General features: G+C 36.3%; 1 protein-coding gene and 1 non-coding gene across 2 annotated transcripts; one reads left to right on the top strand and one right to left on the bottom strand.

Annotated features, from left to right (window-relative positions):
- The first annotated feature begins 52,545 nt into the window (after positions 1-52,545).
- Positions 52,546-138,664, top strand: ZMYM4 (zinc finger MYM-type containing 4). The gene is made up of 29 exons (XM_047084591.1): positions 52,546-52,587; positions 76,058-76,582; positions 78,303-78,364; positions 78,717-78,887; positions 86,027-86,111; positions 86,347-86,602; positions 90,721-90,895; positions 91,192-91,404; positions 94,031-94,181; positions 94,676-94,791; positions 95,837-96,112; positions 96,287-96,437; positions 97,472-97,644; positions 98,432-98,582; positions 99,374-99,514; positions 99,838-99,875; positions 100,817-100,961; positions 104,786-104,904; positions 105,815-105,986; positions 109,035-109,088; positions 109,485-109,664; positions 110,001-110,095; positions 117,535-117,706; positions 117,884-117,979; positions 119,969-120,120; positions 130,580-130,691; positions 132,176-132,424; positions 135,150-135,279; positions 136,176-138,664. The coding sequence occupies exons 2-29, from the start codon at positions 76,069-76,071 to the stop codon at positions 136,381-136,383; spliced, it is 4,557 nt and encodes a 1,518-aa protein (XP_046940547.1). The 5' UTR covers positions 52,546-52,587; positions 76,058-76,068; the 3' UTR covers positions 136,384-138,664.
- On the bottom strand, positions 58,929-59,031 carry LOC124516832 (small nucleolar RNA SNORA1). Its single transcript, XR_006963220.1, has one exon. It is a non-coding gene; the product is annotated as a small nucleolar RNA SNORA1 (small nucleolar RNA).
- Positions 138,665-144,179: the final 5,515 nt, after the last annotated feature.

Below are 144,179 nucleotides of genomic sequence, written 5' to 3'. Positions count from 1 at the left end.
GCTGAAATCAAGAGTCAGATGCTTAGCTGACTGAGCCACCCAGGTGCCCTAGTTGAAATATTTTTAAAGAAATCTCGAGAATCACATCATTTAATCTATACATACTTACGTATGTATATTTAATAAGTAAGAATTAAAAAAAAATGAAACAACTCCAATACTACCATACCTAGTAAAGTTAAGAGTTCCTTAATCCAGTCTGTTCAGATTTCTTTGATTCTCTAAATGTTTTCTTATAGTTGGTTTGTTTTTAAATCACTATCCATATAAGATTTACCATTTGATTTGGTTTATATGCCTCTTAAATTTCTCTTAACTTCAACCATCTTCCTCCCTACTGTATACACCCTGAACTTTTCCCCATGCTATTTCTTTGTTGTAAAAACTAGGTCATTTGTTCAGGAGAATTTCCCACATTCTGGATTTGGCTGCTTGAATTCTTGTGGTGTCTTAACATGTTCAATTACCCTTCATATTTCCCACAAATTAGTAGTTACATATGGAGCAGTAGTTCTCAACTTTGGCTGAAACTTGAGAATTACCTGGAGAGCTTTTAAATATCCTGATTCTCAGGTTACATCTCACATGAATTAAATCAGAATTCATGGGTGGATTCAAGGCATCAATATTTTTAAAAATTTTCCCAAGTGATTCAGTCTGTAGCCAGGATTGAGAACTTGAATTGGTAGAGCTTTATTAGATTTAGATTCAGTTTTTTTGGAAAGAAAAATTCATAGAGTAATTATATAATTTATTTCCAATAAGTTTTAGAAATAAAGGGTGTGCTGTTTTATAATTATAGTGGGACAATAGCCATAAACAGGGAGTATCCTGGACAAATTAGGATATATAATCACCCTGTTAGATGGTTACATCATTCTAGGAGGCATCTAAATGGTTGTCACACTTTAGTGATACTAATATTGATCCGTTTACATTCTTTCTGTCAGTGGAGTCCAAACATTACAACTTCTTAACCTTTCACCTAATGAATTTATCAGCCATAGATGATTGTTGTCTAGATCCATAATTTCCTTTGAGGAATGATTTTTTTTTTAAATCATTTCTTCTGTATTTATTCACTGGAATTTTTCCATAAAGAATTCCTTCATTGGTTGAATTCCTTCAACCAACAATTTGATTATTATTCACCAAATAACCATTATTTGGTTACCTTATAATATTTATACAGGAAAAGCACAGAGTAAATGCGTATTTTTTTTCCCCTTTATTTGCCAACTTTCAGAAGAATGAATTGATGTCCCTACAAATCCTAAAGGTGAGACTTGGGAGGTGATATCATTATGAACACATGGATTTTTAATATATTTGATATATTTAAATTTACTGTGGTCAGTATTCTTTTTGATGTTTAAATTTGGTATATATTTTATTAATGGCTATTTGTAATAGTATCCTAAGGCTGCCGTAACAAATTATTACCAACTTGGTGGCTTAAAATGGCAGAAATTTTATTCTCTCTCAGTTCTGGAGGCTAGATGTCTGAAGTCAGAGTGTCAGCAAGGCCATGTTCTCTTTGAAGACTCTAGGGAAGAATCCTTTCTCACTTCCAGCTTTTGGAAGAATTCTGGAAGCTTCTGGTGGATTGATTTGTGTTCCTTGATTTGTGGCAGTATAACTCCAGTCCACCTCCCTCTTCACCTGTCATTCTCTCTGTGTGTTCTGTCTTTTCTAAGGATACTCTTTATTGGATTTAGGGTCCATCCTAACCCAGGATGATCTCATTTCAAGATCTTTACCTTAATTACATATGCAAGAACCTGTTCTGCTCACTATCTGAGGTTCTGGGTGCACATATATTTTAGGGGTCACAATTCAAGTCACTACAGTCCCCCCCTTGTCCTTCAAGACCATCCCATATGCAACTTAACCATCCAATATGCAAAATACATTCATCCCTATCTCAACATTCCCCAAAGTTTCAACCCATTACAACATGAATTCTTAAGACTTAATAAATCTCTTCTAAATATCGTTAGCTCAGACCAGCCAAATCTCAGCATCTAAATCATCTGCATGAGGTATGAGTGTGATTCCATCTGGGGTAAAATTCCTCTTCATCTGTGGCCCTGCGAAACCAGAAAACAAATGTTTTGCTTCTAACATACAATTGTGAGACAGACATAGGGTAGATATTCCCATTCCAAAAGGAAGGAAAAAAGGGATCACTTGCCCCAGTCAAGTTCAAAACCCAGCAGGACCAGTTTTATTAGATTTCAAGGCCTGAGAATAATTCTCTGTGGCTTGATCCCCTGCCCTCTGGGTTTATGGAGACACTGTAGACTCTTGCTTTGAGCCTACTTCTCTGGTTTCCACTTCTGTGTACCTTTCTTTTTCTTGAAGGGTAGCACAAGTTCACACATGAGTAGCTTTACTAGCTTTTTCTTGACCATAGAATTCCAGAAGTCAGACAGCTTTTTAAAATTTTTGTCTAGTTTCTGTTCTTTGAAGTATAGGCTGGCAGTGTTTTTGTTGGTATAATATGTTCACAAGCCTTGTGAGTCTTCTCTGTGTGTAAAGGGGATCCACACAATTAGACAAGAAGGTTCTTCATAAATCTTTGATAACCCCATTTGTATTCCTGACTTAAATTGAGGTGATAGATTGGACCCATGAGTCATATATCTGATATCTTCAGCTAGTAGTTGTCCAGCCATACCCTTGGCCCTTTCTTTAGAGAGCACATTTTTATAATAGTGAATTCCCTAATTTTAGCATCCTCTGCCATCTGGATGGGCTGAGAATCTCCCAGACCATCAAGAGTTACTTCCTTTTTGCTTAATATTTCCTCAGTTTATCTCTTTTCCCTCATTTTTTACTCTTAGCAACAAGAAACCAGGTTGCGCTTTCAATGCTTTGCTTAGAAATCTCCTTAGTAAATAAATAAGTTCATCACTTCCAAGTTGTGCCTTCTATCCAATAGTAGAACACAATTCAGTCAAGTTTTCTCCTATTTTATAACAAAGATCACTTTCTAGTTCCCAATAACATATTCTTCATTTCCTTTTGAGATCTCACCAGAAGCACCTTTAACATTTATATTTTCCCCAACATTTTGTTTATGGTATACCTATTCTTTAAGATGTTATAAGCTTTTTCTTCTCTGTTCCTCACTTTCTTCTGAACCTTCACCAGAACTGCCTTTATTTTATTTTTTTATTTTTATTTTTTATAATTTATTGTTTAATTTACATCCAAGTTAGTTACCATATGGTGCAACAATGATTTCAGGAGTAGGTGCCTTTTTGCCCCTTACTCATTTAGACCATCCCCCCTCCCACAACCACTCCAGCAGCCCTCTGTCCTCTGTATTTAAGAGTCTTTTATGTTTTGTCCCCCTCTGTGTTTTTATATTATTTTGCTTCCCTTCCCTTATGTTCATCTGTTTTGTCTCTTAAATTACTCATATGAGTGAAGTCATATGGTATTTGTCTTTCTCTAATTTCTCTTACCATAATACCCTACAGTTCCATCCACGTAGTTGCAAATGGCAAGATTTCATTCTTTTTGATTGCTGAGTAATACTCCATTGTGTGTATATATGTTCTCCACATCTTCTTTATCCATTCATCAGTTGATGGACATTTGGGCTCTTTTCATACTTTGGCTGTTGTCGATAGTGCTCCTGTAAACATTGGAGTGCATGTGCCCCTTTGAAACAGCACACCTGTATCCCTTGAATACACCTGGTGGTGCAATTGCTGGGTCGTAGAGTAGTTCTATTTTTAATTTTTTGAGGAACCTCCATACTGTTTTCTAGAGTGACTGCACCAATTGCATTCCCACCAGCAGTGCAAAAGAGATAGTCTTTGTCTGCATCCTCGCCAGCACCTGTTGTTGCTTGAGTTGTTAATGTTAGCCATTCTGAAAGGTATGAGGTGGTGTCTCATTGTGGTTTTGATAGAACTGCCTTTTGTATCCATGTTTGTACCAATCATCTCTTGAAGGTAATCTAGATTGTTTTTTTCTATCATGCTTCTTAAAATTCATCCAGCATCTGTCCGTTATCCAATTCCAAAACTGTTTGCACGTATTTAGATATTTATTACAGCAACATACCACTTCGCTATACTAAAATATATATAAGTTTCCTAGGTTTGCCGTAAGAAATCACCACAAACTTGGTGGCTTAAAACAACAAATTTATTCTCTTATATTTCTGGAGGCTAGAAGTCCAAAATCAAGGGGTCAGCAGGGCCATCCTGTCTCTGAAGGCTCTAGAGAAGAACCTTCTCTTTGTCTCTTCCTGCTTCTGGTGGCCTTAGGTATTCCTTAATTTGTGGCAGCATTAATTCCTCTCTTTACCTCTGCCTTCACATGGCCTTCTTTCTGTGTTTCTGTCTCTTTTAAGGGCAGTCTTCATTGGATTTACGGCCCATGCTAATTCAGGGTCATTTCATTTCAAGATCCTTATACTAATTAACATCTGCAAAGGTTATTCCAGAAAGCTCACATTCTGAATATCTGGGAGGACATATCTTTGGGGGCCACAGTTCAGCCTGCAGCAAGGTCTTTAAGGTTTGCATCTCAATGCTTTTAAAAAAATTATTATATTAAAAGTTACCTTAAATTTTTATTAGAAGTGTATATTTGAATGGCATTAAGTACATTTTAATAGTGTTGTGCAACTATTACCATTGTCTTTTTCATGCCAGACAGAAGACTGTACACATTAAGGAATAACTCCCCATTGCAGTTCCTTCCAGTCTTTGTTATGCTTTAATTTACTTTATGTCTCAATGAATTTGCCTATCCTGAATATTTCATGTAAGCAGAATCATACAGTATTTGACCTTTGATGTCTGGCTTATTTCATTCAGCATAATATATCAGAGCTTCATTCTATTTTATGGCTGAATGATAATCTTATTTGTATGTATATAACACATTTGTCCATTCATCTGTTGATGGACACAAATTTTTGTCTTTTGGCTGTTGTGAAAAATGCTGTTATAAATAGTGCTGTACAATATCTGTTTGAGTCTGTGTTTTCACTTCTTTTGGGTATATGCCTAGAAATGGATTTGTTGGGACAAATAGAAATTTTATGTTTTATCTTTTTTGAGGAATCACCAAACTTTTCCACAGAGGTGCACTAGCAATGCAAGAGGATTCTGATTTCTCCTGTCCTCTCCAACATTTGTTCTGTTCTCCTCCTCCTCTTTCTTCTTCTTCTTCTTCTTCTTCTTCTTCTTCTTCTTCTTCTTCTGATTTCTCCTATCCTCTCCAACATTTGTTCTGTTCTCCTCCTCCTCCTTTTTCTTCTTCTTCTTCTTCTTTTTTTTTTTTTTGATAAAGCTGTCCTAGTGGATGTGAAGCAGTATCTTGTGGTTTGGATTTGAATTCTTTTTTTTTATAAATTAATTTTTAATGTTTATTTGTTTTTGAGAGAGAGAGAGAGACAGAGTGTGAGCTGGGGAAGGGGCAGAGAGAGGGAGACACAGAATCTGAAGCAGGCTCCAGGCTCTGAGCTGTCTGCACAGAGCCCAACGCGGGGCTCGAACCCATGAACCATGAGATCATGACCTGAGCCGAAGTCGAACACTTAATCGACTGAGCCACCCAGGCGCCCCTTGAATTCTTTTGAGAGGGCGAGAGCGCGAGTGAGAGCGGGGGAGGGGTAGAGGAAGAGGGAGAGAGAGAATCTTAAGCAGGCTTGATGCCCAGTACAGAGCCTGACATGACTTGGGGCTCCATCTCTCCTGAGCTGAAATCAAGAGTCAGATGCTTAACCGACTGAGCAACCCAGGTGCCCCTTGATTGATATATTTTTTAATGACTAATGACGTTGAGTATCTGTTCTTGTGTTTTTTGGCCATTTGTCAGTCTTCCTTGGAGAAATGTGTGTTTAAATCCTTAGCCAATTTTTAATTGGGTAGTTTGTCTTTTTGTTGTTGAGTTGTAGGAGTTCTACATACTGGATGTTAAACTGATCAGATACGTTATTTGGAAATATATTCTCTCATTCTGGGGGTTTTCTTCTCATTCTTGATAGTGTCCCTTGATCCACAAAAGTTGTCAGTTTTGATGAGGTCTAATTTATGTTTTCCTTTTGTAGCTTGTGCTTTTGTTGTCATATTTAAGAAATCATTGCCAAATCTAAGATCATATAGTTTTTCCCATATGTTTTCTTCTAAGAGTTTTGTAGTTTATCTCTTTTTTTAAATAAAGTCCATTTTTTTAACGTTTATTTATTTTTGAGAGAGAGAGAGGGAGGGAGAGAGGGAGAGAGGGAGAGAGAGAATCCAAGCAGGCTCCTTGCTCCATGCAGAGACTGATAGAGGGCCTCTATCTCATAACAGCGAGGATAGGACCTGAGCCAAAATCAAGAGTCGGATGCTTAGTCGACTAAGCCACCCAGGCACTCCTAGTTTACCTCTTTAAATTCGGTCTTTAATTAATTTTAAGTTAGTTTTTGTTTGTGGCATAAGGTATGTGTACAATTTTGTTCTTTTGCATGTGGATATCTAGTTTTTCCAGCACCATATTTGAAGTCTGTTCTTTTCCCATTGAATGATCTTGGCACCCTTGTCCAAAAACCTTTGTATTAATCAGTTTGGGCTGCTGTAACAAAATACCATAGTTTGGATGATTTACACCACAGAAATTTATTTCTCACAGTTCTGGAGGCTGGGAAGTCTAAGATCAAAGAGCTGGCAAGGTAGATTTCATTCTGAGGCCTCTTCACTTGGCTTGTTGGCAGCTGCCATCTTTGCTTTGTGTCCCCATGATCTCTTTGTGTGTTCTGAGACAGAGTGAGCAAGCTCCCTGGTCTCTTTTTAGAAGGGCACTAATCTCATCATGAGAGCCCTACCCTCATGACCTCCTCTAATCCTAGTTACCTACCAAGGGTCCCATCTTTAAATATCATAACATTGGTGTTTCAGTCTTCAAAATATATATTTTGGGGACACACCTACTCATTATATAAACATATATGTAAGGGCTTATTTCTGGATTCTCAATTTTGTTCCATTGGTCTATGTATCGCCTTGTGATGGTACTACACTTTTGATTACTGTAGCTTTGTAGAAGTTTGAAGTTGGAAAGTGTGAGTCCTCTAACTTTGTTTTTACTTTACTTTTTTTTTTTTTTTAAACGTTTTTTATTTATTTTTGAGACAGGGAGAGACAGAGCATGAACAGGGGAGGGTCAGAGAGAGGGAGACACAGAATCTGAAACAGGCTCCAGACTCTGAGCTGTCAGCACAGAGCCCGACGTGGGGCTCAAACTCACGGACTGCGAGATCATGACCTGAGCCGAAGTCGGCCGCTCAACTGACTGAGCCACCCAGGCACCCCTGTTTTTACTTTTCAAGATTGTTTTGGGGTACCTGTGTGGCTCAGTTGGTTAAGTGTCCAATTCTTGATTTTGGCTCAGATAATGATCTTGCGGTTTATGAGTTCAGGCCCCATGTTGGGTTCTGTGCTGACAGCTTGGAATCTGCTTGGGATTCTCTCCCTCTCTCTCTGCTTCCCAACCTCCCCCTCCCGCCCAGGTAAACAAACAAACAAACAAACAAACAAAAGATTGTTTTTGGCTATTTGGCATCCCTTAAAATTCCATATGAAATTTAGGAGTCTTTTCCTATTTCTTAATTTTTTTTTTAATGTTTATTTTTGAGAGAGAGAAACAGAGTACAAGCATGGGAGGGGCAGAGAGAGAGGGAGACACAGAATCCAAAGCAGGCTCCAGGCTCTGAGCTGTCAACACAGAACCTGACACGGTGCTCGAACCCGCCAACTATGAGATTGTGACCTGAGCTGAAGTTGGATGCTCATCTGACTGAGCCACCCAGGCACCCCTCTTTCTTAAATTTTTTTATTTTTTAAAAAAATTTTTTTTTCAACGTTTATTTATTTTTTGGGACAGAGAGAGACAGAGCATGAATGGGGGAGGGGGAGAGAGAGAGAGAGACACAGAATCGGAAACAGGCTCCAGGCTCTGAGCCATCAGCCCAGAGCCTGACGCGGGGCTCGAACTCACGGACCGCAAGATCATGACCTGGCTGAAGTCGGACGCTTAACCGACTGCGCCACCCAGGCGCCCCTCTTAAATTTTTTTAAATGTTTGTTTATTTTTGAGAGAGAGACCAAGTGTGAGTGGGGGAGGGGGGAGAGAGAGAGAGAGAGAGAGAGAGACAGACAGACAGACAGACAGACTCAGAATCCAAAGCAGACTCCAGGCTCTGACTGTCAGCACAGAGCCCAACGCGGGGCTTGAACTCACAGACTGTGAGATCATGACCTGAGCTGAAGTCGGATGCTCCGACTTTTTTTACCATTTCTACAAAAAATGCCACTGGGATTTGGGTAGGGATTGAATTGAATTTGTAAATCTCTAGGGTAGTATTGTCATCCTACTATTAAGTCTTCCAATCAGTGAATGCAATGTTTTTCCTTTTATCTTTGTCCTTTAAAAACTTTTTTTTATTAAGTAAACTCTATCCCCAATGTGGGGCTCTAACTCAACAGCTCCAAGATCAAGAGTTGTATGTTCTATTGACTGAGCCAACCAGGTGCCCCCATCCTTTAAAATTTCTTTCAACAGTGTTTTGTGCAAGTCTCCTCAGTGTACAAGTCTTGTACTTCCTTGGTTAAATTTTTTCTAAGTCTCAGTGTAATACACCATATTAATAGAATGAAAGAAAAAACTTACATATCATCTCATTTGGTGGAGAAAAAAAATTTGAAAAACTCCATCATACTTTCATTATAAAAGCACTTAATAAATTAGGAATAGAAGGGAACTTCCTCAATATAATAAAAGCTATATATGAAAAACCATAGCTAACATCATATTTGATGGTGAAAGACTGTAAGGCTTTCTCCTAAGATCAGGAATAAGATAAGGATGCCCTCTTTGGTACTTCTAATCAGTGTATTTGAAGTTCTAGCCAGAGCAGTCAGACAAGAAAGAAAAGGCGTCCAAATTGGAAAGAAAGGTAAAACTATCTCTTATTTACAGATGATACGATTGTTCATATAGGAAACCCTTACAAATCCACCAAAAAAATCCCAAACCCTGTGAGAGGTAATAACAAGTTCAGCAGAGTTCAGAATAAAAAAATCACCCAAAAATCAGTTGTGTTTCTTCACACTGTCAGTGAATAATCCTGAAAGGAAATCAAGGATATTATTTCACTTATATTAGCATTGAAAAGAATAAAAATAAAATACTTAGACATGTGTCTTTTTTTTTTTTTTTAATGTATTTATTTTGAGAGAGAGAGTGTGAGTGGGCAGGGGCAGAGAGAGAGGGAGACAGAGAAACCCAAGCAGGCTCCACAGTGACAGCATGGAGCCCAACGTGGGGCTTGAACTCATGGACTGTGAGAATCATGATCTGAGCTGAAGGGCCGACGCTTAACCTACTGAGCCACCCAGGTGCCCCTTATCTGCATCCTTATAACTTAACATCAGTGGTTCTTGAAAGTTTCTTCCCTTTTTGGCCAAAAAGATCTACCTAGGCTCATGCTATACGTTACTATCTCATATTTGGAATTAACTCCCAGGAAGCCCTGGTACCTTTTCAGTAGGAAATGGTAATTTCAGACTATAGTCTGAACTGAGATAAGCTTTTTGAAGTTAGAGTCTTTTTGAGACTCTGTTGCTTGTGTTTTTCACATTTACTCCTCAACCCACATCTGGCTTTTCCATCTGTTTCTCCACTGAAATTCTCTTTAAGATCACTGAAATAACCTAAGAATTACCACGTCTAATGGATGCTTTTCTTACTTGATCTCTTACACATCTTACTCTGTTGTCCATTTCCTCCTTGAAACTTTTCCCTTACTTACAAGGTGGCATTCTCATGGTTGTTTTCTTGAATTGTTTCTTTTCAGTCATCTTTGACTCTTTCTGCATGCCCAATAAATGTTTCCTTGGTCTCTGTTTTTCTTGGGTAATCACCTACAGTAGTTTTAACCACTACCCATTAAATACATATGTGATTTTCCCTTGTACTTCTTTGCTTCTTTTGCATGTGTGTGTCTAAAACTCAAAATCTCTGTTTTCAGATGTATGCTTTGACTTGTGCTAACAAATAGTGTGCCTACAATGGACTCTTTATTCCCCTTGTAAGTACTTGCTCTCACAAATAGTGCCCCATTCCTTCCCTACCTGTTGTTCTTTCTGTATTCTCTTAGTTAACCCTCTTCTAGTCACCCTGGTTAGAAACTGCTCAGTCATTTTTTTCCTCTTTACCTTATCAATCCAATTTTAACTGGTGAGACATATTGAGGTAACTTCACACATGATTTGTAAAACTTTATTTCTATTGCCAGCAGCCTGGTTATGGTACTCATTTTGCTTGCTTTGTCTTCTTACTTTCCTTGCCTTTAAACACTCTTCTTTTCCCTCCCTTTTCTAGTGTTCCTTTCCCCCATTCATTTTATTCAATGGAGACTGATTTATCTTCAGAAATGAAAATCTCTTCATCTATATGGTAACAATTTGGCTCCCTTAATAATATTTCAGGGGGCGCCTGGGTGGCGCAGTCGGTTAAGCGTCCGACTTCAGCCAGGTCACGATCTCGCGGTCCGTGAGTTCGAGCCCCGCGTCAGGCTCTGGGCTGATGGCTCGGAGCCTGGAGCCTGTTTCCGATTCTGTGTCTCCCTCTCTCTCTGCCCCTCCCCCGTTCATGCTCTGTCTCTCTCTGTCCCAAAAATAAAATAAATAAACGTTGAAAAAAAAAATTAAAAAAAAAATATAATATTTCAGTTCCCCAAGGTAGGTACTGTTCACATTCTCTTCCTGTGGCGAGAGGCAGGTTGCCTCACAGCTCTGACTCTCTCTCCTAGAAATGTACTTTTCCTTCACGGGAAAGTTTTTTTTCTGATTTTCTCTGCTACTGTCATGCTAGTCTTGGTAGGGGTCCTGCTTGGCCCTATAAGCCTGATGTAGAGATAGAATCTTTGCTTAATTCCACCCAGCACAGCTGAGATCAGGTTGTGACTTTTAAAGACTTTTTTTTTAAGCAATCTCTACACCCAGCATGGGGCTCAGATTTATAACCCTGAGTTTAAGAGTTACATACTCTACTGAATCAGCCAGCCAGGTGCCCCTCAGGTTATGACTTTTAAAGAAGACTATCAAAAGTTGAGTATAGTAGGAGGGAATTATAAACCAATACAGTATTCTCTCCATCTTCCCCCTGTCCCCCCCCCCAAAAAAAAAACAATCTGTGGTTTTTTTCCTGTGGTTTCAGTTACCCACAGTCAACCACGGTCCTTCCGGAAGTAGATGATTCTCCTGTTGCATTGTCGGAAGGTCAGTGGTATAACGCTAAGTTACAGTGCCTAGATTCACCTTTCATCTCATCACATAGGCATTTTATCATCTCATGTCAACACAAGAAGGGTGAATACAGTACTGTGAGATATTTTGAGAGACCACATTAACTTTTATTGCAGTATAGTGCTATAATCGTTTTATTGTTGTTAGTCTCTTACTCTAATTTATAAGCTCAGCATTACCATATGTGTGTATGGTTGGCCCTTGAACAACATGGGGGTTAAGGGCACTGTCCCCCAACCCCCTGGTCATATCTGCCTATAACTTTTAAAAAATTTTAGAGACGCCTGGGTGATTGAGTCGGTTAAGCTTCCGATTTAGGCTCAGGTCATGATCTCGTGGTTTGTGAGTTTGAGCCCCGCGTCGTGCTCTATGCTGACAGCCCAGAGCCTGGAGCCTGCTTCGGATTCTGTGTTTCCCTCGCTCTCTGCTCCTCCCCTGCTCACACTCGGGTCTCTCTCAAAAATAAGTAAACATTAAAAAATTTTTTTAAATTTTATCTAGTATTAAATATCTTTACCCAAAATGGGGCTCAAACTCCCAGCCCCAAGATCAAGAATCATGTGCTTTGCTGACTGAACCAGTCAAGCACCTCTGCCTATAACTTTTGACTCCCCCAGAACTTAATTAACTTTTTTTTTTATTTTTTTAAATTTTTTTTTTCTTCAACGTTTTTATTTATTTTTTTGGGACAGAGAGAGACAGAGCATGAACGGGGGAGGGGCAGAGAGAGAGGGAGACACAGAATCGGAAACAGGCTCCAGGCTCTGAGCCATCAGCCCAGAGCCCGATGCGGGGCTCGAACTCACGGACCGCGAGATCATGACCTGGCTGAAGTCGGACGCTTAACCGACTGCGCCACCCAGGCGCCCCAGAACTTAATTAACTTAATACCCAATTTTAACTGGAAGCCTTATTGATAACATAAACAGTTGATTAACATATTTTTTATGTTATATGTATTATGTACTATACACTTAACAATAAAGTAAGCTGGAGAAAAGAAAAAAAAATTTTTTTTAATGTTTACTTATTCTTGAGACAGAGACAGAGCGTGAACAGGGGAGGGGCAGAGAGAGAGGGAGACACAGAATCTGAAACAGGCTCCAGGCTCTGAGCTGTCAGCACAGAGCCCGACGTGGGGTTGGAACCCACGAACTGTGAGATGATGACCTGAGCCGAAGTCGGATGCTCAACCGACTGAGCCACCCAGGCGCCCCAAGAAAAGAAAATGTTTTTAAAAATATCATAAGGTAGAGAGGGGTGCCTGGGTGACTCAGTTGGTTAAATGTTCAATTCTTGATCTCAACTCAGGTCTTGATCTCAGGGTTGTGAGTTCAAGCTCTGTGTTGGATTCCATGCTGGGCTTGGGCTCCATGCTGGGCATGGAACCTACTTAAAGAAAAAGAAAACAAAATCATATGGTAGAGAAAATACATCCACAGTATTGTACCATATTTATTGATAAAAGTGGATAAGTGGATCTGTGCAGTTCAAACCTATGTTGTTCAAAGGTCAGCTGCGCTACTTGTAATAATTTACTATTTCCAAAATTTTAAAACAGCATATACAAAAGGAAAATAAAAGGGGTACCTGGCTGGCTCAGTTGGAAGAGCATGCTACTCTTGATCTCAGGGTTGTGAATTTGAGCCTCACGTGGGAAACAGAGATTACTTAAATAAATAAAAACTTTAAACAAAAAAAAAAAGGGAAAAAAAACCCCTTCATTTCCAAGAAGGATTAATAGAAGGAGAAAGCTTATTATGTTGGTTACAATTTCTTTATGTGTATTTGTCCAGATTTAGCTGTTTCCACAAAGAATTTGGGGTAGTTTTACAAAAAGATATACAAAAGAAGATTAAAAGAATTAAGGACCATGGTAAAGGAAAATATAGATATGATAATTCTAATGTTGTGATTGATCAGAGTTAGTTAAATATGTCCCATATCACATAGAGCAAATATTACTGTACTGTGAAGAAACAGCATTTTCTAGCACTGATTCTAAAAGTAGTTACAGATGTGAATCTTTAGTAGGAGACACTGAGTAATGAACAATGTCTTCAGTAACATTTTCTTTCTAACAGAAGAAAGTAGTCTCAATTTCTCGTGTCTAGGTTTTTGTGTAAACGTGTCTTTATATCCTTTGGGTAAATAATTAGGAGTGGGATTGCTGGGTGATATAAGTTTTCTCATATTGTGTTTTGAGTTATTTATGTATTTTGGATACAAATCCTTAGATATGTGTTTTGCAAATATTTTCTCCTGGACTATGACTCATCTTCATTTTCTTAACATTGTTTTCTTCAAACAGCAGAAATTGAGATTGAGGCTGATGAATATACCCGTATACAGAGACACAAACTTAATTTTGTGGAAATCAGATAGATAACAGCAGAGTACCCAGGAGAAAACATATCATGGTGTATTTGTTTTTAATTAGCAATATGCTTCAGAATCCCCTGGGGGAATTCCATCCCTGCTCCTGTGTAATACACAAATGTGTAGTCCTTATCTATCCCAGACCTTCTGAAATAGATTAGGTGGAGGATTGCAGAGTAGGAGCCACCATCACAGAATTTGACCTTGGTCCTTAACAGTAACGTGGTTTTTGTTTCCTTAAGGATAAAATAGAAAGAGATAAATCTAACTCTTAGTGGGTTTCAGTGGGTTAGTGCACAGGAAATACTAGCATATACTAGGTGGTAATTTCTAGAGGCAAAGGGGGAAGGACCTGGAGCCAAGGATAATGTCATGGAAACCTTTGAAGTCATTGCCTAGAAGTGAGAGTGAACATTATTTTTTTCTTGCTTTCCTTTCTATGTAACACTTGAATTATTTAAGAAGTAAACGGGGGTGCCTGGGTGGCTCAGTCGGTTAAGTGGCCGACTTCGGCTCAGGTCATGATCTCACGGTCTGTGAGTTCGAGCCCCGCGTCGGGCTCTGTGCTGACAGCTCAGAGCCTGGAGCCTGCTTCAGATTCTGTGTCTCCCTCTCGCTGACCCTCCCCAGTTCATGCTTTGTCTCTCTCTGTCTCAAAAATAAATAAATGTTAAAAAAAGAAAAAAAAAGAAGTAAACGTTGGCTCCAATTTTTCTTTTCATTCAACCTTTTTGTTCCCCTGAAATTGAATATGATGTTTTCTGATCTTGAATTCCGTTATATCATAGTAACTTCCTTGCTTTTTAATATGATCGTCATAGGATTGTTCTTAGAATTTATGTCAGTTGAAGTATTTCTCTCAAGATAGTTATAGAAAATATGCATACTTACTGTCCTTCGGTTTTTCTTCATGTTTGATGTTTTTTTATTTATTTAATTTAATTTAATTTATTTTATTATTTTAAAAAATTTTACTTTTTATTTTTTTAAATTTACATCCAAATTAGTTAGTATATAGTGCAACAGTGATTTCAGGAGTAGATTTCTTAATGCCCCTCACCCATTTAGCCCATTCCCCCATCCCACACCCCCTCCAGTAACCCTCAGTTTGTTCTCCAGTTTTGAGTCTCTTGTGTTTCCCCCCCCTCCCTGTTTTTATATTATTTTTGTTTCCCTTCCCCTATGTTCATCTGTTTTGTCTGTTAAAGTCCTCATATGAGTGAAGTCATATCATTTTTGTCTTTCTCTGAATGACTAATTTCACTTAGCATAATACCTTCCAGTTCCATCCACGTAGTTGCAAATGGCAAGAATTCATTCTTTTTGATTGCCAAGTAATACTTCATTGTATATATATATTTATACACCACATCTTCTTTATCCATTTATCCATCGATGGACATTTGGGCTGTGTCCATACTTTTGCTTGTTGATAGTGCTGCTATAAACATTGGGGTGCATGTGTCCCTTTGAAACAGCACACCTGTATCCCTTGGATAAATACCTAGTAGTGCAATTGCTGGGTCGTAGGGTAGTTCTATTTTTAATTTAATATTATTTTAAATTTAAAATATAATTTTAATTATTTTTAATTGAGGAACCTCTATACTGTTTTCCAAAGTGGTTGCACCAGCTTGCATTCCCATTGATGTCTTAACATAAAAGAGAAGTAAATATTTTCCTGTGTTTTTGTATATGGAAAATTAATTTTTTTACATCTTTTTAAAAAAGTTAATGTATTTTGAGAGAGAGAGAGCATGTGTGCACACACATGCACACGCACAAAGTGGGGGAGGGGCAGAGAGGAGAGACAGAATCCCAAGCAAGCCCTGTGCCTGATTCAGGGCTTGAACCCACAAACTGTGAAATTATGACCTGAGCTAAGATCAAGAGTTGGACGGTTAACTGATTGTGCCTCCCAGGTGCCCGAAAAATTAATTTAAAAAAAATGTTTTTTAACATTTATTTTTGAGAGACAGAGGAGACAGCACAAGCAGGGGCAGAGCAGAGAGAGCAGAACTGTGAGATAATGACCTGAGCCGAAGTCAGACACTCAACCGACTGAGCCACCCAGGCGCTCCATCTAAAATTAATTTTAATGAAGCAGTATTCAATAATTATGAACAAGAAAAAAAAGTGCTGCATCTAGCATCAAAGAAGGATTTACTTTGTTTGTTTAGTTGTCATTTGTTGGAAGAAAGTAACACAGGCCCCAAAATAATGAGTTATTTTCAGGGTCGTTAAATAATAAATTATATTATGAAAAAAGCTTCTTGTTTAGTGTGAGGAATACAACTCTGTATTTAAGATGTTTCTAGTTGATCACTACTTTTTTAAAGCCTTTGATAATGGACATTTTAAAATATAAATGTTGAGCAAATAGTTCGACTAATGCTCATGTATTTGTTATTCATCTTCTTTAAACAGTAATCAACTTTCTGCCTGTTTTATTCGTTCCTCTCACGTCTTTCCCTGTAACATTTTATTTTTATTTTATTTTATTTTATTTTTTTTATGTCTCTTTCTTTTTTTCATTTACATTCAAGTTAGTTAGCATATAGTGCAACAGTGATTTCAGGAGTAGATGCCTTAATGCCCCTTACCCATTTGGACCATCCCCCCTCTTACAACCCCTCCAGTAACCCTCTATTTGTTCTCCATATTTAAGAGTCTCTTACGTTTTGTCACCCTCCCTGTTTTTTATATTATTTTTGTTTCCCTTCCTTTCTGTTCATCTGTTCTGTGTCTTAAAGTCCTTATATGAGTGTCATATGATACTTGTCTTTCTCTAATTTCGCTTAGCATAATACCATCCACGTAGTTGCAAATGGCAAGATTTCATTCTTTTTGATTGCTAAGTTAATACTCTGTTGTGTGTGTGTATGTATATATGTATATATATATATATATATACCACATCTTCTTTATCCAGTCATCATCCATTGATGGACATTTGGGCTGTTTCCATACTTTGGTTATTGTTGATAGTGCTGCTATGAACATAAGTGTGCATGTACCCCTTCGAAACAGCAAACCTGTATCCCTTAGATAAATACCTAGTAGTGCAATTGCTGGGTCGTAGGGTAGTTCTATTTTTAATTTTTTGAGGAACCTCAGTACCGTTTTCCAGAATGGCCACACCAGCTTGCATTCCCACCAGCAGTGCAAAAGAGATCCTCTGTCTCCGCATCCTCGCCAACATCTGTTGTTGCCTGAGTTGTTAATGTTAGCCTTTCTGACAGGCGTGAGGTGGTATCTCATTGTGGTTTTGATTTGTATTTCCCTGATGATGAGTGATGTTGAGCATTTTTTCATGTGTCAGTTGGCCATCTGGATGTCTTCTTTGGAGAAGTGTCTGTTCATGTATTTTGCCCATTTCTTCACTGGATTATTTGTTTTTTGGGTGTTGAGTTTGAGAAGTTCTTTATAGATTTTGGATACTAACCCTTTATCTGATATGTCATTTGCAAATATCTTCTCCCATTCTGTCGGTTGCCTTTTAGTTTTGCTGATTGTTGCCTTTACTTTGTAGAAGCTTTTTATTTTGATGAGGTAGGTCCCAATAGTTCATTTTTGCTTTTGTTTCCCTTGCCTCCAGCGACATGTTGAGTAAGAAGTTGCTGCGGCCAAGGGCAAAGAGGTTTTTGCCTGCTTTCTCCTCGAGGATTTTGATGGCTTCCTGTCTTACATTTAGGTCTTTTATCCATTTTGAGTTTATTTTTGTGTATGGTGTAAGAAAGTGGTCCAGGTTCATTTTTCTGCATGCCGCTGTCCAGTTTTCCCAGCCCTACTTGCTGAAGAGACTGTCTTTATTCCATTGGATATTCTTTCTTGCTTTGTCAAAGATTAGTTGGCCGGCCATACGTTTGTGGGTCCATTTCTGGGTTCTCTATTCTATTCCATTGATCTGAGTGTCTGTTTTTGTGCCAGTCTCTGTAGCATTTTAATGCTAATTGTAGACATATTTCATTTCACTTTTTTTTTTAAGTTTGTTTATTTTGAGAGAGAGAGAGAGAGAGAGAGTGTGAGCCAGGAGAGGTGCAGAGAGAGAGAGAATCCCAAGCAGGCTCTGTGCTGTCCATGCAGAGCCCCAACACAGGGCTTGATCTTAAAAGCCATGAGATCATGACCTGAGCTGGAACCAGGAGTCAGGCGCTTAACTGACTGAGCCACTCAGGTGGCCCTTGTTTTACTTCTTAATACACAAGTATACATTTCTAACATACACAGTCTCTTTTTAAAAAAAAAAAAATCAAAATAACATTATCACATGGAACAAAATCAACAGGCTTCCTTAATGTCACCTGATATTTGTACAACTTTCTTATTTGTTTCACAAAGTCAGTAGCTAAAACAAGGTTTGTGGGGACGCCTGGGTGGCTCAGTCGGTTAAGAATCTGACTTCGGCTCAGGTCATAATCTCATGGTTCATGGGTTCAAGCCCTGCATCTAGCTCTGTGTTGACTTGACAGTTCAGAGCCTGGAGCCTATTTGTATTCTGTGTCTCCCTCTCTTTCTGTCCCTCCCCTGCTCATGATCTGTCTCTCAAAAATAAATAAACATTAAAAAAATTAAAATAAAATAAGGTTTGTGCGTTATGTATCTGCAGCCTCTTTTAATCAGTAAATCTCCCCATTTTAAAAACTGCTGTTTATTTTTAGAAGACACTAGCTGATTTGTTCTGCAGCATTTCCCACATTCTGGGCTTTGTTGATTATATCCTGGTGTCATTGGACATATTACTCTGTTCTTCATGTTTCCTGTAACTGGTAGAAGTGTGATTAGATTTAGGTTCAAAATTTTTTCTTGTCTTAAATTTTTTTTTTTTTTTTTTTTTTTAGTTTAAGTAGTCTCTGCACCCAGTGTGGGGCTTGAACTCACAATCCCAAAATCAAGAGTTGCACACTTCACTGACTGAGCCAGCCACGCACTCTAAATTTTTCGTCTTTTTTGGAAAGAATTCTTTATTGATATGACACCGCTAGTGGAACCATCGCATTCATCTTAGTTCAGGGGATGTCAGCGTAAACCATATATTTAAAAGTTCCCCTTCAGTTTTTACCTGAATGGTTTTAACATTCATTAACTAATTCTTTTTTTAAAAGATTTTATTCCATAAGTAATCTTTATACCCAGTGCAGGGCTTGAACCCTCAACTATGAGATCAAGAGTCACACACTCCACTGAGTGAGCCAACCGGGTGCCCAATAATTATTTCTTGATTCACCGTTTCGTTAGGGGTTATAAAATGATGATTTCCTAAATCTTTTATTTCTCCAGTGTCTATTAGCTATGATTATTTTACAGAGAAGAACTTTTCCTTATCAACTAACATTTGGTTTCTTTGTAACCGTAAAATATCATTAATATAAGACAAAGACAAGACAAGATATATAAAAAAAAGCCCCAAAACAAGAAGAAAAGATAAATGCTGGATTCTTTTTTTGTTTTTTTTTGTGTTTTTTTTTTGTTTTGTTTTTTTAAAAAAAATTTTTTTTTCAACGTTTATTTTTTATTTTTGGGACAGAGAGAGACAGAGCATGAACAGGGGAGGGGCAGAGAGAGAGGGAGACATAGAATCGGAAACAGGCTCCAGGCTCTGAGCCATCAGCCCAGAGCCTGCCGTGGGGCTCGAACTCCCGGACCGCGAGATCGTGACCTGGCTGAAGTCGGACGCTTAACCGACTGCGCCACCCAGGCGCCCCTCTTTTTTTGTTTTTAAGAATGAGTTGATGAAGTGATACAGCCTTCACAAATGACCAGTGAGAGTTTAAGGGGAATAAAGGCAGTATCATGGTAAATTACTATAAATAGATTTATTTATAATTGTAGTCTATTATGGCATCTTTGGTAGATAAAAGCCTCTTCACATTAGCTCTTCTGTCATTTTGTCATGACTGCCATAGTCTTTGATAATTTCCTTGCTTTCTGGTGCAAGATGAATCAAACTCATCTGTATAATCCCTACTCCAGACCTGAAATCAGCCATATCTTCCAGGAGGTCTGGTTCCTTTTAGTGGGAAATGGTATTAAGAGACTGTAACACTTGACCACTTAAAAAAAAAAATTTTTTTTTTAATGTTTATTTTTGAGAGAGAGAGAGCACGTGAGTGTTTATGTAAGCAAGGGAGCAGCAGAGAGAGAGGGAGACACAGGATCCAAAGCAGGCTCCAGGCTCTAAGCTGTCAGTCAGCTCCAGCTTAGAGCCCAGCCCTGGGGTTCAAACTTGTGAACCATGAGATCATGACCTGAGCCGAAGTCGGACGCTTAACCGACTGAGCCACCCAGGCCCCCTAACACTTGACAACTTTTTAAAGTTGTACCATCTTAAGTTTCTGTCCATGTAGGAAGTGTCCTAAGTATTTAGGTAGGGACTTAAGTATTTTTCATGTTCATAATTAGATTCATTTGAGGACCATTTAAAAAGGTTAAATGACAAAGATTCTTATATTGAATATGATATTTAGGTTATTTATAAGACAAATCTAAAATGAAATAAAACTAATAAAAGTTAAAAATAAAAGTATGCCAATGTGTCAAAGTTGCAAATACAGCAAAAATTCGAATTTTAATATTAAAACAAAATTATTCATGGCAAAAGTAAATAACTATCAGTACTTTCTGACTTTGTTGAAGCTGTAATTCACACTGAAGATATAACTGCCATGAATCATTATGTATCGAAAACCTTTGTATTGGCATATATAAATCAAAAGTTTTAATAGTTTAGAGGAACTGAAGTTCAACTGAACTTAGTACACTTTGAGAAAAACATGACCATCTTTACATTTCATGCAAACATTTTCATGGAACATTTATAAAATTTAATCATAATTGACACATAATTCACACAGCCCTACCACTTGGAAATTTTAGAACTTCTAAGCATTTCTTGGGTTAAACAAGTTGAAGCTAACTTCAGTTACAGACAGTTGAGAATATGACGAGTATGTCAGTTATACCTGAATAATAACAGCAAAAGAATGTAACAATGAGAGCAAACCATATCTTGGGATACAAGCAGAGCTATACTCCAAAGAGAATATTTTGCATTAAATGCTTTTAGTTAAAAAAAAAAAAGTGTGTATTAGCTGTATATGTTTGAACAATGAAATAAACCTGAGGAAAGCACAAGGGAAGAATTAATAAAGTCAAAAATATGTGACAAAAAAAATAATATGTGAGAAAAAATGAATTAAGTAGAAAATGTATAGACTGAAAAAGGATCAGATTCTTTGTGAAGTGACCAATAAACAAGTTACTGACAAGTCTAATTGAAGAAAAGAAAACAAATAGTGTTGAAATAAAGGCTGTAACCATAAATAGTTTGGGGATAATATGTTGAAATTTTTTTTTAAGTTTATTTTTAAAAAAAATTTTTTTTTTCAATGTTTATATTTATTTTTGTGACAGAGAGAGACAGAGCATGAACGGGGGAGGGGCAGAGAGAGAGGGAGACACAGAGTCGGAAACAGGCTCCAGGCTCTGAGCCATCAGCCCAGAGCCTGACGTGGGGCTCGAACTCACGGACCGCGAGATCGTGACCTGGCTGAAGTCGGACGCTCAACCGACTGCGCCACCCAGGCGCCCCTTAAGTTTATTTTTTGAGAGAGAGAGGGAGAGAGAGAGAGAGAGAGCATGTGGGATGGGCAGAGACAGAGAATCCCAAGCAGGCTCTGCACTGTTAGTGCAGAGTCCACTGTGGGGCTCAAACTCATGAACTGTGAGATCATGACCTGAGCTGAAATCAAGAGCCGGTTCCTTAACTGACTGAGCCACCCAGGTGCCCTAAACTTTTTAAGATATAATTAACACGATCCTTTAGATGAAATGGAAGATTTTCTGAAATAAGTTGCCAAAACTGATTCAAAAGTTGGAACACCTGAATAGGCCAGTAACCATTTAAAAAATGGCAGTTAATGTCAAAGAACAGCCATTCCCTTCCCCCTCGCCCCCAGTTTCTAATCTTTCTTTGTACCATTGAGGAATAGTCCATTTCCATGTTTTTAATAATATATACCAAAATAGAAAAGGTCTCATACCAAGATGCTAATAAAGATGTTGATATAGGGGTGCATGGGTTGGTTCAGTTGGTTAAGCATCTGGCTCTTGATTTTGGCTCAGGTTGTGGTCTAATGCTTTATGAGATTGAGCCCTGCGTTGGGCTCTGCACTGACAGCGTGGAGCCTGCTTGGGATTCTTTCCTACCCCCCACTCCCTCTGCCCCTCCCCTGCTCCAGCACACATGCGCTCTCTCTCAAGATAAATAAACAAAAAAGAGACCTTTTTAGGGGCGCCTTGGTGCCTCAGTTGGTGCTGACAGCTCAGAGCCTGGAGCCTGCTTCAGATTCTGTCTCCCTCTCTTTCTGTCCTTCTGCTGCTCGTGCTCTCTCTCTCTCTCTCTCTCTCTCAAAAATAAACAAACATTAAAAAGGTTTTTTTTTTTAAAGATCTTTTTATATTTAGTATTCATTTCCTAGCAATAAAGTCTCTTTTTTATAAAACTAAAAATAGAGGGTTCTTTCCTTTACATAATAAAACATATGTGTTAGAATCCAGCAGTCATTCCTTGAGATTTAGGAAGGATGCCTGCTATTACCATGGCTATGACTGTTCTGGAAGTTCTAGGGCAATATAGTTAGATGAGGGAAAAAAAGCATAAATCTTGGAAAGTTGGAGAACAAAATTACGATTATTTTCTGATGACACACTTATTTGCCTGGAATTCTCAAGAGTATCAGTAGAAAATATTTCAGGGCTAAGAAGTAAAAATTCAAAAGTGAAAGCAATCTGGAGGAAAAGAGAAAGTGTATTAGAGTTGTAATAGGGAATTGTAAAATGTCTAGTTACAACATTAAAATATTTTTAAAAATCTCATGAAACTTAGTAACTTTGACTGTAAGTAGTTGGAAAATATTTTTAAAAAGTGATTCAAAAAGCAATAAAAAATTAAATTCCTTGGGGTAAACCTAAAAAGTATGAGACTTAAAATGACAAGAGTTTACCTAAGGACATGGTAATAAAAAAATAATAATAGTCACAACACAAGTAACCTTTATGAACATTGTTTTAAACACTTAATTCATTTAATTCTCAAAGTGACCTTATAATACAGTGTTATGTTTGAGGGTAACAGAGAGGTAAAATGCCTTGTCAGGGTAATTTAGATGCTAGGATAAGGAATGATGGGATTGGAACCCATTCAGGCTGTGTCACTCCAAACTCCAGAGAATCTGTAACCATTATGCTTTGATGGCTCTTGAAAAAAATAAGTGATATACCATATTCCTGGATGGGAAAATCCAATATAATCAAAATATATGTCTCATAAAATTAATATTATTATATCGGTGTCCCAACAGGATTTTGTTTTTCTTTTTCATGGTAAGGAGGGTAGAATTTGAGAAAACAGTGATGAACTTACTAGGAATTATAAGTAGGTGAAAGATAGCCAAAACAGTTTTGAATTAGAAGAGTATTGGGGGAGTGGAGGAGTAGAGGAAGTGGGTACCTTGTTTTATAGGATTTTGAATATAATACTGACATAGGTATGCTCAAATTATTACAAATAAAGAGATTCATTTCTGTGTATAAGAATATAGTTGTAAGTTATTCTTTAAATTGTGTTTGGATAGTTTTCTGGTCATTTGGGCAAAAGATAAAGTTAGCTCTTTTCCTCCAGATACCAAAACAAATTCTAGAGGGATTGAATATATGGATATAAGAAAATAAAGGTATTCCCCAAAGAAAATATAGGTAAATACAACATCTTGATACGGGGAATGCCTTTTTAAGCATAAACCAAAAAAAGGTAATTCAAAGAATAATTGATTTGACTACATTGAAAAAATTGTCACATTTTTAAAAAGGAAAAAGTGTTCAAAATATCTGACAATCAGAAGTGACTGTTTTCAGAAGAATGGGATACTCAGCAGATAAAAGCAGATAACCACTTTAGGAGTCATCTTAGAATTCCTCAGTGCTCCACATCCCTAATTTCCATCCAGTCACCATTCATGCTTCCATTCAACAAACGTTTGAGTGTCTGTTACACACAAGGAACCATTGTAGGAATGAGGATACAGTAGTGAATAAAATGGAGAAAATCTCTGCTCTTACGTAGTTTATATTCTGTTGATGGGAGAGAGAACTATTAGTCAATTAATGCAGAACATTTAAAATGGGACACTTCTATAGAGAATCATAAAGCAGAAAAAGGGTATACATTGTGCTGTTGTGGAAGTGGCATTGCAGTTTTAGATAGAGGCATTTAAGCAAAATCTGAAGGAAATGAGAAAGCCAGCCACAGGGGTATCTTAAGAGGAAGAACATTCCAGGTAGAGGGAACAAGAAAGCCAAAGTTTGTGACGCAGGAGAATGCTGTGTATATTTTATGAACAGCAAAGTGGTGGTAGCTGAAGGTAGGTGAGTAAGGTAGTGAGTAGTAGGAGATGAGATCAGGGAGGTAACTAAATCTTGGAGAGGTTTTTAAGACCAGGTAATTCTTTGTTGTAGGGGTTATAGTATACATTGCTGGATGGTTCACAGCATCCCTGGCCTATACCCACTAGATGTCAGTAGAGCTCCCTAGTTGTAATAACCAAAAATGCCTCCAGATTTCACCAAATTTTCTAGATTTGGGAAGCAACATTGCCCTTGCTTAAAAACCACTGCTCTACTAAATGGCTGTAGTCCCTTTGAGGAAGGCTTTGGAGGAATATTTATGGTGTGTCCTTGCTGTAATGGTGCAGAGCTTTTCCTCAGGTGGACCCAGTCTCTCCTCAGTTACAAAAGGCTGTGGGTCTGTGAATTGACCAGGTCTGGAAAGTGGGCAAATGCCCATGACTTCCACTATGATGATTCAAGTCGGTTTTTGGCCACCAGATTTAGGCATTTTTCTGTTATATAGATTAAACTGCCCATCTATTTCATTCCTAGGAACATCGTGATCAATTAGCCACTGCCAAAGATCCCTGCGGGCCAAAGCATTCTGATTACCGGTACGTCCTCGCTGCCCTTATCTTTGGAGTTAAGTACTGCCACTTGGCCTCTGCTACTTTGGGATCCCATCATCCTCAGTGAGATCAGGGAGCTCATCTCAGTGGTGACATTCCCTGAAGTCGTACCTGACTTAAAAGAGAGCAGCCACACAGCCATTTCAAGTATGTGGTGCTTCCCTCACTAATTATAGTGTCTTCTGGGCCTTCTCAGGGTATGTAGTTGGGTAGTAGGTTGCAGAGGATAAATCCACTTCAATATTCCTGTCTCCTTAAACCTTTGGATTTTCTCTTCCACATAATGCCAGTGGAACTCTAGTATTTCAGCCTCATTAAACCTCATTTAATATTCATTGGCAGTGTTAGAATAATTTTGATTTGCATTTCCTTAATGATTACAGCCATATTGTTGAGTGTAATGTCAGTCAACAAGTAGGCTATTAGAGCCATCTCCAACTGCACAAGTTATCATAGAATCTGTGGTAAGCTCACTCATATTGATGAATTCTAATCTCCTTGGTCTAATACCCTTAGCATCGATTTTCACACATATTCCTCAGGTTTTTTCCTTTATATATTAACAGAATTTTGGCATTTTTTTAGTGCTTAAGCTATTTTCTCTTGAGTCATGCATACGTATATCTATTCCTCTAGAACGTGCTGAGATTTGAACCTAGTTATGGGTGTAGTGTCAACAGGGTTGGTTGTAGTTGGTCTTGAGGAGAATGAGCATCCTCTTCCAAGTCATTTGCAGAACGTAACAATATCACAGGATTTTCAGCAAAGGAAAGCTGCTCTCTATATACAGAAGAGTAAGTTAGTGCCACTGGAGGTGTGAAGTTTTTTTCATTCTGATTCGACCACATGTCTAAGTTTCAGGGTTCCATTTTTTTTTTCCCTAGTCATTGCTCTTACTTTCACATGAGAAACTTAGACTATGAATTCACCTGTTATAATTCAGCTACTTGCAGAGTCAAATTTTGCATTTGATTTTTAGCAATATGAATCTGAGGTTATAAGAATAAAGAGGTGTTGAGATTTTTTAAATGTATATTTTTGAGAGAGAGAGCGTGCACGTGCGTGTGAGCAGGGGAGGAGCAGAGAGAGAAGGAGACAGAGAGGATCCAAAGCAGGCTCAGTGTTGATAGTAGAGGGCCTGATGTGGGGCTCAAAGTCACTAATCTTGAGATCATGACCTGAGTCAAAGTCAGATGCTCAAATGACTGAGCCAATTAGGCGCCCCTGAGATTTCTTTAATACTGTCATGACAGTACTGTTTTTCAGACTGTGATTTAATCTGACAGTTAACGGACTTGAGCTTATTTTTTATGTACCTGTTCAAGAGCATTTAGAGAATCCATCTCATATAGCAGACCTTGTAGTCATCTGTACTGCCTTAACAGTTCAGTACAATAGCCATTTGGGGTCCTAAGGCACTTGCTTCTGTTGGCACCTCATCACAGTCAACCACAGTTGATAGCTTGATTAACTGTGATGCCACTGCATGCTGGGGGTTATTAGCATCCTATTTCCTGTTTGAGGCAGAGGGCACAACCAAGCCAATCTTCAAATCCCATCTTTGTAGGTATGTTTACTGTGACCATTGCAGTACCAACTCAGAAACCACACATTAATTTGAACAGGGAAGTTTAATATAAAGAATTACTAACCAAAAAAAAAAAAAAATTATTAACCAGTAACAGAGAGTTAACCCTAGAGGGCAAAGAGAACTGTGAAGTATACACAATAGAATGAGCAACCACTACCTCTAGGGCTGGGGCATGGTAGCAAGGATGGATGGAACAAATCTGGAAGATGCCGAATTTTCCAGTTTGAACGCTGAGACTTTCAGATCTTGTTGGAAAGGGTGTGTTACACTGGATGCTGGAGAAGTGTGAAGTGCTGCAAATTTTCATTATCAAGCAAGAAACCCCCTTTTGGGGGACTGAGAAAAGTTACTAGGAAGCCCCTTTCTCAATCTAAGAAGCCAGCTGGAACATGGCATAATTCTTTGGGAAGTGTTTGGCCCATAAGAGTGCTGCAGAAACTTGCTGCACAGCTGTCAGTGCAGGGTGCTGACAAAACTTGCCGGGAAACTACCCATGGGGTTGCATATGTGTCGCTGAGACTTGATGGGAAGTTGGAGCTTGGGGAGAGGGCTGTTGGGTGTTTTGCATACCATTGTTCTCCACTGGAACCAGCAGGTTAGAGCACACTAATTGGAAGAGAACCTACTTCTGTCTGGAGTCTTCCTCGAGTGCCATCTGCTGAGAAGGTTAACATTTTGCCAGCTGGCAGAGAAGAAATGTTTACAGGTACCAGCTTCATTATTGCAAAGCAGGGCAGAGAGGAGTGGATTTGGAGTCGAGAGGCAATATATTTATAATTAGTAATGTCAGATATTTACATTTCTAGTACCCTTCATTTCTTTGGGTAGTCCCTGATTTCCATGTGGTGTCATTTTTTTTTCTTCAGATACCTTTAATAACTTCTTATTAGGCCGATATGCTGGTGATGAATTCTTCCAGCTTTTGTACATCTGGAAAATTCTTTATTTTGCCTTTTTAAAAAATAAAATAGTGGTAGAGTACACATAACCTAAAATTTACCATCTTACCTGTTTTTTTTAAGTTCAAGTAAATAAATACCACCCAACGTGGGGCTTGAACTCATGACCCCGAGATCAAGAGTTGTATGCAACTGAACTAGCCAGGTCCTCCATTTTACCCCTTTTTAAGTGTACATTATTTATCTGTTTTTGAGTGAGAGAGCACACCTGTGTGCACATGAGCAGGGGAGGGGACCGAGGGGGAGAGAGAAGATTGTTGTTTTTTTTTTTTTTTTTTTGAGAGAGAGAAAATTTTAATCAGGCTCCACATTCAGTGCAGAATCCTACATGGGGCTGGATCTCACAACTGTGAACCAAAATCAAGAGTCAGACACTTAACCAACTGTGAGCTACTCACATGCCCCTGTTGATTGGTTTTCATATGTTGAGCCAGCCTTGCATTTTATTTATTTTTGAGACAGAGAGAGACAGAGTATGAACGGGGGAAGGTCAGAGAGAGAGGGAGACACAGAATCTGAAACAGGCTCCAGGCTCTGAGCTGTCAGCACAGAGCCCAACGGAGGACTCGAACTCACGAACTGTGAGATCATGACCTGAGCCGAAGTCTGATGCTTACCGACTGAGCCACCAGGCGCCCCTATTTTATTTATTTTTTGAAATGTTTATTTATTTTGGGGAGATGGAGTGGGGGAGGGGAAGAGAGAGAGAGAGAGAGAGAGAGAGAGAGAGAGAGAGAGAGAGACACAGAATCTCAAGCAGTCTCCAGGCTCTGAGCCTGTCAGCACAGAGCCCGATGTGGGACTCGAACCCACAAAGCGCGGTATCATGACCTGGGCCAAAGTCAGACACTCAACCGACTGAGCATCCTTGCATTTTAGAAAGAAATTTTACTTGGTCATGGTATATAATTTTTTTAATATGTTGCTGAATTTGACTTGCTAGTACTTTGTGGTGCCTTTGTCTGGCTTTGGTGTCAGAGTACTCCTGCCCTCAGAGAATGTATTAGGAAGTTGTTCCCTAATTTTTGTTTTTTTTTGGGAAAAGTTTGAGAAGGATTGGTATTTTTCTTTAAATGTTTTTTTGGAATTCACCAATGAAGTCATCAAGTCCAGGACTTTTTTTTTTTTTTTAACGTTTATTTATTTTTTGAGAGACATAGAGAGACAGAGCACAAGTTGGGGAGGGGCATAGAGAGAAGGAGACACGGAATCTGAAGCAGGCTCCAGGCTCCGAGCTGTCAGCACAGAGCCTGATGTGGGGCTCAAACTCACAAACTGTGAGATCATGACCTGAGCCGAAGTCTGACACTTAACTGACTGAGCCACCCAGGTGCCCTGGACTTTTCTTTTTTAGGAGAGTTTTGTTTACTGATTCAATCTTCTTACTAGTTATAGGTCTATTCAGACTTTGTATTTCTTTATAAGTTAGTCTTGGTAGGTTTTGTATTTCTAGGAAATTGTCTGTTTTATCTAGATTATCCAATTTGTTGATGTAAAATTATTCATAGTACTCTGTTATAGTCCTTTTCATTTCTGTAAAACCAGTAATGTCTCCACTTTCACTTTTTATTTTAGTAATTTGAGTGTTTTTTCTTTTTTCTTAGTCCGTGTAGCTAAAGTTTTTTCAATTTTGCTGGTATTTTAAAGTATCAACTTTTGGTTCCATTAATTTTTCTTTGTTTTCTATTCTCTATTTTTAAAAATTCTCTAATTTTTAAAATTTCCTTCCTGCTTGCTTTGGGTTTAGTTTGTTCTTTTTCTAGTTCTACAAGGTGTAACATTACATTATTGTGTTTTTTTTTAATTTTTTTTTTAATGTTTATTCTTTTTTTTTTATTTTTTTTTTATTTTTTATATATTTAATGTTTATTCTTGAGAGAGACAGTGTGTGAGCAGGGAGGGGAGGGGCAGAGAGAGAGGAGACACAGAATCCGAAGCAGGCTCCAGGCTCTGAGTTGCCAGCACAGAGCCTGATGCAGGGCTTGAACTCACGAACTGCAAGATCATGACCTGAGCTGAAGTCGGACGCTTAACTGACTGAGCCACCCAGGCGCCCCAACATTACGTTGTTGATAGGAGATCTTCCTTATTGTATAAGTGATTATAGCTATAAATTTCTCCCAGCACTGCTTTTGCTGCATCCCATTTTTTTGTTTTTTTGGGCATGTTCTTTTTAAAAAAATTTTTTTAAATGTTCATTTATTTTTGAGGGAGAGAGTGTGAGCGGGGAGGGGCAGAGAGAGAGAGGGAGACACAGGGTCTGAAGCTGTCTCTGTATTGACAGCAGAGAGCCTCAGATGGGGCTTGAACTCACATGACCTGATCATAACCTGAGCCACCCAGGCACCCATGAATTGTTTTCTATGTTTTGTAGCTTTTTTTCTTCATTTTGTGCATTATTTTTTTGTGTTTAGTTTATATTTTTTGTAGTGAAATGTTTAAACACCTTTCTATTTCATACTGTGTATATTCTAGAGCTAATTTCTTTGTGGTTACCCTGGGGATTGCATTTAACATCCTAAAGTTATAACATTCAAATTTGAATTTATAGCACCTTTACTTTAGTAATGTAGAATAACCGCTTTTTAACAGCTCCAACCCCACCCCTTTGGTTGTTGGTAACATCTTTATACATTGTGTACTCAAAAACATAAAGTAAGCAACATTCTTTAAGTTGCATTTAGTCTCTTAAATCCTGTAGAAAACAGCATTTAGAATTATAAAACAGTGTTGGAATAATACTAGCTTTTATAATTGCCGCCTTTATTGAGATCCTTATTTCTTCAGTATGGCTTTGAATTGCTGTTTACTGTCTTTTCATTTCACACTCCTGTACACCCTTGAGCATTCTTGTTTATCTGAGAGGGTCTTAATTTCTCCCTAACTTTTGAAGGACAGTTTTGCCAGATACAGGAACCTTGCTTGATTGTTTCTTTTTAGGACTTTGAGTACATTAGCTCACTGGCTTCTGGCTTCCAACATTTGTGATGAGAAATCTGCTCGTATACTTATTGAAGATCCATGGTATGTGAATCACTTCTCACTACTTTCAAGATTCTTTGTGGCTGTCCAAAGTGTCTCTGAATTTCTTCAAATTCTTATATGGGGTTTATTGAGCTTCTTGGATGTTTATATTCATGTCTTTCATTAAGTTTGGGGAAGTTTCCAGTTTATTATTTTTTCAAATATACTCCCTGCCCCTTTCTCTTCTCCTTCTGGGACTTCCATGTTAGTCTGCTTATTGGTGTCCTTTGGGTATCTTACTCTGTTCATTTTGCTTCTGTCATTTTTCTTTTTGTCCTACAGACTTGGTAATTTTTATCGTCCTATCTTCAAGCTTGCTCATTATTTCTTCTGCCTGCCCCTTTCTGCCTTTGAATCTCTATACTGAATTTTTCATTTCAGTTCTTCTACTTTTCATCTGTAGAATTTCTTTTTGGTTTCCTTACAGGTTTTCTATCTGTTGATATTTCTGTTTTGTTTCTATATTGTTTTCTTGACTTTATCCATATCTTCCTTTGCTTTCTTGACATTTATTTATTATGTTTTTTAGAGAGCATGTAGGCCCAAGTGGAATAAGAGCAAAGGGATAGGAAGAGGGAGAGAGAGAATCTCAAGCAAGCTCTACACCCAGTGCTCTACACCCAATGTGGGGCTCAGTCTCATGACCATGAGATCATGACCTGAACTAAAATCAAGATTTGGACACATAACCAACTGAGCCGCTCAGGCACTCCTTTAAGACGGTTATTTTAGGGACGCCTGGGTGGCTCAGTCGGCTAAGGGTCCAGCTCTTGATTTTGGCTCAGATCATGATCTCACAGTGAATTCAAGCCCCTGCGTCTGGCTCTGCGCTGACAGTGTGGAGCCTGCTTGGGATTCTCTCTGTCCCTCTATCTCTGCCCCTCCTCTACTGGTGCTCTAAATCTCTCTCAAAATGAATAAGTAAACATTAAAACAAATTCTCTTAATGTCTCATTTAGTATGTCTACCATCAGGTCTTTTTCAGGAAATAGTTCCTGTTTTTTCCTTTGTGTAGGCTATGTTTTCCTTTTTTCTGTGATTTTTTTCTTGCCGAAAATTGGACATTTCAATATAATATGGTAATTCTGAAAATCAGATTCTTCCTTCCCCACAATAGTTTGTTTTTTTGACTGTTGTAGCCTATCTTTGTGATTAGGATCAACCTGAGGTGTCAGTTTAAGTTCTCAGGTCTTTTCTCAGTTACTGCTTTTCCCTGGATATGTATGGTGAGTTTCTGATTTCTGATTTCTTCTGTATGGGCAGTTGCTTTTGAATGTCCTAGTCTTTAATGTCTGGCTCCCAAAGGGGAAAATTGAGAAAAATGAAGGGGAACGGAAGAGTACAAGCAAAAAGGGAGGGAACTGTAGCAGTGGGAGTTGGTGCAACAAAAATGGCCTTAAAAAAAAATGGCCTTATGCCTCTTTGTCTTCATTTCTGTGATCAGAGGCAGCAATGAGGAATTAGGGCACAGATCTCCAATACATGGAGGACACAGTCATTTTTGCCCACCCTGAGCTCTCACAAACTGCTTATAGAAGATATGTACAACTAACTGCTATGTAGTTGGAGGTGGAGGATGTGTAGCTGCTCCCCTGCTAAAAGCTTAACCAACTGATGAAAAATTTCCCTTCCAAACCTACTCCCTGGAAATTGCAAGCTTTCAGTGGACACTTGAGTTCCAAAAACCAGTTATATCAGACAGATTATGCTTGTGTCATTATTCTCTAGGTGGAGGGACAGAATCTTGGGGCTTCCTTACTCTTCCATCTTCTCAGAATCTCAGTAAAGTTGACCTCTGAACAATGTGGGTTTGTACTTCATGGGTCCACTTATACTCAGAATTTATCTGATAAATAGAGTATAATTCTGTAAATGTAATTTCCCTTCCTTGTATTTTCTTAATATTTTCTTTTATCTACATTACTTTATTGTAAGAATACAGTATATAGTGCATATATACAATATGTGTTAATGGAATGATAATGTTATTGACAAGGCTTCTAGTATAGTAGGCTATTAGTAGTTAAGTTTTTGGGGAGTCAAAAATTATATGTGGGTTTTGACTGTTGGGACAGTCAATACCCCAACCCTCACGTTGTTCAAGGATCAGCCGTATCTGTTGGTAAATTTTGAGAGAGATTGGGTGTGAGAGAGAGTCAAGGAAGGGGATTGCAGCTGCCTGCTATTATGATTATGTAATCCAAGTGATTACACTTGGAGATCTCAGAATACTTTGCAAAGTTCTCATTTATCGTTTCCAAATAGTAGTATTAGGAAACTGTATTGAAGTGGCATATTTTTAGCTTAATTAAGTATATTGTAGTTATTTTTGAATATCTTATTTTTATTCTAAAGGCAGCATTTAGACATTATAGATGATTTGAAAGATTTTAAAAAGTATAAAGGAAAGATAAAAATCTCTTGTAATACCACTACTTAGTGTATTTATTTATAATTATGTGTACATTTATCTTGCATGCATATATGTACTTAAAAATTTGTTTTTACTATTTATTTTTAAGAGAGAGAGTGCGAGCGCGTGTGCAAGTTGGGGAGGGGCAGAGAGAGAGAGGGAGACAGAATCTGAAGCAGGCTTCAGGCTCCAAGTTGTCAGCACAGAGCCCAACGTTGGGTTCAAACTCACAAACTGTGAAATCCTGACTGAATTTGAAGTGGGACACTTAACCAACTGAGTCACCTGGGCACCCCTATACGTATTTTATTTTAGAAATGAACATATGCTAGCTAACATTCCTTTTTTTATAATTTGGTACATAGTTGTATAATATTAAGCACAATTATAGATTCCTGTAAGCACCATCACAAACAGGATTAATAACAATTCTGTCACCCCAGGAAACTCCTACATGCTATCCTTTTTGTCATATTCTTCATTTCCTCTTAACCACTGGCCACCACGGTTTTGTTTTCTGTCACTGTAGTTTTGTCTTTTTCAGAATGTCATAAATGGATTAATAAAGTATTTAACATTTTGAGACTAGCTTCTTAGAATCAGTGTTTTATCATTTCATGGAAATTTGGATCCCACCATATAGGTTATTTTACCCTTTATGTTGGTATTGTCATCATATATACATAACAAATTCGTCTCATAATGTTATAATTTTTACATTTAGCTGTCAAACGTATGTAAAAGAACTCAAGTGTAAAAGAATGGATTGTATTTAATAAATCGTTACATTTATTCAGATTGTTACCAATTTTGTTCTTTCTTCCTTTCTAATATCCTAAATTTTCTTTTGTTATTTCACTTTTGTATAAAAAACCTTTCTTAACAGTTCTTTTAGAGGAGGTTTGCAGACAGTGAATGCTTCTTCAGAGAATATCTTTATTTCTAAAGAGTATTTTCATTGTATGTAGCTTTGTGGGTTGACATTTCTTTCAGCCCTTTAAAAGTGTTTTCTTTTCTTTTGATAGCCAAGATTCCTGATGAGAAATTTGCAGTGATAAGTAATATGTCCTTTTTCTCTGGCTGTTTTAAAGATTTTTTTCTTTGTTTTTAGTTTTCAGCAGTTTCATTGTGAGTGTCTTGGTGTGGATATCTTTAGATTTATCCTATTTGGGATTTGCAGATAGCTTGAATTTGCAGATATATATCATTTTCCAAACTTGGAAAGTTTTCAGCTATTGTTTCTTTAGGTACTCTTTATGCACTATAGTTTTTCTCTCCTTTTGGGACTCTGATGACATGAACACTATTCCTTTTGATATTGTCATATGGGTTTCTGAGGCTCTGTTCTTTTTTTTTTTTAAATCTTTTTTTTTTCTCTCTTGTTCTGATTAGTTTCTTTTTCTTTTTTTTTTTAAGTTTATTTATTTTGAGAGAGCACACATGTGTGAGAGAAAGCACAAGTGGGGGAGGGGCAGAGAGAAGGAGAGACAGAATCCTAAGCAGCTCATGTATGGCTCAAACTCATGAACTACAATATCATGACGTGAGCTGAAGTCAGATGCTCAACTGACGAACCATCCAGGCGCCCTGCCAATTTACATTTCTACTGACAGTGTACAAGGGTTCCCTTTTCTCTGTGTCCTTGCCAGCACTTGTTATTTTCTGTATTTTTGATAATAACCAATCTGACAGATGTGAGGTGATAGCACTTTTTAGTTTGATTTGCACTTCCCTGGTGATTAGTGTTGTTCGCTATGTTTTCATGTGCCTGTTGGCCATCTGCATGTCTTCTTTTGAAAAATGTCTGTTTAAGTCTTCTATTATTTAAATTGGTTTTTTAAAATATTGGGTGTATAGTGTAATATAAGTATAAGACATATATGTTTTAGAGATTAACCCTTTTTCAGATGTATAATTTGCAAATATCTACTCCCATTTAGTAGGTTGCCTTTTTGTTTCGTTGATGGTTTCCTTTGCTTTGCAAAAGCTTTTTAGTTTGATGTATAGCCATTTGTTTATTTTATGTGTTTGTTGCCCCTGCCTGAGGATACTGATCCAGAAAAATACCACAAAGACTGATGTCAAGGGCTTACTGTCTATTTTTCTTCCAGTAGTTGCATGGTTTCAGGTCTTACATGCAAGTCTTTAATGCATTTTGAATTTATTTTTCTGTATGGTGTAAGATAGTGGTCCATTTTAATTATTTTGCATGCAGTTGTCCACTTTTCCCAACACCATTTATTGGTAAGTGTGAGTCTTAATAATACATTTCTTTTTTTTTAAATTTTCTTAAAGCTTTTGTTATTTATTTTAAATTTTAACTTTAACTTTTTTTAAGTAAGCTCTGTACCCAACATGGGACTTGAACTCATGACCCTAATATCATGAGTTGCATGCTTTACCAACTGAGCCAGCAGGACACCCCTAATAATACAGGTTTTTTTTTTTTAATGTTTTACTTATTTTTGAGAGAGAGAGCAGGTGGGGTGCTGCAGAGAGGGAGAGGACAGAGGATCTTAGCACTGAGAGCACAGAGCCCAACGTGGGGCTCAAACTCATAAACCGTGACATCATGACCTGAGCCAAAGTCAGATGCTTAGCTGACTGAGCCACCAAGGTGCCCCCCAATAATACATTTCTAATAGCTGAGTTGTTCAGTGTATTTCTGAACTTGAAATTAATTCAGTTGCTTCATTTTATGGAATTATAAATTTGTAAAATCCAACTTACCTCAACTGCTTCTACTTAGAACTTTGGTTTTTATTGTACATAACATTAAAAAAATTTTTTTTAACGGTTTTATTCATTTTTGAAAGAGTGCTAGTGGGGAAGGGGCAGAGAGAGAGGGAGACACAGAATCTGAAGCAGGCTCCAGGCTCTGAGCTGTCAGCAAAGAGCTGGATGTGAGTCTCCAACCCACGAACTGTGAGATCATGACCTAAGCTGAAGTTGGATGCTTAACTGACTGAGCCACTCAGGCGCCCCAATTCTGTATAGCATTTAAGAAACACTACTAATAAAGCATGCTGGTAGCACATGAAATATGAGTCAGAAATGCTAAGTATGTCTACACTAGATTGAGAGTCTTATTTTTATGGAGAAGTCAAGTCTATTTAATTCTTAATTTATGTCAAAGCAATTTTATTGGGAATAATTATTTTGTTTAATTTACATTTTTCAATGAATAACAATGTGAAAAGAAGATAGATTTGATTCCATTTTAGTTTTTATTATTTTAAAATGTTTATTTATTTTGGGAGAGAGAGCATACAAGAAGGGGAGAGGGGCAGAAGGAGAGAGAGAGAGAATCCCAAGCATACTCTGTGCTGTCAGCACAGAGCCTGCCACAGGGCTCGATCTCACAAGCCATGAGATCATGAGCTGAGCCAAAATCAAGTGTCAGATCTTAACTGACTAAGCCACCTAGGTGCCCCGATATGATTCTATTTTATAGGAAGGAGTTGTTATTGTATTAAAAAAATTATTTAGTTAGGAAATGCACTTATAGAGAGAGAATGAAATCTACTTTTATTGTGTTCTTAAGACGTTTTCAATCTCCATTATACCAATTTGAGTTCTTCTTTGTGCCTTACTTGAAGTGAATTGCTAGCATTAAGTTTCAAAGTTTGGAGAGAACTTTTAGGATTTTATAGACCCATTTCATTAATTATATGGTTTGAAGAATTTGAGACCCAAAGGAGTACATTTCTTGTTTGAAGTCTGTTATGAATTCTTAGCATATCAGTGACTAGAATGGAACGTACGGATGTTTACAGCCTTTCTTGAGATCTATCATGTATTTGACATCAGTTTTTCCCACATGTAGCTACTTAAATTTTTTTCTTTGTTTAGTCATCACTTTGCTTGGATTTCTGTTGCCATGGTTTTGTTAAATAATACCAATCTGCTAACAGCACATTTCAGATGTCAGTTCGCATGGTATGTGAACTCTCAGTCTGTGCTAGCTCTTGAGTTACAAATCAGTATGTAATTAACAGACGTCCGTCATGATCAGTGACCAGTCACATTACTTCTTTCAGAGTCTGTTGGGAGATTGGTCACTGTGTGTCTGTTAATTCAATTCTTGCACAGACAGCATAGTATGCAGTTGTGTTACTTTCTTGTCGTCCAGTGGTAAATCTGTGTGACATTTTGCAAAGGACATAATCATAATTGCCATTTTACAAAGGTGACAAATGCCTTTGTCATTTTACAAAGACATAATCTGCATAATCAAAGAACAGAATTGACTAACAAAGATGGAAGTGCAGCAAAGAAATGAAAAGTGGTAGCACTAAATCTGAATAATTGGATGTCGTAAAGATTTGAAAATAGTGTCAGGCAAGTGAAGATAGGATAAGAGCTAGGCCTGCATGAAGGTACGTATGAATTTGGAAAAAGGAACACCTGGGTGTCTCAGTTGGTTAAGTATCCAAACTTTTGAATTTGGCTCAGGTCATGATCTCGCAGTTTGTGGGATCGATCCCTGTGTTGGGCTCTGTGCTGACAGTGAGGAGCCTGCTTGGGATTCTTTCTCCCTCTCTCTCTACCCCTCTCCTGCTCATATGTGCACTGTCTATGAATGAATGAATGAATGAATGAATGAATGAATGAATAAATAAATGGGAAGAATAGAAAAACAAGGTAAAATTGCTTTAACATTAATTTTTATTTAGTAAAAAAATTTTTTTTAAGTTTATTTATTTTGAGAGAGAGCATGGGGGAGGAGCAGAGAGAGATGGAGAGACAGAATCCCAAGTAGGCTCTGTGCTGTCAATGCAGAGCCCAACATGGGGTTTGAACCCACAAACCTGTGAGATCGCGACTAAGCCAAAATCAAGAGTCTGACGCTCAACCAGCTTGAGCCACCCAGGTGCCCCTAACATCATCAATTTTACATTGTAACAGGAACAGAACTCAAATCAGTTTGGGTAGCATTCATAAGTGTTGAAGTTAATTGCTACATAAAAACAAATTAAGTACAAAGAGAATGAAGAACTTTTTATTGCTAGTGAAGGTTGGTTTCTCTTCAGAATCAGCTGCCAGGATGAAGCTGCTAGAGCAGGTAGGGATAATGTTATGAATGTTGCGCCCAGATTCCAAAGATTAATTGAGCAAGTAATTATGGTAACCAACAATTTAATGTGAGATAGGTCTGTTTTTTAATGCAACCCCATCAATAACTTAATGTGATGAAAGACATAGGATTGTGAAGCGGTCATAAAGGGAACGGTATACGTATGAAGCCCTAGGAAGTTAGTAAAGGTGAATTTATCAACAAATGAGGAAGGTTGTGACAGAAAGGATCAAGATATCTCAAAGGAAGTGACTCCAGCAAAATTTTGCATTAAAGAAACTCTTGGAAATATTTGATAAGATGGATAGGGCAGAGGGTATAAAAATGTTGGAACCTGAACCAAACTTTGAAAGGATTGAGACAGTTTGCCAAGGCATAGAAAATATGCTTATTCTTTGTCATAAATTATATGAGGAAAATGAGAAGGCAAGAACTGTTTACTCTTGGTAAGTATTTTTCGAAAGAAACAGAACATTCTGATTCTCAAGGTTTCTTATGTTTTATGTCCGTATGTTCTTACTATTCCAAAATAGTAAATACTAGTCACACAGTATTTTTCATTTTCTTGTGCTATAATTGACAGTAAATGGGTCTTAAATGTTTTTAAATATTAAGTAAAAATTTAAAGTTTACAGAACAATTGTGATTTTTTTCCCTTTGATTAATAAGATTGCTCAGCTATCAAGGTCTTTTTCATGGTTCTGTGCTACAGTTCAAAGTGAGTACTGCCTGTATAAATAGTATGTTTTTTCCATAACAAGTTTGTTATATTATCTCACTTGATAAAATGATTATAAAGATTGTCAGTATGAATAAATTTGAAAGTTAAAGTACAAGATGTTCATTGGAATAGCAATAGGGAGAGACAGACATTACCATTTCAGGTTGAAGGGAGAGGATTGGACATTTAATTTGGAGAGGTCTGGGGCCAGCATAAAAAAATATTTGAAGCTTCTGTTTAATCTTTAAGAGTCTTGTAATTTTTAAAGTATACTCAGGGTGTATAAGTTTTTATTGTAATAAAGATAATTCTGTTATTCAGCAAACATTTATTGAGCTTTTGTTATATAGTAGGAGGTCGGCTTACAGCAGTATGGAACAGACAAAAAAAATCTCTCTAAACGATGATATACTTTAACCTGCTCCCTGCTTTGAGAAATGTGGAATCTCTAATTCTTTAGAATCTGGATTTCATTTAGGTTGAAAGAAACTAGATTATTTTTAATTTTTGTATAATTCTAAAGGATTTTGTATAAAAGCAGTGTTTACTTTTACTGAATTGTTTGAGATAGTCTCCAAAATGGGGTAAAAACTCCAGGTTTGTATAACCCCTGTTATTTGTCAGTAGGTCTACGGAAAGAATGGGACATTTCATGGTATAGCTTCAGAAAGGTGTATGGTTACTTCATTCCTTATAGCATCCCCAACTTTAGAGTAAATTTTTTATAGTTGCTATCATAGATACATCTACTGTGGTAGTGCTAGGAAAGAAAGTTGTGAATTCTTCTTGTTTAGAAAGTTGGGTGTATGTGCATTGTGTGAGATTATGACATCATTAAAGATTTGTAACTTTAGCTCAGTCATGAAAGCTGAATAGGTGTTTACTATTGAAATATGACTGGAAAAGCTGAAGCACTGTGTATAATGGTTCAGAGGCATGAAAGTACCTGAAAGGTTGGGTGAGCTACTGGTCATTTAGTTATGGTCATCTAGTAATACTGGTAATACAGTAATACATCTAGTAATTACTACTGGTCATCTAGTAATAACTAGAGCATTTGCTTTGGGGATGAAGATGCAGTGAGAACATGCAGGTAGGAAAAGGTGAAGCAGTAGAGGAAGGTAGGGCCAGATTTTGCAGAGTCAGAAGTTTGGACATTTTTCTAGGGAGACTTTTTCAGAGCTCTTTGTATGTATATGTATGTATATCGTTACCTGAGCCGAGATAGAGAGTCAGACATTTAACCGACCCAGCCACCCTGGCACCCCGGTGGAGAAGTTCTTAAGAAACAGGAACCCGGGCACAGGTAGGTCAGTCAATTGAGTGTCTGACTTCAGCTCAGGTCATGATATCATGGTTTGTGAGTTTGAGCCCCACATTGGGGTGGCTGCTGTCATCGCAGAGCCCACTTTGGATCCTTTGTCCCTCCCTCTCTCTGCCCGTGCCCTGTTTGCACTCTCTCTCAAGAATAAAGAAACCTTTGGGGGCACCTGGTTGGCTCAGTCAGTTACGCGTCCAACTTTGGCCCAGGTGATGATCTCGTGGTTTGTGAGCTCGAGCCCCATGTCAGGCTCTGTGCAGACAGCTTGGAGCCTGGAGCCTGCTTCAGATTCTGTGTCTCCCTCTCTCTGCTCCTCCCCCTCTTGCACTCTGTCTCTTTCTCAAATATAAATAAACATTAAAAAAAAAAAAAAAAACAGGGACTCACCCTATTGGTATTTGTATATATTGGTGGAATGCTTTAGTGTGCAATTGAGTAACATCTATTAAAAATTTACCATATTCACCTATGCCCTTTAATCTCATTCCACTTTTAGGAACTGATTATACATACACACACACACACACACACACACACACACACAAGCCAGTTTATATGTATAAAGATGACAGCTATAATACTGCATTTGAAAAAGAGGCTCAAAGCAACCTAAATGTCCATTACTATAATGTAACAAAAGATTATGTAGTGACTAAAAAGTGAATTAAGTCTCTGCTTAATGAGAAATTTCCTAGATATATTTAGGTTTAAAAAAAATTGGAGGGGAATTTCTATTTGTCCTTTTGTTTGTATTTTTGCTGATCTGAGAGAAAATGGGATTTTATTTTAGTTTTGACTTCAGGTGAGATTGAATGTTTTGTGCTTATTTCTGGTCTTCAGTCATTTTTTATTAGGATGCTGCTAATAGAGTCTAAGACTGCTTTATAAGTAGGATATTAACATTGTAATATTATTAATACATACTTCCCCCCAGATTGTCTTTAAGTTTTTCCAGTTCTTTTTTTTTTTAACGTTTATTCATTTTTGAGAGAGAGAGAGAGAGAGAGAGAGAGAGCGCGAGTGCACCAGCGGGGGAGGGGCACAGAGAGAAAGGGAGACAGGAGATCTGAAGCAGGTTCCAGGCTGTGAGCTGTCAGCATGGAGCTGGATACTGGGCTCGAACTCCCGAACCGAGAGATCATGACCTGAGTCGAAGTCAGACTCTTAACCCACTGAGCCACCTGGGCATCTCTCCAATTTCTGTTTTTAGTGTCATCAAGGTCACATAAGGATTTGTTTCTTTTTCTGGTTAAAAGATTTTCGTGTCTTCTATTGTTTTCATTTTTTCCAATTTGTCTGTAATCTATCTGGAATTTATTTTGGTGTAAAGTACGAGGTAGTGATCCAAGATTTCTCCTCCAAAGTGGTTACTGGTCATAGTCTAATTCTTAAGTATACTTGGGACTTTGTGTTTTCTATTGTTTCATTAAGCTATTAATTGCCATGCCAGTACCCCATATTTTAGTTATTGTACCTTTGATATATGGTAGGGCACATTTTTCTTCTTGTTACTAATACAATTCAACATTTTGTTTGATATTCTTTTTATCTTTATTTTTCCAGATGTACTTGATGATTGTTTTGTTTAGTTCTATTCACCCCACTCTTTTTTGTGAGGAAATTGTATTCTTCATAGTATTGATTTTTTTTCCCTTTGGTAAAAATGGTATATCACCTGTTTATTCTCCAGGAAATTTTGTAAGTTTTTAAATAATGATTTTATACATTTCTCAAAGTTTATTCTTATGATATTTTATATGTCATTATTGTAAATTGGATCCTTTTTTTTCTGTTATATTTTAACTAATTGTTGTTGTTTCTCAGGAATGCTACTGATTTCTTGAATGTTCAGTCTTGTAAAGAGTTACTCTATTGACCTGTATTCTGATTCCTAAAACGTTTTCTGCTCTCTTGTACTTTTCAAGTAGACAAGCGAATTGTAAATAACTTTGTTTGCTTTTTACTATTTTACACTTTACATTTTTTTTTCTGATTGCATTGACTAGTACTTCTAGAGCAAGGTATGATATTGGTAATATTACCACTTTAATGGTAATTAAGTAGTAAATATTGATCTTGCCTGCCAATTTCAATTGACTATTAAGGACACCTGAATTTTGAATTGAGAACAATTCTGATAACATGTTTATATTTTATGGAAAGATTGCTGTGATTGATTAGTGGTAAAAGGAGATGTTTAGAAGGAAGAGAGTATTAGGAATGGAGTATTTACTGTCTTTAACATTTCTTTATTAAATTTAGCTGATAATTTGAGAGAAATATTCTTTAGCACGTTAAATAATTACATTCTGTTTTATGTATTTGTTAAACTATGAAGTGGAAAAGTCCTCATACAATAGGTGTGAAAACTGCGGATGGTCAAATGGCAAGATTAAAGAAAAAACGTAAAAACTGTTATTTTGGAGTGTATTACTTAATTAAAAAATGATCTTGTATTAAAGTGCATAGAAATATACAAACTTCTGATGCTAGCAGCAGTTAGGCTCATTTCCCACAGTTGTGCTGTAATATGTTAGTGTTATCCTTCAAAAGGGTTCTGTGGCCAAAGTACATTTGGAAAATGATGGGCGAAACAAAGCAGTACAGGTTTCTTTAGTTAGAAATTAAGGGGCATGGGGTAGCTCAGTCAGTTAAGCATCTGACTCTTGATGGTTAACTCAGGTCATGATTTCACGGTTTGTGAGATGGAGCCCCGCATCGTGCTCCATGCTGACAGCGCTGAGCCTGCTTGGGATTCTCTCCCTCTTTCTCTGTTCCTCCCTTGCTTGCATGTGCCCTCTCTCTCTCAAAAAATAAATAAATAAACTTAAAAAAAAAGAAATTAGTAAATTAACAAGTATTGTTACACTGAAAAGAGATGTGTATTTGCTATATTTATTTGGTCACAGGAGTCTTTTTATCTTAGTTCATCTTTCAGGTTTTGCATAACAGATATTGAGAAGTGGAAAATTATGGCATTCAGTTAATAAAAAAGAGCTAATACATTACAATAAGTCCATACAATATGGTAGGGTCTGTTGGTATCCCAGGATGAAAAAAGATTTATCTAGAAGGTAATACTGACATATACATAAGTTAACTGTGCCACAAGTGACTGTAAATGAAATTAAATCTAAGTGCTACAGAGGAGTCATGAATTCTAAATGGGTTGTCAGAAAAGTACTCCCTGAAGAGCTACACTTTGAAGAAGCAGTGGCATTTCATCAGGTAGACGTCTATTCCCAGTAGGGAGAAAACTATAGGAGAATGGTATGATTAGAACTTTGGGTGGGAGTGAGAAATGACTTTTATTCTATAGCCACAGGAATTGTTTCCTGCCATCTCCTTCAGTGGTTTTTCTTAGGATAAAGTTAGTATCTAAACATGACTAATACTTAGGGGTGACAAAACTGAGAAGCTGAGACAGTTTTGAGAGCAAAGGGGAGCACATTAACAATTACATGGATATGATAGGTGTAAATAGAGGTGCTTTCAGCTAACTGGAATATGTGGTCACCCTGTGTATTAAGAATGTCCTGCAGTGTTTGGCCTATGATTTGTCATTAGCTTTATTATTATTATTATTATTATTTTTTCAACGTTTATTTATTTTTGGGACAGAGAGAGACAGAGCATGAATGGGGGAGGGGCAGAGAGAGAGGGAGACACAGAATCAGAAACAGGCTCCAGGCTCTGAGCCATCAGCCCAGAGCCCGACGCGGGGCTCGAACTCACGGACCGCGAGATCGTGACCTGGCTGAAGTCGGACGCTTAACTGACTGCGCCACCCAGGCGCCCCTATTATTATTTTTTTTTAATTTTATTTTTATTTTATTTAAGCATATAGTGCAACAATGATTTCAGCAGTGGATGCCTTAATGCCCCTTACCCATTTAGCCCATCCCCCCTCCCACAACCCCTCCAGTAACCCTCTGTTTGTTCTCCATATTTAAGAGTCTCTTATGTTTTGTCCCCATCCCTGTTTTTATATTATTTTTGCTTCCCTTCCCTTATGTTCATCTGTTTTGTCTCAAAGTCCTCATATGAGTGAAGTCATAATGATAATTTGTCTTTCTCTGACCGACTAATTTCACTTAGCATAATACCCTCCAGTTCCATGCACGTAGTTGCAAATGGCAAGATTTCATTCTTTTTGATTGCCGAGTAATACTCCATACACACACACACACACACACACACACACACACACACACACACACCACATCTTTATCCATTCATCCATTGATGGACATTCGGGCTCTTTCCATACTTTGGCTATTGTTGATACTGCTGCTATATAAACATTGGGGTGCCTGTGCCCCTTTGAAACAGCATACCTGTATCCCTTGGATAAATACCTAGTAGAGCAATTGTAGAGTAGTTCTATTTTTAATTTTTTGAGGAACTTACATACTGTTTTCTAGAGTGGCTGCATCAGTTTGCATTCCCACCAGCAGTGCAAAAGAGATCCTCTCTTTCCACATCCTCGCCAACATCTGTTGTTGCCTGAGTTGTTAATGTTAGCCTTTCTGAAGGGCGTGAGGTGGTATCTCATTGTGGTTTTGATTTGTAATTACTTCCCTGATGATAAGTGATGTTGAGCGTTTTTTCATGAGTCGGTTGGCCATCTGGATGTCTTTGGAGAAGTATCTATTCACATCTTTTGCCCATCTGTTCACTGGATTATTTGTTTTTTGGGTGTTGAGTTTGATAAATTCTTTGTAGATTTTGGATACTAACCCTTTATCTGATATGTCATTTGCAAATATCTTCTCCCATTCCATCAGTTGCCTTTTAGTTTTGCTGATTGTTTCCTTTACCGTGCAGAAGCTTTTTATTTTGATGAGGTCCCAATAGTTCATTTTTGCTTGTGTTTCCCTTGCCTCCGGCGACGTGTTGAGTAAGAAGTTGCTGCGGCCAAGGGCAAAGAGGTTTTTGCCTGCTTTCTCCTCGAGGATTTTGATGGCTTCCTGTCTTACATTTAGGTCTTTTATCCATTTTGAGTTTTTTTTTTGTGTATGGTGTAAGAAAGTGGTCCAGGTTCATTTTTCTGCATGCCGCTGTCCAGTTTTCCCAGCCCTACTTGCTGAAGAGACTGTCTTTATTCCATTGGATATTCTTTCTTGCTTTGTCAGAGATTAGTTGGCCATACGTTTGTGGGTCCATTTCTGGATTCTCTATTCTGTTCCATTGATCTTAGTGTCTGTTTTTGTGCCAGTACCATACTGTCTTGATGATTACAGCTTTGTAATATAGCCCGAAGTCTGGGATTGTGTTGCCTCCTACTTTCGTTTTCTTTTTCAAGATTTCTTTGGCTAGTCGGGGTCTTTTCTGGTTCCATACATGTCATGAGCTTTATCTTACAGTCTGGCCTGCTTGACTCACAGAATTCTATTAATTCACCTAGCCTTTCTATTTCTTGGATTCTTTCTTCTTGTTCCTGCTAAGAACCTTGAACATTAGTTGTTCTTTTCTTGAATCTTCCCTTCCACTTTTACCTATTTTAAAGTTAACTTATTTTTGTTTTTTAGTAGTCTATACACCGAACACAGGGCTCGGACTCAAAATACAATCCCAAGATCGAGTCACATGCTCTTCCAGCTGAGCCACCTGGGCACCCCCCTTTTCACCTGTTTTGATTCTTAGTCATCCTTCAGATCTTAAATTAAGGAGCAGTTCCTTTGCTTTTCCTGACCTCTTATATCAGATAGCTCATCATGGTAGAGATTTATCTCAAACACTAAGATGTTTTAGAAATAGAAATGAAGGTTCTTACTATTGACCAGTTGAAAGAAATGGGGGAAAACCTCTAAGTTTGGGAGTTCTCATTTGACTTTTAGGGTGTTGGGGCTCTGTTCTCTCAGAACAGAGACCAACATGGGGCTCGAACCCATAAACCACGAGATCATGACCTGAGCTGAAGTCAGACGCCCAACCGACTGAGCCACTCAGGCGCCCCAGTCTCTACTTAATTATTGAAAACCTTGCCTCAGTTCCCTAAACAGTTTTAGAGCTCTTGGTTTGTTACTTAGTTGTCATTGAATAAGTTTATCATATAAACTCTCAAATTATTAAAGTTATCACATAAACTCTCAAATATTAAAATCAGTTGGAGAATGTTTATGGTATTAGTCATTCTGTCCTCATGTACGTTATGGTATTATGTTTATCCTATCAGTTATGTCATTATGTATGAAGGATAGAAAATTGGACATTAACTTTTTTTTTTAATTTTTTTTTTTAACGTTTACTTATTTTTGAGACAGAGAGGGACAGAGCATGAATGGGGAGGGTCAGAGAGAGAGGGAGACACAGAATCCGAAACAGGTTCCAGGCTCTGAGCAGTCAGCACAGAGCCTGACGCGGGGCTCAAACTCACGGACCGCGAGATCATGACCTGAGCCGAAGTCAGAAGAAGCTCAACCGACTGAGCCACCCAGGCGCCCCAAGGACATTAACTTTTTAAAAATTAAATTTATTGATTTGGCTATTGTGATTTTTTTTTTTTTTTTTTTTTTTTTTTTTTTTTTTTGCAGGTAGGTGTGGGTGGTATGCTTGCCAATTCACAGTATATTTGGAATTTTTTTCTCTTTCCAGGGTTAGGGAATGTGAGTATTTTGTTTTATAAGTAAAAATGTACTTTATCCCCAGTGCTTAATTTTTGGAATACAGGGGGCTGAGTCATTTGCCCAGAGGTTTTCTTTTATTTATTTATTTTTATTAAAAAAAATTTTTTTTTAATTTTACATTTATTTTTGAGAGACAGAGAGAGACAGAGCACAAGTGGGGCTGGGGCAGAGCGAGAAGGAGACACAGAATCCGAAGCAGGCTCCAGGCTCCGAGCTGACAGCACAGAGCCTGATGCAGGGTTTGAACCCTTAAACCATGAGATCATGACCTGAGCTGAAGTTGGACGCTTGATGGACTGAGCTACCCATGCGCCCCTAATGGTTACATGTTTTAAAGTTAATAGGCAGAACCCACAAGACTATTTTAACAACTAAAAAGGAACTGGTATTTTTTTTTTGTCAGTACCACGCATGTTAATTTATTTTTTTGATTTTTCGTTTCATTGGTTTCATTTGGTTTAATTTTGGTTTCATAGTATTGAGAAAATCCTTGCATATATATAATAGTTATTACAGACTCTTAAAAATAAAATTGGCTTGGCTTTTGAATTCAGTTAAATCTTTCATGAAACCTGAGGGCTGACTAGTAGGTCATTAATTTCAAAGGTAAATTTGTGACTGCTTAGATTTAATTTCTTATTTGTAAATATACTGGTTGGACAAGAAGCACTGAAAACACGTTTAGTGAAACCATTATATTATCACAAAACTAAGTGTTTTGTCTAAATTTTTTGTTAACCAGTTGGTGAGATTATAGGCCAGATAGGTGTTTTGGAGTCCTGCCTGTCATTTAATTGAAAGCAGTGTTAATGTTACCTGCCTGCACATTGTTGAGTAGTCACACAATTCAGTGGTTTTTAATATTTTCATAATTGTGCAGCCAGAATCAATTTTAGAACATTTTCATCACCTGGAAAAGGAAGCCCTGTACCCAGATCTACTACAAAGCTGTAGTAAAACAGTATGCTACTGGCACAAAAATAGACCCATAGGTCAGTGGAACAAAATAGAGAGTCCAGAAACCAGTCTACACTTTGGTGAGTTAACCTATGACAAAGCAAGCAACAATATACAATGGGGGAAAAAAGTTTCTTAGATTAATGGTGCCGGGAAAACTGGACAGCTACATGCAAAAAGATGAAACTGTATCACTTTCTTTCACCATACACAAAAATAAACTCAAAATGAATTAAGGACCTAAACGTGAGACCTTAAACCATAAAACTCCTAGAAGAAAGTATAAGCAGTAATCTCTGACTTAGACCCTAGCAACATTTTTCTAGATGTGTCTCTTCAGAAAAGGGAAACAAAAATAAAACACACCAAAATAAGAAGCTTTTTGCACAGTGAAGGAAACAAACAAAATTAAAAGACACCAGTGAATGGGAGAAGATATTATAAATGATATACCTGACAAGGGTTAATACCTCTGATATATAATGAACTTATATAACAACATGAAAAAACAAAAACAAATAATTCGATTAAAAAATGGACAGAGGGGGGCGCCTGGGTGGCGCAGTCGGTTAAGCGTCCGACATCAGCCAGGTCACGATCTCGCGGTCCGTGAGTTCGAGCCCCGCGTCAGGCTCTGGGCTGATGGCTCGGAGCCTGGAGCCTGTTTCCGATTCTGTGTCTCCCTCTCTCTCTGCCCCTCCCCCGTTCATGCTCTGTCTCTCTCTGTCCCAAAAATAAATAAAAAAACGTTGAAAAAAAAATTTTTTTAAAAAAATGGACAGAGGACCTGAACATTTTTCTAAAGACATACAAATAGCCAACCAGACCCGTGAAAAGATACACAATATCACTAATCACAAGGGAAATACAAATCAAAATTACAATGAGATATTACCTCACACCTGTCAGAATGGCTGAAATAAAACACACAAGAAACAAGCATTGGTGAGGTTGTGGAGGAAAAGGAACCCTTGTGCACTGTTTTTGGGGATGTAAATTGGTGCAGCCACTCTGGAAAACAATATAGAGGTTCCTCAGAAAACTAAAAATAGAAGTACCATGGGATCTAGTAATTCCACTACTGGGTCTTCACCCAAAGAAAATGAAAACATTACTTTGAGAAGATATATGTACCTTATGTCTATTGCAGCATATTTACAGTAGCCAAGATATGGAAGCAACCTCAATGTCCGTTGATAGTTGAGTGGATAAAGAAGATGCATACATACACAATGGAATATTACTCAGCTGTAGGAAAGAATGAGATCTTGCCATTTTGTGACAACATGGAAGGACCTAGAGAGTATTCTAAGTGAAATATGTCTGAGAAAGACAAATACCATATGATTTCACCTACATGTGGAATCTTTTTTTTTAAAGTTTATATATTTTGACAGAAAGAGCACATGTGTACACAAGTTTGGGAGAGGTAGAGAGAATGCCAAGTAGCTGATGGCGCAGAGCCCAATACAGGGTTCCATCTCACAAACTGTGAGATCATGACCTGAGCCGAAATCCAGATTCAGACACTTAACCGACTGGGCCACCCAGGCACCCCACTTAATGTGTGGAATCTGATAAAACCAATGAACAAACAAAAAGAAACAGACCCATAAACGCAGAGTACAAACTGGTGATTGTCAGAGGGGGTGGAGTTGGGAAAAAGCAGTGAAGGGGAGCGGGAGGTACAGGCTTCCAATTGTGGAATGAATAAGTCATGGAGATGAAAGGTACAGCCAACAGAATACAGTTAGTAGGTATTTTAATAGTATCATATTATTGACTTCAATAGCTACACTTATGCTGAGAATAGCATAATGTATAACTTAGAGTTGTTGAATCACTGTGTTGTACACCTGAAGCTAATAATAGCATCATGTGTCAGCTATACTTCATTATTAAAAAAAAAAAAGAAAGCAATCCTTTACTCATTAGCAGTATTCTCAGATCTTTCTCCTTAGTCTTAGGTGGGCACTAATCCATTTTGTCCTGTGGTTTTGAAATGTGTACCCATTGTCAACAAAGGACTTGCTGACCGATACTGTATCTGTTGTAAACAAACCTATAAATTGTTTGGCATCAGTGGCAATATATTTAGTCTTTGTTTTTGTTTTCTGTTTGAGAGGGAGGGAGAGGGGGAAGTAAGAAAACAAAGGTTTTGTTCTGAGCCATAGAGAAGATCACTGAATCCTAGAATTTTTGCCTTGCAAAAGAGTGTCTTCTGAAGACTGTCTTCTTATGTTCTTTCCATTGTTTTCATTTCTTTGGCGTCATAATCCGTTGGCTCCTGTTTCTCATGTCCAGTATAATTTTAATTAGTGTACTTAATTTCCATTTTGTTATATATTTTTCATAATAAAATTTGGTCTAAATTCCAAGGTTTTTTTTTTTCCTTTTAGAATGTGAAAATCATTTATCTTTTGTGTTCATCTTGCAGAGAAGTATGGTATCAGCTTGATTCTTGTTTCTTACAGAACACAGTCTTATTTTAGAAGACTAAATTATAATATTGTATTATCCCTTCTTGGGTTTTATAATCAGCTCACAAAATGAAATGGTACATAATCCAAATTACCTTAGAAAATCTCTTTAAGTCACCCATAAAGTATAGGTATGTCACCCTTGGTAATGTCACTACTATATTTTTATTTTCTATCATTGAGTAAGATTATAGTTTTTTTGGCTGTGCATGCAAAGTGTCCAGGGTGGTATTGTACAAAATGTACATTATCTTTAAACACTTGGGATCCCCTCAGTGCAGTCAAGTACTATTTCAATCTTTGGCTTGCCAAGTCACATGTCCCAATTTCTCTTTTATTCTGGAGCATAACTTGTTGGGTGGTTGGTTGGCCTTTACTGTTTTGCTTTCTTTTTCATTTTTATATGGTGGAAGTCAGTATGTTTAATGTGTTTTATGAATCACGTAGGCTATAATTCTTTTTATTCCTCATCAGTTTTTGTTTGAAATTCTGAAATTTCACCAGGATGTATCTTTTTTCCATATCCTCTTGGAGATGGTGGGCCCTTTCAGTCTCAAATAGTTTTTTAGGAAAATTTTCTTCTATCATTTCACCTTTCCATTGTTCTCTCCTTTGGGATGCCTTTGAGATTGCTCTTTGACCTGCTGGTTCAGTCTTTTTTTTAAAAAAAAATTTTTTTTAATGTTTATTTAGTTTTGAGAGAGAGTGCGAGCCAGGGAGGGGTAGAGAGAGAGAGACAGACAGACAGACAGACAGACAGAATCTGAAACAGGCTCCAGGCTCTGAGCTGTCAGCACAGAGCCCAATGCAGGGCTCAAACTCACGAACTGTGAGATCATGGCCTGAGCCAAAGTCAAAAAAGCTTAACCGACCGAGCCATCCAGGTGCCTCCCTGCTAGTTCAGTCTTAACAGGGCATCATATAGAATATCTTTTCTAGCTTTTTGACTTTGTTATATTTATTTTTGTTTGTTTTTCCACCTGAGAATTTTATCACTACCCTTTCCAATAAATTTAATTTTTGTAGTCATTTTCCTGTCTCTTGTCTCCTTTTCTTGGTTTTTAGTGGTTTTTTTTTCTTTTTTTGCATCTCTATCCTCTCATATCTCAGATACCACTTAAAATACTTTTTAGAAGTTTTCTTTCTGTAAATTGTTGCCTTCTGAGTGGTTCTGTTTATTCACCTTGAACTTTCTCCTTCACACGGTTTATTTCAGAAACCTGGGGGTCATTGGTTGTCTCTTCACATTTATACATATCAGATACTATCTTTTTTTTTTTTTTTTTTTGAGAGAGAGAGAGGGTGCAAGTGAGCGAAGAGAGAGAGGAGAGATGTGAGACTCACTCGAAGTGGGACTTGAACTCAAGAAATGTGAGATCATGACCTGAGCCTAAGTCAGATGCTCAATGACTGAGCCACCCAGGCATCCTCAGATACTGTTAATTACTATAGCCAGCTGTTGTGTTTCCTCTGTAGTTACATAGGTATCTAGGTGGTTGTTTTTTCCTTAAAAGCTTCTCCTTGAATGGGGAGACATACTCTGGCTTTTAGTGGATAAGGTTTATCAAGAAGCAGCCTTCCTTGTGTTCTTGTCTCATTGATGAGAAGTAGGTGGGAAAGCATGAGGCTGGAATGCTCACACTTGCCAAAATGAGGAGCTCTTTACATACTAGGGGTGGAGCATGTGAGTGTTTCTAGCTCCTGGATAGAGTTGCTTTTGCTGTACTCCATTCCCCCCTTCCCCCCCCCATTTCTGTCTTATTTATTTATTTATATTTTATTTTTAAAGAATATTTATTTTTGAGAGAGAAAGAGAGAGCAGGGGAGGGCCGAGAGGGAGACAGAATCCCAAGCAGGCTCCACTCTTGTCAGTGTAGAGCTTGGTGTGGGGCTTGAACTCATGAACTGTGAGATCATGACCTGAGTTGAAACCAACAGTTGGGGGCTTAACCATCTGAGCCTGAGCCACCCAGGTGCCCCTATTTATTTTTTTATTTATACATACACATATACATATGTGTGTGTGTGTGTGTGTGTGTGTGTACATTTTTTTAAACTAATCTCTACACCCATCGTAGGGTTCAAACTCATGACCTGGAGATTGCATTCTCTACTAACTGAGCCAGTTACCATTCCCCCTGCACCTGTGTTTTAAAAATCCAAAATTACCTCAGACTTGGCTCTGCTTCTGTCCTAGGCCTTAACATACCGAAATAGGAACCATTTCTATAACAGGACTAACTTTCTTTTGAAGGACAGCTAAAAACCTATTTGATGCTGATTGTTCTGTTTAATTTTGATTAGAAGTTTTATATAGTTATCAGTGTTAGTAAGTTCTCAGTAAGTGTTGGCTGTCTTTATTATTATTGTTATAAATACATAGGACTATATTTTGTGCTGCAAAAGTGATTTAAAAATAAGTTTATATTAGGCATGTATTTGTCTCTTTGTTTTTGGTTTGGGGGTTTTCACGTGAGAGTTTATTTTATTCATTATAAATTATATTCTAGTCTACTTGGCAGTATTTTGTTTATCTTGTGATTTTGTATACTTTGGGTTGAAAATTACAGCTTTTGGGGGAGTGAGGAGGGATATCAGAAAGTATGATAGAATGTGACAATAATGTTACTTTTCTCTTTGCTTTTTTGCTTTTTCAGTTTGAGCAGAAAACTGGTGCAGTTTTTGATGAAATTGTAGAGAACTGTAAGTACCGCTTTAGAAAAAAACCAGTCATGTCTTTATATAGATAATAATTGAGTCTAGATAGAGCATTTATCAGTGCTTAACATTTAACAGGGTTTAGTTTGGGCTGATTAATGCGATGGTCCAATTTGATATAGTTTAGAAATCATCACTCTGTTAGTATTTTCAGCAAGTTAATCTTAATTTTAAGAGTTTTTCCTTTTTTTTAGTAAATATTTTATTCTCACAGATATTAATGTTGAAATATAGCTAAGCTTTGTGTATGTATTAACCATATAGAAGTTTAGACTTAACCATTCAGTAAAGATTTCTACTTTGTTTACAGGGCTTCTTAATTTTCTGTTTATATTCTTTCTATGTTACATGATTCTCTGAAAAATTTTTTTTGTTTCTTATGATTATAAAAGTAATACATTCAATTTTACAATACAAAAATGAAAAAAGCAGAAAATGAAAGCCTTTGTGTTTTTTATTCTCTAAAGATAACCACTTCTAAAAGTTTAATATATATCTTTCCAGACTTTTTTTCTGTGGATGTATATAGATCTATGTATGACAGGTGGGGATTTATATATGTTTGTAGGGATTCTGTGGATACTGTTCTTGCTTTTTTCATTCAACTGCCTTAACATCTCTGTATGTCAATGGATTTTGACCTTTTGCATCATTTTACTCGGTATTTTATTGTATGGGTGTATTATAATTTAGCCATCTTCCTCTTTTATATATGTATGTATTCTTTTCAGTTTTTCAGTATTACAAACAATATTTAGTATGTATTCCTGTACACATTTTTGTCTACTTCTATTGAAATAGACAAAGGGACTGTATCCTTTTCTGTAGAATAAATTCTAAGAATAGAACTGCTGAATCATCAAAGGATGTTTGTGTGCTTGTTCATGAAGAATAAATTTTGTCATCTAGAGCTAGTAAGTCAAGGAAAATATGCATTTCTTTTTTAATTTTTTTTTAAGTCCCAGTAGTAGGATCTGTGAGTACCTTCTTTGGAATTAGTTTGTTAACGTTTTTTGAGAGAGAACAGGTTTTTATAGAGTACATATTGAGAGGTAGCTAGCTCTCTTGATCTTTAATGGTCTTGGAATAATCTGGAGTTCATTCATGTCTAGGCTGGGCTGTTGAGAGCACAAAGACAGGAACTGCTGACTTGAGCCCCTGTACATGTTCTCCCTGTTGCCTTGCCTTCCTTATAGCATGGCGGCCTCCAGGTAGACTTCTCTCATGGTGGCTCAGGCTCCAAGCAAAAGAGTAATTCAGTGAAGAAAGCAGAATCAGCATCTTTTCTGAGCTACCTTCAGAAGTCACACAGTGTCCTTTCTACTACATCCTTTGGGTATGAGGGAGTCACAAGCCTGCTCAGATTTAGGAGAAGAGGATATTCAGACCTCACCTTTTTTTTTTTTTTTAATTAAATTGTTTTGTTTATTTATTTTTGAGAGAGAAACAGAGTGTAAGTGGGGGAAGGGCAGATAGAGAAGGAGACACAGAATCTGAAGCAGGCTCCAGGCCCTGAGATGTCAGCACAGAACCCAATGCAGGGCTTGAACTCAGGGACCGTGAAATCATGACCTGAGCTGAAGTCAGACACTTAACCAACTGAGCCACCCAGACGCCCCTAGACCTTACTTCTTGATAGAAGGGTCAAGGTCACATTGTAGAAAACAATGTAGATGGGAGATATTATTGCAGCTGTATTTGGAAAATCCAGTCTGCATTCACAGCATATAATGCTGTCACATGATATTTTATTCACATGATATTTTATTCTAAACTAGAAAATGGCTTAAAAAAGAAATTCATTCTTTAGGTCTGTATGTGGATATTCATAACATTAACTACTCCTGTAATACAGAAACAGAAACTGATGAATCTGATCATGCATATTTTATGAGTAACATTTTGTCTTTTTTTTTGACTTAGTCATTCCTTTCCATATCATCATTGTCCCTATTGCCCCCTACCCTATACCTTTGTAGGTAGCCTTTCACGTTTTTCTCCAGTGTTCCTAAAATCATTATCATATATATACATATATAGACACATAATATATATACATGTATATACAACATATACATGTATAAATATATATATAATATATGCAAGTATACATATTTATATGTGTATATGTAAGGGTTTTGGAGATTTTTATTTTTTGTTTAACAGGTGAGATCATCATATACATAGATTTCTCTACCTAGCTTCTTTCATTCAGGAGTACTTTATGATCTCCTTCCATCTTGACTGGAATAGCTTCAACATCACAGGGTTTAGATGTGCAAGTCAACTTTTCCCCTTTCCCCTTTCCCCTTTCAGACACTGATGTTATTTTAGTTGTTTTTTTTTTTTTTACCATGATAATCAATGAAGTATGAAAAATCCTTTAAGAATATCCTTATATATTAGTTTTATATGTGTGTATAGATTACAGAGAGTGGGTATTGTTTGGTAAAGGGTATGTGTAATTTTAATAGATGTTTCTGTCCTGCTTTTCAAAACTTGACTGTCTTACATTTCCATCAGAAATGTATAAGAATACCTCCTCACCCCATTAATGTCCGTTATAGCTCTTCTTCATGTTTAGCAATCTGATGGATGTGAAATAGCACAGTGTTAACTTTATTCTGCATTTTCTTAACTCCTATTGAATTTGAATTTAAGCAGTTTTTAATAATTTCAACATTTGGACTGGCTCCTCTGTATTGTCGAATTGTAAATATTTGTTAAATAAATTAATACCCTTTGCCCATTTCTTAAAGTTTTTTTTCATGACACGTTACAGGCTTTTTGTAATATCATAATCATAGTTGTTAAGGGGAGTGATAGTAGGCATGGTAAAGGATAAAACTGAAAGAAGGTTCAGGTATACTTTTAAAAAGATAGACATTCACTCAGGAAATTTAACTTTTAGAAAAGATAACTTAAAGTTCTTTTAATAATGAAGTAGAGGGGGTTGATTTCCTTTGTTTTGTTTCTTTTTGCTTGTGTCATCTTTTCCTAAACAAATGTTTTTTTTTTTTAATTTTTTTTTTTAACATTTATTTATTTTTGAGACAGAGAGAGACAGAGCATGAACGGGGGAGGGTCAGAGAGAGAGGGAGACACAGAATCTGAAACAGGCTCCAGGCTCTGAGCGGTCAGCACAGATCCCGATGCGGGGCTTGAACTCATGGACCGGACCGTGAGATCATGACCTGAGCTGAAGTCGGACGCTCAACCGACAGCCACCCAGGCGCCCCTAAACAAATGTTTTTAATATAAAAAATTTTGGTCTTTTTTAACATCATGGTTTTCAGTTTTGGTTTAAAAAAGTTTTCCTCACCCTTTGAATATATGTTATCCTAGAGTTTATTGGAGTATTTAGAAAAATATTTTTAAAAAGTGTTAAACACAAAAAAATATTTAAAACATGTGAGATATATTAAAAATAAAAACCTCTGACTTCACCACCACCCAGCTGTAGAAAAATGTGCACGATCATGCCTTTCGTGCCAATCCCTCGGTCCCATTCTGTTCTTCTCTTTACACAGCCATTATCCTCAATTTTGCTTAATTCCTAGCATTTCTTAATAGTTTTTACCACATTTACATTATTAATCAAGAGATTATTTAGTTTTGCTTATTAATAGATTTTGTATTGTTTTTGAATTACACTGTATATGTTACCACTTTCTTTTTTTTAACCGTATATTCCTGAGATTTGAATGTAGTGTTGCATGTAGCTCTCATTCATTCATCACTGATGTGTATTTATTCATTAAATACATTACAATTTATTTATTTTTAAAAATGGTAGTAAAAAGTATATAATGTAAAATTTACCACTTTAATTATTTTTAAGTGTATAATTCAGTATTTTAAGTACATTCACATTGTTGTGCAACAGATCTCTAGAACTTTTTATCTTGCAAAACAAATTTTTAATAGCTCTTGAATAAAAATTCTGTTTCCCCCTTAAGGTTTATCTGTGTTGTAACATGTCAGAATGTCATGTCAGAATGTCCTTCCTTTTTAAGGCCGAATAATATTCCATTGTATGGTTAGACCATTTTGTTTATCCATTCTTGTGTTGATGCAGTGAGTATGAGTGTGTAAATATCTCTGCAATATCTTGCTTTTGTTTTTCTTGGCTGTATACCCAGAAATGGAGATTGCTGGTTTATATAATACTGTTTTCAAGTTTTTGAGGAACTGCCATAGTATTTTCAGTTGTGATTTGTACCATTTTAAATTTGCACCAGCAGTGCACAGGGTTACAATTTCTTTACATCTTTGCCAACACTGCTACTTTTCTGTGTTTTTGATAGTAGCCACCCTAGAGGTTGTGAGGTGATGATAACCTCATTGTAGTTTTGGTTTTCCTTTCTCTAATGATTAGTGATGTTGAGCATCTTTTCATAGGCTTGTTGAAAGTCCTTTGCCTGTTTTTGACTTGGGTTATTTGATTCTTTTGTTCGTGTTGATTTCTAGTTCTTTATATATTCTGGATATTAATTCCTTATCAGATATATGATTTACGAAAGTTTTTTTCCCATTCTGTACATTGCCTTTTCACTCTGTTGATGGTTCCTTTTGATGCACAGACGTTTTTCAAATTTGGTGGCCAATTTGTTTAGTTTTGCTTTTGTTGCATATGCTTTTGGTGGTGTCATATCCAAGAAATTGTTGCCAAATTCAGTGACATGAAGCTGTGGTGTGTGTGTGTGTGTGTGTGTGTGTGTGTGTGTGTGTGTGTGTTCGTTCAGGAGTTTTTAGGTCTTCTGCTTAAAATATATCAGAACTTTAAAATCATTCTAATGTCTATATACTTCTCGTTGTTCCTCATTGTTCTGTTTTTTCTTTATGAACATTATTTTATATATTTCAGGATATATACAAGAAAGTGCCATGTATGGAATTCAATGTAAAATGTATTTATTATGGTGGGTCTCTGTCAAAAACTAGCTTATTATTTTTTTAAAAATGTTTGTTTATTCAGAGACAAAGCATAAGCAGGGGAGGGACAGAGAGATTAGGAGAGAGAATGAGTCCCAGCAGGCTCCACACTGTCAGTGCAGAGCCTGACATGGGGGCTTGATCCCATGAAATGTAAGATCATGCATGACCTGAGCAAACTCAAGAGTGGGACCTTTCACCGACTGAGCCACGCAGGTGCCCCTGTTAGAAACAAGTATAAAATCTGTTTCTTTTTTTTTTTTTTTTAAATATTTGTTTATTTTTTGGGAGAGCACAAGTCGGGGAGGGACTGAGAGAGGGGAACAGAGGATCTGAAGCAGGCTCTGCACTGACAGGTTGACAGCAATTAAGCCTGATGTGGGGGTTCAGCTTACAAACTATGAGATCGTAACCTGAGCTGAAGGTGGATGCTCAACCAAATGAGCCACCCAGGTGCCCCCAGAATCTATTTCTTAAGTCAGGGATTGGCAAACGGTTTTCTCTGACAGGTCAGACAGAAAATATTTTAGGCTTTATAGGTCATGCTGTTTTTTGTTTTGTTTTGTTTTCAAATTTATTTAAAGTCGGTATTTTTATTTTATTTTGTTGTATTTTATTTTCTTTCTTTTGAGAGAGTGTGAGTGGGGGAAGGGCAAAGAGAGAGGGAGACAGATAATCTCAAGCAGGCTCTGTGCTGTCAGCACAGAGCCCAGTGTGGGGCTCGAACTCATGAACCATGAGATCATGACCTGAGCTAAAATCAAGAGTTGGATGCTTAACCAACTGAGCCACCTAGACGCCCCAATAAATTTTTATTTAAGGAATTTTACATATGATTCCTTCCCCTGCCAGTCATTGTAGTTCTCCAGAGTCAGAATCATAATCTTCAAAATAACCGAGTTGTTTTTTTTTTTAAATGTTTATTTACTTTTGATAGAGAGCGCATCAGTAGGGGAGGGGACAGAGAGAGACAGGGACAGAGGATCCAAAGCGGGCTCCAGGCTGACAGCAATGAAACCAGTGCAGGTGCTCGAACTCAGTGAACCATGAGATCATGACCTGAGCCAAATTTGGATGCTCAACCGACTGAGGCATCCATGTGCCCCTCAAAATAGCCCTTTTACAAGAACTTCTGTTGAGTCCACAATTGTCGCTGTCAGTCCAGTTCTTTCAATTGGGCTTCTTTGATCTCCACTTGAATATGAACATACTTCAAAAATTCCATACCTGTAATTGTTGGGGTCCAGTTTCTTTATTTTAGGGCCCTAGAAGTCAAATTGTAGAAAGTACATTGATTGTTATTTTGGAAAATGATCTAAAATTGTTATTCGTTAATTGTTTATAGTATTGAAAAGTCTGTTACTTCCACTTTACTCCACGAGCCTAGTAGAAAATGTTACAGGTCTCTTTGTCAACACTGCAATAAATTTGCTGTGATGAAAACATAACTTGTGTCTTAATGTAGTCACAGATCATACTGTTTATGTTGCAACAACTCAACTTTGCGTTTGTAGCATGTATGTGAAGGAATTAATGTGTTTGCAATAAAACCATGGACACTGAATTTTGAATTCAACATAATTTTCCATGTATAAAGAAATGCTTTTCTTTTGATGGCTTTTTCCTACAATTTAAAGATGTGGAAACTATTCTTAGCTCATGGGTTGTATAAGCCCTCCTCCCCAGTGCCCCCGCAAAAAACAGGTGGCTTCTGCATTTGGCATGCAGGCATAGTTTACCTATTCTTGTAAGGTATATATGGGAAGGTTATTGCTCAGGCCTAGGCTATGTACATTCTCAACTTTATCAGAATTCCAAAACTTATTTTCCTAAGTTTTATCTATATACATTGACACATTGTGCTTAGAGTTTTGGTCACTATCTAGCGTCACTAACTAGAGTTTTGGCATCTGGCCAACACTTGACATTATCAGACTTTAAAATTTTTTTTTTCAACGTTTTTTACTTATTTTGGGGACAGAGAGAGACAGAGTGTGAACGGGGGAGGGGCAGAGAGAGAGGAAGACACAGAATTGGAAACAGGCTCCAGGCTCTGAGCCATCAGCCCAGAGCCCGACGCGGGGCTCGAACTCACGGACCGCGAGATCGTGACCTGGCTGAAGTCGGACGCTTAACCGACTGCGCCACCCAGGCGCCCCCAGACTTTTAAATTTTGTCAGTTTGGTAGGTATAACATGGACTTAATACTTAATTTTTTTATTTCCTTCGTTAATAATTTGAATATTTTTCATGTTTATTAGCTATTTCTGCTACCTCTTTGGCAAAATGCCTAATTAAATCTATTGCCCACTTGCTGTTGGGTTGTTGGTGTTTTCTTAACTGAAATGTTGGAGTTCTCTAAATATCCCGACGAATAAATTTGTCAGTTATAGCTATTGCAAATAACTTCTCCTAATTTATGTCTTGTCTTTTTAAAGTTTTTGCATTAGCAGTATTTAATTTTTTTAAGTTTATTTATTTTGAGAGACACAGAGACAGAACGGGGGGGGGGGGGACAGAGGGAGGGAGAGAGAGAGAGAGAGAGAGAGGGAGAATGAGAATCCTAAGCAGGCTGTGCACTGATGTGGGGCTTGAACTCATAAAACTGTGAGATCATGACCTTTTTCTGTCTCTCAAAAATGAATTAACATAAAAAAATTTTTAAGTAAAGCTTTTCTTTAAACTATCCTTCCATTAAATTTTACTTTGTATTCTTGCGGAAAGGTTTTTATTTCTCTTGTGTAAATACATAGGGTTGAAATGGTTGGATGTACCAAGTTTATCTTTTTAAGTTTTTAATTTAATTCTAGTTAACATACAGCATTATATTAGTTTCAGGTGTACAGTATAGTAATCAGCACTTCCATATATCACCATGTGCTCATCACAGGTATACTCCTTAATCTTCACCTGTTTTACCCCTCCCTGCCCCTCCCCTCTGGTAACCATTAGTTTGTTGTCTATAATAAATTAGAGTGTGTTTCTTGCTTTGTCTCTCTCTTATTGTTTTTCCCTTGTTTTGTTTCTTAAATTCTGCATGTGATTGAAATCACATGATATTTGTCTTTCTCTGACTTAATTATTATTTCACTTAGCATTATACTCTCTAGCTCCATCCATGTCATTGCTAGTGGCTCTACTAAATTTTAATATGATTTTATTCAGTTTCCCAAATTTACTCTGTTGCAATTCTAATTAAAAATGCATGCATTTAAGGGGCACCTGGGTGGCTCAGTCGGTTAAGTGTCCGACTCTTGATTTTGACCCAGGTTATCATCCCGGGGTTGTGAGGTTGAACCCTGCTGTGGGCTCTGTGCTGGGCATGGAGCCTCCTTGGGATTCTGTCTCTCCCTCTGCCCCTCCTTCCCATGTGTATGTGCACACACTCTCTTAAAGAAAATTATAAAAATGGGGCGCCTGGGTGGCTCAGTCGGTTAAGTGTCCGACTTCAGCTCAGGTCATGATCTCACAGTCCATGAGTTCGAGCCCCGCGTCAGGCTCTGTGCTGAGAGCTCAGAGCCTGGAGCTTGCTTCAGATTCTGTGTCTCCCTCTCTTTCTGCCCCTCCCCTGCTCATGCTCTGTCTCTCTCTGTCTCAAAAATAAATAAAAACATTAAAAAAATTTTTAAAGAAAATTATAAAAATCATGCATTTATTTATTACTTTTGGAAGAATCAATTTTTATTGTTATACAGATTTTGTTTTATGCTATTTACTTAAATTTTATGGTTGTCAAGTAGTATGTATTGTGTTTTTTTGTGTGTCATTTGTTAAGTATCTTATTCGTCACCTTTGCAAATGGAGTCTATTTTTCAGGGATGCCTGAGTGGCTCAGTTGGTTCAGCATTTGACTTCGGCTCATGTCATGATCTCATGGTCCATGAGTTCAAGCCCTGCATTGGGCTCTGTGCTGACAGCTAGAGTCTGGAGCCTGGTTCGAATTGTGTCTCCCTCTCTCTCTGCCTCTCCCCCAGTCGCTCTCTCTGTCTCAAAAATAAACATTTAAAAAAAAAAAAAGGAGTATTTTTTTTATTTGTAGGTTCTTATTGCAAGAATAGCTTAGCTATGTTACTGAAATCCCTTATTAAATATAGTAGACTTTTAAAATTTGAGACTGTAGTTATCCAGACATGAAGCCATATCAACTGAAAATATTTTCTTTTTCACAGTGACTGCCCAAATTATGTAAATTAATTTTTTTTGCTATAAATTGTGGGATTATAATAAACAGTCGTGGTAGTTGTCACCTTTGACTAATTTCTAATTCTAGTTAATTAGTTGTCATATTTTGTTAATTTAGGGCCAATTGTTAGTTTTTGTCACATAGGCTTAGTCTTTATTACATTTTAAAAAAAATATTCCTATCTTACCTTGTGGAATGGTTGAAGAATATTTGTGTTTATGTATTACTGGATTTAGTTTGTTAATATTTTGTTAAGGATTTTCCTGGTAAAGTTTGTTTACTATTGGAGTTGTATGTAGCTTTATTAAATGTTGTCTACAATTCACTAGTGAAACCATCCGGGCTTGGAGATTTCTTGGTGTGAGATTGTAAGTTATAAGTTAAAGTTTTCAAATAGGAATATAAGGTTTTTCATATTTTATGTTCCCCCCCCCTTTTTTTAAGGTAGAGAGAGACAAACCAAGAAACAGTCTTAAAATAATTTTTTTTTAATGTTTGTTATTTTTTTTTTATGAGAGAGAGAACACAAGCAGGGCAGGGGCAGAGAGAAGGGGACAGAGGATCCAAAGCAGGCTCTGCAGATCCAAAGTGGGCTCTGTGCTGACAGCAGAGAGCGCAGTGTGGGGCTCGAACTCGCGAACTGCGAGATCGTGACCTGAGCGGAAGTCAGATGCTCAGCTGACTGAGCCATGTAGGTGCCCCTTATGTTTCATCTTTTGTCAGTTCTGGTAAGTTGTATTTTTCAAGGAAGTTGTCCATTTCATTTAAGTGGTCTCTTTGTCTTTTGAATTAGAGGTAATTTAGTGGGAAGGACAGTGGCATCTCATTGTTTTAATTTGCATTTCCCTATTAATGATGTGGAACAACTTTTTATTGTGTGTATTGGCCATTCTTAATGTTCTTTTGTGAAGTGTCTGTTCAAATTATTGCCCACTTTTCATTTTGGTTGTTTGTCTTTTTGTTATTAGGATAAAGGTTCCTTATATATTTTGGATACAAGTCTTCTGTCATGTGGATCAGTAGATTGAAATCAGTCGGGATATCCATCTCCATGTATCTGTGTCTATAAATCCCTTCATATCCATCCATCCATTTTGTGGCTTGCCTTTTTATGTTCTCAGTGGTGTTCTTGAGTAGCACAAGTTTTTAATTTTGATGAAGTCTCATTTTATTATTATTATTATCATTATTATTATTATTATTATTATTATTACTACTACTACTACTGTATTTGTGTGGTCTGTTCTTTGTGTTCTAAGATACCAGTCCCAAGATCATGAATATTTACACTTGTTTTTTCCTAGAAACTTTGTATTTTTAGCCTTAGCTTTTACAATTAGGGTCCTCATCCATGTCATTTTAGTTTTTGTATATAGTGTAATGTAAAAGTCAAAATGTATAATTTTTGTGTGTGGATATCTGTTGAGTCAGCAGCATTTATTGAAAAGATTATTTATTCTGATTGATATACCTTGGTACATTTGTTGAAAATTAGTTGATCTGTATATTGAGTCTATTTCCAGACTCATTATAAGTTCCATGGATCTATATATACATATATCTGTTCTGAGGCCAATATCACTCTGTCTCGATTCCTTTAATTTTATATTAAATCAGATATTCTAAGTCATATTTTCCAATGTTGTTTTACTGTACTAGATCTTTTGCATTTTCATGCAATTTCTTAGAAGCAGCTTGTCAACTTCTATTAAAAAGCTTCCTGGGGTTTTTATTGTGATTCTGTTGGGTCTGTAGATCAGTATGGGGAGAATTGACATCTAATTAATAGTGTTTTCCAATTCATGAATATGATATGCCTGTCAGTTTATTTAGGTTTATTTATTTATTTATTTATTTCATTTCTCTCAGCAATGATCTGTAGTTTTCAAAGTAGAGGTCTTGTACATATTTTGTTATTCCTATATATTTTAAATTTCTTATGCTATTGTAAGTGAAATGATTAAAAATTAAATTTGTTGGGGTATAATGTACAGATAGCAAAATTTACCATATTTGAAAAATTAGTTTAAATTTTTTTTTTATGCTTATTTATTTTGAGAGAGAGTGTGTGAGCGAGGAAGTTTGAACAGGGGAGGGGCAGAGAGAGAGGGAGAAAGAATCCAAAGCAGGTTCTGTGCTAACAGCCCCTGACTTCCAGCTCGAGACGAAATCAAGATTTGGATGCTTAACTGACTGAGTCACCCAGGTGCCCCTAACTTTTCATTTTGAAATGATTATTGATTTACAAAGTGAGTTAGTACAAGTCGTCCAACTCTGTTCCTAAAAATTGTTTTGTCTGTATAAGTCCTTTGCATTTACGTATATATATTTTAGATTTACATGTAAATTTATACAAATAAGCTACTGGGACTTTGATTGGAATTGCATATTCTATAGATTAATTTGGGGGAGAATTGATATCTTAAATATATTGAATCATACCTACAAGCATGGTTTATTTCTTTTTATTTAGGTCTTCTTTAAATCTCTAATTTCTAAATTATTACTAAATTTCTATATCTCTTGTAGCTTCTAGTTTATAGAGTTTGCGCATATTTTATAAAATTTAGCATACATATATATATATATATTTTTTTTTCCAATATTTTGTCTGGATTTTTTGTTCGTGGATAAATTGATGGACAATTTCCCCCCATAGAGATAGCCAATTATTCCTTCCCAGGTCAGTGAATAATCATGCTTTCTTTACTTACTTGAAATGTAGTATCCCTTATTTCTATTTTTTATTACCTTATAATTAGAAAATTGTTTTTTTCAGTCTCCATATGTTCTTTACTATCTTTGTAGATATCTTCCCTCAGATTGAGGATTTTCTCTTGTTTGCTGAAAGATTTTTTTCATGCATGAATATTAAATTTTGTCAAATTATTTTTCTTCATTATTGAGATAGTCCTGTGTTTTCCTTTATTGTGTTATGTGGTAAATTCATTTTTGAATATTCAACCCATCTTATATTCATGGGATAAATCCTACTTTGTCATGACTTATTATTTGTTTTTATATTTTTATTCAGTTTGCTAGTATTTTAAGTATGCTAATACTTTAAGCACCTATGTTTATGAAGGATATTGGTGTAAAATTGTCTTTTGTTGTATCTTTCTCTGGTTCTGGTGGCAGAGTAATACTGGCCTCAGAAAATTGGTTAAGAAATATTCCTTTCTCCTATATTTGCTGAAAGAATACATATAAGATGGGTGTTATTTCCTTAAATATTTAATTTACTAGCAAGTCATCTGGTCCTGGTGCGTTCAGATTTTCTTTATCTTTTGTGTCTGGTTTGGTAATTTGCACCTTTCAAGGCATTTCCTTTAAGTCAGCACAGTTGAATAGAATTTTTGCGTGATGATGGAAATGTTTTGTATGTATACTATTAAAATATAGTAGCCACTAGGTAGCTACCCTTGGCAGTTGAGCACTTGAAATGTAACAAGTGCTGAACTGAAGTTTTCATTTTGATTAATTTAAATAGACATAGGTGACTGGTGGCTTCCCATGTTGGACATTGAAGGTCTAAGCTGTCAAATTTATTTCTATAAAATTCTTAATAATTTTTAAGTGTACTGTCATAAAGTTGTTCATAGCATTTTAAAATTTATTGTTAATGTTTATATTTTCTCACTTTGTATTTAATTTCTATGAAGTCTTTACTGCTATACCTTTCATTCCTGATATTATTAATTTTGTATTCTGTCTCTCAACTTCTTCATATAAATTTTTAAAAAAATACTTTAACTGAAATATACATAAACTTAAATTTACTATCTGAGCCATATTTAAGTGTACAATTCAGTAACATTAAGTAAGCTGGCATTGCTGTGCAACCAATCTCTGTAATGCTTTCCATCTTGCAAAACTGAAACTCTATACCTGTTAAATAATAATTCCCCATTCCTTCTCCCTCTAGCTGTGTCATCCACCCTTCTACTTTCTGCCTCTATGAATTTGACTACTCTGGGTACCTCACATAAGTGGAATCATACTGGTTTTTTTTGTGACTAATTTATTTCACATAACATAATGTTGTAGCCTGTGCCAGAATTTGCTTTCTTTGCAAATAGTAGGATTGGTGTATCTTGTGTTTAATGATCTCATAAGAATAACAAGTGAAATTATTATAATTTTACTGATGCCATTGAGGGGAAAAAAGTGCAGCTTACTCTGTTTCTACAGTTTTATAGCCCTTAAAATGATTTCCTTTAGCATTGCAATTCTTTCTAGTTATTAGGGGTAGGATAAATTAGATTCAGGACTTGAACAGATCCTTGTTTATCTGAATAGAAAGGGATATCAGCTGTATCTGGTGAGGCAAGATGGGAGAGAAGATGAAAATTAAAGGTTTCACTTTATAAATAATATAACCGTGTTACAGAGATTTTAGAATTGGAAGGATAGAAGATTTGAAAGTGTAGATTGGGACAGATTTGGGACTGTTTCCTTGTATCGCTGTGGCATTGTGCTTCTGGAACTATTGGCATAAGTTACTTCCACTTTTATTATTTTGTTAAAATTTCATTTTATTTTGCTTATGAAAATAATATGCCCTGAAATATTGAAATATTATAAAAATACATAAATGTTTTATTTCATTAAAGTGTATGATATTCTGTTATAGTGATATGTTTCAACTTTAATAGACCCTGGACAGTTTTTAGGTACATGCCAAATGTATCAATTTATGGATTTCGCTGTTCTTCTTGATCATTACTTTTAGAGTAGTATAAATACCAGTGAACCTTCAAAAAAGTAAAGTCTGTTGTCTTTAGTTGTCTTCTAGTGAAGAACAAATGGTTGTTTTATAACAAACAGTTGTTATCTATTCTTTAAAATCACATTTTTTTTAGTCTTAATAGTGTTCAAATGTATTATGGAAATTGTAACTTATTTCTATCAGAGGTATTTCAAGTGTCAACATTTGTTGGTCACCTTTTAGTAATAAAATCTATTAGTTATAAAATCAAATTGTGAATATTCCACTGGTTTCGAGCTATTTTTTTTTCCTATAGGAACAAATAAAAGCAAAAATTAGTGAAAGTAAGTCCTGTGACTATCACCTATGAATCTCATCTCTCTTTATTGAATGTGTAGAGGTTACAATGGCATACTTGAATAGTTCTACAATAACAACACATATTTGAATGAAAATAAGAGAGCTATAGTCTGTAGTCGTGACTTCCTGAGGAAGCTCATTCATCTTTGTTAGTACTTACCATGGATCGTTGATGATTGACCTGACTTAAGTAAATGGTTCATCTCTGGTATGGTAGGGCATTCAGTGGTTTGTCTTTGTTGGTAGAACATTCAGGGGGATTTTGTGAAAGAAATTCAACCATCTGATAAGAAGTTAGACTTGATGAATCTGAAGATTGCTTTCAGCCTCTGGGTGTGGTGATTTATGCCTGGTTCATAAAAAACTAGAGCCTATTACTCAAGGTGTGGTCTGTGGATATTAGCATCACCTGGGAGTATCTTAGAAATCAGATTCTAGCTGTCATCCTTTACCTGCAGAACCAGAATCTTTGGGGGTGGTGTGGAACTCAGGTATCTGTTTCCAACAAGCTCACCAAGAGATTCTGATGGCTGGTAATCATTGAGAAAGCATTGCTTTAGTTCAGTGATCCTCAAGAATTATTGTGTATCAGAAGCAAAATTATCTAGGGGTTTTTGTTTTTGTTTTAAAATTTTTAAAAGTGAGGTAAAATTGACATACAGCATTGCATAATTTTTTTAGATGTACAACATAATGATTTGCTGTATGTATGTATTGCAAAATGATTACTACAATTAGTTTCGTTAATACCCATCACCACTTGTTCACTGTAACTTTGAAACACTGATAGAAATATATTTTACATAGAGACCTATGTGTGTACAGACAATTTTTATAGCATTGCTTATTGTTACTCTGACTAATGCACTTTGCTTTCTAGTATAGTTGTTGTTGTTGTTGTTTTTTTTTAAGTAATCTCCACATCAAACACAGGGCTCAAACTCATGACCCTGGGATCAAGATTCGCATTCTCTACCGACTAAGCCAGCCAGGTGCCCCTTCTACTCTGTCTTATTAAAAAACAATTTCCTGGCCCTGGCTCACTAATGGGTGATACCTGCAGTTTGAAAGAACACTGGATTGTTGTATTCTAATTATTATCCCATTTCCATGAAAAGTTTTCTGTTGGTTACTGGCCTGTTAATAGCAAAGATTCCTTTTCATCTTAGGATCATAAATACAAATTACCATTCTTTCTATTACTGTAAGTGTGTCCTGATGAGAATCGGGTCTGTCAATAAAGGCAGAAGCTAGAATGGCTGTTGAAAAGCATCTACTAGTTTAAGACAAAGCCACATAAGTTCAGCTGTTGATGAATTGTATGTTTACCAAGAGTCCGTTGTTTCCAAACCTGTTTCTTTTAGTACTACTTGTCATTGTAATTGTATAATTTAAATTGTTTTTACACTAATGGAATTTACTGTGGAAAGTGAGTTGTTTCTTTCTTTTAAATTTTTTAAAATATTTATTTACTTATTTTGAGAGAGATAGAGAGAACGCTGAGTGGGGTAGGGGCTGAGAGTGAGAGAGAATCCCAATCTCTGTGTCAGCTCAGAGCCTAACATGGGACTTAGTCTCACTAACCATGAGACCATGATGTGAGCCAAAATGAAGAGTTGGATGCTTAACTGACTGAGCCACCCATGCACTCCAAGTGACTTGTTTCTATGAATAATTTGAATGCTTTGGAAATACTACGTAAATCAGTAAAAACATGGAGGTGCAGGTGTCTGTATTTTGTCATTCCACTTTAAAGAAACCACAGTTGTAGTCATGGAGTTTACATTATGGGTGTAATTTGTTCAAGAAAGAACTCAAATTAACATGCACATTCTGCAAGATTTGGTTGATCCTCAAATGGTTGGTCAGTATGCTTTTATATATCCCAAATAAAAATAAATGTGTAAGACATGTATGTTTCATTTGTTAATGATTCCTGGCTTTATTTGAGTTTTAACTATTAAACTGTATTCCTAATCTGGTTCGAAGAGGCTTTTATTATTCAGCAAATTGCATTTTATTGAATAACACTAAATCATCTTAGAAATATATCAGTGACAAAATTCTAATGTTGTAAGCTTTTATTTAAAATGAACCTCACTTAAAATGAACAAGATTACCTCATTTAAAAAATTTTTTTAAATGTTTTATTTATTTTTGAGAGAGAGAGACAGAGACAGAGACAGAGAGAGACAGAGTACAAGTGGGGGAGGGACAGAGAGAGAGGGAGACAGAATCCATGAAGCAGGCTCCAGGCTCTGAGCTGTCAGCACAGAGCCTGACGTGGGGCTCAAACCTGTGAACCACAAGATCATGACCTGAGCCAAAGTTGGACACTTAACCGACTGAGCCACCCAGGCACCCCATAGATTACCTCATTTTTATGCTTGTTATTACTTGGTTTTGCATTCTTCAGAGTTTATGTTTTCTTTTCTTTTTTGATTCTTTATTTTATATAAGAGAGAAAAGCAACTTCAGAATTGTTTGAGAACTAAGATTTCTAAAGTTAAAATTATAACTGATATTATTTAATATCTGAAAATTATGCTTTGATTAAAAACAAAAAAGTATGGGAGGAATCAAGTAATGTATTGGCAATGAAAGTAGCTAACAGCCCTTTCACAGTGTTCATTTATGTGTTTATTGGACTTCTTAGTTGATGTTTGTGCCTTGAAATGATCCTTCGGTATAGTATAGAAACATCAGTCTGCCTCTTAAAGCAAAGCCTAAGCAGGAAGACCTGGAGTAAAAGTTGACCTACCATGAAATTTGCCTTCATTGTTGAATACAAATACTGTACTTAAAACTGCTTAAGATACCGTTGTTCTCCGTTCACAAAATCTTACAACTTAACTTGCATTTAACACATGTACTCCTTTCATTCTTGTACTGAGGAAGTTTATTTATGTACTGACCACATCCACTGTTGCACATAGATTTTCCTTTTAAACTCCTTAGTTGTTCCCTCTTTGTTGGATCATTCTCATAAGCAGACTACAAGCTGCAATATTCTCCATCATAAAAACAAGCAAAAAAACACCTCACCAAAAAGTAAAACAATGAGGAAAACAAAACAAAAATACCAGGTCGGAAAAAGACTTCACTGCAGATTTTAACCCTGTTTCTGCTCATTTTCTTTAATTTAGAGCAAAACTCGTACAGAGAGTTGTCTGTACTTAAGGTTCCTCAGTTCTGTCTTTTGGGATCACCCCACTCCAGCTTGTACGCTCATTTGTTCACTGATAATACTCTTGTCAAGTTAGAAGATCATTTCAGCTTTGCAAATGTTACTGATCCTTCTCAGTCTTCATCTTCTGTGTCAGCTCAGCAGTGTTTGTTTTGGTTGGTCAGTCTATCCTTGCTGAAATTCTTCCTTTATATAGCTTGTTTGACATCAGTCACCTAGTTTTCCTCTTGCCTCATTGGCTGTTGTATCTTAGTCTCTTTTCCTTATTCCTTCCTTTCTATCAGATTTCCAAATGGTGCAGAGGACTCTTTAGCTCTCTTCCATCAGTAGTAAATAAATTTGCTAGGTGATCTCATCTTGTCGCATTAATTTTAAGTGCCATCTCTTCATGGACTCCCCAATATGTATGTCATTGCTTGGCAAGAGTCTCCTTTTTAATTCCTCTTTATTAATATATCTAATTGCCATCTTATTATCTCCAGTTGAAGATTTAATAAAGTTCTCAAAATTAACAGGCCCAAAACCAAGTTACCTCTTTCCTGTCTGCTCCTCTCTTAGTGTTCCCATCTCAAGCAATGATACCCTGTTGTATTATCCTTTGTTTCTTTCATATCCAGCTTCTTATATATCATGGAATGCCTCTAAACCCAAATCAGACTGTTTCTCCTTTACATCCACCATTACTATCCTGGCCTTAGCCACCAATGTTTCCTTGGATTATTGCAATAATCTCCTCTAATTGTTCTTCCCACTTCCATTCCATTCTTCATTCCCTTAACATTAAAAATTTTATGTTTTATTTTATATTTGAGAGAGCGAGAAAATGGGGGAGGAGCAGAGAGAGATGGAGACAGAATCTGAAGCAGGCTCCATGCTCCAGGCTCCGAGCTGTCAGCACAGAGCCCGATGGAGAGCTCGAACTCAGGAGCAATGAGATCAAGAACTGAGCCAAAGTTTGACGCTTAACTGACTGAGCCACTTAGGCGTCACATTCCCTGTAACATTTAACAGTCTTAAAGGAGTCCTATAGAAGCTAGGGTGATCCTTGTAAAATATAAATCATGTTAATCCTCATCAGGATCTTTTAATGACTTCCTTTCACACTTAAATATATTGCATTTTTCCCTATGGTCTGCAAATTTGTAATAGACCTATTCTCTGGCTTTTTCTCTTTTCTCATTTTTTAGCACTCTTCCTCTCACTCATTCGGGTCCAGTCATTTGTCCTTCCTTTTCCTCACATATGCCAATCCTGTTCACAGTGTCTAACAGCCAGGAGTCTTCCATGAGAAATTGGTACTTTCAAGTGTTTCACTAGCTACTGGGATCCCCAATAAATGCAGTGTCCTGCTTTGTTTTGTATATCTAGGCTTTGAGAAACAGGAGCTATTTCTTTTGTTTGATTAAATGGGCCTCAAGGGTGAGAATTCTTGTCCGGTTGATTATTTATCTGTTAAAAAAATTGTTTTTAATGTTTCTTATTTTTGAGAGAGAGAGAGAGCACAAGTAGGAGAGGGGCAGAGAGAGAGGGAGACACAGAATCTGAAGCAGGCTCCAGGCTCTGAGCTGTCAGCACAGAGCCCGACGTGGGGTCCAACTCATGGGCTGAGAGATCATGAGCTGAGCCAAAGTCGGAGGTTTAATCAACTGAGCCACCCAGGCACCCTGTTAATTATGTATCTTAATGTAACTAGTACTTACATTAAGATTTGTTCAGCCTGTATATTTCTTGTGGGATAACAAGCAAAATTTCATTTAAAAAATCTTTTAAGTTTATTTTTGAGAGAGAGCAAGTGAGGGAGGGGCAAAGAGAGAAAGGAGAGAAAGAGATCCCAAGCAGACTCCACACTGACAGCGTGGAGCCTGATGCAGGGCTAAAACTCATGAACTGCTGCATCATGACCTGAGCTGAAATCAAGAGTTAGACGTTTACCCAGACGCTTGAGCAACTGAGCCACCTAGGCACCCCACTAGCAAAATTTCAAATTCAAATTAGATGCTTTGTTAGAAATTGCCATCTCTGAAAAAGCTTTAAATCTCAAGTGCATTTTCAAATAAGGATAAAAAATTTGTTTTCAATAAACAATAGATACATGTGCTTCAAAACTCAAAATATATAAAAAATATGCTTTGAAAAGTTGTGTTTCTGTCTTCTAGCTACCCAGTTATGATTTTCATAGAAGATCAATGGAAGATATTTTTTATACTCATAAATTTTAAAAAATACATTAGTGATAGCCTAATGTATTTATTCTTTGTCACTTAGGTATTTTTACTTAATTAACCTTGGAAATTCATATAAAGCTACCTCATTCTTTTTTTATAACTGCATAATGCTCTGTTGTAGGTATGTACTATAATTAATTTAGCCTCACTGATGAATAGATAGGCTGTTTCCAGACTTTGCTGCTGTAACTGTTCTTTTTTCATAGTTCCCTTGCAAGATTTAGAATAAAACGCTGTATATTAACTAGGTCGAATTAAAAAATAAAAAGAATATTATATCTCTAGAATAAAATCTTAGAAGTTGAAATGCTGGCTCAAGAGGTATGTGTATTTAAAGTATCATAAATATCACTGTCTATTCTTTATTAGAGTTGTACCAGTTTATATTCCTACCAGTAGTATTTGACTGTAGCAGTTGGCGAACTTTTCTTCTTTCAAGGGCTAGAGTAAATATTTTAGGCTTTGCAGCTCACATATGGTCCATGTCACAAGTTTTTTTTTTTGTTTTTTGTTTTTTTTTTGTTTTTTTTTTTTTTGTATATATGTTTTGGCCTTGGGCCATAGTTCTGGCAGCTTTGGCCTGTAGCATGGCTGTCAGGCTGTTATCAAAACCTTTTGTCCTTACCAACCTGCTTGTGAACATGGTATCTCACTGCATTATTAATTTTCATTTCACTTATGAACAAAGCTCATCCTTCATGTGTCCTTTCCTGGAATGTTTGTTCAAATCCTTTTCTTTTGTACATGTATTTGGTTGTTTGTATTTTTATTGAGGCATACGAATCTTATCTGTATCCAAAATGACCCTTTGTGATACCAAATACAATAAAATCTTTTTAGCTGGTTAATTTTTAATCTCTGGTTTGGTTTGTGTCTTCTCTGTAGCAGTTTTTGGGTCACATTTGACCTGTTACTGTTTTACTCAATAAATTAGTCTTTTATTCTAGATTTTGTGTCATTTTTATTTTTTATTTTATTTTATTTTTTTATTTTAAATTTTTTTTTTTTTCAGCGTTTATTTATTTTTGGGACAGAGAGAGACAGAGCATGAACGGGGGAGGGGCAGAGAGAGAGGGAGACACAGAATCGGAAACAGGCTCCAGGCTCTGAGCCATCAGCCCAGAGCCTGACGCGGGGCTCGAACTCACGGACCGTGAGATCGTGACCTGGCTGAAGTCGGACGCTTAACCGACTGCGCCACCCAGGCGCCCCATTGTGTCATTTTTAGAAAGGCTTTTCCCCACTTTATTAAGACTTAAAAATAATTTTTCCATATTTTTTATATTAGTGTTTTATTTTTTATGTTTAAACTTTGAAAACATCTGGAAATTATTTTGATAGGAGTTAAGGATCTACTTTTCCCAAGTGGCTAGCCTTTTCTCTCAATACCATATCCTGAATTTAAATGTAGAGGTTTTGAAAATTGCTTGCAATATTACTTTTTAGTGTTTACTTCTCATATACTGTAAAATTTAGATTAAGCTGCTGACCACATGAAAGGCGTATTCATTCATGAAACAGTTACTGAGCATGTGCTGTATGGCCTGGTACTAAGGATCCCTGGCCTTTAGTTGCTTACAGTCTGGTAGATTTATGACACCATATGCATGTGTGTGTGCAACACCCTACACTTCTTTATTTATATTTTCTCCTTAACTTTCTATTACTGTAAGAATTTTCAAGTACATAGAACAATTGAAGGAATAGTATATTGAATATCTGCAATGTAGTGCATGCTCTCTGATTCCTCCCTGCTGCTCTCTCTGTGTTATATATATACTATGTGAATGTAAGCTGTAGACATTCCTAAGATTTTAGCATCTATTGTTTGATTATTATTTAAGTAAGTGATGATTTTCTTGTTTTATTATTCTGTTTGTCTTATTATTCTGTTTGTCTTTCTAGTTCTTGAGGAGGGGGAACCATAGCTATCTTTTTAATCATTTTATCCCTTGAACTTATCACAATACTTAACCACAGAGTGGTTTCCTAATAAATACATGCTGAATGAATGAGTACTTTAGGCAGTAGGAAGCTGTGGAAGGATTTCAAGGGATATAATATGGAATGATTTATGGTTTAGAAAGATAATCTAGTGTCTTTCTGGAGGGGGGCAACTTGAGGAATGCTTTTATTTAGGCTTTGTATCAATTAGGATTTGATTATAAGTAATCCAACTCAAACAAACTTTAACAAAAAAAGGAATTTATCCTGGATCATGGAATCCAGGGAATGACTTGAAGAACCAACCAGTCTCACAAACGGTTGATCTGGGCTTCAGGAACAAATAAAAACAAGGCTGTTGGTACCACCAATATTTTTAGTCTTTGCTTCATTCTGTGTTTTTATTAGGTTCAGTTTGCCTGCTCATGGATCAATTAAATGTGGTTTAGGGGTAGGGTTTGTAAGAATATGATTGCTTCCTAGATGTCCATGTAGATTTAATTAGTACAGTGTCCACAGTAAGAGATGTGGAGTGTTAGAGTGGTGCCTTGTGGAGGAGATGGATTTGAGAGATATTAAGTAGGACAGTTTACAGAATTTGTCCAGAGGGAAAGAGAATTGGACTGATTTCTCTTTTCATGAGCAAACTGTTGGCTTGCTGATGCTGTTAATCAGGTGACGGAAATACAAGAAGAGTATGCTTGGAATGGGAACATGATGAACTTGGTTTTAAAAGTACTAAGTTGGAGATCCCTAGGGACTTATAGGAGCTTGTTGAATATGGAGATTTGAATCTTGGAAGAAAGTGCTTAGGAAATTCACAGCAATGGTGAAAGCTATGGTGGTGAGTAAAATAGTCTGAGTGTATAAAATAAGAGAATTGGAATATTGAGAGCATAAACAGAGGAAGAGGAATATGAAATAAATTAATAGACTAATTAGAAAGGTAGGAAGAAGTATAGTGTCAAAGAAACCAAAGGCCTTTTATTCAGGACATATATGCCACATAGGGATTGAAAAAAATCAATTGGATTTGACCATTAGGAAATTCTTGATGATCTTAATGAGAGCAGTTCCAATGAGAAGTTGGGACCCAGGTTGCATTAAGTTTGGAGGATTAATAACTGGGAGATGAAGTAGAAATAAACCAATGTAGACTTTTTTTCTAGAGGTTTGACTGTGAAGGGAAGGTGAAATGAGAGCTGGGAGGTTTTTTAAATTTTATTTTGGAATGGAAGAGATGTGAGCATTGTAGTTTCAAACGGTAAATAGTTTTTAAATTTTTTCTGGCTTGGATACATTTTATTCTTTATGTTTAAATATTTAGCATTGTAAACATTAACTGCTGTGTTTATTAGAGTTAGTACAGAGATAGTGAGACTTTAAGAGCAGAGACCTGTGTTCTAATCTCAGTTCCCCAGAATAATCACTGTAGTAATTAAAATGAAGTTTTATATTCTCTTCTGTGTGTTAGTCACTGTGTTAATAAACCTTTTATACATACTATCATTAATCCTCACCACAAATTAATCTCTAAGGTGAGTATTACACTGTTTTACAAATAAAGAAACCTGAGAGTTTACCTTTCAGGATCACATAGATTTTTAGCGATCATCTATGATTCCAGCACAGATATGTCTGTTTCTGAAGTTGGTACTCTTTTCTTTCTGCATCACATTGCCTCCTTTCTAACCTCAAATAGCTTCTCAAGTTGTAGATCCCTATTTCCTTATCTGTCACATTAGGATAGTCCTATCACACCTATATCAAATTGCTCATTGAATGCTGTGGTATTATTATCTATATTTTGTTTGAAAAGAGAAATTATATATTTGGTTAAATACCAGACAGACCTTATAAATGTGGTCATCTTTAGCACTATCGTTTGTCTAAACAGTATTTTACTTTTTAAGGTGGTGGTATCATGGATACAGAAATGTCTGAAGATATAGACCACAACTTAACTCCTACCCTTGACAGCATGTCTTATGGAATGCCGAATCAAACAGGATCTGAAAATTCATTGCTGGATGAAGATGATTATTTTTTGAACTCTGGGGATCTTGCAGGAATTCCAGTCGTTGGTAGTGACAATGAGGATGAACAGGATTTTAGTTCAAAGGACAATCTTGTTTCTTCAATTCATACTGATGATAGCTTGGAAGTAGAGAGAAGAGTCACACAGCATGAATCAGACAATGAAAATGAAATACAGATTCAAAATAAATTAAAAAAAGACTTTCCTAAACAGTTTGATCAGGTTTCTGTCTTTAAATCAATACGGAAAGATTTTAGTCTAGTAAGAGAAAACAGCAAAGAGACATTTTCTGGAAAGGAGAAAAATAGAGACCTAACTTATCATGAACGTGAAAAACGATTGGATAAACCCCATAAAGAGTTGGATTCAAGGTTGAAAAGCAGTTTTTTTGATAAAGCAGGTAATAATTGTTGGAATAGAGCCACAAAACACAATAAATAACTACGTACTGATAATAATATAGCTTTTATTAGTTCTAATTCTAAGCAAAATATGAACAGTTAAATTCATTGTAAGCTTGTCATTTTTCTTTTATCCTTGTTCTTTGCAGAGTGACTGAATTTCTCCCAGTAACTTTTGGTAATGGTAAAAATGATTGAAAAATAGTTCTAAACCTCATTTCTCCCTCCCCTGGTTGCAATATTTTGATGAGAAGGCAAGATACTCAAGTCACCTGTTCATTTTCTTTGGTTGAACATTGGAACCTCAAGTTGGATTTAACTTCTTTGTGCTGTAAGCACTAATTCAAACTGCTGTCCCACCAATTAGTCCAAATTAGGGAGGGTTTTTCTATTTGATAACATTTCTCTTTTATGTTCTAGAGGTTTCTTGAGGCCCTTCTTGAGCCTCTTTGCCCAGAGTACCCTATACTTTAGCTTCAGTTCCATTCTTGAATATGTCACATATTTTCTTGTTTCTTTGCCTTCTTTTACCTCTGCTGTTCCATTTGTCTGCATGTCCTTTTCTTTCTTTGTATATATGCCTATAAAGTACTTCTTATCCAACAATGCCTAACACATAAACCTCTTCTACTCTGTAGTCATCTCTAACCTCTCTACCTGAAGAATGAATTGTTTCCTTCTCTATATTTACATAACATTTTGTTCATACCTCATTATTTATAGTACTTACATTACTTATTATACTTCTATATTTGTTTTGTTGTACCTACCAGTGTAGTTTATTGAGGGCCAGGTTGTATCATATTCATCTTTGCATTCTTAGGGCCTAACTTGGTGCAGTGAAAATTGTAATATTTCAATAAATGCTCAATAGATGTGAAGGAAAGCAAGGTGCCATATATCAACCCTTACATTTCTTCTGTCAATGCTGGAAAAATATAGTAGAAAGACTAGGTCAGTATTATTAAAAAGAGCAATTAATTTACATATCCATTATGTACCAGGCTGAACAGGGTATACTATATTTTTAAATATATATTATTAAATTTATATTTTTGATATCTCTATGGGGGATAAATTATGAGGGCATTTATGCCCAAGGAGCATAATGTCTAATAGTAGAAGGGAAAAGTCAAGTAGTAGAAGTATCAATGACCAGTTAAATAGTGTAAGATTTAATTTATAATTAAATACAGTGGTAGAAGAATTTGTCATAGGCCATACAAGATTTCTTTCAGGTAACTGAAACAGTGTATTTTAGGTATTCTTAGAAAAGAGCTGCTTTTTAACTCAGTGGCCAGGGAAGGTTTATAGAGGAGAGGTGAATTTTGAACTGAGCAGAATCAGAAGTCTGTATAGAGATAGATAGATAGATAGATAGATAGATAGATAGATAGATAGATAGAGGGGTCTTGGAATGATATAAGCAGAAATGGGGAGGAACAAACACAAGTAATTTGCAGAGTATAGTGAATAAGGTAACCACATTATTTAGGTTTGAGCAAGGAAATGTGTAAGGTGAGGCTAAAAGGAAAGTGGGGCTAGACTTTTGTTTGAGTGAAACTATCTTTTGGGTATTTTTGGGGACCCATTTCACTCTAATAAGCATCTTTATTTGACAAGAGAGGTGATTATCGAATGATAGCTTTTTAGGTCACTCTTTATAAGATTTGTTATTCATATACATGTGTTTGTTTTGTTTTTTTTTTCTTTCAATAGCTAATCAAGTTGAAGAAACATTACATACCCATTTACCACAAACCCCAGAAACAAACTTTAGGGTAAGTTTTCAGTGTGTATGCAGACTGCTGTAACTGTGGCAAGTGTCAAAGTTTTCTCTGTGTCATTTTCTAAACTGTAACTATATGTGTTAGGTAGAGCACGGATTGTTTTTTTAATTTGCTTTATTATTTGGTAAGGACATCTTTGAAGATGTTCTGAGAAGCCTCAGCTCTTAGTTTCTTTATTTGTATTTGATATTTAGACATAGACCAATTTACTTTTAGGCATAGGGACTCTAATGCGTATCCATAGAGTTCTTCATTTCCAGTGAGCTTATCTTTGGGTGTTAACACCTGAAGAGGAGTAATCTTTAAATCTGAATATTTATTAATACTTTATATTGTGTTTTAGGATTCCAGCTATCCATTTGCCAATAAAGAATCCATTGGTTCGGAACTGGGGAATTCCTTTGCATCAAATATTAGAATTAAAGAAGAACCTTTGGATGATGAGTATGACAAAGCAATGGCACCACAGCAGGGACTACTAGACAAAATTAAAGATGAACCTGACAATGCTCAAGTAAACATTTCACCTTTACTTTCCCCCCTTCTTTTCTGTTCCACACGTGAATTCTTCATTTGAGAGAGGAAATTCTTGATTAAGAAGTGAAGTAGTTTGTTGACAGTGTGAGAGGAGACTTCATGAAGGTTAAGGCAATTTGAATTATCTTCTGAGAGTAATGCTAAGGAATCAAGAGTTACATGAAACTTCTCCTGAGTAGTAATTTAGGCTTTTAATCCTCTTTGTTCCTTAATGTCACTGTTCTATGATTTTTACAATTTCAGTGCAGGATTAGGGAAGGGGAGTCTTCAAGGATTTGAGATTGATGCAGCAGACATGGCTGAAGGTTTATGGTTTTTATGAGTTTATGTTGTGATTGAGTTTATACAAGGTAGTAAGCCTTGCGCAATTACTGATAATGAAGTACACACCGTGTGTGGATTTAAGTTTCTTGGGGGAGGAAGTAATGGACAGCTTATCTTTGAAAGGGTTAATTGATTGAAGAACTAGTTCATTTGATCAATGGGTAGAAGGTAAAGGAGGCTTTGATGGGTGAAATGGGATTCCAAATTTGAGATTTGTAATTAATAGGGAGGACCCAGCTCTGCTATTGAAGATTGCTCTGGAGGAAAAATTTACAGAGATCCTGTAACTGAAGTTCTGAAATCAGTGAAGATATCTATGCAGTTAATGACATTACAGTAGTTGGGATGTAAGAAAAAAGTTATGTGCTGTAATAAGTTTGGAGTGTACAAAGGGAACTGAGGGATGAATACACAAAATCAATTATTTGAGGGTGGTCTATGTTTTATACAAAGGGCATGAATTCAGAGGCTGAGAAGTAAAGATACCATGAATTAGCTATTTCTCGACATGATAGTTGATCTAAAGACAGGTTCCCTTTCCATATGTTTCTATTATTTTGGGGAGCTGAATGTGTGAGACTTCTGTGGAAGAGATTTTTTTATTCACATGTCTCTGAGCACGGTTTCCCAGCTTTGGCACTATTGACATTTTGGTCCAGATAATTCTTTGTTGTGAGGGGCTGTCCTATGCAGTGTAGTACATTTGTTTAGCAACATCCTTGGCCTCCACCTTCTTGGTACCAATAGTATCTCCACCCTCCCAAGTGTCTGCAGACATTGCCATATGTCCCCTGGGGGGTGGGCAAAATTGTCTGCTGTTGAGAACCACTGTTTTACAATAAGGAGATGTAAGAATAGATGTTTTGTATGAGTCACATTGATGTTCAGTTAATTTCTTGGTGCTCAGTGGAAGGTAGCAGTATAGAGTAGTGATGATAAAGCTGTAGGAACTGGATGGTTATGAGTGTGAAGGTAACAAAGAAGATGGCAGAGCAGGAATATGAAAATAGTTAAATACGACGTAGATTGAAAGCATGTTAACAGAAGCAGGCAAAATGGAGATCTTGATTATTGGTATAAGGGTAAAGAAATATCTTGGTAACCTAGGGAAAGTTCATGCCTCAGAAGACTACAAACACATCCGTATACAGGGAAGATTTCCTGTCTCTTTACATGCCCCAGTGTGGACATGGGACATTCATAAGAAATCATAATCCTGGCAGGCATCCAAAAGCATTACTTTCTCTCTGTATATGACCCAGTAACACTTCCTTTAGGATGAAAAGGCAGTTATAGCAAAGACCAAATACCTTGGGGGAAAGGAAACATCAGGAAGGATAATTTATATTACTTTTTTGAAAGCAATCAGCAATTCCGGTGGTTGGGGGATACCAATAGGATGGAATTGTCATAAACAACTACATGTTTATACACTATTGAAAGTGTAATATGTTATAAAATGCTGATTATGAAGTTTCATCATGATTTTGGGGAAGAAATTCCTCAAAAGTTCCAGCACTTGATTGATTGGACTCTTGAGAACAAAGCAGGAATGTGTATAGGTCCTGGGCGTACAGTCCAGAGACATTCTTTACCCTGACCCTACAACGGGGCAGTCCGAGCACGTGAGTAGATAAAGCTAGGTTTTTCAAAACCAAACCAAACAAAACCAAACAAAACAAAATGTTTATTTATTATTAAGAGACAGAGACAGAGCATGAGCATGGGAGGGGCAGAGAGAGGAGGAGACACAGAATCCGAAGCAGACTCCAGGCTCTGAGCTGTCAGCACAGAGCCCGACCTGGGGCTTGAACTCACAAACTGCGAGATCATGACCTGAGCCGAAGTCGGACCCTTAACCGACTGAGCCACCCAGGTGCCCCGATAAAGTTAGGTTTTCTCTGAGAAATCCTTTCTATTGTATCAGCCACACCAATTCTGTAGGATCAGACCTTTTCATAGTTCTTCTAGATATCCCTCTGGGCAACTTATGTTAGACACAGATACCTGGTCTTTCTTTTCTTTTCCCTCATCTTTCCTTCCTGTTCCCTTTCCCTTCCCCTTTCCCTCCCCACTTCCTCTCCTTCATTGCCCTCTTCCTTTAGGTATTTCTCTCCCGTGACCATTGGAAATCTGTATTCTTTGCTGTTCAGTACTGCCTAATGCTTTCACTCTTACATTTCCCATAGACTGGTGGAAGGAGTCCTAATATTATTTTAACAGTTTCTAAAACTGTACTATTAACCTAACTCTTTTAAAATACTGATAGGTTTTACAGTTGTGGTCAGGCTTTACTTTTGACTGTCAGTTACCAGTAGTAACTTTTGTCATGATTTAATAAGATCATAGCTTTGGTTCATGGCACCTTATCAAAACCTCCTTTGGCTTTTCTCTTTGCTTAACTTGTAATTTTACTTTCAGCTCACTTCCTAATTCTCCTTTTTACACAATTCATTTTGGTCTTAATTTCTTTACTTTCCATACTTGCTCTACTTTCCAAATCACCTGGGGTGCTGAAATGTGTGTATATATATTTAAAGACTCAACCCATTTGTTCTTGATTATTTCATCAGTTAATGATTTTCTGGGGTCACCAGTTGTCATCCTCCTACCTCTGTTAACAGCATAATATCATTTGGTCTTGCAGTTTCATTTCTTTATTCAGATCCCTCCTGCATGTGACTATATTTTCTGTAGTGTTTTATAGGTACAGTGTACCTATACAGTGTGTAGTGTGTTGCCTCATCTTTCTGTATAAGAAGGCCATAGTAGGTGGTATTAACTCCATTTGTAGATGAGGGAACTGAAGTTCATAAAGGTTGGAAGGAACCATTATGGGGCCATAATGAAGGTCATTTTATTATTATCCTAACAATCTTTATATAAATAAAAGTTGTTTAATGTTTAAAACTGCCTGGAGAAGGTTTTTAAAATAGAAAATTTAAAGAGCCAGAGACCCTATTTTTGCTTTTCCCCTTTTCAATTGGTTCTAAAAATTGGAAATTCAGTGAATACTACATTAACGTCATGATTTTTTTCTTTTCTTTTTCCTCTTATTAAAAGAGCTAATTTTATCTCTTGTTAAAGTAAATGGATTATGATGGGAAAGCAAATAAATTTTCACAATAGTGAGTCATAGAGTTTTAGAAAGTAGAATGCAGTAATTAAATGCTGGGCTTTTTTAAGGTATATCAGATTAACTTGGCTATAGGTACTGGGTTCTTCATTTCTAAAATACTGTCTTGGGATATGGATACAATTCTTCCTTTATGGTAAACAAAGGGAAGGTAAAGCTATTGGTAAAGGATTTTTTTGTTTTGTTTTGATAACCTGTTTTTCTCCTTCTGAAAGTTTTTGAAGCCATCAGATTTTCACTTAGGTTATTAGTCATTGTTTATAATTAAATATTTGTAAAGTTAGTCATTATTAGGGGGATACTAACATAAACATGATTCTGCCTTGAAGGCATTGTGCGGTCTATAAGTAGAGTACTTAAGATATACTTATTTTACTATACTATATAAGTAATATGTACTTGAGGCTTAAGGAACGTATCAGAAGTTTGGAATAATTGTCATGAACAGTGAAAAAGAGCTGACTGGAGACCATTAAAGTATGTCAATAAGTATTGATTTTTTCGGGAGTTTTCTGAGATTAAAAAAAGTTTTTTTTACTTGAAGTTTGCTTTAATATACTATATAATGTAAGAATGTCAGGATGAGCCAATGTTAGGAAATCTTTTAATACATAATTTCAACTGGTCAAATAAGACTGGATAGATAGATGCAGAAAGACCTCTCACGTAATTTACTGTGCATTTCTTGTAATAGATACTCTCTTGGTCATGGTAAGGAAATATCTACTTCAGATCAATAACAATCATTGAATTTAAGAGTAAAATGATGGAAACCTGTTAATAATTACTAAAAGAACACAAATTACTGATGTCAGCATTATTATTTAACTCTTGTTGGATTTTCGACCCAGTACATGTTAAAGAAATTAGAAGAAATAATGGAAAAGGGGAGACAAAATTGTCATCGTTTACTGGTAAGGATCTTTATTAGAGAATTAATAGAGTTCATGAAAGTATAGTGGAGTAGCTAGTTGAATTTTAGTTATATGAAAGATAGCAATATTTCTGTAGATCACTTGTTTCTCAGAGAATATGATGAAAATATTTGGTATTCCCCTTGGCAAAGCAACTAGAAAGTACTTATGTCAGGTGAAAGACAATTTGATAGAATGGAGAGACTTTTAAAAAAATGTAAGATATTAGTTATTCCTAAATTAAGATACAGTTTTGATAACAGTTCCGATGACAATATCAGTAGGTTCTAATGTTTTGAAGAATAGGCATCCACACAAACATTAGACATGTGTTCTAAAAATATAGGTTGATAGTGGTGGGCTGTTGTATAAATGGTTAAACCTCTCATGATTACGTTTATTAGGATAGTGTGATATCCTAAAAATAGGCTGGCTCAGTTGGTGGAGCATGTGACTCTTGATCTTGGGGCCTTGAGTTTGGGCCCCATGCTGGGGGTAGAGTTTATTTAAAAAAAAAAATACGGCTGATAATGATACAGAATAGATTGCCACAAAAGAGACATTTTCAAAGCAATCTGATCTGTTAACAGTGAATGGAAGGAATTCACTACTCAGAGAAAGAAAAAAAAGACTAGCCCTTTAAACATCAAAATAAATAAATTCCAGATGGATTAAATTAGGGATTGGGCAAATTAGCAGCAGCATGCCAAATCCAGCCTGCTTTCTGTGTTTCTGTTTTGTTTTTGTTTTTCTGCACACTGTTTTTGTAAATGAAGTTTTATTGGATCATTGCCACATTCATTTCATTTACATATTACCTATGGGTGTTTCTGCTCTACCAGAACAGAGTTGAGTGGTTGTGGTAGTATGGCCTCCAAAATAAAAAAATACTTAGTTATCTGGCCCTTTGCAGATAAAGTTTGCTGACCTCTGGATGAAAGGACTGTTTTAGAAACAATGAAACCATTTTCTTAGTGTTTTATTTTGGAAGTAGAACTTTATAAGAATCGAAGGAGTCATAAAGGTAAAAACTAGATTTTTGGCATAGAAATGGAAACTTTATAAAAAGTTTTAAAAGTACATATTGAGGAAATGTTGATAACATGTTGTACAGGGTTAATATTGTTATATTATAATGCTTTTTTGTAAGTGGATATTAGAAAAAGAATTGCAGATTGAAATGAAATAGTGGGGAAAGACTTTTCAATGGCTTTTCACAAATTGCTAGAATAAATCTAATCAGAAGTTTAAAAACAACAACCTGTCATTGTGTATCAAGAACATTTACTGTGTGCCTTTCTACCTAGTAATTTCACTTCAAGAATCCTTTCCTTAGAAGATAATGCTAAGTATGAGAGTATGAATATTCACTTAAGATATTCATCATGGCATTTCTAATTATACCTAATGTGAGGAAACAAATGGACTGACTGACATTGGGTTATGGTCATATAATCTCATAGTGTTATGCAGGGCCATCACATTGGAGACTGAGGCCAAGGGAAAAATCAGTAATACTGATCCTGTCTTTATTTATTTAAGTTTTGTTATTTTGTTCATGGATTTTGCATTTTTTCATTTTTAAAAATGCCACATTGAAACACTAATTTATCTTGATTACTGAGATTTTTGGTACCTTAACTTTGTGCCTGAGGCAAATGCCTCACTCACCCTATCCCAGTCCGATCCCTGTGTAATCTGGTATATCTATTAAATAATACACATCTATCAGTACTTCTCAAACTTGAGTAATGTACCAGATACCTCTTAACCACAAAAAAAGGGGGATATTTTGGAGTTGCCTGAGAATTCCAAGAATAAGAGATCTGCTGGGGTTTCGCAGATTTCAGTGTGATAAGCAATTAATTAAAATAAAAGTTAAATCTGGCACTTAGAGGTTTCACAGTGCAATAATAGAATTGTTAAAGCAAATAACAGCACTGAAAACTTGTAGTATAACTCAGTTATATGTGGTTATTCATGACTAAAAATAAGTTTACATTCACCAAAAAAGTCATTGAAATAGATGCAGTTTTTAAAAATATTCTCTTAGAATTCTCAGACTCCCTACAGTACATCTGTAGACCTCAGGGATTCTTGGACTCCAACTTAAAAAACACGGACATTTAGCCACTTGAAGTGATTTTGGAGTAAAATGTAATAATATGCAAATGTTTCACTGACTCAAGTGATCAAGAAATCATTTTACTAGAATGATATATTCAGTTTAATTACAACTATGTAGAGAAATAAAATCTCTGACTACAGGAGGGGAAAAGACTGGAAAGAAATATACCAAGAGAAAATGGTGGTTGTTTTGGTGTGATAGAAATATGATTAGAATTTTTCCTTATTTCTGCTTGTCTAAATTTTGTATAGTTTTACAATACAAAATATAGTTTGTGTATTACTTTTATAATAGATAAACAGCAACTTAAAATACTGTAATAATAATTGTCAAAAATAATTTAAATATCTGGTAGTGCTACAAGGCTAATTGGGTAGCTTCCTTCATTTTTTTTTTTTTATTTTTTTCTCAGCATATACAAACCTATTATACCCTTATTGCAATTATAGTTTGCTTGCTATTATTTCTTATTAATGGTAATGTAGTATAAATTCCCCTCCCCACCTTCCCACCCATGTAGCCAAAACAAAACTTATTGAATGTCTGGATTTCTTTAGATATTTTATATTTATTCTTTTCTCTAAGTGTTTATTTATTTATTTTCTTTTTTAAAGGAGTATAGTCATGGCCAACAGCAAAAAACTCAAGAAGGGGAACTGAAAATTAGTGCTGTGTTTTCAGTCAGTGGCAGTCCTCTTGGTAAGAAACAGAATTGAGTAAATGAATCATGTTTATTTATTCTGACTAGTATGAGTGAGAGGAAGTATCTACTTGTATTAGTAAGCTAGGCAGTTCTCTGCTCATTTAGAATGGCTGTCATTTATATTGGATAATTAGTTTGGGGTTTCAAGACTGGTTATGGAAGAGGAAGAAAGGATATATACATAAAATTTATGATGAAAAGTAAAACATTTTTCTTTTAATTTTTTTTAAGCTCCACAGTTGACTACTGGCTTTCAGCCTTCACTGGCGTCATCTGGCATGAATAAAATGCTTCCTTCAGTTCCAGCCACAGCTGTTCGAGTTTCCTGTTCTGGTTGTAAAAAAATCCTCCAGAAGGGGCAAACTGCTTACCAGAGGAAGGGGTCGACTCAGCTCTTCTGTTCTACACTGTGCCTCACTGGATATACAGTTCCACCTGCCCGCCCACCACCTCCTCCCACCAAGAAAACTTGTTCAAGTTGCTCAAAGTATAGCAGAATTCTAAATTATCTTCTGTTTCCTTTTAAAACACTTCATTCTTATCTGTGTATTGTTTAGTTTTCTACATTTCCATATTTTTTGGTAATTGCCACAGTATGTTGTTGCTTTCAGTTTTTCTGGATCTTAGGTGCTCAGCTTATTTTAATTATAAATAATGTGCCTTTTATATATTGAGATGTTTTTGAAACCAGCCTTTCCCATCCATGTTAGTTGAGATGCTTCATAAAACAAAAACTACACCACTTAGGTCATATAATACCACGATATTTTATTTGTAGGTAATAGATACTGAAATCCAAAAATATTTAAAGTTATGTATCCTGTTATCTAATTGGAATTCATTTAATACCTTTCTTATCTTTAAAAGTATTCCAGTGTAAAAAAAAGAAAAAAGGACTCCAATATATATTTTTATCTTCTCAATATCTCTGAACTGCCTCAGAGGTACCATTTCAGTGTTTAATATCAAAAGAATATGACCTTAGACCTTGATGAGATCATCCTGATATATTTGAAGAATATGAACTAATTTTGGCTGATTTGGTAAGGTGATTGTTAAAACGTTTAAATAGGTCAGAAAAAGATGAATAATGCTCTCATTCTGAAACACTTTGGCCTGTTATTAAACTGTTCAAACCATGATTTATTAGTTTAGATATTTGTGTTTATAGTGCCTTACGTGGATCCTTCCATTTCTCTGGAAAGGGAAAAAAGATGCTCCCTCTTCTGGTTTAAATGGAAAAAGGCATTTTAGAGACTTGAAAGAAATTTGAATGTGGTTAGAAGTCTTTTTGGAAGTTAGTTATGTGGGCTTCCCTTTATGTTTCATGTTTGATTTAGCAAAAATAGATTTCTTTATTTATACTGTTTGAATTATAAAGCATGCTTTTGAAAGTGTGTACCTCTTTTCTATATTCTAGTATATTCATCATCAGATTCTAAGATTAAGTCAACTTGAAAATTATATTTATAGGGTTTTTTTTTCCTGTTTTCTGTTTTGCCATGAGACAATTTCATATAACTTCCTTTTATGCTTCTTTATTTAATTCTACTTTAGTGATAGGCACTTTCTGAAATTTTGATTCTATTTCTTCTTTCATAATAATAGCCCTAGATAGTTCAGAGATGTTATCAGTGAATTTCAAAATGACCTTAGAAAACTCACAGAAGGGGTTTTTGTTTTTTTGTTTCGGTTTTTATTTATTTTGAGAGAGACAGTGTGAGCAGGGAGAGGCAGAGAGAGAATCCCAAGCAGCGTCTGCACTGTCAGTGGGTAGCCCAGTGCAGCGTGCAAACCCATGAACCAAACCATGAAATCATGACCTAACCGAAATCAAGAGTTGGATGCTTAACTGACTGAGCCACCCACGCATCCCAGAAACCCATAGAAGTTTTAAGATGTGTGCCCTCTTTCTTTGTTTTTAAATTCTTGTGCATACATATTTTTATTTTAGGTCATTTTTACCTACATATCATATCTTACCTGTCTTGATCTTATGTAGTTTGGTTATCCTTTAAGATTGCATTTCTCTTTTGTTATGTTTGGTCTTATCCATAAATCTTCCATTTTTTCATCCTGTCATTTCTTGACTCTTAACTGTTCTACCTCTTTATTCACGTATTCTATTATCCTTTTTTGTTTTTTTTTTTTAAAATCCCTCGTTCTTTTCCATTTGCCTCTTACTGTCCTTTCAGGTACTCCTTACCTGCCTGATCTTCTCCATTTTCTTTCTTTTCTCCCCTTCTCATTTTACAGGATATCTTTTCTATTGTTGCTCAGTCCTCAACCACTGATCAGTCTTGTTTTTCCTTGCATTTTGTTTTATTCCTGAACTACTCTTTTATCTCCTTTTTACCACTTAACGATTCCTCCCCTTGTTTTCCTCTTACACAGTCAGACTGCAGAAGTTTAGGATGGTCTGATTTATCTGACTATAATATTGTTGAATTGGATCGCACCTTAAGTATAAGGAAATTGGATTCAAAGAAATTAAAAGAGTTCCTCTGTGTCACATAGCTGGTTAATTTTGGCAAATGTATCACCTGCCCCTGCCACTCCATATAATCAAACAGGTTTAATTTGTAAGTTAATCCCTTGAAGGAGCCCAAGAAGGATTTCAATTTAATTTGAATGGGTGGAGCTAGAAAAGATTTCCATCCTGATAGCCACTGCTGTTTTTATAGACCAGTAGAGATATAGCAGCAGCACTTAGGTTGATTAAAAAAAAAAACAAAAAACAAAAAAAAACCTCATTAGCTCTTTGAATTACGTTTTATTTTTCTTAATCTTTTATTAACCATATTTCTTAGCATCTTGAATTTAACCTAAATTCTAAATATATTTTAGCTAATCATCATTTAATTTTCAGGTTTCCTTAGTGATAAGGACCTAATGCTTAGTTTTTAAAAATCTGTTTCAAAATCCTACTTAAAAGAGGTAATTTGGAGGGTAATTTTTTTAATGCTTTTAGATAAAATTACTTGATACAATGATAGAGAAGTAACTATTTTGGGATTGTCTGTATCATTTCTGAATTTTTACTGTTTGGAATCAGATAAAATCTATGATAAGATGTAATGTAGTTGGATGCTAAGCATACTAAGGCGAGTGAGAAATACCTACTTTTATACTCTATTGCTTTGATCGGTGCTGCTCCCCAATTCTTACTTCCTTAACCTTCTGGAAAACTCCTATTTAAGACATAGCAAAAATAGCCTTTCATGTTACATATTGTCTGAAATAATTTTTTCTTCATTTCTCTTTCTGTTGTGCATTATATTTTTTCATAATTAGTTCACTTTTATATTTTAAGAATGCTTCTGTTATGGCATTTTATGTCATTTGTCTGTTTGTCCCAATATAGTGTCAGTGCCTTTAGTGCATGCTTGTACCATATTTTTATACAGGATGTAGCTAGTGGCTGGCTCAATATAAGTGCTCAGTAAATACCCCTATAAGTGAAATATATTAAAATCTACTTAAAAAATAATTGTGAAGGCAAAAAAAAAAAATGCAGAAACTAGAGGTGCCTGGAGTACTGTATAGAAGATGAAGTATGAAGTTATACATTACAGCATATGAGGTGTTCCTGGTGATGATTCCCATTATGTTTACTATTATCTTTTATTGAATCAGAGATATTTGTCATCTTTTCTAAAAAGTGCTCTATTCGTATAATTTAAGTTGCAAGAATGAATATAATGGCTTATATACTATTATGTGTATGTGTATTCATGAGAGAGAGACACTATTTGGAAAATTTCATCAAGGCATTGTTTTCCCATTGGCTTTTAAAATGCTTTACACTTAAACTATCTGATAAACTACTATTTAGGAACAGTGGTTTAGGGGTAAGATAAAGGGTGGAGTGGTAGGGAGCCTTAAAAGGTTTTAATATTCATTGCCTTTGCTACTAATACTTGTAAATTAAATTATTTAGATATGGAAATACTCTATTTTGTATAACCATGCTAGAATATACACTTCGTAGCTTGAAATGTACTTTTACTTTCATTCATTCATTCATTCATTCATTCATTGATTCATTAAAGGTTTTATTTAAATAATCTCTACACCCAACGTGGGTCTTGAACTCACAACCCTGAGATCAAGAGTTGCATGCTGTACTGACTGAGCCAGCCAGGCGGCCCTGTATTTTTACTCTTAAATGATAGTGTTTTGTTTTTTTTCTTTTTTGATTTTTCAAGTGTATGTAAAATTAAAAATAGTTTTAATTATTTTTAAAGAGTATTTTGAAAATATAGAAGAGCCTAAAAAAGAAAATTCCTATCTCTTATAATCCCACCTACTAGAGATAATGAATGAGAACTGTTTGATGTGTAGTCTGTTAGTCTTAAAATATAGTATATTAATCCTCACAACAGTTCTATGAAATAAGTCATGTGTTAGAAGTTCTGTTTTATGGAACAGAACTTAAGGATCAGAGCAATTTATCAGTTTATCCAGGAAAACTGAGGCTTTCTCATTTAAGTAACAGTGCCCTTTCCATACACCTGTAATGGCCTCTGTGTTACTTATTAACTCACAAAAAAGGAAAAATAAAAATGATACTGTGGCTTATTTTATCTTTGTTATCATTTTTAGAGACATTTTAAATCCAAAGGATGTGATCAGTGCCCAGTTTGAAAATACCACAGCTAGTAAAGATTTTTGCAGTCAGTCATGTCTGTCAACATACGAACTGAAAAGGAAACCTGTTGTCACCATAAATACGAATAGCATTTCAACCAAATGCAGCATGTGTCAGAAGAATGCTGTTGTAAGTCATCTTTTTACTGTATTGGGGTGTGTGGGGGGGAAATCTAATGTTTGTGCTTAAAACAGATTTTTTTGTTTGTTTGTTTGTTTCTTTTGAGGGAGAGAGAGGGAGACAGAGAATCTCAATCAGGCTCCGTGCTGTCAGCCCAGAGCCCGATGAGGGGCTTGATCCCTTGAGCTTATGACCTGAGCCAATACCAAGAGTCAGACGTTCAGCCTATTGAGCCACCCAGGCACCCCAAGAACAGCTTTTGATGGTCTGTGCTTGTGATTTGTTTGTTGTTTTTTAATTCCTAGATTCGACATGAAGTTAATTACCAGAATGTGGTACATAAACTTTGCAGTGATGCCTGCTTCTCTAAATTTCGCTCTGCCAACAACCTCACCATGAACTGTTGTGAGAACTGTGGGGGCTACTGCTACAGTGGCTCTGGGCAGTGCCACGTGCTTCAGATAGAGGGCCAGTCTAAGAAGTTCTGTAGTTCAGCATGTGTTACGGCGTATAAGCAGGTACATGACTGTATCTAACCCCGATGTCTTTGTTCATTTCAGGAGGACCTACGTTTTTTGGTAGTACTTACTTATGAAAATGCCGCAGAAATACTAAGATCTTATTATTAGCTTAATTGATGTACTTTACATATAAATAGGATTTGTCAAATGAATGTTATTAAAAACCCGGGTATAGAGTTTTGTAAATAGCATATTTCTCTTCATGCATTTGAAATACATGCTTGTGGGCATGACATTTTTATTTCAAATATGATTCATGTTTTTGAATAATATTTTGAAAATACACAAAGAAGAAAAATAATGCATTTCCCAGAGATACCCAGTCTTATCTTTTTGGTGTGTAGCCTTCTTTGAAATATATTTGGTTTGCATATAATATACTTTTTTATTGGACAAGGTAAGGTCCAGGTTACATACATATTCTTGAATCAGATCCATATAGTTGAAATTGCAATTCAGAAATTGAAAATCTTACCATTAATTTGTTTATAAGGGTTTTTCCTTTTCTTCATGAAATACGAAAAAAATAAATGTAGGTCATATATTATTTTGTGAATAGATGAGGCTTATAGAAGATGAATTGAATGAATTCTGTATGACAAATACAGCTTCGTTTTTATCATATTTGTAATTTGTTAGCAAATTTTGATCAAAAATTAGATTTTAGAATTCATAAATCCAAAGATATGATAATCTTTTTTTGTTTATTTTACAATGCCTTTCTTTTGTAGCATGATAGCTGATCATTCTTTTTCTTAAAATAGTGACTTTTTATACAGTCTACCAACATTCATGAATGTAGTAATGTCAATTGAGAAAATCCTTTTAAATTCTTAATACTTTGCAGTGATTTTGGAATTTTAAACATTATATGGTGTTTCCTTTTATTTCTTGTTATTATTCAAGTACATTAAAGGGGCTTAGCTTTACTATTTATTCCTTCCTTTAGAAACTCCTTGTTTTTGCTTTCACAGGGGATAAAAAAAGCCAATATCTTCATGAGTTTATCCTTGTTCAAAAGACTGTTTTCCTGATAACTGTTTCAAGTACTAAAAGTTACTTGGATTCAGTCCATTCAAAGATGGTTTATATTCCACAAGAGAAGGAGAAATAGGTTGAATCATCTTAATTTTAATTTATTTACTATATTTAATTTAGCCATTACTTATTAAATTTCTCACATATTGATATGTACTGTGGTATAGAGAAAGAATTTGATTTAGAAGTAAAGCATATCTCAGTTTGATATCTTGATTCTCTATTCAAATAGAATTTTACCTTGGATAAACAGTTAAACTCTCTGGGTTTAACTTTTCTTATCTGTGAATGGGTATTATACTACTACTGTCACTGGGATGTTATTAGGATTATGTGAAGGAAGAATGGGAAAGCACCTAGTATAGAACCTGGCATGTTGAAAATGGTCGTATCTGTTGTTTTGTTTTTTTCCTTATATATAATTCATTCAACAAACATTAGATGCGATTCCTGCTTTGAAGGGCTCCATGTCTCCTGAGGGAGATAGACATAAAACTGAGTAGAGATGCTATGGTGGAAGTATTATGGTGTTCAGTGGGGCACAGAGGAAACATGGTCAGTTCTAGTTGGTAGGACAGGATGAGACTATCAGCAAAAACTTCACAGAGATAATGGATGCTGGATATACTTACAAGTTATCTTGAATGTATGATATACTAGTAGTATTTAGTATTACTGGCTGCTGAATCCCTAATTAAAAAAATTTTTTTTAATGTTTATTTATTTTTGAGAGAGAGAGAGAGAGAGACAGTGTTGAGTGGGGGAAAGGCAGAGAGAGAGGGAGACACAGAAGCAGAAGCAGGCTCCAGGCTCTGAGCTGTCAGCACAGTGCCCGACACGGGGCTCGAACTCACGAGCCGTGAGATCATGACCTGAGCTGAAGTCGGACGACGCTCAACTCACTGAGCCACCCAGGCACCCCTGCTGAATCCCTAATTTAGCTCAAACTTAAGATAATAATAGACTGTTCGATTGCTTATATTTGAAAATTTGTGATATCCAAGGTTTGCTCCCACTTTATTGCTTACTTGCTTTATTGCTTTGTGTGCTTTGTTGTTGTTAGTGAAAGAATAGTTGGCAGTGACTTTCCTAATAAGTTTATTAATTTTATTGAAATCACATTTTATTGCCACATATAGCACCTTTTGTAGGGGGGTTCTTCTAATTTTTAGCATAGTGTAAGAGCATGAATTCCCTGTTTGTAATTTTTTTAAATACTATTTTTAAACTATAGTTACAATCAATTAGTAGATTCCCAAATTAATTGCTAGGTTGCGTTCAGCATTATTTTTTAATGGATAGAATATAATGGAAAATATAAAAATGCATCACATGTTATCATGATTTATATTGTTTTATGAAACTTTTTTCAGTTTTATATACATGTATACTACACAAACACAAAAGTTCAGAAGTATGTACTGGGTCACTTTGTAAAATTTATTTCTTACTGAGGATTGTAATCATAAAAGTTTGAAAGCCACTAATTTAAAATATTTCAACAGTGTTAAGTATAAACATTTCAAAGAATTATGCTTTTACTTATCATTTGGTAAAAATGAATGTTATTTTATTCTCTTAATAGAAATCAGCCAAAATTACACCATGTGCGCTTTGCAAATCATTGAGATCCTCAGCAGAAATGATTGAAAATACCAATAGCTTGGGAAAGACAGAGCTTTTCTGTTCTGTTAATTGCTTATCTGCTTACAGAGTTAAAATGGTTACTTCTGCAGGTAATACTGGTTTCATAAACTATATAAATATAATAGTTGACAAAATTATGGTTATTGCTTTTTGTATAGTACAGATTTTTGTCCAGATTTAATTGATTTTTAAGGCAAGTTTAAAATATTTCAGATCTGTGTTGTAAAATATTACCTATTGCCTTGATTGCTTAACTTACGTTTATTTATTTGCTTGCCTATTTGTGCATTCCCCTTTACCAAAAGAATTTCATTTGACTTCTTTAAGGTATTTTTTTTATCCACACCTGATTTATTTCAGGGTTCATTTTGTAGTTTCAGGGTAGATCTACCGTGCCAACTTTACATTAAAAGAAATATTTTTAATGTTAAGTTAGTTTTTGTCTGTATGTGACATGATTTAGTTTCAGTTGCTGCAACTTGACCTGGCCCTTGAATTTCATATATTGGATAATATTTATTTTCTCATACATTTGTATACGTTTGTATATATTACTCATTAGTTTTTATTTTGATTTGCTAAGGTGTACAAGTTCAATGTAACAGTTGTAAAACCTCAGCAATCCCTCAGTATCACCTAGCCATGTCAGATGGAAGTATACGCAACTTCTGCAGCTACAGTTGTGTGGTAGCTTTCCAGGTACGGCTTCAGAAATCTTCCTCTCCTGTCAGTGAGTTGCCTACCATAACGTATATAAACTTGTTAGGTGTTGGCTAATGCCTGGATTGCCTGAATTTTTTTCTCAGTCCTATTACACTTGGATTCTTTGATTTTTGATGTGTTTGGAGGCATGTCATTTAACTGCCTCCTGTAAAATTAAATGGTGCTGTTACTACCCAGATTATCTATTGGGAGGATGTTATTATTTTATTTTACTTTTATTTTTTGTTAACTTTTTAAAAGTGTATTTATTTATTTTGAGAGAGAGAGAGAGAATGAGCAGGGTAGGGGCAGAGAGAGCGGGAAGAGAGAAAATCCCAAGCAGGCTTTGTGCTGTCAGCACAGAACCCGACACGGGGCTCAAACTCACCACCATGAGGTCATGACCTGAGCCAAAATCAAGAATCGGATGCTTAACCAACTGAGTCATCCAGGTGCCCTGGGAGGATATTATTTTTATTTTATTTAATTTACCTTTTTTTTTTTTAAATGTTTATTTATTTTGGGAGGGAGCGAGTGTGTGAGCAGGGGAGGGACTGAGAGAATCCCATGCAGACTCTGCACTGTTATTGCTGAGCCCAGTGCAAGGCTCTATCCCATGAACCATGAGGTCATGCCCTGAGCTGAAACCAAGAGTCGGACACTTAACTAACTGAGCCACCCAGGCCATCCCATGGGGATATTATTTTTAAAGGAGATTATTAGTTTGGGGCCTCTGGCTGGCTCAGTCAGTAGACATGCAACTCTTGATCTCAAGGTCCTGAGTTCGAGCTCCATGTTGCATGTAGAGATTACTTAAAAAAAAAAAGTTTAAAAAATTTAAAGAGATCATTAGTTATTTTAGTTTCTGCATATAAATGACACTGTATCCATTCACTTCTAAGCTGTTCAAGGGCACGGAGTGTCGCCTGTTCACAGGTGTATCTTATGTACCTAGAATTGTGCTTGTCAGACTTAGGCACTCGGTGCTCATTTGACTGAACAAATGATTACATTGATTATCTTGTTTTGTTTCATTTTTCAGAATTTGTTCAACAAACCAACAGGAATGAATTCTTCAGTAGTGCCCTTGTCTCAGGGCCAGGTAATTGTAAGCATTCCCACAGGTTCAACAGTGTCAGCAGGTGGGAGTAATACCTCTGCTGTCTCCCCCACCTCCATCAGTAGCTCTGCTGCAGCTGGCCTCCAGCGTCTTGCTGCCCAATCCCAGCACGTTGGGTTTGCACGAAGTGTTGTAAAACTCAAGTGTCAGCACTGTAACCGTCTTTTTGCCACAAAGCCAGAACTTCTTGACTATAAGGTAAAGTATAGGATCCTGATAAAGGGTTTGAGTGTAAAATGGTCTATCTATAAAATCATTTCTAGCTTTTCATCTTTAAAAATTACACTACTTGTTTTAAAATAAGAGGGAATAAAGGATTTCCAAAAGATAAACCAAATGTTTCATTAGTACTTAATGATTATTTCTTTACAGGGTAAAATGTTTCAGTTCTGTGGCAAGAATTGTTCTGATGAATATAAGAAAATAAATAATGTAATGGCAATGTGTGAATATTGTAAAATTGAGAAAATTGTAAAGGAGACTGTGCGATTCTCAGGTGCTGACAAGTCATTCTGTAGTGAAGGTAAAGACAAGATCATCTTACCTACTGATCATGTTGGTCCTCTTAAAAGTAACTGATAATTTAAGCTGTTACTTTGTAAGTTTATCTGTTTTATCCATTGTGTAACAAAGCTTTTTGTTTTGTTTACATTTGGTTTGCTTTTTACTGAGCTAGTCCTTCATATCATATAGATGTTAAAATGAAGGAAAAGATTGTTGAAGTGTATTACAGAAGATGGTGGTGATGTGAAAAACATTTCATGTTTTTAGGTTGATAGGGATTCTTTTAGTTATTGGCGCTTATTTCTAAAGAGAAACTTCTTAGGGGCACCTGAGTGACTCAGTCGGTTAAGTGTCTGACTTTGACTCAGGTCATGATCTCACAGTTTGTGAGTTTGAGCCCCTGCATCAGGCTCTTGGCTGTCAGTGTGGAGCCTGGAGCCTGCTTCGGATTCTGTGTCTCCCTCTGTCTGCCCCTCCCCTTGCTTGTGCGCACCCTCTAAATAAATAAGTAAGTAAGTAAATAAATAAAAGCAAACATTTAAACATAAATAAATAGAACTTCTTACATTTTAGTAGCATCCTAAATTATATTTTTATTGTTTTAAATAGTCACTATATTTCTGAATATAATAGACAAATCAGTATGAGGTAGATTGTCTATTTCGATGACTTTTTTGTATGTTTAAAATGTTTTATTCTAAAACTGTGCATGATTAACCTCCTAGACTATTGGCTTTCAAACCTTTTGACCACAACACAAAAGAAGAAATACATTTTACATTGTGACCCAGTATGTTATCACCTACCCAAGTGAAACAAAGTTTTAGGAAACAAAACAGACTTTTATTATATGTGATGCTCTGTAATATTTACTATCCTGTCCTCTTTTGTTTGAAAAAGAAAATGATAGTATAGATTCTATAAATTGATCTCTTGGTCTACTAACTGGTAAGGATCCAACTGTGAAAACATTGTCTTAGAGCATTTAAGTTTAAAGATGTAGGTACTTAATTAATTTTTTTCTAATGTTAATTTTATTTTTCCTGTTTTTAGGTTGCAAATTGCTTTATAAACATGACTTGGCGAAACGCTGGGGAAATCACTGTAAAATGTGCAGTTATTGTTTACAGACATCTCCCAAATTGGTACAGAATAATTTGGGGGGGAAAGTAGAAGAGTTCTGTTGTGAAGAATGCATGTCCAAATATACAGTTCTATTCTATCAGGTAATTAAAATTAATATCCTTGGGGTTTTTCAAATTAAGGCATACATTATTCCCTTCTTTTATTCTTTAAAGTAGTATGAAGGGCAATGTAATGATTTTAAAACTTTTAAGTATTAAATGTATTATGTTGTCCTGTGGTATTAATGTAAGATTTAAGATGACTTTAATGTCACTGAAGTTATGTTCTTTTTGTTTTTAATTTCCTTGTAGAAGACGTGTCAGTCTTAAGACATTAAAGAGTTTAAAATTAGCATTTTATCTATTTATTATTTAACTAAAATGAATTTGTCTTCTGAAGTTTTTGAAGAAGATAGGTTTTATTTTCATTTCACTATGTTTTTTAATTACTCGTTACTGGCATCTTTATAATGTGACTTATTTTTTTATTTTTTATTTTTAACGTTTATTTATTTTTGAGACAGAGACAGAGCATGAATGGGGGAGGGTCAGAGAGAGGGAGACACAGAATCTGAAACAGGCTCCAGGCTCTGAGCTGTCAGCACAGAGCCCGACACGGGGCTCGAACTCACGGACCGCGAGATCATGACCTGAGCCGAAGTCAGACGCTTAACTGACTGAGCCACCCAGGCGCCCCTTTAATGTGACTTTTAATATGTAGTGTAAATGATTTGAAAAATGATAAATGTTTACCATTTTAGGATGGTTTTCATTTTTATGTTCTAAATTCTAAGTTAATTTCCTCACTTGTTACGTGTGAACTCCTTTTATTCTGTCAGACCAGAGATAATTTGTATTTTACTCTTTTACTATCTTATTTCATTTTTAGATGGCCAAATGTGATGGTTGTAAGCGACAGGGTAAACTCAGTGAGTCCTTGAAATGGCGAGGAGAAATGAAACATTTCTGTAACCTGCTTTGTATCTTGATGTTCTGTAATCAGCAAAGTATGTGTGACCCACCTTCACAAAACAATGCAGGTAAAATTAAACTTTATAGTCTTTGATCAGTGCTAGGGACCAACTACTGTTCTACAGAATGGGAACTTTAAACAGTTGTTAATAATTTCATGAAATGCAAATTTCACTCTGTTCAAATGACATTAACATTTGAATCCCTTTTTAACAGTTTAAAGCTTTGTAGAAAGGAGTTCATTTAGTTTTCTCTGAACATTTTGAATTAAATAAACTCTAAGAACTATGGGACAGAATGGCAGTTAATATTTTGTAATGGGTATATACACCTTGACTTCCTTAAACAAGGATTTGAGAGTGTAACAAAGGACGTAGAATATAAATCACATGGCCTTTTTTTTTTTAAATTTTTTTTTTAACGTTTATTTATTTTTGAGACAGAGAGAGACAGAGCATGAACGGGGGAGGGGCAGAGAGAGAGGGAGACAGAATCGGAAGCAGGCTCCAGGCTCTGAGCCATCAGCGCAGAGTCCGACACGGGGCTCGAACTCACGGACCGCGAGATCGCGACCCGGGCTGAAGTCGGACGCTTAACCGACTGAGCCACCCAGGCGCCCCCACATGGCCTTTTAAAGGCACCACATGTGTAGTTTTACAAGAGAAAATACATGGAATACTTCTAAGTTTCACTAATTAAAAAATAGGAAAAAAAAAAACCCAGTTAATCCTAACGTGATTCTTTGCTCTGACAGAATTTAACTTTACTGAAAGCATTGTTTAACCTCCTTGAGATGTTGGTTTCTATGTATGTGCATATAAATTACATGAGGTCTTTTTATTTTTGTTTATTTAATCAGCAAGTATTTCCATGGTGCCAGCTGCTTCAGCAGGGCCCCCATCTCTAAGAAAAGATTCAACTCCAGTTATAGCCAATGTGGTATCATTAGCCAGTGCTCCTGCTGCTCAGCCCACAGTGAATTCTAACAGTGTCTTACAAGGTATGTCTGATTTGAAAGCATTTATGTAGCCTTTTGAGGTTGAGTACAGGGGTTCTGTCTTTTTTCCATCACTGGTCATTTTCAAATATTTGACACATTTATATTATGAGTGGTGGCTCTCTGTGGGCTGTTGGGCACTAAACAATGTTTTTGTCCCTTTTTCTCACGTGATACTTGTAGATGCTAGTCTTCCCATGAATTAAGATAATACCTGTTTTTATTTGGAGATTTTGTGTCTGTTATCCCACCATCAGCTTTAAATGCTGCTGTTTATGTTTAAATAATTGTGTAAGATCCTAAATATTTATTTTAATTTATATTAGGTGCAGTTCCAACAGTAACAGCGAAAATCATTGGGGATGTAAGTTTTATTCTTTTAACTGGTATTGCTTGCTACTGTGTTTATTTTCCAGTTTTGTACAGTATGAATATGTCTATGCTAATTTTCTATGCTTTATTCTTTATTATGTAAAATAATTTTCATAAGCTCATAACCTTTGTTTAGGAATAAGATATTCTGGTTATTTATTGATTGATTCATATTGTGGTTATTTAATTAGGTCTTTAATGTACTTTGATTTCTTTGAATACTTGCTATCTCCGCATAGTTACTGAAGCCTATTTTTGTTGGTTTGTTTTTGTTGTTTTTAATAGTAGATAATAAAATTTTACAGAATTCAGGCATGAAGGTATTTGGGACATTTTGTAATGTAGTCAGATTGTAAATAAAGTATTTATAAAATACAGTTTGTTTCCACCCAGAGCAGATTATCCTTAAGTAAGCACTCTTTTTTTTTCCTCAATAATTTTTGCTTTGTTTCTTAGAAGAAATTAATAGGAGAAAAATTTACAACTAGAACAGTAGCAGTTCTGAAGTGTTTCCTGGTCTGTTAGATAACTTTCACATCATCTTTTTTTAGGTTATTTAAATGATCATAAGTGTTTATGTTATTTCTAGTTATCTTGAACCTAAGTCTTTTAAGACTCATCTCAGTCAGCAAATAACAGTTCTCATTTTAAACATAGCCAGATTGACCAGCAATGTCTTATAATAGAAATAGCATTTTTCTTGGTAAATAGAATTGGTAATTAGATACATTCAGAGTCAGTATATAGTTATCAAAATATTCTTATATAGCTATTGGTATTTCAGGAATATTGTATTTCTTACATATTTAGTTGAATATTTATGTTCTTTGTCTTCCATGTAATTCCAGTATAGTGTTTCTTTTGAAATTATAGTATTTCTTCTAATTAATGATAAGCTTTTGAAACCTCTTTGGTTTCTGATTTTTTTTCTAGGCAAGTACACAAACAGATGCTCTGAAACTGCCACCTTCCCAGCCCCCAAGACTTTTGAAGAATAAAGCTTTATTATGTAAACCTATCACACAGACTAAAGCCACTTCTTGCAAACCACATACCCAAAACAAAGAATGCCAGACAGGTATGTTCCTTGCACTTCCTCTCTCTCTCTCTCTCTCTCTCTCTCTCTCTCTCTCTCTCTCTCTCTATATATATATATATATATATATACACTCTCTCTCTCTATATATATATATATTTATATATATATATTTATATATATTTTTAGTATATATATATTTATAAATAAATTTATATATAAATTTATACATATATAAATTTATATATTTATATATATTTAGTATATATATATATTTATATATATATATATATATATTTTTTTTTTTTTTTAGTGGGGAAGGAATGCTAGATTTGCTTACATTAATTGAGTGCCTATGCCCTGGGTGATGTGTTTGATTGCTTATGTACATCACCCAGTTGCATCCTCATGACTTTTCCTGTCAGTTAGGTATTTTCACCCTCTAAAAATTAAGTTATGCCAAAGAGAAGGTAGTTAATTGATAATACCATACTGTGAACACTTCATTTTCTTTTGTTAATGACAATGTAATTTTATGGAGTAAGGGTAGACTTTGGAATTATATAGACACGCTCTTAATAGGAGTTGTAGTTTCATAGAGGATCCTTATGTTTGAACTTTTCTACCCTCTATATCAAATAAAGTCAGGTTTTTGTGGGGGCGGGGGGCTTTCTTTTCTTTTGAATTGCCATCCCTAAGCAAAATCCTCTAATCTACTTTTCTGGATGCTGGTGTGGTGCAGTCCTCTGATCTTCTCAGCTCGCCTCTCCTGGCCTGGAATCTCTGCCCTGCAAATGATCTGGGCTGAGGATGATTGGGACCTCATATTCTTGGCCTACCAGTCCTGCAGTAGGGCTTCTACCCTATGGGTGGCAGCTGGGTGGAGAAAGGGAGACTCCAGCCTGTCAGCTGTACTCACCAGGAAATTAAACTTTTCAATATGGAGTTGGAGGGAATGAGAAATGATGGTGGCCAGCCCCCTGGTGAGATATGGTAACCCTTGTTTGGGAGCTGAAGAAATAGGATCCCATTCCTCCTGGCCACACCTACCCAGAGCAGAGCTTCTGTCAAGTTGAGCTGGCTGAGCTGGGGTATGGAGTAAGTAGTGGAGCACATGTCATAGATTCCCACTATTCTTACTGTATTTAGGTAGATTTTCTCAAATAAATGTCTATTTGCTGTATTCCCTTAGGACAATTTGTAAAGAATTTAAGTGGTTGGGTTTTTTTTTGTTTTGTTTTTTGTTTTTTTAAATGTTTTTTGAGAGACAGAGCACAAGCAGGGGAGGGGCAGAGAGAGAGGGAGACACAGAATCTGAAGCAGGCTCCAGGCTCCACTCTGTCAGCACAGAGCCCACTGCAGGGCTCAAACTCAAGAACTGTGGGATCATGACCTGAGCTGAAGTCAAATGCTTAACTGATTGAGCCATCCAGGTGCCCCTGAGGTTTTGCATTTCTTTAAAGCCCCCATGGACCACATTGAATAGTAATGTTACAGATGACTTCAGCCTATATTTGTATTGTAGTTAATAGTGACTTAGTATTATGTAGCTTGGTTATCAGACATCTCTAATCCCGGTGATTTTATTTTTATTTTTATTTTTTGCGTATAGTTGAAACACACAGTTACATTAGTTTCTGGTGTGTACAGCTTAGAGATTTGGCAAGTTTATACATTATGCTGTGCTCGCTACAAGTATACCTACCATCTGTCCCCATCATATCGCTATTACAGTATCATTGACTGTATTACTTATGCTCTGCTTTTTATTCCTGTGACTTACTCATTCCATAATTTGGAGACCTCTATCTCCCTCTCCCCCTCACCCATTTTGCCCAGACTCCTATCGACAGGTAATTTAAGAAATTTTTTTTTTTTTAATTTACATCCAAATTAGTTAGCATATAGTGCAACAATGATTTCAGGAGTAGAGTCCTTAGTGCTCCTTACCCATTTAGCCTGTCCCCCCTCCCACACCTCCTCCAGTAACCTTCTGTTTGTTCTCCATACTTATGAGTCTCTTATGTTTTGTCCCCCTCCCTGTTTTCATAGTATTTTTGTTTCCCTTCCCTTATGTTCATCTGTTTTTGTCTCTTAAAGTTCTCATATGAGTGAAGTCATATGATATTTGTCTTTCTCTAATTTCACTTAGCATAATACCCTCCAGTTCCATGCATGTAGTTGCAAATGGCAAGAATTCATTCTTTTCGATTGCCAAGTAATATTCCATTGTCTATATATACCACATCTTCTTTATACATTCATCCATCGATGGACATTTGGTCTCTTTCCATACTTTGGCTATTGTTGATAGCCAAAACAACATGCTGCTATAAACATGGGGGTGCATGTGCCCCTTCAAAACAGCACATCTGTATCCCTTGGATAAATACCTTAGTAGTGCAATTGCTGCGTCATAGGGTAGTTCTATTTTTAGTTTTTTGAGAAACCTCCATACTGTTTTCCAGAGTGGCTGCACCAGTTTGCATTCCCATTGACAGGTAATTTTTAATGTCCACTAGACCATGGTAAAATTGATCCAATATTATTTCCTACCTCTAACCCTACTCACCTTGTCAGCTTTTCACTTCTTCTCACTAGCATTACCTTTCTCTTACATTAATGGTTTTATAATCATCTAGGGTATTTTTCTGGTACATAGAAAGGACCCTGTAGGATACCTGTTAAACATTGGATAAATTCTCCATCCTTCTCACTTAGTTTCCCTATTCTCATTTAGGTTTCTAAGTTCTGTTTCATCTTTTTAATACCTTAGAATATGTGTATGTGGCTCACTTGCCTGGGTGGCTCAGTTAGTTAAGCATCCGACTTTGGCTCAGGTCATGATCTCACAGTTCAAGCCTCGCATCAGGCTCTCTGCTGATAGCTCAGAGCTTGGAGCCTGCTTCAGATTCTCTCTCCCTTCCTCTCTGCCCCTCCCCTGCTCGTGCTCTGTCTCTCTCTCTTTCTCTCAAAAATAAATAAACATTAAAAAAAAAAAAGGTTTAAAAAAAAAAGAAAATCTGCTTGTATGTATTTATTCATTTTTGTAGGTATCATAACCACCCTAGTCCAGGTCCTCATCGTCTTCATTGTATGTACATACTTCAATTGTCTGCTCCTTTTACACTTCATATACTTTTTATTCCATACTAAGATGGCCTCCAAATTAATCTTTTTTAGTGACCTTTTCATCATATTACTCTGTGCTAACAGATCTGCAGTAACTCCACACTATCTACTAGAAATGATTTTAAAAGTTCATTATAGGGGTGCCGGGGTGACTCAGTCGGTTAAGCATCCGACTTTAGCTCAGGTCCTGGTCTTGCAGTTCATGAGTTTGAGCCTCACATCAAGCTCTCTGCTATCAGTGTGGAACCCACTTTAGATCCTCTGTCTGTCTCTCTCTCTGTCCCCTCCCCCCAGAATACATAAACATTTATTTTAAAGTTCATTATAGCTTCACAAAAATGGCCCTATTTAATCTCATCTTTAACATACCTTTCTTATTCATGTTAGCAGTTTTCTGTAACCCTCTTCTAAGATAATTGTTCCAGTTCTTTACATGCATTAATCCACATTATATCCTTCAATCATTGTATCCTCATATCATTGCTCATTGTTTTGTTACCTGCTTTTTATCTTTGCTATACTCAAACCTTTCTTTGCTAGTTTAGTTATTTCTTCTTTTGACTGCCAGTGTCATAGATTACACTTTTGAACTATAGGTCTGTGTGCTTTAAAAAGTTTTTTTTTAATTATAATTCTTTGGAACTGTAAATCGCCATTGCTTTTTAAAAAATTTATATTAAGATGTTTCTAACCCTCTTTGTTTTGTTTTTTTTAATTTATTTATTTTTCATTAGAAGACACTCCAAGTCAGCCCCAGATCATTGTGGTGCCAGTTCCCGTACCAGTGTTTGTGCCCATACCTCTTCATCTTTATACTCAGTATGCACCAGTCCCATTTGGAATTCCAGTTCCCGTGAGTAATCATGTAGAGATGAAGGCTGATTTAGTGCACATTTTCCTCAATTAAAATGTTACAGCTCAATTTAAAAACTCTTCACTTTTTGGTAAAAAAGTGTTTGGCTCTTATCATATTACTGTATTATTTAATATGGAGTATATTAAGGGCTGCTTGTATTTATACCCTGCCTTCTCAGAGAATGCTATGATACAGCCTTTTTATAATGTTCCGTACACAATAAGACCACTTAAATAGAAAAAGGTCAGACATGTGTATGTGTGTTAAAATTCTAGAGTCTAACAAGGGTGAAAAAATAAATACTGTGATTTATATTATTCTCACTATTTTAAAAAATGTGTTCATTTTGTATTGGAAATATATTTTTCCTTGGTGAATTCTTTTTAATATTTATTTATTTTTGAGGCAGAGAAAGAGACAGAGCATGAACGGGGGAGGGTCAGAGAGAGAGGGAGACATAGAATCCGAAGCAGGCTCCAGGCTCTGAGTGGTCAGCACAGAGCCCGACGCGGGGCTCGAACTCACGGACCATGAGATCATGACTTGAGCCGAAGTCGGACGCTTAACCGACTGAGCCACCCAGGCGCCCCTTTCCTTGGTGAATTCTTAAGGAAAATAGTTGTGTGAAACTGAAACTGTTAAGCAAGAAATATAATCAGAAACTAGTGTGTATTAGATAACTTATTTTAGATGAGTTAGAAACACATTTTGTTGACTGTCCAGGAAAGCACTTAATTGAATTTTGATTTAAATGGCTGTTGTCTTATAAAAACAAACTAGCAAGACTATTTTAATCATTAGCAATAGAAATATCTGAATTTGTTCATTATTTTAGTGCTTAAATCATCTCACAAATAATAGTTTTGATGACAAACCTGTTCCCAAGAAACTGTCCTTGGTCTTTTAGATGCCTGTCCCTATGCTTATTCCATCCTCAATGGATAATGAAGATAAAGTCACCGAAAGTATTGAAGACATTAAGGAGAAGCTTCCTTCACATCCATTTGAAGCTGATCTCCTTGAGATGGCAGAAATGATTGCAGAAGATGAAGAGAAGGAGAAGACTCTATCCCAAGGAGGTTGGTATAATTGTAAAGTAAAGAAAGAAAACACACAAATTTTCAGGTAGCTCAAGTAATTTTAAGTATTGGGTAGTCAAGATATTTCTAAAAGCTTTATTTGTGTTTAAATACCGAATTTGTTAAACTTGTTGATACCTCTGAAACTTTTTTCCTTTTTATGAAACTACATATCTATAGTCAATACAGTTTTTAGTTCTTAATGATTCCAGAAAAATTGCCTGTAAATCCATTTTCATGGTTATTTTCTGACTTCATTCCTGTATTCAAAGCCATGATCCCCATGTAAGAATTCTTAGTATATAATAATCAGCATGTTCATAGAAGGTAAATAGAATATTATGATGGAAAACATACAATGTACAATGTACAATCAGGAAGTGACGGAACTAGAGGTTGAATTCAGGTCTGTCTTCCTCCAAAGTTGATGATAGTAACCAATACTAGCAGGACATATCCAGAAAGGTTTCTGGCCTTAGCACTTTCTTGATTTTGGGATATAAGAAGACATAGAGAAAATTGTGTTATACAAAGGCCTTTTCCTGTATCACTGATGAGTCAAGAAATTATTTTTTCTTGGGGCGCCTGGGTGGCGCAGTCGGTTAAGCGTCCGACTTCAGCCAGGTCACGATCTCGCGGTCCGTGAGTTCGAGCCCCGCGTCGGGCTCTGGGCTGATGGCTCAGAGCCTGGAGCCTGTTTCCGATTCTGTGTCTCCCTCTCTCTCTGCCCCTCCCCCGTTCATGCTCTGTCTCTCTCTGTCCCAAAAATAAATAAACGTTGAAAAAAAAAAAATTTAAAAAAAAAAAAGAAATTATTTTTTCTTGACAATTTTTTTCTTTTTTTATTGATGGTTTTTACAAAGCTAAGGTTTAGATTTTTGCATAATAAATGCTGGGTGATTTTCTGAGCACTGTAACTTTTTTTTTTTAACATTTATTTTTGAGAGAGAGAGAGAAAGAGAGGGAGAGAGAGAGAGTGGGGGAGGGGCAGAGAGACGAGACACAGAATCCGAAGCAGACTCCAGGCTCTGAGTGTCAGCACAGAGCCCAATATGGGGGCTTGAGCCCAAGAACTGTGAGATCATGACCTGAGCCAAAGTCAAATGCTTAGCCAGCTGAGCCACCCAGGCACCCCAAACACTGTAGCGCTTTTTTAAAAAAAGTATCAACATTCCTCTAGTGATGCCATTAAGTTTTAAAATCATAATACTGTCAGAGTTGCATAAAAAGGTTATTTGTTACTATTCTGTTTCTGGTCTCATTTTGGTCTCTAGTGTATAATCTCATAATTCTGACCCATTTATATGTAGATTTTAATGTCTTAGAATGTTGCCCCTTATGCTTGATCTTATAATTTCTGATATTTAGTTTGGAAGTTTAGCAATTCATGAAAATAAACCTCATTTTAAGTTGGCTTTCCACTCACATTAACAGTTTACATTTTGGGTTGCCTGGGTGGCTCAGTTGGTTGAGCATCCAACTTTGGCTCAGATCATGATCTCACAATCATGAAGGAGATTCTGTGTCTCCCTCTATCTGTGCCCCTCCACTGCTTGCTCTCTGTCTCTCTCAAAAATAATAAACATTAAAAAAAAAATAGTTAACATTTTTTAGGTGCTTCCTCTTAACAAATATTGTGACTTTCTCTTAACCTAAAAATTGAGTCAGACTGAAAAAACTTTTTAAAACTAAGCCTTAAGACAGATAGTTGTAATCACTAGAGTGTAAGTAAAATCTAATGGTTTAGAAACATAAAGGAGGGAGAAATTTATTCCTACTGAAGAGAACTGGCTAATTGATGTTTGATTTCAGAGAAAAGAAGCTGTAGTCCTGGGTTTTAAAAAGCATTTTGTTTTGTTTTTTACTTTGAATCCTTAAGCTCTTTACTTTTATTTTTTAAAAGTAAACAAAAATTTAATGTTTATTTACATTTGAGAGAGAGAGAGAGAGAGAGAGAGAGCGCGCGTGCATGGGAGAATGGTAGTGGGAGAGGGAGACAGAGTCTGAAGCTGGCTCCAGACTGAGCTGACAGCACAGAGCCCAATGCAGGGCTCAAGCCCATGGGCCGCGAGACAGTGACCTGAGCCAAAGTCAGATGCTTAATCTGAGCCACCTAGGCGCCCCTAAAACCTTAAGCACTTTAGTTTTAAAATAGTTAATTGATAGAACTGTGTTCGGTTTCATTCATGTGCTGATTGTTCATGTAACTTGTATTTATATTCTAAGTCTAGTGACTTCTCAGTGTAGTGTTAAGATATATTTTGGGAGGAAAAGCAATTCAATGCATATTTGTCAGTTTGTAAATAAATTATGTATGTGTGTGTGTGTTTCGTGGTAAAAAATAAATTCAGAAAGCACAGGAGTGTATGGGGTGCCTGGGTGGCTCAGTTGGTTGAGCGATCGACTTCGGCTCAGGTCATGATCCCACGGTTTGTGAGTTTAACCCTGCGTTGGGCTCTGTGCTGATAGCTCAGAGCCTGGAGCCTGCTTCAGATTCTGTGTCTCCCTCTCTCTATGCCCCTCCCCCACTCATGCTCTGTCTCTGTCTCAGAAATAAATAAACATTAAAAAAAAAAAAGCACAGGAGTGTAAATCTAAAATAAAGGTCCCTCTTGACATGACTTCTCTTGTACTGCTACCTTAGAAATATAAACACTGTTAGGGGTCATAATTTAATTGCATTTATCACTAATGCCTATTTTTATTAATGAATTATTCTTTCTGCATATGAAGTCTATTTTTATTTAAGTTTATTTTCAGAGAGGGAGAGAATGAGTGGGGGAGGGGTAGAGAGAGAGGGGAACAGAGGATTCTAAGTAGGCTCTGTGAGCTCAATGTGGGGCTTGAACTCATGAACCATGAAGTCATGACCTGAGCCAAAGTTGGGTGCTTAACCGACTGAGCCACGCAGGTGCCCCTGCATATGAAGGCTATTTTTTTAGCATTCCCTAGTATGATTCATTTATATAATGTAGTCATTTCATTTGAGATGCAGTTTGCTTTGTGAATACATGTAAGTTCTTTAATTATGTGCTTTTTTTCCCTTAGGATCCCAAACTTCTGAACAGGAGCTCTTTTTAGATACCAAGATTTTTGAAAAAGGTTTGTAATTCTACATATATTTCAAATCTTAGAAATATTATTCTCAGTCATAGAAACCATAAAGTATTAGTATTCTTGGATTTAATATTTGTATTTTTAGCTATTCATTAGGGGCATCAGATGTCTATGATTGTATGCTAATGTGTAATGAGAATAATAAAAGGTAACTCAGATACTGGTTTTAAGGATTAATTAAAATAATGCTTTAAAGTGTTTACCAAGAATATGAAGCCAGTTTTGTGAGGCTGGTGAAGAAATTACTTCATCTTTTGAGTGTATCTACTTAAATCAGCAGGTATATCTTGGTTTTGTTATTCAGGGGGGTTCAGGAGGGTTTCTGAGCTTGTATACGGTCCATCTCATTTTGAGCATTTGTTTGTTTTCTGTATATTTCAGACCAAGGAAGTACATACAGTGGTGATCTTGAATCAGAGGCAGTATCTACGCCACATAGCTGGGAAGAAGAGTTGAATCATTATGCCTTAAAGTCAAATGCTGTGCAAGAGGCTGATTCAGAATTGAAGCAGTTCTCAAAAGGGGAAACTGAGCAGGATCTGGAAGCAGATTTTCCATCAGGTTTGTGCAACATAAAATACTCTTGGTTTTAGAAGATTGGTAGAACTCTGAATTGACATCATGAAGCAGTTATACTGTCTGATAACCTAAGGCACAAATGGTCTCTACCTTTGAAGGTTAAATAATAAAGTGGTTAATTTTTTTTAACCTTTCACACCGTAATCTTGCAGGATGTTTCCTTCATCATTAATGAAGTTTTTATTTAAATGCTATATCCACCTTTTTTGATCATAAAAAAATAATATAGTGATGATTACCTGATATTTTCTCCCCCAAAGTCTCTATATAAATCTGAGTTATTTATATCATAATATGCTTTCTGCTTATTATTAATAGAATCCTTTGACCCACTGAATAAAGGACAGGGAATCCAGGCACGTTCCCGAACAAGACGACGGCACAGAGATGGCTTCCCTCAGCCCAGACGAAGAGTAAGCAGTAGCTTAATTTTTCTAGCGTTTTCTTTGGTGTTTATTAATTCTTGCTGTTTACAAAGCTCTGTAACGGCCATCGTCCCAGTATTCCGTATATTGTTTTACACAACCTTGTATTTTTATGCCTTTATTTTGTTTCTTATAATCAAGAACGATATCTTTTGGATATTTTAAAGGGATGTGTAAACCTCATGTTATGGTAGTAGAGGTACTGAGACAAGTCTCCCAGCACAGCACTGGGCAAATGCTTAGTATGTGGTTGTTATTATGTAGCTGCTCAGATGTTTCTTGTGAATGTCATGGTCTGTATCACCATTACACCTTTTCCAGCTGGTAGAAGGGTAACCAGGCAAGTTTACAGTTTCCTGGTGGATTGTTTGTTACTCTGTTTTGTTACTCACTTGTGTTACAGAAAGTCATTCAGGATTCAGTAGGGATTGATGAGCTCCTGAGCATATATTTTGAGTCATGGCCCATGCTTCAGCCATATAGACCCAAGAAAAGACAGCATTCCTGCCTCTCTAAATAGCATATGATACCACACCTGTGTATGTGCCACATAATCACGAAATTTTTATAGATTTATAAAAGTTTATAAATGTATTTGTGTTACACTTGATTAACTTAAATTAATAAATGATATTTGGCAGACTACTGCTGTTACAAAAAAAAAAAACCATTATCTTTTACTTTATATTTCTTCTACCAGGCTCTCTTTGTTTCTACAATTAGAGATGTTTTTGTTCTGTTTTACTTTAAAAAGCTTTTTAAAATCCTCATTGTACACTTTTTTTAAAAAACCTCTAAATTTAGCCTTTTTTACATATAATAATGAAGTTTATTATTTTATTTAAAAAAATTTTTTTTAACGTTTTTTATTTATTTTTGAGACAGGGAGAGACAGAGCATGAACAGAGAAGGGTCAGAGAGAGGGAGACACAGAATCCGAAACAGGCTCCAGGCTATGAGCTGTCAGCACAGAGCCCGACGCGGGGCTCAAACTCACGGACCGCGAGATCATGGCCTGAGCCGAAGTCGGCCGCTCAACTGACTGAGCCACCCAGGCACCCCTTATTATTTTATATAATATAGTATAATAGTGAAATTCACTTGGACATTTTCTCACATTGACAGGGCTTTCCCACACTAAAATTAAAAGAATAGTGGCCTTATATTTTTTTTAATTAGCTCTGTTGAGTTATAATTGCATCTAAAAGTTGATAAATTAAAAAAAAAATTTTTTTTTTTTTAAATTTTTTTTTCAACGTTTTTTTATTTATTTTTGGGACAGAGAGAGACAGAGCATGAACGGGGGAGGGGCAGAGAGAGAGGGAGACACAGAATCGGAAACAGGCTCCGAGCCATCAGCCCAGAGCCCGACGCGGGGCTCGAACTCACGGACCGCGAGATCGTGACCTGGCTGAAGTCGGACGCTTAACCGACTGTGCCACCCAGGCGCCCCCCAAAAAAAATTTTTTAATGTTTAGTTTTGAGAGAGAGACAGAGACAGTGAGCAGGGGAGGGGCAGAGAGAGAGAGAGAGTGAGAGAGAGACAGACAGATCTGAAGCAGGCTCCAGGCTCTTAGCTGTCAGCAGAGCCTGTTGCTGGGCTCAAACTCACAAATCATGAGATCATGTCCTGAGCAGAAGTCAGATGATTAACCAACTGAGCCACCCACACACCCCTAAAAGTTCATAAATTTTAAGTGTAATATTTGAGGGGCTCTGTCAGATATATTAAGTATGTAACTACCACCACAACCATAACCCTCCACTGTACTGAACGCTCCCTGGGACCTTTTGTAGTCTGTCCTTTCCAGTTCCACCGATCCACTTTGCAGATTGATGTAAAATGGTACCTCTTTGCTTTTTCTATAATTTCATATAAATGGAGTTTTGTGATTTGTTGTCTTCCCTGTCTGGCTTCTTTCACTTAGCATAATGGTTTTGAGATTCATCTGTGTTGTTCCATGTATCAGTAAGGCCATTCATTCCTTTTTATTTCTGAGTAGCATTTCTTTTAAAAGGATTTTTTTTTTTCAACGTTTATTTATTTTTGGGACAGAGAGAGACAGAGCATGAACGGGGGAGGGGCAGAGAGAGAGGGAGACACAGAATCGGAAACAGGCTCCAGGCTCTGAGCCATCAGCCCAGAGCCTGACGCGGGGCTCGAACTCACGGACCGTGAGATCGTGACCTGGCTGAAGTTGGACGCTTAACCGACTGCGCCACCCAGGCGCCCCCTGAGTAACATTTCATCGAATGGACAAACCATAGTTTGTTTAACAGTTGATGGTAATTTGAGTTATTTCCAGTTTGGTGCTATTTCAGATATACTACTGTGAACATTTTAATATAAATGTCTGTGTGAACATATACTTTCATTTGAGGAAAAATACCCAGGAGTGGGATTGCTGGGTCTTATTGTATGTGTATTTTTAACTTTGTAGGAAAGCTATCAAACTGTTTTCCAGGGTAGTAAATGTATTGATTTGAATTCCCACCAGCAGTGTATGAGTTCCAATGTGCTCCATGACTTTGCTAATACTTGGTATTTTTAATTTTAACCATTCTAGTGAATGTGTAGTGGTATCTCACTGTGGCTTTAGTTTATACTTACCTAATGACTGATGATGTTGGATATCTTTCCATGTGTATATTTGTTATTCTTGTATTTTCTTTGGTATGGTGTCTATTCAAAACTTTTGTGCATTTTTTTTAAAAAACTACCTTATTATTTTTTTTTAAGTATTTATTTTGAAAGAGAGAGAACAAGAGCCAGTGTATGTCAAGCAGGGGTAGGGGTGCAGAGAGAGAGGGAGAGACAATCCCAAGCAGGCTACTCACTGTCAGTGCAAAGCCCAATGCAGGGCTTGATCTCATGACCTGTGAGATCATAATCAAAATCAGGAGTCGGGATGCTCAACCAACTGAGCCACCCAGGTGCCCCTCTTGCACATTTCTTTTATTGGGTTATTTGCCTTCTTACTGAGTTGTAAGTGTTCTTTATCATGGATGTAATTCTTTTCTCAAACTGACTTTTGCTTCTATGCTGTTTTTTCTTTATTTTCTTAATGGTAAAGAACAGAAGTTTCTGAATTTGTGAAAGTCCGTTTTCATCAATTTTTAATTCTTTTATTATTCATGCTTTTTAGAATTCCATGTAAAAGTCTTTGCTTAACCTGTGGCAATTAAGATATTATCTTATGTTTTCTTCTGGTTTTATATTTTAGATTTTATGTGTCTCTGATTCATTTTAAGATGATTTTTATATATGAGTTCAGGCAAGTGTCAAGGTTATTTTTTGTATGTGGTGTCCCACTGTTTTAGTACCATCTGGGAAAAGGCTGTCCTTTCCCTTATTGAATTATACTTCTGTTAACATCAGCCAACTGTATATATGTCCGTCTGTTTCTGAAACTGTATTCTGCATTGATTTATGTGTCTTTTTTTTTTTAATTTTTTTTTTTAACATTTATTTATTTTTGAGACAGAGAGAGACAGAGCATGAACGGGGGAGGGGCAGAGAGAGAGGGAGACACAGAATCGGAAGCAGGCTCCAGGCTCTGAGCCATCAGCCCAGAGCCTGACGCAGGGCTCGAATTCACGGGCTGCGAGATCGTGACCTGAGCTGAAGTCAGAAGCTCAACCGACTGAGCCACCCAGGCACCCCTATTTATGTGTCTATTTTAATACAGTACCAACTGTTTCGATTGTTGTAGCTTTACAGTGAGTGTTGAAATCAGGAGTATAAGTCCTCCAACATTGTTGTTCATTTTCAAAATTGTCATTCGTATATCCATATAAATTTTAGAATAACTTGCCAATTTTTATAAAAAAGACTGCTGGAAATTTGGGGCTGTTCTGAATCCAAAGATCAATTTGCATAAAATTGCAATTTTGAGCTGTTCAATACATGAAGATTATGTTTTTCTCCTTTATTTAGATCATCTTTAATTTTTCTTAGCAATGTTTTATATGTTTTATTGTTCAAGTCTCATACTTTTTATCTAATAAGTATTTAAAATTTATTTTGACCCTGTGTTAAGTATTATTTTTATTAAAAAATTTTCTAATGTTGGGGCGCCTGGGTGGCGCAGTCGGTTAAGCGTCCGACTTCAGCCAGGTCACGATCTCGCGGTCTGTGAGTTCGAGCCCCGCGTCGGGCTCTGGGCTGATGGCTCAGAGCCTGGAGCCTGTTTCTGATTCTGTGTCTCCCTCTCTCTCTGCCCCTCCCCCGTTCATGCTCTGTCTCTCTCTGTCCCAAAAATAAATAAAACGTTGAAAAAAAAATTTTTTTTTTTTAAAAAATTTTCTAATGTTTATTTTTGAGAGAGAGAGAGAGCTTGCACATGAGCAGGGGAGGGGCAGAGACAGGGGGTGAGAGGATCCGAAACGGGCTCTGTGCAGACAGCAGTGACCCCGATTCAGGGCTCATACTCATGAACTGTGAGATTATGACCTCAACCAAAGTTGGACACGTAACCAGCTAAGCCACCAGGTGCCCCAAGCAGTATTATTTTTAATTTCATTTTCTAATATTCCTCATTGTCATATAAAAATAGAGATTACTTTTTCTATATAGAGTTTATGTATTGTGATTTTGCTCAATCAAAATCTTTAGGCTTTTCTACATGGACAGTCATATTATTTGCGAATAAAAATTGTTTTACTCTTGGGGCTCCTGGGTGGCTCAGTTGGCTATGCATTCGACTTTGGCTCAGGTAATGATCTAAATCATGAGTTCGTGCCCTGCGTTGGCTCTATGGTTACATCTCAGAGCCTGGAGCCAGCTTCAGATTCTGTGTCTCCCTCTCTCTCTGCCCATCCCCACTCATGCTCTATCTCTCTCTCAAAAATGAATAAATGTTTAAAAAAAAACAAACAAGATTGTTTTACTTTTTCCTTTCTAATCTTAATGCCTCTATTATTTTATTTATTTATTTATTTTAATTTTATTTATTTATTTATTTATTTTTGGATATATTGCACTAGCTAGGCTCTTTAGTACAATGTTGAATATTAGTGGTGAAAGCAGGTCTTCATGTCTATTCTTAATCTTAGGATAAGTGTTCAATCTTGCAGTGTTGTTTTTTAAAGATTTTATTTTTAAGTAATCTCTGTACTGAACATGAGGCTCGAACTCATGATCCCAAGATCGAGAGTGACACGCTCTACCAAATGAGCCATCCAGGTGCCCCTCAGTCTTACAGTATTAAGTATGATATTACTTGTGGGTTTCTCCTAGTTTTCCTCTGTCAGGTCCAAGAAGTTCTCTTCTGTTTTTAATTTGCTGAGAATTTTTATCATGATTGTGTTGTTGAATTTTGTCAGGTGGTTTTCTTGTATTTATTGCAATGATCATCTGGTTTTTCTTTTTGAGTCTATTAAAATGATGACATACAGGGGCACCTGGGTGGCTCTGTGTGTTAAGCATCTGACTCTTGATTTCGGCTCATGTCATGATCTCAGTTTGTGAGTTTGAGTTGTAAGTTCAAGCCCCATGCTGGGCTCCACACTGACAGTGGAGAACCTGCTTGGGATTCTCTCTCGTGCTTCCTCTGCCCCTCCCCTTGCTTGTGCATGTGTTCTCTCTCAAAATAAACTTAAGAAAAAATTTAAAAATGATGATATATATTAATTTTTTGAATGATAAGCTAAGTTTGCATTTGCGGGATGTACCTTACTTTCTTCTGACATATTTATTCATATATATATATATATATATATATATATATATATATATATATATATTTATTATTATTTTTTTTAATCTACATCCAAATTAGTTAGCATATAGTACAACAGTGATTTCAGGAGTAGATTCCTTAGTGCCCCTTACCCATTTAGCCCATCCCCTCTCCCACAACCCCTCGAATAACCCTCAGTTTGTTCTCCATATTTATGAGTCTCTTGTCCGCCCCCCTGTTTTTATATTATTTTTGTTTCCCTTCCCTTATGTTCATCTGTTTTGTCTCTTAAAGTCCTCATATGAGTGAAGTCATATGATTTTTGTCTTTCTCTAATTTCACTTAGCATAATACCCTCCAGTTCCATGCATGCAGTTGCAAATGGCAAGATTTCATTCTTTTTGATTGCCAAGTAATACTCCATTGTATATATATACCACATCTTCTTTATCCATTCATCCATCGATGGACATTTGGGCTCTTTCTATACTTTGGCTATTGTTGATAGTGCTGCTATAAAAAACATGGGGGTGCATGTGCCCCTTCAAAACAGCACACCTGTATCCCTTGGATAAATACCTAATAGTGTAATTCCTGGGTTGTAAGGTAGTTCTATTTTTAGTTTTTTGAGGAACCTCCATACTGTTTTCCAGAGTGGCTGCACCAGCTTGCATTCCCACCGACCATGCAAAAGAGATCCTCTTTCTCAGCATCCTCGCCAACATCTGTTTTTGCCTGAGTTGTTAATGTTAGCCATTTTGACAGGTGTAAGGTGGTATCTCATTGTGGTTTGATTTGTATTTCCCTGATAATGTGTGTGCCCTTTTATTATTTCTTTTATTTTTCTTACTTTGGGTTTTAATGTGGTCTACTTTTTCTAGTTTCTTTTTTTTTTTTTAACGTTTATTTATTTTTGAGACAGAGACGGAGCATGAGAGACAGAACATGAATGGGGGAGGGTCAGAGAGAGAGGGAGACACAGAATGTGAAACAGGCTCCAGGCTCTGAGCAGTCAGCACAGAGCCCGACGCGGGGCTCGAACTCACAGACCACGAGATCGTGACCTGAGCTGAAGTCGGACGCTTAACTGACTGAGCCACCCAGGCGCCCCAACTTTTTCTAGTTTCTTAAGATAAAGCTTAGATTATTGATTTTAGACTTATTTTTCATAGACACATTCTAATACAATAAATGTCATTGTAAGCTTTAGCACCGTGGGAAAAAATGCTTGGTTTTTTTTTCACTGACGTTCAAAATATTTTCTAATTGCATTTGTGGTTTCTTCTTTGACCATGAGTATTTATAAATGTGTTGGTTAATTTCCAATTTTTGAGGATTTTCTTAATATTGTTCCACTACTGTATCTAGTTTAACTTGATTATAGTTAGAGAATTTATGGAGGCTTGTTTTTTATCCCAGAATATGATCTACTTTTGTTTTTCATGAAATAGACCTGAATGGTAAAAATGGTTGTTCATACCTCACTGGGTGGGCCCAGTATCTGGAATATAGTGAGTATTTAAGTGTTAGTAATCATTACAGTTCTGCATTTAACTCTCTTTTTTTCTTTTCCCATATGGATTGGATTAATCTCTAAAGCTTCTTTCTAGCTTTAAGAATTCTGAATCTTTAGGATCTAATAAAAATTGCATATTCTGTAAATTTTTCCCTTCTCTCTTTGAGAGCTTGTTTCTTAAAGATTTGAAACTAAATTTTATATTTTATAAATTTTTGGAATTCTTACAGGGACGGAAGAAGTCTATAGTGGCTGTGGAGCCCAGAAGTCTTATTCAAGGAGCCTTTCAGGGGTGCTCAGTGTCTGGGATGACACTGAAATACATGTACGGGGTAAATGCCTGGAAGAACTGGGTTCAGTGGAAAAATGCCAAGGAAGATCAGGGGGATCTGAAATGTGGCGGTAAATACACAGCATGAATTTGTATCTTAAGGTGGTTGGGAGGATAGAGTGCAAGTCATTAATCTACACAAAAGGGATACATACTAGGTCAAAAATCCCATAAAACTTTGGTTTTGGCCTACCTTAAAATTTTTCCCATTTTTATTTAACTTCTTATTTCTTTTTTCTCCTTGTCAGGTGTTGAACATGCTGCATCTAGCCCATGTTCTGACCCTTTAGGAAGTGCTCAAGACCATGTCCTCTCTCAAGAATCCTCAGAGCCAGGCTGTAGAGGTAAAAATCATTTCTCTGCTTGTAATCTGAATTTTCTGAATCACTTTTAATATTATTGTCAACTTTAAATTTGTAAATGGAATATTTAATATTTGAAGTCTTATGGTAAAAGAGAGAAATTAATATCCTACTCTCAGTTATAAAGAGCACAAGCTCTATAAAGGTAAGGTTGTACAGGCATGATTTCGTTATGCAAATATGAGGAATTTTGTTCCTTTTTCCAACACTATGAGGGTGGCTCAAATCTGCCTTCTTGAGCCCTGTATCTGTAACCTAACCCACATGGAACTTCTGTTGTTGGTGTTGGTGTTAAGAAAAGTACCTGGAAAAGCCTTGCCTCTTCTGTAGAAATTTTTCCTAATAACAAGCTCTGTGAGACTGCGTGCTGGGAAATTTGGAACCCAATAAACACTTCACATAGAACAACAGTGTATAATTTTAGAGCCCACATTAACTCCCCCATTGCCCCTGCCTTGGTTTTGAAATTCCTATTCTAAACTTTTGTTTTCATTTTATATTTTCCTTTTTTATTATCTTTGTTTTATGTAATATACTTACTATAATCTTTGTGGAATGAGATAGGGCAGGAATGGATGAGTATGACCTTGTCACTAGATTTTTTTTGCCTCTTTCCAACTATACCTTCTAAATAACAACTGAGTAGTTGCATGCACTCTTGGCTTCACCTCAGTGTATCCTGCTGGCTTTTAGTTAGTGGCTGCTGTGGTCTATGACTCATTCAGTTCCTACAGATCAAGTGTAATCTCTACAGAGTTATATAAATATACTCCTCTTATGGAGGTTTATTGGTCCCTTTACCAACCACTTTGAGCCACAGCACTCTTTGTTTTAAAAAAGAAAGAAGGATAATGAGAATGAAGAGGTGATACTATGTTAGACTACCAGCCCTAAATGCAATAGCCACAGGGGATGCCTACTCATTTTTGCTACTCGTTCATCAAAAAAATACTTACTGAATTTATGTGCTAGGTGGTTAGCAGACATAGTGGTTAGGTGCTTTGGTGAAAAGGTCAAACATGGTCCTTGCCCTCTGAGCCACCACTTTTACCTTTTGCAAAATCATTTCAGGGGAACTCAAGTGTATCTTTGGAAACATGCAGTCTTGTTTCAATATAGATGAGCAGTGACTAGGAAGAGTGTTTCAATTCTAATCTGAATTGAAGTAGGATCTCTACTGAAGTAGTATCTCTACAAATCAAATTGGGTAACTTTCCCAAAATTAATTCAGTTCTTAGTTGATTTCAAAGCCTTAATATGCTATGTGAGGTTTACCATGATCTGCTCCCATCTGCCTTTCTTGATTTTCTCCGGTACATCTAAATCCCCTGAACCTTTTCATTTTTTGTGTATTCCAGGATTTCTAAGGACATGACATTTTTATGTTATTTAAGTGTTCTATATGCACATAAATCTGAGTTAGAGAAAGTTAAACAGCATTTTAATGCAGATATTCCCAGAATCTTTCATAAGCCTTTTATATACCATTGTGAATTCTTTAGAGGCAAATATAATATGCTGCTGCTTTCCAAATTTATCAGATCTTAGAAACCCGGGTTTGTCCAGCTCTCATATTGCTAGTATTTTGTGGAATATGCTTTGGGAAAATTTTTTACATCCTCAGATTGGAATTCTTTATTCACATGTTTAATTCTTCTTCACCTTTCAAGGTCTGGCATTAGTATCACATCCTCCAGAATCTCACCTGACCCTTCCCTGTTGGATGTTCCTTATTTGCTCTCCTAGAATCCTTCTTAAATAAAACCTCTGTCATAGCACCTGGTACTACATTGTTTTCATTTCTTTAATTGAAAAAGCCCTGAGAGCTGGATTTGTCTGTAATCCATGTATTCACCAGTGTTCACTGCAATGCCTAGGGGCACATTAGTGGTCACTGTTTTTTAGTGAATAAAGTTGTGTTACTGTGTTTCTTACAAGTTAATATTTCAGATGTTTTCTACCTTTCCATAGTCCGTTCTATCAAGCTGAAGGAAGATATTCTGTCCTGCACTTTTGCTGAGTTGAGTTTGGGTTTATGCCAGTTTATCCAAGAGGTGCGGAGACCAAATGGTGAAAAATATGATCCAGACAGTATCTTATACTTGTGCCTTGGAATTCAGCAGGTATCAAATTCAGTAATTGTTCTAAAATGTATTGCATTTTTAATAATTCTCATAGAACTTACGATTCAAACTGAAAAACTATAGTGTGTATTGGTTGTTTGGTGTTACTTTTATATTCTGTTTAATGAACCACTGACCCTGATTTAAAAGTCTTGATCATATAGTCTTTTGTAAGCCAAATTGAGACTCTTTGTAGAATAACAGAAAATGAGGATGGTGCATTTAATTATTAAATGGACAAAAAAGGCAAGAATAGCCAATTCACAAAAAAGTAATATAGGTGAATATGTATATATATGTATGTACTTTAAATGCATATTAAAATAACAGGTTACCATTTTTTGTCTATCACATTAGCAAGAATAAAATAATTATAACACTTATTGTTGATAGGACTTCTGTGAGGAGGGGATTTGCCTTCATAGCTGGTGATAATTAGTATACACTTGAACATATGTTTCAGGAATATTTTTGAATGTTCATACTTTTTTTTTTTTTTTTTTTTTTTTTTAAATTTTTTTTTTTTTTTTCAACGTTTATTTATTTTTGGGACAGAGAGAGACACAGCATGAACGGGGGAGGGGCAGAGAGAGAGGGAGACACAGAATGGGAAACAGGCTCCAGGCTCTGAGCCATCAGCCCAGAGCCCGACGCGGGGCTCGAACTCCCGGACCGCGAGATCGTGACCTGGCTGAAGTCGGATGCCCAACCGACTGCGCCACCCAGGCGCCCCCATACTTTTTTTTTTTTAATTTTTTTAACGTTTATTCATTTTTGAGAGAGAGAGAGAGAGAGAGAGAGAGAGAATGTGAGCAAGGGAAGGGAAGAGAGAGAAAGAGACTGTGAAGCAGGCTCCAGGCTCCGAGCTGTCAGCACAGAGCCGATGCAGGGCTCGAACCCACGAACCGTGAGATCATGACCTGAGCCAAAGTAGGACGCTCAACCAACTGAGCCATCCAGCACACCAAATGTTCATACTCTTTCACCAAGTAATTCCCTTTTTGGGAGTCTGTCAAAGCTAGATATTAGTGTTATGTTTATATCAAAGGTAGATAGAGTGTTATGTTTAAGTAAATTATAGTATAAAGTATATTACATAACCAATAAAAATTGTTTATAAAGTAACTTCTAGTAACATAAAAATATTAATATTAAAGGACTAAATGAACAAAATGAGAGTACGAATACATGTTAACACATAGTGATTTAAAACCCAATCATATAGGGGCGCCTGGGTGGCGCAGTCGGTTAAGCGTCCGACTTCAGCCAGGTCACGATCTCGCAGTCCGGGAGTTCGAGCCCCGCGTCAGGCTCTGGGCTGATGGCTCAGAGCCTGGAGCCTGTTTCCGATTCTGTGTCTCACTCTCTCTCTGCTCCTCCCCCGTTCATGCTCTGTCTCTCTGTGTCCCAAAAATAAACAAACGTTGAAAAAAAAAATTAAAAATAAAAAAAAAATTTAAAAAAAACCCAATCATATAAATACATAGTGAAATGAAATGCACCAAAAAAATGTTGACAGCAGTTATCGTGGTTATCGTCTTAGGGTGGTAGTGCCTTGGGTATTGTTAACTTTTCTCTGTTTGCCAAATTTTCTTCCAGTTGTATGATGGGGGAGGTGGGTTCTTTTATTTAGGCATTTATTAAAGTTCATTTCTTAATTATACAAGTAGTTTGTGCTCACTGTAATTATTAAAACAGTGAGGCATTTAAGGAAAATTTTATCTACTTCCATTCCCAGTCTCTGAGGTAACCAGTATTGTAACATCTGTCATTCATGTACCTTCTTCTGTGCTATACATTCATGCATTTATTCTTATGTATTATGCATTTATACATTTATTCTTGTTTTGCATACTGTTTAGCAAAATAGAGCTCATACCATACACATTTTTTTCAGCTTACTTTTTTTTTAAATTTAAATGTTTATTTTGAGAGAGAGTATGCACACAAGCAGGGGAGGGGCGGAGAGAGAGAGAGACAGAGAGAGAGAGAGAATCCCAAGCAGGCTCTGCTCTGTCAGTGTAGAGCCTGATGGAGGTTTCAATCTCATGAACCATGAGATCATGACGTGAGCTGAAATCAAGAGTCCAACGCTTAATCTCCTGAATCACCCAGGCACCCCTGCAGCTTATTTTTCCCAATCTGTTTGTCCCTCCAATTGAATATAAATGAAGTTTCTTCCTTTATACAGAAAGCTGCATAATACTGCAGAGTATGAATATACCAGTTATTCACCATTTTTTCTTTTGTACATTCAGGTTATTCCCCCCTTCTTTTTTTTTTGTTAATTAATTTTTTTTTTTAATTTACATTCAAGTTAGTTATATAGTGCAAAAGTGATTTCAGGAGTAGATTCCTTAATGCCCATTACCCATTTAGCCATTTAGCGCATCCCCCCTCCCACAACTCCTCCAGTAACCCTCTGTTTGTTCTCCACATTTGAGTCTCTTATGTTTTGTCCCCTTCCCTGTTTTTATTTTATTTTTGATTCCCTTCCCTTATGTTCATCTGTTTTGTATCTTTAAAGTCCTCATATGAGTGAAGTCATGATTGTTGTCTCTAATTTCGCTTAGCATAATACCCTCTGGTTCCATCCACGTAGTTGCAAATGGCAAGAATTCATTCTTTTTGATTGCCGTTTAATACTTCGTGTGTGTGTGTGTGTGTGTGTGTGTGTGTGTGTGTGTATACATATATATATATATATGATGTGAGATGTGTGTATATATATATATATATATATATATATACATATATATATATACATATATATACACACATCTCACATCTTCTTTATCCATTCGTTATCCATGGTGGACATTTGGGCTCCTTGCATACTTTGGCTGTTGATAGTGCTGCTATAAACATTGGGGTGCATATGTCCCTTTGAAATAGCACACCTGTATCCCTTGGATAAATACCTAGTAGTGCAATTGCTGGGTCATAAGGTATATTTTTAATTTTTTGAGGAATCTCCATACTGTTTTCCATTTAACCAACTGAGCCACTCAGGCACCCACCATATTGTTTTCCAGAGTGGCAGCACCAGCTTGCATTCCCACCAGCAGTACAAAAGAGATCCTCTCTCTCCACATCCTTGCCAACATCTGTTGTTACCTGAGTTGTTAATGTTAGCCATTCTGACAGGTGTGAGGTGGTATCTCATTGTGGTTTTGATTTGTATTTATTTCCCTGATGATGAGTGATGTTGAGCGTTTTTTCATGTGTCGGTTGGCCATCTGGATGTCTTCTTTGGAGAAGTGTCTATTCACGTCTTTTGCCCATCTGGATTATTTTGTTCACTGGATTATTTGTTTTTTGGATGTTGAGTTTGACAAGTTCTTTATAGATTTTGGATACTAACCCTTTATCTCATATGTGATTTGCAAATATCTTCTCCCATTCTGTCGGTTGCCTTTTAGTTTTGCTGATTGTTGCCTTTACTGTGCAGAAGCATTTTATTTTGATGAGGTAGGTCCCAATAGTTCATTTTTGCTTTTGTTTCCCTTGCCTCTGGAGACATGTTGAGTAAGAAGTTGCTGCAGCCAAGATCAAAGAGGTTTTTGCCTGCTTTCTCCTTGAGGATTTTGATGGCTTCCTGTCTTACATTTAGGTCTTTCCTCCATTTTGAGTTTATTTTTGTGTATTGTGTAAGAAAGTGGTCCAGGTTCATTTTTCTGCATGCCGCTGTCCAGTTTTCCCAGCCCCACTTGCTGAAGAGACTGTCTTTATTCCATTGGCTCTTCTTTCCTGCTTTGTCAAAGATTAGTTGGCCGTACGTTTGTGAGTCCATTTCTGTTCTGTTCCATTGATCTGAGTGTGTTTTTGTGCCAGTACCATACTGTCTTGATGATTACAGCTTTGTAGTACAGCTTGAAGTCCGTATTCCCCCCTTATTCTTATAAACAGTGTTTCAGTAAATATTTTGTTTGCATACCTGATGAACTGGGGCTTTTATTTTTAGGTTAAAACATATATAGATTTCTCTAATTTTAAGATGTTTTCAGATAACTTTCCAGAATGATTATAGTAATTAACAGTCTTACCAGGAGTGTTGTGTGCGCCCATTTCTTGAATTCTCCTTACCACTACTCTTTTTACTATTTATTATTCTGATGGATTAAAAAAAATGGCATCTGGTGGCTCCAATTTTTATTTTCCAATTTTATGAAGTAGTATGTCTTTGTATGCTGTTGGTCATTTGGATTTTCCTTTCTTTCTGTAGGATCTCTTTTATGTTGGGGATATGAACTCTAAGTGCTTGAGTTAAATTTTTCTAGTGTATATTTGCCTTTCAGTTTTGTTTTGCCATTCAGAAAGCTTTCCTTTTTACACAGTTTAATAATATGCATTTATTTTATAATTCCTGATTTTTCTGTGTTGCTTAGGATGGTCTTCCTACTTATGTGTTTAAATTTAAATTCTTATAGATTTCTTTCTAAAATACATACTTTTTATATTGACATCTTTAATACATCCAGAATTCATTTTTGTGCATGATACACGTTTATTTCAGATGAATAACATTTATGATGGGTTATCTAGTTACACAGGTAGCATTCATTTTCCCCACAGAATCGAAATAGCACCTTTGTTATTAAAATATTGTTCCCATTATATTTTGATACAATTTCTAGATTGTAAAAGATGTTTTTAAAATCAACATACAAGGGGTGCCTTGGTGGCTCAGTTGGTTGAACATACAACTTTTCATTTCAGCTCAGGTCATGATCCCAGGGTTGTGGGATTGAGCCCCATGCTCAGTACTTAAGGTATTCTCTCCCTCTCCCTCTCTCGCTCCCTCTCCCCCTCCCCCTTCTCCCCCTCTTTCCCTCTTTCCCTCTCTCCTATTGTCTGTCTGTCTGTCTGTCTCTCTCTCTCTCTCTCTCTCTCTCCCTCCCTCCCTCCCCCCTCCTCCACTTGCACTCTGTCTCTAAAATAAAAATAAAAGAAAACAAAAAAGAAAGTCAACTCATGAGAGGAATTTTATAGGCTCTTTCAATGAAAATGTATTGGGCACCTACTATGTACCACACATGCATTTTGGTTAGGTAAAAATTTTGAAGATTCTGAACACTTTCTGAACTTTTAGAGTTTATGATATTATGGATCTAAAAATATTCTCATATTTTATCAGTGCAGGTGTCAAGGAGTAAGAAATATTGTGGCAGTGATTCATATTCCGACTTGAACATAATCAAAACGCTTGGCCATTGCTGTGAATTCAGTCACAAACTGCTTTACATACCAGATACTCTGTTATCTATAAAATATACTCTAATTTGTGAGACAAATCATAACCTTATAAAAAGTTTTTTCTAGTGTATTTATCCTGTTGTTTATATTAATAAATGATTTTTATAATAATACTATTAAAAAGAGGTTATAAGTTAACAATATTTACCTATAGGTGATAGGAAGTAAATACTATAAACCTTTTACCAGTTCTGACAAGAAATAAACTTTCCTTAACCGTAAGGAATTTTAAAATGTAACTTCAGCTCACATCTTAGATGTGCTTCCTGTTTTGTTTTCTTTCCTGATTATAAAAATAGTTATGCTAAGTGTAAAGAATTTTGAAAATACATTAAAGTGTAAAGAAATAAATTAAACCCAACCATAATATCAACACCTGTACCACCACTGTTAACATTAGCTGAGAAGGGGAATTGGCAAAAAGAAACAAATAGGCAAATAGCAAAATTAACATACAGCTAACAGGCAAAATGTGTTAGGAATGTCTAACAATCATTTACTGTGTATGCTGTATTATTAACATAAGCTTATTTCATATATTAACTCATTCACTTGTGAGCGTGCCCCTCTGATACATAAGGACTGTTATCATCACCATTTTCTGTTGAGGCACAGTGAGTTAAAGTATTGTTTAAGGCCTCAAATGTAGTAAGTGGCAGGGCCAGGATGTGAATCCAGGTAATTTATTTTCAGAGTCCATTCTTAATTTTTTTTTTTTAACGTTTATTTATTTTTGAGACATAGAGAGAGAGAGCATGAACAAGGGAGGAGCAGAGAGAGAGGGAGACACAGAATCTGAAACAGGCTTCAGGCTCTGAGCTGTCAGCACAGAGCCCGACACGGGGCTCGAACTCACGGACCGTGAGATCGTGACCTGAGCCGAAGTCGGACGCTTAACCTACCGAGCCACCCAGGCGCCCCCAGAGTCCATTCTTAAGATCACTGTGTTGGACTATCTCCCTGATGTAAAAGGTTACTTAACTATAATCAAAGAAAAATGTCACCCATTAAACTGATTAAAAATTGAAAGTTTGAGAAGTTCAATAATACCAAGTATTAATGAAAACATATTACTGTTGGAGGCCTTTTCAGAGGGCAAGTTGATGTGGCAAATAAAACATTAAATGCGTGTAGATTCGGGGCACCTGGGTGGTTCAGTTGGTTAAGTATCCGATTTCGGCTCAGGTCATGATCTCTCGGTTCATGATTCGAGCCCTGTATCGGGCTTTGTGCTGACAGCTCAGAGCCTGGAACCTGTTCCTAATTCTGTGTCTCCCTCTGTGCCCCTCCCCCACAGACAGTCTGTCTCTCCCTCAAAAATAAATAAACATTTAAAAAATATGCTTGTAGGTTCTTCAGTGTAGCAAATCCATTGATCAGTATTTCTCCCCCAAGAAATGCACACATGTACATAGACTGGTATTTTTATTATAACGTTTTCAACAGCAAAAAAATTGGAAACCACCTAAGTGTTGATTAAAACAGTAATGTTCAATCAACTATAATATGTCTGTACTGTTAAATACCATACAATAGTTAAAAAGCAATGAATTGCTCTTACACATTTTTGCATGGAAAACTCTTAGAGACACATTGAAAAAAGTTTTTTTAAGGTTTATTTGCTTTTGAGAGAGAGAGTGTGTTGAGTGGGTGAGGGCCAGAGAGGGAGACGTAGAAGCTGAAGCAGGCTCCAGTCTCTGAGCTATCAGCAAAAAGCCTGACGTGGGGCTGGAAATTGTGAACCACCAGGCCATGACCTGAGCAGAAGTTGGACCCTTAACCGAATGCATCACCCAGGTGCCTGCCCCCAAGAGACATATTTTTAAAGTAACTTGCACGAATATGTGTTGTGCAATATTTATTTATATTGTGGCAAAATACACATATTATAAAGCTTACCATTTTAAAATGTACAGTTCAGTGTCCTTAAGTGCATTCATGATGGTGTGCAGTTGTCATCACTGTGTTTTTCCAAAATATCACTGTGTTTTCCTAACTGGAAATCTCATAACCCATTAAGCAGCCACTCCCTATCACTTCCTCTGCTTAGTCCCTGGCAACCATGAATCTGCTTTCTATCTCTGTGGATTTCCTTGTTCTGGATATATCATATAAACAGGATTATACAATTATGTGGCCTTTTGTGTCTGGCTTCTTCCAGGTTTAACCTGTGTAGCATGAATCAGTACCTTTTTATGGCTGAATTATTTCATTTTTGGATATACCACATTTTTCTTATCCATCTGTTTGTGGACATTTGAGTTATTTCTACCTTTTGGTTATTACAAATAGTGAATGATACTGTGAACATTCATGTACAAATTTTTGTTTGAACATCTGTTTTCTTTTGGGTCTGTGCCTACCAGTGGAACCACATGGTCAAATAGGAACTCCATGATAAGCTTGTTGAGGAGCCACCAAAACAGTTTCCACAGTGACTGCACCATTTTATGTTGCCAGCAGCAGTGTACAAAGGGTCTGTTCTCTCCATTCTCGCCAATGTTTGTTAATTTCCTTTTTTTTTTTAAAGTTATCTGATGGGTATGAGGTAGTATCTCATTATGGTTTTGATTTGCATTTTCCTAATGACTAATGTCACTGAACATTTTTTCATGTATTTGTTGGCCATTTGTGTATCCTCTTTGGATAAATATTTAAGTCCTTTGCTCCATTTCTTAATTGTTTGTTTGTTTTTTTGTTGTTGAGTTGTAGGATTTCCTTATGTATTCTGGATATTAAACTCTGACAGATATGTGATTTGCAAATATTTTTTCTTAGTCTCTGAGTTTTCTTTTCAGTCTTCTACTTTGAGGCACAGAAATTTTGGATTTTGATGAAGTTCAGTTTATTTTTTCTGTTGCTTGTGCTTTTGGTGTCATCATCTAAGAATCCATTGTCAAATTCAAGTTCATAAAGATTTACCTCTATGTGTTCTTTTAAGTTTTTGGCTTTTAGTTCTTATGTTTAAGTCACTGATCCATTTTGAATTCAGTTTTATATCTCACGTAAGGTATGGATACATCTGACTTAGGGATAACTGTATATGTGGATATCCAGTTTTCCTACCACCATTTATTGAAGAGACTGTTGTCTCTTTATTGAACAGTCTTGACATCCTTATTGAAAAACATTTGACTAAATTTATGTGTTTATTTTGGACTTTCAGTTCTGATACATTGGTCTATATGGTTATTCCTATGGTGATACATGCTATTTTGATTACTGTTGCTTTGTAATAAATTTTGAAATAGGAAGTAAGATTCTTCAAGATTTGTTTGGTGATTTGAGGTTCCTTGTAATTCCATATGAATTTTGGGATTGGCCTTTCCTTCCCTTTATGCAAGAAAAGAAAAAAAACCATTGAGATTTTGATTAGGATTGCACTGAATCTTTAGAGTGCTTTGGGGAATTTTTCCATTTTAACAATATTATCTTCAAATCCATGAATATGAGATGTTTTACTTAGGTCTTTAATTTCTTAGCAGTTTTTTGTTTTTGTTTTTGTTTTTTTCTACCTTTAGGTGTATAAGTCATGTACCTCCTTTGTTGAATTTATTCTTGAGTATTCTTTACAATATGATTGTAAATTGAATTGTTTTCTTAATTTCCTTTTTGGATTATTCATTGCAAGTGATTTTTGTGTTGCTTGTATCCTTTGCTGAATTCATTTATTAACTCTAATAACAATTTTGTGTGTGCGCGTGTATGTGTGTATTCTTTAGAATTGTCCCTATATAGGCTCGTGTCATTTGTAAATGGAGATATTTTTACTCCTTTGGACCTTTCCTGTCTGAGTGCCTTTTATTTGTTTTTCCTGCCTGCTTACTCTGGCTAGGACTTCAAGTACAGTAATGAGAGTGGCAAGAACAGGCAGTTTTGTCGTGTTCCTGATCTAAGGGGGAAGTAATTTAAAAAACATGGATTTTATATGTACTCATATGTTTGAGTAAATGTATAAAACTCAACTCTGTGTTTCTGATGTTTAGTGAGTTGGGAGCATGTCATTCTTCCACATTTTCTGTATTTTAAACTTTTTCCATAATGAAGATTTATTATACTTACATTGTGAAAATAACTTTAAAAGAAGAAAAAGATGAACACTTCTCAACAATAAAACTATAATCTGGCAGTGGCATGAATTGCCTTTGAAGAGGCCTATAGAAATGCATGTTGAAATGGTATATAATTTTTATTAGCCAAAACAAGATTTGACTGGCAATACAATTTTTCTCCAGGTCATACATTGGCTAGAAAAGCAGAAAACCAAAATATCTATAGATAAATAAATTAGAAACCCCAAATCATAAAAAACACCAAAAGATTTTAAGCATGTAATTATACCTTGTGTTGTATTTCCCTGAGTGATTTCATCTGACCTACCTGCACCTTCAAGATGTTTTTTAACAGTTTACCCAAACTGTATCTTGTTTCCCCATTCTGTGATATGGTTCTTGATGGTTATAATTAGCATAGTTTTACATCCTATAATTAGACTTGAACTTTTTCAAGTCTGGGTTGTGGGGTAGAGAGTTGAGAGCTGTGGTTTAAAATTTGGCTATCCTCAGGTCACCTGACATTAGCTAACTATATTATTTCAGGAAGGGATCTTGTAACTGTGCTAAAAAACCCAAAACCTTCTGAGAACACATTTGCAGATAGATCCTTTGAATTCGAAAAGGATTTGGAAAATACCAAACTAGAACCAATTTTTGGTATATCAGTTTTATGAACTGAGGAAATTTTACCTTGCAAGCTCAGTGCTTGAGACAAGGACAGTTCATATGAAAAGGACCTTTATAGGGGGACCTGGGTGGCTCAGTTGGTTAAACATTGACTCTTGGTTTCAGATCAGGTCATGATCTCATGCCTTCACAGGTTTGAGCCCCACATTGGTCTCCACACTGGCAGCCTCTCTCTCTCCCTCTCTTTCTCTCTCTCTCTCTCTCTCTCTCTCTCTCTCTCTCTGCCCGTCCCCCATTCATACTATCTCTATCTCTCTCAAAATAAATAAATAAACTTAAAGAAAAAAAAAAGAGAACCTTTATAGCTTGAATCCTGGTATTTTAAGATGTGTTCTTAAAATGGTTCATAACGTTAACGGCAAAAATTAAGGGTCAACTTTATTCCTTAAAATAATCTTTTAAAAAAAAAAACTTGTGTTTTCTTTGTATCAACATATATGTTTCCATTTTTTCTCTTGTAGTACCTGTTTGAAAATGGTAGAATAGATAATATTTTTACTGAGCCCTATTCCAGATTTATGATTGAACTTACCAAACTCTTGAAAATATGGGAACCTACAATACTTCCTAATGGTAGGATGCTTATTTTTTATTTTGATTCTTTTCTTGATATGCATTCTTAAATTGCTTAATTTTTATGATTATCTTTTTATAAACTGTTCATTTATGTTTCTGTCTTGATTCATGAGATATTTGGAGTTTTGAGGAGGAAGTCTTTGGCTTATTATTTAAGTAGAATTATAACTTCCATATAGTGTATGTATAGGTATATACCATTGAAAATAAAAAAAAAAAAACAAAAACTGGAGGTTGTATTTACTTCTTAGAAACCATTTTTGGTCCGATATTGGTAGTGTAGTTGCACACTATACCAGTAGCTGGCATATACTTTACTTGTAGACTGTACCTGTTAGCAGTGGTCCTTCTTCAGCAGTTTATTATAAATACCCTGTATGGGTTATTACAAGAGTTAAATCTTCATCCTTGAATTGTCTTTGACCATATGTTGTTGGACAGCTCCCTAATTTACTCCTAGTCTTAGGCTCCTTGGCTGTGAATGGAGAGGTTGAATGTGATGTTCAGGAATTTTTGCCTCTTTGGTTGGGTTGTAGAGCAACTTTGAAAGATTCTGAGTAGAGTGGTGGCTTGATGCAGTTAGCATCCAAAGAGGCAGCTAGGGAGATAGAGTTGGAAGTAATAAATTCATGTTTATGGTTAGGCTCCCAGGAATAGAATGTATAAGCAGCAGCAAAGAAGATTGTTCAGAGAACATAAGGGAAGACCTGCATTTAAGGGCTGACATGAGGAGTGTACATTTAACAGTATACTCATCTTAATTCTTCTGTAAGACATCTGCTTTTCGAGAAAAATCCCATAAAAGTCATCATGAAGTAATTACTCTTAATGTAAATTTAAAATACGAGGGAGTGTGAGGGAGTGAGGGAACTATCTGCCTTCTAATGTTCTTAGCTAAAATAAAACTGAATCAGTTAACAGTAAGCCTAATACTCTCAAACAGGAGTGTACAAACTGCTTAATCTGGCCTGCTGCCTGTTTTTGGACAGTCCATGAGCTAAAAATGGTCGGGACAAAATGTAAAGATAATAATAATTTGTGGTAAATGAAAATTATATAAAATTCATATTTGTATGTATAAATAAATTTAATTGGTATATAGCCACAGCTATTTGTTTATGTGTTTTCTGCTGCCCCTTATTTTCAATAACAACAAAGTTGTTCAGAGCCTGAATGGCCCACAGTACTTAAAATATTTACATCTGGCTCTTTATAGAAAAAGTTTGCCAAACCCTGGTCTAAAATAACAATAGATTAAAACTGTTTCAGGGGGTTGCTCCCAGTGTCTGTCTGCCTCAGACAGACATCTTTTCTTTTTTTCTTTTGCGGTACCTTTTTTGGTTTTCCATATAAGGGAGCAGGGGAAAGATGGGAGCAATTGGTCATTTCCTTTATATCTTCCTATCTGAGAACTGGAGAAATTATTTAGTCCTGTTTAGCAGGAACTTAGTACTGTTACTTCTGTCCTCCTTCTGGTGCAGGTTACATGTTTTCTCGCATTGAAGAAGAGCATTTGTGGGAATGCAAACAGCTGGGCGCTTACTCACCAATTGTCCTCTTGAACACCCTCCTTTTCTTCAATACCAAATACTTTCAACTCAAGAATGTTACTGAGCACTTGAAGCTTTCCTTTGCCCATGTGATGAGACGGACCAGGACTCTGAAGTACAGCACCAAGATGACATATCTGAGGTTCTTCCCACCTTTACAAAAGCAGGAGTCAGAACCAGGTGTGTGGGGGAGTTTGTGAGATTTCCGTTTGAAGCCCTGTTGGTATTCAAATAGACTTATCACAGAAGAGTAACTGTAAACTCTAGACACGGAAGAGTGTAACTTTAATTTAAAATTTAGATGCTTTTTTATTGTCAGGGTTAGGTTAAAGGCTTGCCACAAAATGAGAGGAATCACTTGCCTCCCTATACTTTTATTGGCTTTCAAACTAGAAATTCTGGGGGCGCCTGGGTGGCTTGGTCGGTTAAGCGTCCGACTTCGGCTCAGGTCACGATCTCACGGTCCGTGAGTTTGAGCCCCGCGTCGGGCTCTGTGCTGACAGCTCAGAGCCTGGAGCCTGTTTCAGATTCTGTGTCTCCCTCTCTCTCTGCTCCTCCCCTGTTCATGCTCTGTCTCTGTCTCAAAAATAAATAAACGTTAAAAAAAATTAAAAAATAAATAAATAAATAAAGTAGAAATTCTGATTTAATTGGTCAAGATTAGAGCCCAAATAATTTGCATTTTTCCTTTTCTTTTTTTTAATTGTTGATTTTTGAGAGAGAGAGAGAGAGAGAGAGAAAATGTGCAAGTGGGGGAGGGGCAGAGAGAGAGAGAGGATCTGACGTAGGCTCTGCACTGACAGCAGAGAACCTGACACGGGGCTCAAACTTGTGAACCATGAGATCATGACCTGAATCCAAGTTGTACGCATAACTGACTGAACCACCCAGGTGCCCCTCAAATAATTTGCATTTTACAACTTCCCAGGGAATTAAAATCTGCAGCTAAGGATCAGAATCACTGATTTAGAGGCAACAGAGTGGCCAATTGCTAGGTAAAAGGAACCTGCCTAGTTTTTAAATCTGTTTCTAAATCTTTTTTTTTTTTAACCAGAGCACCACTTTTTAGTTCACATTAACTATCTGTTTCTGCAGAACCTTAGAACCTGGCCTAGAATATACAGATGGAGTTTGACTTAATAATTTTTTAACTTTACAATCCTGAGAAAGCAATATACATTCAGTAGAAACTATGCTTTGAATTTTGACTTTTGATATTTTCTCAAACTAGTGGAATACAGTATGATCCTCTCTTGTGGTGCTGACAGCAGCAGTCTGCAACCCCCTGTCAGCCCCATGATCACAAGGATAAACAACCCATATGCTTACAGCCATTCTGCACCCATTCAGCCATTCTGTGTTTTCAGTTTTCAGTACCATATTTAATCATTTACATGAGATAGTCAGTACTTTATTATGAAATAGGCTTATTATATGTATTAGAAGATTTTGCCCAACTGTAGACTGTATAAGTATTCTGAGCATGTTTAAGCTATGATGTTCAGTAGGTTACATGTATTAAATGCATTTTCGATTTAGGATGGCTGTATCAGGTTGTAACACCATCGTGGTCAAGGAAGATCTGTATTGCTTTTGTACACAGTAGAATAATACCAGCAGTGACAATTTTCGTAGAAGGTTTATCTTACATTCCAAAAAAGCCTATTAAGTAATAGTTTGTTTTTAACATTAAAAAAATTAATGTATTATGGAACTAGAAATTAAATGTATCAATTTTGACCAAAATTGTAAGTTCTAAAATTCCCAAAATCAAGTTGTTACTTCCTTGGGATAAGAGTGAAATACATATTTTGAATGTGAGCATTTAAAATCACTGAAACTAAAATCTATAAATAATTGTGATGTTCATGTTTGTGTTAACTTTTTTGTCATTTGCCCTTTCTCTTTAGAAAATATAACTCTATTATTTTGTCTATGTCCTATCTCCTTCATTTTGTCCATATCTCCTCCTTTCATATATAACCCATTTTGTGCTCTTAATAAATATTGTGGGAGGGAGAGGCATTCAGGTTACATTTCCGCTTTCTGTTGAGGTGCTTGACAAGATTGGTAGTAAGTTTAGCTTCTTCTCTGAATGAGCAACTCTTTATATTTAGGTATCCTCTAAATAGAAGACTGGGGTGAATTTTAAGTAATAACTAATACAGGAAGCTGGGGAAAGTTCTTTGCCAGCTATTCAGAGCAGCTGTAAGAAAAGAAGAAGAAAACCTTTTTCCTCAGGTTCACAGCAGATCCACCACCCACTGCTATTCTCTTGAAGCCTGAATGGAGAAGGTGGGAAAGAAAAAGCCTTACTTTCCATGTTTTCACCCTGGTTTCTTTTTGATAACCCTTAGCCTCCACAAAATTCTGTTGGTGAAAAAGGATTTGCTCCTTTCTTACCAAATGACCAACTTTACTGAGAATTTCTTTTCCCAGCAAAGATCCCATTTCTCATAAAACTGACAAATAAAAGAAACTTGAAAAACCGTTTTCAACAGTGAAAATATTTTCAGATAACTAGGTGACAACTTATACCTTGATCTCTTCTATCTGAACCCTTTTTGTTCCTGCTTTACCTTGCTATGGCTTAAGATATACATGATAAAATTTCGTAACAAAGTCAGGCTCAAAAGTAAGACCTAACTCTCTAGTACCATGCGTTTGGCTCACTTTGTAAGCAGGGGAACATAAATTTTATAGAACAGGGACTTTGTTTTGTTCAGTGCTATTACCTAGTACTTACATTACTCTCCAGCACCTGCATAGGTCATGCTTGTTGAATGACAGGTGAAAGGGAGGAGAAAGGGAGTGACAGTTCTGACTGGAGACAAAGCTCAGTGGATGTCTTGAGCATGGGAGTAAAGATTTTTCTGATCTTTTGATAATTATTTCCCATCCCAAGATAAACTGGCTATTGGCAAGAGGAAACGAAATGAAGATGACGAGGTCCCAGTGGGTGTGGAGATGGCAGAGAATACTGACAATCCACTAAGATGCCCAGTCCGACTTTATGAGTTTTACCTGTCAAAATGGTAAGCAGTCTTCCTCTGGACTAGATCCAGCACACTTCAAACAGTACTTAGCATGGTTCCGATTTCAGATGCTTGAATATCAGAAATGTAGCCAGCTTATGACTGTAGATAAGGATGTCCTTTTAATTTCCTTTTTTCCCTATTCTCATATCTGCCTGATTTTGGACCCCAAAACACATTGCTTTATCTTGATTTTTTTTTTTTCCTGAAAAGCTCTTCAAAATCAAGAATCACAGCTGTAGTTTGATCTTTACAACTGTTGCTCAGCCTTTATGTGATAATGAAACTGTTATGATTTTACTGTTTATATAGAAAAATTTAGAGGAGAAGTTGTACTCCTAAACCTATAAATGGAAAAACAATTTATTTTTAAGGAATTTATATGTTTGAGGTCTTTTTCTTTCAGAAACTTTAAGACTTTAGAGTTATAAGATCCACACAAAAGCACTTTTTTCTCAAAGAAATACAGTGGCTTGGGTTTGCCCCATGGTAATGTGTATTGAGTGCTCTTGGGGGTCATTCCAGGATACTGGGCACTGAGGATATGTGGTTCTCAGCCATAGTGTTACATGTGAGTTGAATTTTTTGTTACTCCTAATAATGTTTTAAATCTTTCAATTTGTGAACGATTTACACTTTGTCTTCTGTTAGCATTACACTCACCTCCATTGAGCGTAGGAGAAAAAAATGTGCAGTTACCGGTTGCACCTGGGGGGAAGATGCCTGTAAACTGATTTATTTCAGTGGGTACATTGCTTATCTAGGACATTAGTCACAGTAGGGAAAAAGGTGAGAGTCACTATATTAAAGAGTAGTTACGTATTTCCTATACTTTCTGATCCTCAATTTTCTTAGTTTCTTTCTTTCTTTCTTTCTTTTTTATCCCCTGTGGATAGTTCTGAAAGTGTGAAGCAGAGGAATGACGTGTTTTACCTGCAACCTGAGCGCTCCTGTGTTCCGAACAGCCCCATGTGGTACTCCACATTCCCAATAGACCCTGGGACCCTGGACACCATGTTAACACGTATTCTTATGGTGAGGGAGGTACACGAAGAACTTGCCAAAGCCAAATCAGAAGACTCTGATGTTGAGTTATCAGATTAAAGTGGACGTGGGGTTCCTATTTTCATACACGTGGGTATGCACCAAACTGTGAATGCATCCAGCTTTGGAAAACGATGTACAAGTCCTCTTGACTTGATTACAAGATAATGGAAAACAGATGACTCGTGAACCACAGTGTGGATGTACAAATGAAAATTGAAGGAAAGAATATGAACCAAGAAATGTTGTTCTTTGGCAGTGATATAGTCCTTAGACATCTTCAGAATGACTAACCAATTTCTCTGAGTGGTGCATAATCTTATTTTGTTTGGGAATAACAAATTGTGGAATATTTTTAAGGAAAACTGTTGTATAAAACTCTACCATAGTAACCTTAGACCTTAGAGAGGTAGCTTTGGAGTAAGACCTTGGCTGCAGTAGGCTACTTAGGCAAGCCCTATGTGCACGTCAGGGGAGAAGTCAGTGCAGAGCTAAGAGTGACATCAGATGAGGACCGTGGGACCCAGACTTGAAGACCCAATAAAAATACTCAACTTTTTTTTTTAAAAGGTAGAGAGTGAAGTGGTCTTGATTTTGATTTTCACTGCCAAGCCAATTCTGTGAAGGATAGAAGCCTCTGGTGCTTTTGCCATAGGCCCCTCACATCAGGGAAAAAGGCCTTCACTGCTGTTCACAGAGTAATATGTCCCTTTCACTTTCTGGGTCTAGCCTTCTCAGCTGTGGGTCTGGCTGTGGGTAAATTGAGGTAAAGGGGCTGATACTCCACAAACTGATTATGCACACAGAAAATCTGTGGAGCCCATTAGACCCCAAGTGTCTTGAAATGTTTGTAGAAAACCCACTAAAATGCCCACTTCTCTGGGTGTCAGCCTTTATTGCTGCTGTCTCATAGCATGAGCTGTGGTACACAGAAATGGGGGTTCTCCTTTTGTTTTCATTTTATCCCCAAATGGCAGCTTTTCTCCCATTGTTTTATCTTCCTATTTCCCAAATCTTCTTATTTGTCTTTTGCACCAGTTTCTGGAGGCCCTTGTCATTTCAAAAAGAAAAGTCTCTCTCACTCTGGCAAACCTGTGGATGATTCCACAAGGACACAGTATTACTTAGTTATCAGAATTATGGTAGAAAAGGTCCTAGTACGTTCCTATAAAGCATTTGGAAGATGACCTTGTTGTCCTAAGAAACTTGAAAATAGGGATTCTGGGGTCAGGATACAAAGACATGGACTGTCTTGCATATCCACAGCAGGGCTTCTAGCATTATTCCAAACTCTAGCTGTTTTACTAGTTCTATGAGGACTGCAAGTCATAGGTGTGTTTGGCATATCAGTCCATCTCCCTCATCTCCATTCACAGTTTCTTCCCCCTCAAATTTTGACTCAAAGCTTTTCTGATGTTGGCCAGTCACAGAATTTCTTTAGCTGAGGTTAATTTGACCCTGTAATAGAAATGAGAAGAGTCCAAAAACCCTCTTAGTAATTTTAACCTTGGAAAACTTTTCAATCTGTCCCATTTTTTTAGATGGGCGTAGCAGGTGTTTTGGTTTTTTAAAATAAATGGAAGTCATTTAAGTAAAATAAAAATTTTAAAGTAGGCCTTTTGGCGTTGTGTACTTGATGGTTCTGTCCCTCTGCCTGTAACAAATTTCATTTTGGTTACCAGGAACTGTGTGAAAGAAGTAAATCTGCCCCAATTCTGTATGATTAATTCCATCTGTGTTTGTCATTTCTGACTGGAAAACTTCTTACTTCCAGATCTTGTTTGATATGGAGGAAAAACAACTGGATTGTCTGATAAGTCTGCCAATAAACTATCCAGAAACATCAGGTGTAATAGCCCCCACTATACAAATTTTATGGTTTGTATAAACACTAACATTTCCCCTTCTGTAGTTGTATCAAGAACAAATATTGTTGGCATAGTAGATACATTGTTATAAAACACCAGAGAGAAAAAGAAATCTGTATCTTTTAACTGAGAACAGCCAATACCCAGGTAAATGACTGTATCAGGACTTCAATTGCATGTTAGTCCGCAGAGTTGTCCAGATCCTAAATTCGTAAAAGAAAATTTTGATTAATTATTGGTCATTCTTCATAAGCGTAGCTGTTGATATGTGTGTCAGACTATTTGCTTTTTAAAATTTTATTAAAATTATGTAAAATTGCATTTTTATTTCCAGGGGAGAAAACATCAAACAAACGAGAGAAACATCTAAATTATCCTTTCCGTTCTTTTTTGTTTTTTAACCACTTTGGGTTTTCCCCTTGCAGAAACCACAGAAATATTCCCTTAGAATAAAATAGTATATTTGTATTTGATGGGTGAGTTATTCCTTTTCTTTGTCTTGAACGAATTTTAAATATTTTTTTCTGTTTAGCCTTATTGGTATGAGCCAACAGATGGTATATTACAAAGAAAGAGCAGTTTTCAGGAAATAAATTATTTGGTGTTTACTTAAGTCCAGTAAACAGACTGTTTCATTGCAAAGTCTTTTCACTTGTTGTCTTTTTCCATCAAAAGACTTGTGCCTGTTTTTAGTTAACTATATGCAAAGCCTTGATAGCCAGTAATCCCAGATTTCACATATATATTTCATTTCAGGCAAACTTTTTTGAGATTTACAAAGCTTGCTTGCATCACTTTACCTTGAGTGATTTTGAACTTGAGAGACTGGAATAAAGAATATGTACTCATTCTTAAGGGTGTATATATATATACATGTGTATATATATACTCATTCTTAAGTGTGTATACATATATATATATATGTATATATATTTATCTTGGAAATGTCAGACTAACTTGCATTTTCCTTAGATTCTTGCTCTGCCTTGGTATTGTACAAACACCTTCAAATTCCATACGGACTGTTTCTATCTGCTGCCTTTTGGCATCCCTAATTTTATAAAACAGGAGTTTTCCAAAAAGTCTACAGTAAAATGAATTTCTGTATATTAATCCCAGTTTTCTACTAGAAATTAGAATTTAATTTTACATGCAGATAAAAAGGTTCCCTATGGTACTGAGTTGAAATTTTAGGGAAGAATTAAGCACTGATTCCCCCAGTTCTTCCTATGTGTTACCACTGTTGAAAAAAATAATCACTGAGAGGCATTGTTAACAGAGTAGGAAGAGCTGAGGCTTTGGAGCCTAGTCTTTTCACTTACTGGTTGTATAGCTTTAAGTAAATTACTTTTGTGTGCCTCAGTTTACTTATAAAGTGGGAATAATAATAACTCTTTTATAAGTTTGGCTCATGGTAGGCTTTCAGATGTTATGGATTTCTTATTATAATATGCAGATTGCTAGGCATGTATAGCAAGATTTAAAATTGATGTTAATCCCCTTCCTGCAGCCTGAATTTTCACTATTTCGGTGCTTCAGGTTCTGCAAAACAATTCCCTATATGATTTGAGTCAAATATTTGTTATAACTAAATACTATGTACAGTCATAAGTTCTTCACTCATGTGCCTGTATGCATACGAATAGTAATCAACATCACAAAAATCCATTGATATACTTACTACATTGCAAAGAAGATATATGTGGTATACCTTTTTTCAATTAGAGAAACTCCTAATGAAATTTCGTTTACTTGATAATGGTTATATAGCATCACTTGGGAGCAAGACAGCTGTACAGTATACGTCTCCCCACTTCTTCCTTCAGTAACAGAAACCCTGTTCCCTCACATTTTAGCTAGGCAGTAGTTTCATTGGTAAGAGACAGTATTTTCCAGGATACCTTGCAACTGGAACATGGGACTGAGTTTTGACCAGTGGGATAGAAACAGTAGTTTACAACTACCAGGCCACATCCTTAAAAGGAAAGGGCTTGCCTTCGTCTTGTAATTGCCTCTTTTCCACGGGCCAGAATGTGTGTGTGCTCATGGCAAACTTGTTTCATCTATATGGGAAAGGGCAGAATATTCAAAAGCACATTAAACTTCATAAGGCAGAGCCACGTATCTCCTGAACTGCCTGCTAGCTCAGTCCTTCACATAAGAAAGAAACCTTTTGGGTCACCTGGGTGGCTCAGTCAGTTAAGCCTTAGATTCTTGGTTTCGGCTCAGGTCATGATCTCACTGTTGGTGAGGTTGAGCCCTGTGTCAGGCTCTGCACTGACGTCACAGAGCCTGCTTGGGATTTTCTCTCTCCCTCTCTCTGCCCCTCCCCCAGTTACATGCACACTTTCTCAAAATAAAAAAACATTTAAAAAGAAATAAGATACCTTCCATCTTATTCAGTCATTGTTATTTGGTCTCTAGTAAAGTTTGGTTACCAAACTGGTATCCTAACTAAGACTTACTATGCCCAGTATCCTGTTACTGCTTAACATAGAACTAGAAATTCTGATTTAGACTATAAGGAAAGAAAAAGAGAATATCAGTATTGGGAAGAGAAATAAAACTCATTTTTACTTTATCTTATTTATATTTATAAGGTTATCTCTACATCCAAAACGAGGCTTGAACTCATGATCCTGAGATCGAGAGTTGGATGCTTCACCAACTGAGCCAGCTAGGGCATGCATCCCTGAAACTCATTATTTTTAAGTCGTATTTTCAGAGGTTCAGGTGCATGTGTGTATTACAAAAAACACTAGAGCAGCAGCCAGTTAGATAATGTAATTAAAAGGAAAAGATACTATTCACAGTAGCAGTGAAAGCTGTAAAGTATTTAGTAATTAAGTAATATACAAATATCCTGTGTTTGTTTTAGTAGGTGGTGTTGGTAAACTGGCTTTTTACATGGAGAAAAACAGGATACCTAACTCGGATCATGTCCAAAGATGGTCTCTCAATGGACTAAAGGTCTTAAATGTGAAAGGTAATATTATAAAATTAATAGAAATATGGAGAATAATGTGATCTGGGGGACAGAAAGAGCTTCTTAAATAAACTCCAAAGCAGAAACTATATGGAGAAAAGTTAGATATTAATTCTATATCAAAATTAAAGATGTTTGTCAATAAAAGATGACAAATAACAGGCTTAGGGAAGATACAGGTTTTCCCTCTATCTGAAAGTAAGTGTTCCTATGAAACCTTTAGTAAACCAAAATGGTGTAGAATGGAGAAGCAATTACCATTAATTTGTAATGGAAAATTTTTTAATACTCCCAGACCCCAAAATAACCTCTCTTAGGTTGTCCTGACATTTCAGGGCACATCTTGCTAACAGATACAGAAAATAAATCAAGATAAAGCACCGATGCTCACAGACACATCCAAAGCTATGGAGACTTAGATGGTTGATGCTGAGCCACTGAGTGTGCTCCTGGGAAAGGAGCTTGGCAGGCCACTCTCATTCCTTGGGATGCGCACTGCCTCTGTAAGGGCTAGCTGTAAAATAAACTCAACACTGTTTTCGCATTGTGCCTTTTTTTGTAAGAGTGCGAATCCTCTTCTGATATCTTTCGGTTAGCAAAAACACGTGCTAATGTAAGTCTTTTGTAAAAATAAAGTGGCCTAACAAACCTTCAAAAAGCAGGAATCCGTATACACAAAACTACCCAATGATACATATTTAGAATATACCCCAGAGTGCTGAATTGTAAAGAAATCTGAACAAAGAATAACAAATACTTCATAGAAGAAAAACCTAAAGGGTAACAAGTATATGAAGAAATGTTCAGACTCATTAGTAATCATGGAGTTTCTCTTCAGACCTATCAATACATGTCCTTGAGACTCGACAGATTGGAAAAATGGATAATGTCAAGTGTACTGTTGTTGGGATTTAAAAACCCTTACATATTGCAAGAATAAATGAACTGTACAGTTGACCCTTGAATGATGCAGGGATTAGGGCAATTATCTCTGCACAGTTGAAAATCCAAGTTGGAAATCCAAGTAGAAGTTTTAACTCTCCAGAAACTTCACTACTAGTAGCCTACTGTTGATATAAAAAGCCTTACTGTTAATATAAAAAGTTGATTAAACACATATTTTGCATGTTTTATGTATTATATGCTGTGTTACAATAAAGTAAGGTAGAAAAAAGAAAATGTTATTAAGAGAATCATGAGGAAGAGAAAATACATTTACAGCCCTGTACTACCAAAAAATCCATGTATATGTGGACCTGTGTAGTTCAAACCCATGTTTTTTTGAGGGTCAACTGTATATCCATTCTGGAAAGCAATCTTAAACATCAAGTTAAGAAGGTTTTGATAGCTTTTACTAAAAAATCTCCCCTCCATCCATTAAATAAAAGATTGTTATCAAATGCATTTTTTGTGTCTATATAATCATATAATTTGTATCCTTAGTGAAATACGTTGATGGATTTTTCTGATATCAAACCATCCTTGCATTCCTTAATGAAATCTTAATTGTTCATGTATTTTATATATATACTATTGGATTAGATATATAACCCTTACCAAGGACATTCCTTTTTATTCCTAGTTTGCCATGAATTTTTCTTTCAATTATAAAGAAGTGTTGAACTTGTCAAATGCTTTTTTTGACATTTATTGTAATAGTCATTTTTTTTTTGCCTTTATTAATGTTATGAAACACATCGATTTTCTTATGATCAGTGGTTTTGCATTCCCTGGATAAACCCTTATTAGTTTAAAAATATGTACATACCTTTGGGTTTGGGTAACTAGTATTTTATTTTTGTATTTGTACTCACGGTGAAATACTTTTTTTTTTTTTCTTGAATTGTCAACTGACTTTGGAATCACCGTTAGACTAGACTCAAAAAGAGTGAGCAAGTTTTATTCCTTTTCCATTGTGTGGAATGTATAGAAAATTTCTGTTATTGAAAGTATACTCAAACTGTAAAAATTACTATTCTTATTAATTTTTTTATCCCTCAAAGGGGAGGTCTTTGCCATTTTAATTCACTTAATGATCACTGTTCTATTCAAATTTTTGATGTCAATTTGGATTTTTATATCTTATGTTTTCTCTGCAATTTTCTAGTTCTCTGTAATTTTCATAAGTTTCTTCTATATGTTCAGCTTTATTAACATGGTTTGTAATTTTTCCCTTCTTCCATTCTGTATTTGCTATCTAAGGGTCTTTTCAAAGAACCTTTTTTTTTTTTTTTGTCAGACTTGTCTTTTCTACTTATTTCTGGTTTTATTACCATTTTTATTACCATTCTTTTTGTTTTTTAGTTCATTCTTTAAATTGTTGAATGATTGCTTCCTTCATTATTAATCATTCTTATTGCTAAAAATGATTTTATGAAAATGATTTCAAATCAATTTTTCCTTCTTAGTTCTTTAGTGGTGTTCCCACCTTCAGACAAGATTTTATCATTAGTCTGTTTGTAGGTGTTTTCTCATTTCTGTTTTTAACCTAAGCGTTATCCACCCTCCCTTTCCTTGCCTGAAATTTTGTCAGTTTTCAGGCTGTTTTTGAAAAGGTACTCTAATATCCATTTTTCTTGATTAATTTCTCTTTCTTATCAGTATATAATCCCTAACCCTTCTTTTTTGTGTTGAATTCTGTCACTATAAATATTGATCCCCTACCTTTCCTTTAGTTAATGTTTGCTTGGTAGTATTTTCCTATCATTTTTGCCCCATGTTGTTAGATATTTTATAAAGAATTTATAGTCGTCTTTTTTACTCTCTTGTTTATATCAGTATAGACTCATGGATTCCTATTTTATTCATTAGGTTATAATCGGATGCTCTCTTTATTTGTTTTAAAATAGATTTAACCGGTGGAAGCCTCTTCTGGCTGGCTCCTATGTCCTTCTGATATGTCCCCATCATTTTTTCAGCATTTACTTAGTCAAAACAAGATGTTCCAAGATGATTGTGTACTTCCCTGCCATAATCTTGGAATCAGTAGTGGAACCTAATGC

This window comes from Lynx rufus, unplaced genomic scaffold, assembly GCF_022079265.1.
Source record: "Lynx rufus isolate CCGP_SWC_20201006 ecotype Redwood Valley unplaced genomic scaffold, mLynRuf1.p SCAF_2, whole genome shotgun sequence".
Classification (NCBI taxonomy): domain Eukaryota; kingdom Metazoa; phylum Chordata; class Mammalia; order Carnivora; family Felidae; genus Lynx; species Lynx rufus.
This window is presented reverse-complemented; position numbering and strand designations above follow the sequence as displayed.

Coding starts and splice junctions, on each gene's coding strand:
- ZMYM4 (XM_047084591.1), top strand. CDS start 76,069: ATGGATACAGAAATGTCTGAAGATATAGACCACAACTTAACTCCTACC. Junction 91,405..94,030: donor GTGTTACGGCGTATAAGCAG/GTACATGACTGT, acceptor TTCTCTTAATAG/AAATCAGCCAAAATTACACC. Junction 100,962..104,785: donor AAACAAAGAATGCCAGACAG/GTATGTTCCTTG, acceptor ATTTTTCATTAG/AAGACACTCCAAGTCAGCCC.